This window comes from Panthera leo, chromosome E2 (assembly GCF_018350215.1).
Source record: "Panthera leo isolate Ple1 chromosome E2, P.leo_Ple1_pat1.1, whole genome shotgun sequence".
NCBI classification, from domain to species: domain Eukaryota; kingdom Metazoa; phylum Chordata; class Mammalia; order Carnivora; family Felidae; genus Panthera; species Panthera leo.
Window position 1 is genome coordinate 12,703,697 of NC_056693.1, and position 137,009 is coordinate 12,840,705.

Genomic DNA, 137,009 nt, shown 5'->3' on the forward strand with positions numbered 1-137,009 from the left:
GAAGGAGCGGGCACAGGTGAAGCAGATGAAGAGGGCCCCCTGCAGCTTCTGGGCCACGAAGTCCGCTGGGTGCTCCCGCTTCATGTGACGCTCCTGGAACTTGGAATCGGCGAAGGTGATGAGGCAGCGGGTGCACTGCGGGGCCCCCAGGTGGCCTGAGGGACGTGGGGAGAGGTCGGGGGAAGCCAGCAAGAGTCACCAGGACCTCTCCCAAGCCCCAGAGTCATGCCAACAATTCACATTCAGTGCTTACCACGTGCCAGGCTCTATGCCAGGGCTGGACAGTGGTCCAGACAAACTATTACTGGGCCTGTTTTATGGATGAGCAGACTGAGGCTCAAAAAGGTGAGGCAACCCGCCTACAGTCATGAGGCTAGGTATGAAATGAACCCCTGGAGTCAGAACTGGAACCCCGGGGGTCTGCCCTTCCAACAGAGCCTTGAGCACAGCCCCTGGAGCGAAACTGCCTGGAATCGAATCCCGGATCTACCTCTTCCTAGACAAATACAATAGTTTCCTCATCTGGAAAATGGAGTAATGACCCTATCAGAATCTACCTCACTGGGTGGTCGGGAGGAGTAAATGAATTACTCTATATAAAGTGCTTAGAACAGTGCTACACAGTGGTTTGCAGTTACTGGTGCTGAGAAAGGGAAGAGCAGCCGGGGCCTTCGTACCTCCCTCCCAGAGAAGATTTAAGATTGCCAACCTGTCTTTTGCCTCTGCTTACTGGCAACATCCAACCCGCAGCAAAACCCTTCCTTGAACCCTCCCCCAAATCACCTACCACAAAGCCCCAACCCTAGGACAAATCCTAACTCTTACTGAGAAGCCTTCACAGTGCCCCAGGGTGCGTGTGCTTCCTTAGCGCTATTAGCAATAAACCAACTTGTTCAACTGTAGGCGTGTTCCTGGTGGTCTTTGGCTGGGGGGCCTTGACAGGGTGGCGGCTCATTGTTACCGACAATCTCTTTGCCTCAATTCCCTCACCCGAAAGTAATACTTAACCGAGTTCAAAGGGTCTGTCTGGAGGACTGAGATAATGACGGTTTAACTCCTAGAACACGCCTAGCATGTAATAAGCATTCAGCAGAAGCTGTTGCCACCATTCTGTCGAACTGGCTACCTTGGTTAACATCAAACCTTCCCTTTCTCTGCCGCTAATCCCCATAACAACAGCCGAGTCACCGGAGTAGCCGCAGCCTCTTGTGACAGACTGGGAAACCCAGGCCCAAGTCACACTGAAAGTCTGGGGGCCAGTTGGGACTGGAACCTCGGGCTTCCTCTCAGTCTCTGCCCTTTCCCAGTCACATCTCCCACCCCAAGCCCCTCCGGATGCTACTCTGTCCCTCTGAACTGTGGCCCCTTGAAGCTAACATGGACGGATCAGAGTGGGTACATCTGAGCAGAATAAGAGTAAGGGTGGAGTGTGGCGGTTCCCGGTGGGGCAGCTCAGAAACCATTTATTACAGCCCCTCCCCAGCAGGCAAGTCCTTGTAACGCCTTGGACATTGAGATGCTACGCAAATCCTTTTAGGAGCCTCAGCCCCTGCACCCCACCCTCCTCTGGCCAGCAGCACTCACACACGTCGCCTCCTGGACTGCGGGGACTCCTCTCCTTGGACGAATCCTGCTGCTCCATGGTCTCTTCGGGATGCGGGTCCTCCATAGTGGCTGGGATGCCTCTGGTCAAGAGTAGCACGCATGACAACAGTAAATCAAGTGAAGTCGCTCATCTGTCTACAGCGTTAAAGGGCCGCTAAGCCTATGACCTTTGACGGGCTCTCTTGCCCCGGTAAGATACCATCTTCTTGAACTGTAACCTAATGGAGCTCTGCCCTAGAGAAGTTTCAGCCCTCCCAAAAGATTCGACTCCCTAGGTTTGTGACACCCCTTCGAGCCTTCTCACCTGTGTGCGACCTATGACCTACATCAAACTAATTCCCTGAACTCAGGGCACGGAACCCTGGATCTTTGACACCAGCCTCGCCCCCGTCTCCCACGTGTCTTGAGGCAGGTAGTGGCATCCAGGCTTTAGCTCGCCTCTTCCCCGGAGGCATCTTTCTCTGACATCCTGTAACTCCTTCCACCCTGAGCCCCCGCCGCCCACGCGCGCCTTCAACCGCGGCGTCCCGCTGCCCCCGAGCACTGCCCTCGGGTCCCTCCTCCCGAGGCGGGTAGCCCAGGCCTCTGCTTTTCTCCGGGCAGCAGAGGGCTGCCTTTCGTTGCGCCGGTCCGTCGCTCGTCACAGCGCCGCCACCCGGAGGGAAGCGGGGTAGGGCCCACCGAGGCTCAAGGTCCCAGTGGCTTCCATGCCCTTTCGCCTGAGGAGCCTCTCCAAGCCGAGATGCCGGATGCCATCCGGCAGTGATGCAGTCGCGCCAACCGGGTCCTCAGAGTAACGGGAGGGGTCCTTCTCTGCACTGGAGTGCGTTATGATGACGTGACATGACACTCTTGCCGTACAGACCTCAGCTTCTGGCGCACGTGTGGCTAGGTGCTCATGGAGCGCAGGCGCTCTGGTTCCCTCATTGTTCCGAGCCCCGCGGGCTGCAGGAGCTGAGGAGCGGGCGTACGTCTGTTGCTTTGCGCAGGCGCCGCGAAGGGCCGTATCCCCGAGGTCGCGCTTCCAAGACACACCCCCTCCTTAAAGGACTGACGTCAGGTAAGAGCCCCTGGAACGTGTCGGGACGTTCCCAAATCCGGGCGCTCTCACCTCTTCGGCCTCCGTCCGCCGGACCCTAGGGGCGGGGCTTCTCAGCGGCTGATCAGCCGCCGCCAGCTGTGCTCTCGGGTGTGCCGGCTTTTTGCCCGGTTGGTGATTTGGAAGGGAGGAGCGGGGGATAAAAACATCTTTGTGTCTGAGGGAGGAGGGGCTGGAGGCCGGATCTTTGAAACAGAAAGATAAAATGTATCCAGAAAAAGGGCGGACAAGACGCCCGGATCCCTGGGGAATAGATAGGGCCTGCGCGCCGGATTTCTCCCTGGGAGTGACACCCAAGAATGGAAGGGGACAGGGTGAAGGACTGAAGTCTGACACCAGAGTGGGATGACTGGGAAAGGAAAAAGCTGGGTACTCCCTGACCCGTGTCCGCCCCACCCTTTTGCTTTCCAGTTATGCCACCGCCGCGGGGCGACGTGACCGCCTTGTTCCTGGGGCCTCCGGGCTCTGGAAAGTCCGCTCTGATTGCAGCTCTGTGCGACAGGAATGTGGAGACGATAGAGATCCCCGAGGGACGGCCGTACTCAGGGATCCCCAGCCTGCGAGCGGCGGGCCCCGGCCTCTTCCTGGGCGAGCTGAGCTGCCCACCCGCAGCGCCGGGGCCCTGGGCGGCGGAGGCCAATGTGCTGGTACTGGTCCTGCCCGACCCCGAGGGGAATGGGGAGCCCTTGGCCCCAGCGCTGGGAGAGGCGGCGCGGGCCGCCCTGGCCCGTGGGACCCCGCTGTTGGCTGTGCGGAACCTCCGTCCTGGGGATTCACAAAATGAAGACCAGGCCCGGGATCAGACAGCGGCCCTGCTGAACAGCGCGGGGTTGGGGACCGCGGCTCTCTTCGTGCTGCCGGCGGACTGCGGCAGCCGAGATGACTGTAAGGAATTGGAGCGCCTGCGGGTGGCGCTGCAGAGCCAGGCGGAGGTGTTGCAGAGGTAAGCGAGGAGTTTCCCGGTGGGTTGGAGACCGGGTCCTTTAGACCCAGAAGACGTTCTTTGAGATCCGCGAGATCCCACCCCCAGCGAGTTTGGGGCAGGCCTTGAACGGATAGCTGCGGGAGAGCCAGTTCTCTCGTCCAGGTCCCGCCCCTCATTGCAGGTTTTGCGGTCACCGAGGCTCTACCCCAAGCCAGTGCTGAGTGCTGGACCCTTTCCTGTCTTCTAGGCCCCGCCCCATCCAAGGGTCAGCTAGAGGTTCAGACCTGTTCTCCAGGTTCAGCCTCCTGTGAGCGTTCTGAGGTCACAAGCCCTGCCCCAGTGAGAATTTTCGGAGAGGAACTAACACCCAAATAGCAACGCCCCCCCCCCCCCCCCGCCCCGGCAAAAGTTTGAAGGAGGGCTCATTCAGCACACAAGCTTGCGATCCCCGCGAAAATTTTACCCAAGGGTTCACTCTTTCCAGCACTCCTCATCCTCCACACCATCAGCTTGGTCGTCAAGCTATACCAGTCCACACCTTCAGTGAGCCTTGTTATTTCTGGGTTAGCTCTCCCACTTCCTTTCAATAACTCCATCTTGTTTCTGTGCCCACTTGCTGCCTACCTCCTGATTTTTTTCCCCCCAACCCCTGGCCACCACCTATTTCATAGTCAAACTGAGGCTCGGTGCTCATTTTTTTTTTACCTTAGCCACATCTCCTTGATGAGCACTAGTAGGTGAAGCTTTCCCCGTCATTGGCTCTTACTCCCCTCCTTACACCTAGTCTCAGCAAAGAGTGCCCTGGTGACCTTGCTCCTGTCGACAAGTGCTCCGCTTTCCTTTAGTCCACAATACAGTTGCAGGTCTGTCTTGGCCCGAGCTCCACCTTCTGTGAGTTTTGCTTGGCCTTTCTTAATCCTGCAGATCCCTTGGAAAAGGCCCCCTTGCCCCGCCCCCAGCCTCAAGACTGAATCCAGGGGATGATTTAGCAGGTTCCCCTTTTTAGGCTCTTTTGGAAACCTGATCCCAACCAACCCGCCCCATCCCTGCTTTAAGCCCTGGTTTCTTTGTGCTGTACCATCAGTCTGGCCCCTCCCTTTCCTGCTCCCTCTTCTTTCAGAGATTATTCGGGGAAAACTCCACCCCTCGTCTTCGTAGCCTAGTCCTGTCCCCAGAACTCAGCTCTCTTGCGTTTAGATCCTCTTCTGCCCTTTATCCTCTGTCTTCCTGTCCCCTCAGGCTCCTGCCACCGGCTCAGGATGGCTTCGAGGTCCTGGGTGCAGCAGAGCTGGAGGCTGTGCGGGAGGCCTTTGAGACCGGTGGCCTGGAGGCGGCACTGTCGTGGGTTCGCGCTGGCCTGGAGCGGCTGGGCAGCGCGCGGCTGGACCTGGCCGTGGCCGGCACGGCTAATGTGAGCCTTGTGCTGAACACGCTCTTAGGGTTGGATCCCGGCGATCCAGATGCGGAGCCTGTTTTCATGCCCGCGGGGCCCACACCCTACCCGGCCCCGGAGCGTCCCAATGTGGTGCTCTGGAATGTGCCTCTGGGCTCCGCGGGCATTGCTGCCGCCCCCCATCCCACCCACTACGACGCCCTCATCCTCGTCACCCCGGGAGCGCCCACTGAGAAGGACTGGGCTCAGGTTCGGCCCTTGGTGCTGCCAGATGCACCGCTGGTCTGCGTGCGAACAGACGGCGAGGGCGAGGATCCAGAGTATTCCGAGGAAGAGGGAAAGGCAGAGAAGCCCAGCAGCGAGAGCTTAGAGAACGCTGGCGGAGGGGAGTTGAAGAATGCACGCGCTGAGGGAAGGGAGAAACGTGGCGCTGGATTGCAGAAAGGTAGCGGGGATGGTTCAGGGAAAGCAGGCAGCGGGGAAGGTCCAGAGAAAGCAGGCAGCGAGAGTTTGCCACGTGTTGGCGGCGGCGCGAAGAAATCGGGCAGTGGGGACTCAGAGCGTGCGGCCGCACTGAGCCCCGAGGATGAGACGTGGGAGGTGCTGGAGGAGGCACCGCCACCTGTGTTCCCCCTGCGGCCCGGCGGACTCCCCGGGCTCTGCGAGTGGCTGCGGCGCGCGCTGCAGCCCGCCCAGGCGGGGGCGCTGCTGCTGGCGCTGCCGCCCGCGTCTCCCCACGGGGCCCGGATGAAGGCCGCGGCGCTGCGGGCCGGGGCGTGGCGTCCGGCCCTGCTGGCTAGCCTGGCGGCGGCGGCGGCGCCCATACCGGGGCTAGGCTGGGCGTGCGACGTGGCGCTTCTGCGGGGTCAGCTGGCGGAGTGGCGGCGGGCGCTGGGGCTCGAACCCGCGGCGCTGGCTCGACGCGAGCGCGCGCTAGGCCTGGCCCCTGGGGAGCTGGCGGAGCGGACGCGCTTCCCGGGCCCGGTGACGCGCGCCGAAGTGGAGGCGAGGCTGGGCGCGTGGGCCGGCGAGGGCACCGCCGGGGGCGCGGCGCTGGGCGCGCTCTCCTTCCTGTGGCCCGCGGGCGGGGCGGCGGCCACCGGCGGCCTGGGTTACCGCGCGGCGCACGGCGTCCTGCTGCAGGCCCTCAACGAGATGCAGGCCGATGCCGAGGCGGTGCTGGCACCCCATGTGCCCGCGCAGTGAGGGGTGGGATGAGGGCCGGGGCTTCCGGGCTCCCAGCGTCCCAGCTGCTTGGCCCCCGCCAGGAAGCTGAGGACTCCCAAGTCCCGGTTAGAGGGAGGGGGGTTAGGGGTACAGGCTCTGGCCTGGGATGTCTCGGCCACTGGGGTAAGGGAGCTGGGGGCCACCGCTCAGAGTCCCGGATGCTTGAAGGGGATGGGGGCTCTGACTACTGATTGGGATGTGTGGCTCGTAGTCACCCGAATTCCTGGGTCCTGAAGGGGAATAGAGTCTGGGGGACAGAGCCCTTGGTTTCCCTGGAGACCACAGGGCATGACACCAGACTGTGGCCTGAAGGAAACTGAGGGGTCGGCCTCCTAGAAGGGGTTATATCGTGGTCTTCAAGGGAAAGGAAACCGGGTCTGTTGGTCATCTAGCCCCCTGGGGAGAGAAGAGGTGGAAGCCTGGTCTCTACCCCAATAGAGATTCCAGTATGGAGGACAGGGTCCGGGTCCCCCCGGGAGCTGGAATCTTTGGATCCTCTAGGCTTCCTGGAGGAAATGGGTCTGCATCCAGCCTCCCAGCTCCTCAAGAGGCAGAGGCGTGGAATCTTCATTGGGGGTCTCACACTCCTGGCTCCCAAGAGGGCAGTAGACCTTGGTTTCTAATTCCTTGGTGGTGGGAAGTCTCCATCTACAGAGGGGAACAGGGCCGGGGCGGGGGAGGGGGGGGTTGTGCGAAAGAGCTGGAGAACAGCTCTTGGGGAATAGATATCTAATATTTGTTGTTCTAGGGGCCTGGTGACCCAGATTCCTTTCCCAGCTGTTGTGGGGAGGATGGTCCCACAAAAATGAAGAGGGGGAGGCAGGAGGTCTGGGCATGGTGGGGCCTGCGGGTAGCCAGAGACTGGGAATGAGGCCTTCTGGGTGTGGAAGGGCAGAGACCTCAGAGGTCTCTCCCACAAATCCCTTAGGGATTTGGATCCCAGCAATTGCCTTTCTCTGTGTGAGTTTGACTGGGAAAGGGATATGAGTGCCCCCATTTTATAGGTGTGGAGTGATTCAGGAGGTCTTTGGGGAGTCTCTAACTTTGTCCCTCCCTCCTCTAGCGGTTTCTATCTCTTTTTGGTCTTGATTCCTTCTGTCACTAAACCTAACTCTTTCTGGCCTTGGTATTTTGTACTCCTGCCTTTTTGGGCTAAAGCAGCCATAGTGCTGCACTAACCCAGACACTTCTGTGTTGGCTACCTCAGGTGTCCCCAAGAGGTTCTGCCTTCTGGAGTACACAGAGTGCCGCAGAGAGCAAGAGGCCCACAGAACAGCTAGGGTCGTGTTCCAGGCCGCGGGAGTGCGCCGTGAGTGAAGCAAAGGCAGAAACCACAGTGCCTGGCTATGTTCTAGACTGCCAACCATGGGTAGAAAAGATGCCACAGGTCACAGTTCTTCAGTGTCAAAAAACAGAAGGGGGGGGACCTGAGAGTCCATTTAATAGAATCTCTTTTATGAGAAGGGGGAAGAGCAGAGCCCAGGGAGAGCAGACTCTAGGCCCAACAGCACACAGGAAGGTCCTATGTGGTCTGGCCCCTGCCTATTCGAACTCCCTGCCCCTCCCCCATCTCCCAGCCAGCGTGATCTTCCTTGCAGTGCCTGGGTGGGCCACATTGGGTCCTACCCCAGGACCTTTGCATTTGCTGTTCTTTCTGCCTAGAATGCTCTGCCCCCAGATCTTCCCATGACTGGTTCCTTTTTGTCTAGCGAGTCTCAGCTCAGATGTCCCCTCAGAGAGGCCTTCCCTGACCACTGTAACTGAAGTAGCCCACACTCCCCCATTACTCATCTCGGCCAGTAAATATTTCCCTTGTAGCAATTATTACTGTAACAAAATTACCTTATTTATTTATTTATTTATTTACCTATTTAATGGCTATGATCCTCTTGCCTGTCCTGTTCTCTTCTGTAACCCCAGCACCCAGAAGAGTGCTTGACACACAGCAGGTGCTTGTAAATATTTATTTTAATTCATTAATCCATGGCAGACCTGGGTGTAGATTGTCAGCCTCTTGCCACAGGACAGGGACAACGAACCGGGTGGGGAGAAAGAGAAACAAGTATCTGATGGGAGAGAAAGCTCCTGTCTGAGATCAGGGGACCTGGAATGCAGGCCCGGCTTTGCCACTGTCGCTCTGGGTGACTTGGACCGGTGCTTTATTTTCCCATCTGTGAAATGGAAGGGCCTAACGAGAACCATAAATACTTCCAAGATCTTATCTCCTTTGACGGCGGGAGACAAGGGTGACCACTCCGAGGGGTAGACACTTGGGAGGTGGTATCCCCATGTCCAGCTTGAACCCCTCCCAGTGACACAGTTTGTCCCACCAACGTTGAGATGGCCGTGGGGCGCCTGGCTGGCTCAGTCAGTTGAGCGTCCGACTCTTGATTTCGGCTCAGGTCATGAACTCATGGTTCGTGAGTTCAGCCCCCGCATCAGGCTCTGCACTGATAGCGGGAGACCGTGTGGGATTCTCTCTCTCTCTGCCCCTCTCCTGCTCACGCTGTCTGTCTCAAAAAGAAACATTAAAAAAAAAAAAGTTGAGATGGCCTGGCCGAGATGAGATACTGAATGGCTTCCGGTCTGTAATCTCCAATACCACACTGTCTCTCAGTCTCACGTGCCAGCCGTGGGAACGCAGGAGAGGAAAGCAGTGCTGTCCTATAGAAACGGTGTGAGCCACATCGATCATTTGAAATTGTCTGGCAGCCACATTAGAAAGGTAAAAGGAGGGATGCCTGAGTGGCTTAGTCGGTTAAGTATCTGACTTCAGCTCAGGTCATGATCTCACAGTTTGTGAGTTCAAGCCCCACATGGGCTCTGTGCTGACAGCTCAGAGCCTGGAGCCTGCTTCGGATTCTGGGTCTGGGTCTCTCTTTCTTTCTCTCTCTCTCTCTCTCTCTCTCTCAAAAATAAATGTTAAAAAAATTAAAAAAAAAAAAAAGGGAAGGTAAAAGGAGACAGGGTCAAACTACTGAGAATATGTTTTACTTAACCCAGTATATCCAAAATATGATTTCAACATGTAGTCCATATAGAAAAGAAAGACACATTTTATATCCTTTTATGCTATCTTTGAAATCTGGTATTTTACACTTCCAGCACATCTCGTTCAGAAATTTTCATCAGAAATAGTTCTGTTTAGCTTTCCTAAAATGTGTTGTTGGAGAAATGGATCCACGTCCCCAAGTTGTCCCACTGATACTGAACGGTCTTCCAGCAACGGAGACGTGTATCAATTTTTAATGAAAAGTAAATGAAATCTAAAACTCGCTTTCTCAGTGCCACGAACCCCGTTTCCAGTGTTCAGTAGCCATATGACCTGGAACACTTGCATTATCCCAGGAAATCCCATTAGCATAGCTCCAGGGTCAGACAGCCCTGCTGACATTGGGGTGACCTTGGGCAAGTCCCTGAGCAAGTGGCATCTACCTCACGGGGTAACTAAGAATAGTGTGTGTACAGATGTGCACACACACACAGGTCAGCCTACTGCAGCCCTCTGGAGAAGCCTGGCCCACTGGGAGCTCAAATGTGAGTCTGGTCCATGCCTCCAGCCCCAGGCTGAGCCGACTCTAGTCTAGGCGCCTGTCTCACACCCAGAATGCCTTTGCTCACAGAGTGTCCTCTTTCTGCCACTCTCACCTGACACCTCTGCCCTGTGCCTCGCTACTCCAAACTCCCTCTGCCCCCATGCCAATGGGGATCGTGCCAGAGATCCTATCTGAGGAAGCAAGACCCAATTCCATTTGCCTGTGTCTCTGTCGGGGAGTGCTGATTGTGTCTGTATCATCGTGTATCGCCACGGGTTGGGCGTCGTGACTAATCTGGAGGGTGGTTGTCTTTTAAATTATGACTTTTGGTGGGAGGCATAAGGTGGCCAGTGAGGCATGTGTCCCGGGTAGCATCCAAGCAGAAAAGACTAAGACTCCCTTGAGAACTGATTGCTGGCTCCCCGTGGGGCGTGTCTACATCCTACTTCTGGCTGGAAAACCCTCGAAGGCAAGAATTCAAGGAAATGTATGCTGAGTCTTGGCGTTGCCATTGCCAGAAGCAGAATAGGCACAAAACAAAAAACTTGAAGAGACAATCTCATCACCTTAGCTGAGTTTCAGATATTTCCGGGTTATGATGAAGACACTTGTATCCATTGGGGTGGGGAACCATGGAGGGCTAATCAAGGGTGTGGTTGGCCTGTGGTGCTTTCTTGCAGGAGTGAATAAAGACGAGTAGAAATCCCACTGTGTTGTCTCTCCTTTGAGGGTTTGAAGGGGTAGGAAGATGCTTGGGATTTTGCTTGGGTCTGAGGAAGGGGCTGGAGATAGTACTGGGTCTGACGGAGAAAGGGACCAAGGGTGGGGACTCCTGAGCCCTGGGAGAGGAGGGATGGTGAAGGTCTGTATGGGAAAGAACCCCTTGAGCTGGAACCCAAAGACTCCTGTGCCTGAGTTTTGCCACCCTGGGAGTGGGGGAGAGGAGAATGGAGGTGGAAAAAACGACATTTAGACCTTAGGAGCTTGTGACAGTAAAGCATCCTAGCTCTGGAAGCAGCTTGGCCCATTAATGCCTCCAATTTGTTCAGCTTCTCTGTAGCTGTGTCCTTGCAGAGTCCGTCCTCCTGACTCGAAACCTGGCCGTGTGATTTGCCTGATCACAGGAACAACAGCAAACGCGATAAAGCAGGGGCTTAGAAAGGGCTCACATACAGGGGTTCCTCTCTCACCGCCCTTGGAATCCCTTCCACCACTGGGACACCAAGTCCAGGCTAACCTGCTGGGTGAGTAGAGGCCAGGTGGCCCAGTCAGCCTTGACACCCCCACCGCCAGCCAGCCAACCCTCCGAAACCGAGCTGCCAAGCCGACAGGAGCCGCACCCAGCAGAAGAACCACCCAGCTGATCCCAGACCAAATTGCGGAATCATGAGCTAAATAAAAGGCGATTGTTCAAAGCAACGAAGTTTTGGAGTGGTTCGATGTATAAAGATACAGCCAAAGATTACCGATGCGGGCCTGTTCCCTCTGTGCTGTGGTCCCTTCTCCCCCTCAACACGACCCGGTGATCAAATCTTAAGCTCTGCCACTTTGTAGTTGCGTGTAACATCCCGCGTCTGAGCCTCAGATTCTTCTGAAAACAGGGCCGAGAATAACAGTCCCTATATCACAGGGAGTCTTTATGAAGAGAAAATGAGAAACACCTGCTAGGGGGCCGTGGCAGCTTCGTGCCTTTTACAAGATATGTCCACACTGGGGAGCGACTTCCTAGCCCCCCGTGGGGCTTGGGGGCCATGTGATTAGCTCCATCCCATGAGTTGTGTCAAGTCATTTCTGGGTCACGGCATTTAATCACCCGTGTGAGACTTTTCCGGTGCACAGAAATCAGCAACGCTCGAGCTGGAGGATGCTCTATGATTACCACGAGCAGAACACCCCGTGGACGGTGCTAGACATGGAGGGTCGGGGGGAAGCGACTATTTGTGAGTGGGGACTTGTTCGACAAATCCTACTCTTCTCCCTCCCACCGGAAGGGTAGTACACCTCCTTGCCTGGTTGATGTTGGCTTTGACCACAGGATTGCCTTCAATCAGTGGAATGTTAGCACACCTGACCTCAGCAGGGGCTTTTAATGCACTTGGTTACTGTGCTCCTGTGCCTGCTGTCAGAGCGTTAGCCAGGGAGCCATTGATCCCAGAATTTGAATCCTCCCCAACTGGAGCCAAACCAGCTAATACACGGCCAGAAGCAGAGCTACCCCAGCCACCCACAAACCCTCAGCAAGAAGAATGCTTGTTGTTTGTGGCTCGGTTTGGGGATGGTTTGTTACACAGCGTTACTCCAGCATTAGTCGACTAATACAACTTGGTTGCTTTAAACCACTGAAATTAGGGACTTGTGTGTTACTGCAGCATACTGATTGATGACAATGCTTAGCACCTTCCAGGTAATGGGCACTCATTAAGAAGCAGCTGTTCCGATGATTATTATTTACAGATGTATCGTTTCCAGAACCGACATTGTCATAAAGGTGCCAGGCACTGCACTAAGTGCTTTTTTTGCTTTTCTTTCATTTGATGCAACAACCCAATGAGGTTATTACTATTAATACCCACGTTTTGCAGATGTGAAAACGGGCAAAAAGAGGGAGAGGGTTAATCAGGAGAGGTGATCATGGACTCTGGGGTCTGACCCTCCCTAGAGGTTTGCCCCAAAACAAATGGCCACACAACCCGTGCCTCAGTTTGTTCATCTGTAAAATGGGGATAGTAATATCAAGTTCACACAGTCGTTGGGGTTATGAAATGAGGTACAGCACGGAGAACACTGCACAGGGGCCCAGCGGGGAGGAATCCTGTAATAAATGGTGGGATCTTCTCTCCCTTCCTTGCAAAGAGAGGGTTTGCAAGGGTTAAGACCCTTGCTTTCTGCACCCTCGCTTCCTGAGATGCATCACATCACAAGAACTCGGGCTTGCTTTGTTAACCTGTTTAATTTATAGGCACATGGGCAGGTGTAGACTGAGGACAAAGGGAGACTTCAAGCCACATAATCCTCAGCGCTTTACTCCGCCCTGCTAGGGGCCTGGCGGGCTGGAAGGCAGTCTGCTCGGCGGAGGAAGTACAGATAAGAGGCTGAAGGCACCTGCGCCCCGGCCTTGGCGAAGCAGGCACTCTCCGTAGCACAGCCCCGAGTGGCAAATTTGGGGGTGATGAGACCTGGGAAGGGGGTTTCAGAATGGAGTCGGCCCCTAACTCCTCCTTCCTCATGACCCCGTCCTCCCTCCCCCACCCCTGTCCTCACCCAGGAACCTGGAGCCACTATCTCCCCTAGAGCCTGGAAGTATGGGCCTCCAGTTCTGGGGCCCCCGCCCCCTCTAGAGATCCGGGTTCCCCTCACCGGCCTGCACGTTGCCAGCGAAGTAGACGCAGTGGGTTTCCTGGCCAACGCAGCGGGCTGCCTGGGTCCCGGGGCATGTCTCCTGAAAGGGCGCGATGCAGGCCGGGCACTGGAGGCCGTTCTCCGTACGATTGTTCTGGGGAGCTGGGGATGAGTGGCGCGTGAGAAGCAGGGGGACGACTCAACCCTTCCCTCACCTCACAACACCCCTGGGGAACACGGGTTGCCAATGGATGACGGACGCTGCATTTGGCCGTAAGGAAACAGGGTCGCAGCAAGCAAGGTGCCCCCATGCGGGGCAGAGCACACACCGCGGGCTCTTGGGGCGAGCTGGAAGCGACTCCCGATGCGGGGCTGGCACTTACGGGGCACCGAGCCCTGGTTGCAGCCGTCGCTCTGGCAGCAGCGCGTGTTGGACACCATGTAGTCTTTGGGGCCCATCGTGGTGGACACGAATCCCGAGTAGCAGTCGCTGTACTTCATGCAGGCCTTGTAGGTGTTCACCGCGTGGCGGCCCTCTGTGAAGGACGCGGGACAGGAAGGGAGGGCTCCGGCAGCGCCCGCTGACCCCGCTCTGGCGTGGACCCCGGCCTCGGGGTCTCTCCCAACCCCCGCCACTGCCTAGAGTGGTCTCTTCCGGCGCCCCAAAGCCATGCCCCTTTAGCTACCTGGGATCCGGTCTGGAGTCGTTTATTAGGTGACGCCCCCGCCCCCCGGCCCCCCGCCACCCCATTATCCTAGCCCCCAACCTGGAGGGTCTCTTTCAGCTCCCCACTGCCAAGCCTGACTTGGGCCCTTCCGCCCAGCCCCATTCTGCCATCCTCCAAGGGTCCCTGCCCCAAAGCGTCTTTGGCTACCCCCATGCTTGTGTGAAACTGTCTCTTCCAGGCCTCTTCACCTTCGCCCTCCCTCCCACCTTCCAAATCCCTTCCAACAAACCCTGGGAGGCCACCCAACCCCTACCCTGCAACACCCATATCCTCTAAAGTGGTCTCTCGCCTCCCTCCCTGGCTACCCCCAGCCTTGCCTGCAGTGGTCTCTTCCAGTCTTCGTGGCCTTCCCCCTCCCCACCGTGTGGTGGTCTCTTCCATTCCAATCCAAGGATTTTCCTCTTCACCCCCGAAGGGCTTTTCCCACCTTCCTCTCCCTCCAACCTCAGGGTCTGATCTCCCTCAGGTATGCCTGGGGTGGTTTCTTCAAGCCCTTTGTGTCCTTTGGCCCACCTGCCAACACCACCACCCTCTGTCTCACCCTCCTTACACACACCCCACACCGGTAGGGGTGGCTTCTTCCTACCCTCCTGGCGGCCTTCATCTCCTGCCCCAGCCCCATCCCCTCTCCTCAGCTTTGAATCAACACTCCATCGCTCCCCTTCTCCCCAACCTTCCTCAGGTCTGGGACGGTCGCTTCCATTAAAGTCATGCCTTCTCCCATGTCACCCATCTGCCTCCGGCTCTCTATCTCTACCTTTCTTCCTGACGATTTGCTCCATACTTCAGGGTTATCTTTCCTCTCCTGCCTGGCACGGTCCCTTTTATGTCTCTTCCTCTACCTTGGTGTCTTATCACCTCCTCCTGTCAGGAATGGTCCCTTTCCCAGGTGCCTGGGTGGCTCAGTCGGTTAAGCTTCCCACTTCGGCTCAAGTCATGATCTCATGGTCCGTGAGTTCGAGCCCCTGTCGGGCTCTGTGCTGACAGCTCAGAGCCTGGAGCCTGCTTCGGATTCTGTGTCTCCCTCTCTCTCTGTCCCTCCCCCGCTCGTGCTCTGTCTCTTTCTCTCTCAAAGGTAGATAGACATTAAAAGAAGAAGAAGAAGAAGAAGAAGAAGAAGAAGAAGAAGAAGAAGAAAAGAAAGAAAAAAAAGGAATGGTCCCTTCCAGCCCGCACCACCCCAGCCATCCCCTGGTATTTTGGACGGTTCCTCCCTCTCACCCAAAGCGGTCAACCTGATCACATTCTTCCAGACCCACCCCAGCCTCTTCTCTTCGATTCCTCCTCCCCTTCCATTCTACCTCCTGCCTATTACTTACCCCTCACCAGTCCTGTTCCCCTGTGTCCTTTCCTTTCCTCACCCCCTCCTGCCTAAGAAAGTCTCTATATCTGCCCCCCACCCACCATCTAATATTTTGGAGAGTCCCCTTTTCAGAAATCCCTGACAACAATGGCTCCCATCATCCCATTGACTTCGCTTTTTTCCACCCACCACCTCCAGACAGTCTTTCCCTCTTCCCTGACCTCCCACCACCAGAACCGTGACCGTGACGGTCCCTCCCTGATGTGGCGCTATCTTCTACCCTTGAAGGCACAACCCCCTCCCCAGGGTGGGACACCAGGCTGTCATACTTGTGCAGGACTCCCCCACCACGACCACGCATGCGTCCTTGCCGGCCTCGCAAGCCTTCATTTTTCCGCTGCACGTGGGCCCGGAGCCCCTGCACACTTCACAGCTCAGTGGGCACCCTGCGGTGTAGAGAGCCAGGCTGTAGTCATGAGGGGTGTGGTCAGCGGAGCACGGGTTCGACTTCAGAGTCCAGAGGGAGATGGAGGCACAGGGGACCGGGTTTGGAGTCCTGAGGGAGGAGGGACAGGTGTCTCTCTAATTGCTCATGGGTGGGGCACTGACCGCTGTCCAGGGAAATGTCCACTGCTCTGGCTGGGACGCGGTGGTGATGCCAGCAAAGCTGCTTCCACGGGCGGGAAGCGACTCCACCAGGGAGCCTGTTTACCTAATTATAAGGCTGGGGACTTGGGATGCTAGGGACTCCTGAGAAAGCTCGGGGACAGGGAGGGATCCTGGCGAAGGTTTCCATGGGCTTTGGGAAGCTTCAGGTCCAGCTGTTTCTTGCACGCAAGACCAGATGTAGGTCTTGGAGGTGGCAGGAGCTCAGGCAGGGGAACCCGAGGCTGGGGTCTTCATCCCAGATCAAGAAGGGAGAGTCAGGACCAGGAGGGCTGAGGGCATGGACTCCTTGGTCCTAAAAGAAGACACAACTCGGGGCCCAGACACCTACCTGGGTCCTGGGAAAGGTGGGGCTTGTTAGAACTCCTGAATCTAAGGGAGGAGGGGCTGGGGGTCTGAATTCTGTAGAGTCCAGGGACAAAGGAAGTCTGTCCTCCATGCCTTCTTCCCATGGTTTTTTGGTTTTTTTTTTTTTTTTTTTTTTTTAGATTTCCATTTCTAATCATGCTCTCATCCAATTTCCTAGATTCATATGTCTTATTTCAAGGCCCTGCCTGGGGGGGGGGGGGGGATAGAGGATTCAGAGCCCCCCCAAGCTCCCCCAGGGAGTCGACCACATGAGCTTCTCCTTTGGGGCCCCAGGCTTTCTCTTCCTTTAGCCTCTGCCTTCACCATGAGTCTGCATTCCCAGGACACCTCCACTTTCCCCCTCAAGGACCGTGCTGAGTGCTCTCTCTCACGGTCCTCATGGTCCACACCCCTTCTCACTTACCCAGACCTAGGAGGGTGCAGAGCAGAGTGAAGGCCAGCAAGAAGTTCCCCGGTTTCATGGAAGCCCTCATGATGAGTGAACCTGCAGTCCTGGGTCCCCGGCCCTTATAGGGAACTGAGGAGGGGCGGGTCTGTATCCACCTTCACCCCGGGGTGAGAAATAGCTGAGGTAAGATCTCAGGGCGGGCCTTCGTGGCTCTGGGTTGGGGATATGGAACCAGAATTCAAAAGGGACATGGGCATTTCATGCTCAGCCCCCTGCTCCACAGGGACCCCAGGAGTCTGGGCTTCTAGCCCCCTCTTCCATCAGGACCCAGAAGGTCACTTTCCTGTTTTCTCACATTCTCATGGCCCTTCTCCCCCCCCCCCCCCCCCCCCCCCCCGCCTTTTTTTTTCTGGCCTGAAGCCCAAGGTCAGAGTTGGGTCACTTGATTTCCTGTAGGTGTAGAGTGGCTGCTAGGAGGACTGAGATCCCCTCTCTTCTCTCTCTTTCCAAGGAGTTACCCAGCGTGGGTGAGGCCCTACCTGGGAGCGCCCAGCATGTCCCGGCTCGTTCTGCGGGGGCCTGGGCGCCCTGTTTCTCTTCCTTCTTCGTGTGCTTGGCTCATATTCCCTGTCTTGTGTTTGGGCTGTCCCCAGCTCTGATCCTGCCTGGGGCTGCACCCCTAGGTCTCACAGGGACCAAACAGAGGGATGCCTGTCAGCGGTCAGGGGCGGGTGTGGTAGGCGACAGATGCCCACAGGTCACATATTGGAAAACTGAGGCATGGGTGGAAGCACTCTAGGCTCCGTGTGTGGATCTGGTTTGAATGCGTGCTTTGTGTCTTATGTAGGTCCTTGACGCACTCTCTCTTGGCCTCGGGCATAACCCTGGAGAGATCGGAGATTTTGTTCGCGCGTGTGTGTGTGTGTGTGTGTGTGTGTGTGTGCGCGCGCGCGCATGGTGTGAGGGTAGCAGGGAAGAGCGTAACCGCAGGAACTGGTGGAGAGGATCCCGCTGAGGTAGGCTCCAGACTCCCTAAGAAAATCGACTCGGGTTTGCGCCCTCTAGATTTCTAAGCCTTCGGTTTGGGCGGTGACTGCATTGTCCAATGAGAATGGCGAATTTCTTCTAGGGGCCAATCCCGGAGGCCGCTCCTGTTGCCAGGCGCCCAGAAAGCAAGGAGTGAACGTCACCGGGAGGAGGGGCTAGAGAGTGGTGAGGCCGGGGAGAGGCGGGGCTTAGAGGAAAGCCGGTTGCTAGGGGACTAAGCGCCTCGTTCCCGAGAGGCGCGACTGGGCTTGCGCAGTATTTACGCGAGCGCCGGCGCGCCGCGGTTTGAAAGGCCCGAGCCCTGTGCGCTTGCGCACTTTAGCCCGCGCAGGGAGCACCCCCTCTTCGCTTCCCCCCAAACTCGGACTTCTTTCATCCTTCGCGCCTGGCGAAGCCCAAGACGTTGACATGCCGGAGATCCGTCTCCGCCATGTGGTGTCCTGCAGTAGCCAGGACTCGGTGAGGAACTGACATGGGGGGAGGCTGGAAGATGTAAGGGAATCCCTGCCGGGGGCAGTGCGAGAACTTTGGGAGTGTAAAAGGGAACTTCACGGAAGTCCACGGCGGGTCAAGGGGAAATTCCAGGAGGCTATAAGGGAACTCTGGCAGAGGTGTGGAATGGGGGGACTTGCGGAGAGGACAGGAGGAAGTGGGGAGCTGCCAGGGGAAAATGTTATACGGGACTCAAGCAGAGTGTGGTGGGATTAACGGGGAATTTTAAATCTGGGGGATAGCAGAGGGCTCTGGAGAGCTGGGGACCGAGCTCTCATCCCTGTACCCTTACTTTCCTTTTTCTTCTCTTCTCTGCAGACCCACTGTGCAGAAAACCTTCTCAAGGCGGACACTTATCGAAAATGGCGGGCAGCCAAGGCAGGCGAGAAGACCATCTCTGTGGTGCTCCAGGTGACCCTGCCCTCCCCCTGTCTCCTTCCTAGTAGGAGTCTGGAGACTCAGGGTCCAGACACTGCTCTTCAGTCAACTGGCAGGGTTAAGCCTTCTGGACTTCAGCTTCCCTACCTGGAAAATGGGCAGTGTAATGGCTGTGCCCCTTAGCAGAGAACAAAGGTGGTCCAAGGACTAGGCCTGGGGTGACTATAGGAATCAGTGTGTGGCCTGGGTAGGTTGCTTCTGCTTTCTGAGCCTCAGTTTCCTCACCTGGAACAGAGTGAATCGTTTTCATGTATCTTGCCTTCTGAAGTCCTTGGGCTCCAGGGTTGCAAGGTGTTCTGGAAGATCATGGAAGCCAATCAACCCCATTTTAGAGATGGGAAAACTGAAGCACAGGGAGGGGAGGAGTGCAATGGCCGGTCTAAGCACCATTTCTGGAATGCTTGCCAGGTTCTTCTGAGTGCTTTTGTACGTGCTCTCACCCAACCTTCAGCCCAGGCTCTGAAGTTGGAGGGAGGCACAGAGGAAAAAGTGTGGTTTGACCCCAGGTGGTGATAGAATTCTAAACGGGCTAGTGGAAGGAGAGGGCTGAGTGTGTCTGAAGCATCTGCTCTGTGCTGGATCCTGGGCTGGGTGTTTTACCTGCGTGATCTCACAGGGGCCGTTAGCACCATCAATAAAGGTGGCACTCTGAGCCACCTTGTCACACTTGCTATGTGTTCATACGCTGGCTTTCTTGATTTTGGCCATATTCCTTCTGAATGGAGGGGTGTTTGGGGAGGGATGTTGGGGAGCAAGGCTTTTGTGATTGTGTTGGACATATTCTCAGTCTCTCTCTTGCCCAGTGGTTCCAAAAAAGTTTTGGGTCACAGACCCTTTTAAGAATTAGAGAGAAGCTGAGGATTCTCTTCCCAGGAAAAGTAAGACTCTAAGACTTTCTGATTTTAGTTGAAACATCTAAGTGTCTAACATAGTAATAATAATAATGAGAACTAATATGTATTCAACATTACAACTGCCAGTTACTGTTCTGAACTCCACACATGGCTTAAGTCATTGAATCCATAAAAACCCCATGACCTAGAGTCTGTTATTACCTCCATTTTACAGATGAGGAAACTGAGGCCCAGGGAGGTTATGCCACTGGCCTAGAGCCAGTGCTTTAAACTGAGAGAGGTACAGGTTGCTCACGATCTAGTCTTGGGACCTGGATTCAAGTCCCCAGCTCTCCCTCTTACTCGTTCTGTGACCTCAGGCAAATGTTTGCCTTTCTCTGAACATCTTTTCTCATCTGTCCATTGGGAATAACGAGATCTAAGCCCAGGGTTATTGTGAAAACTCGGTGACATAATGTCTGCACAAGTGCTCCGTCAACATGTAGATGTTTGTGTAAAGGGAGGGATTCATGTTTTTATTACTGGGTGACGATTCTGCTGGGCCCTCTGAGGATCAGGTGACCCCAGGAGAATCACATTCCAGTCTATACCCCAGCTGCAGTGGGAGCAGAGAGACAAGAGGCAGAAGAGACACGACGTGGGGAGGGGCCAGAGCAAAGCACAGGATTCTCTGGTCCAGGAGACAGGGAGGTATTGCAGCTGTCACCGAAATGGGAAACCCAGAGAAGGGGCAGCTTGGGAACCTGTAGGTGGAATGTCTGGTGTGCTGGGACTTTGGGACATCCAAGGGGAGGTACTCAGGAGACACTTAGGAATCGGAACTGGACCTGGAGACAGAGGTGTGGAAGTTGTCAGCACAGGGGCAGGACCTATAGACTCAGGAGTGAATGGATTCTTTTTTTTTAAGTTTATTTTGAGAGAGAGGGAGCGGGGGAGGGGCCGAGAGAATCCCAAACCGGCTCCGCACTGTCAGCATCGGGCTGCCACTGGCAGTGTGGAGCCCGACACAGGGCTCAATGTCACAAAACCGTGAGATCGTGACCCGAGCTGAAATTAAGAGTCAGATGCCCGGGGCGCCTGGGTGGCGCAGTCGGTTAAGCGTCCGACTTCAGCCAGGTCACGATCTCGCGATCCGTGAGTTCGAGCCCCGCGTCAGGCTCTGGGCTGATGGCTCGGAGCCTGGAGCCTGTTTCCGATTCTGTGTCTCCCTCTCTCTCTGCCCCTCCCCTGTTCATGCTATGTCTCTCTCTGTTCCAAAAATAAATAAAAAAACGTTGAAAAAAAAAAAATTAAAAAAAAAAAAAAAAAAAAAAGAGTCAGATGCCCAATCGACTGAGCCACCCAGGCTCCCCAGGAGTATTGAGTAATTTTTTATGAAGCACCTCCTGTAGGCCAAGCACTGTTTTAGGTCCTGGGGACAGGACAAGACACAAATATGTCAGTCCTGTGGAGCTGTCATGTTAGTAGGAAAAGTGACCTAATTTTTCTAACATGTCAGATGGTGGAAGAAAATTCACCCATCAAGAGGAACGGAGAATGCTGCAGCTGGGGGAGGAGGCAGTGGCAGGAGGTTTTTATTTTAATAGGGATCCGGGAGGGCCTCCCTGAGAGGGTGACATTGAGCAGAGTGAGCTGTAAATATCCAGGGAGGAAACACAGACTGTGAGGCGGCCTGGCGCCTGGCGTGCCGGAGGAGGTGCAGTGGATTTAGCCGGGGGGGGGGGGGGGGGGGGGGGGCAGGTGGGACATGAGCTAATGGGGTGGGGGTGGAGGGCCCCCAACACACCGAAGGCCTGAAAGCCACCGTTAAGTACTTCAGCTTTTACTCTGGACGAGACAGGAGCCACTGAAGGGGCTCTGAGCAGAGGAGGAGCAGAGTCGGACTTAGGTTCCCACAGAACCCTGGTGTCCGTGTTGAGAATTAAAGCACGGGGGGCGAGTACAGGAGCAAGCTGCACAGCACCAGCCACGTTAGAGACACTTCGGGAAATCTGACCGCATTCGGCGACTGCCAGGATGCAGGGCGACTCCAGATTCACGGTAACTTTGGGTCTTTTCAAGCAAGTGAAAAAGGCAGAACTTTCTGGACACCGATGCCCGTAGACTGATCTGTGGCACGTTCTTCTCCCCTGTGTTTTTTCCTCCAAACAATATGATGCAACTTCTGGATATTGCCACACAGGGTTCAACCCTCTGCTCGTGACGGCCACACACACCTTTTTTGTTTGCGGCGGCTGAAGGAGGCTCCGTGGATAACTTGCTCCCGGGAGGGGAGTTCCAACTTCTTGGCTAACCGCTCCTGGGCCGGAGGGGATGGCTGGGACCAGGTCCAGATTGCTCCGGTGCCCCACTGACATGCGCTCTTTGAGAGAAATGCTCAACGGGGGCGCCTGGGGCTCAACAGGGGCGCCGGTTAAGTGTCAGACTTCGCTCAGGTCCTGATCTCACGGTTTTTGCGAGTTCGAGCCCCGCGTCGGGCTCTGTGCTGACGGCTCAGAGCCTGGAGCCTGCTTTGGAGTCTGTGTCTCCCTCTCTCTCCCCCCCTCCCCCGACTCACACTCTGTCTCTCTCTCTCTGTCAAAAATAAATAAACATTAAAACAAAACCAGAGAGATGCTCAACAACAGGGTGGCACACGTTTGGATTTTGTTGCTCAGTGGTTTTCCAACCACTCAGTTGGCCCCCATGGTGTTTCAAATTGGTTTTTATTTGTGTGACGTGTACAGCAAAGCACACGGTTCAGTGAACCCTCACACACGACAACCTAGGTGCTCCCCCCCCACACATGGGTAACAGAACGTGCCCAGCCCCCCATCGCCCCCTGCGCTCCTTCCTGTCACTGCCCCCCACAGGGTAACCACCATCCCTGACTTTGAACCGCACAGATTCGTGTGGCCTGGTTTGGGATTTTACATAGATGGAAGCACGCAGTATAGACGTCTGTGTCTGGCTGCTGTCACTCAGCATCCTGTTTGTTACTTTGATCCCTGTGGGTGGGTGTAGCCGTGGATGGTTCGTCCTCATTTCTGTATGGTGCTCCATGGTTGGTGATAACCCTTGGACTTTATTTCTTTAAAAATTTTTTTTCATTTATTTATTTATTTTTTTATTTAAAAAAAAAATTTTTTTTTTTCAACGTTTTTTATTTATTTTTGGGACAGAGAGAGACAGAGCATGAACGGGGGAGGGGCAGAGAGAGAGGGAGACACAGAATCGGAAACAGGCTCCAGGCTCCGAGCCATCAGCCCAGAGCCTGACGTGGGGCTCGAGCTCACGGACCGCGAGATCCTGACCTGGCTGAAGTCGGACGCTTAACCGACTGCGCCACCCAGGCGCCCCTCATTTATTTATTTTTGAGAGACACAGCCCAAGTGTGAGTGGGGAAGGGGCAGAGAGAGATGGAGACACAGAAGCCGAAGCAGGCTCCGGGCTCTGAGCTGTCAGCACAGAGCCCGACCCGGGGCTCGAACTCACAAACCGCGAGATCATGACCTGAGCCGAAGTCGGACGCTTAACCACTGAGCCGCCCAGGAGGCCCCGTCCATTGCCCTTTTATGAGCTGAACTTTTTGAATGAGTATCATGTGTATACAGTGTGAAATTTAAAGGGCACAAAAGGGTTTACACCTCCCTCTCCTTGCTTCCACCCCCTCCCACTCTGTCCACCGGCAGCCACTGTTAGGAGTTTCTCACGTGGCCCTCCTGGGTCACTGTGTACATACAAGCACATTAATATCCACCTCTTCCACCAGGTGCCTAGTATGGACACTATTATCCCCCGTGCTTTCTTTCAAATGACAATGTATTTTGGAGACCTGCTGGCACTGGGCAAAGTTCTACCTTATTTCTTTAATTTTTTTTTTTTTTAATGTTTATTTTTGAGACAGAGAGAGAGAGACAGAGCATGAGCAGGGAAGGGGCAGAGAAAGAGGGAGACACAGAATCTGAAGCAGGCTCCAGGCTCTGAGCTGTCAGCCCAGAGCCCGACTCGGGGCTAGAACCCAGGAACCCAGGGATCATGACCTGAGCCAAAGTCGGATGCTTAACCCACGGAGCCACCAGGTGCCTCTACCTTATTCCTTTAAATGGTGCATAACACTACCTTTCTTGGACATGGAACCGGTTTGTTTGATTTTTTGTTTGGTTTTGTTTTGTTTTGTTTTTGCGAGGGAACAGGGAGGGGCAGAGGGAGAGAGAGAGAATCTTAAGCAGGCCTCGTGCTCAACACGGAGGCCGACGCGGGGCTTGATCCCATGACCTGCGATCATGACCTGAGCTGAAATCAAGAGTCAGAGGCTCAACCCGCTGAGCCACCCAGGCACCCTGGAACATTTTTTTTTTTTTTTTTTTTTTAACACAGTGTCTCTCAGGAACTCTGTGAACCTTCCCAGCTGCGTTTGTTTTACTGTCATGAGCTAGGTCTTCTTCCTGAGAAAGGTGCACATGAACCTGGCCGCAGAGGACAGACAGTTCATGCTTAAGCCCTTCTCCTAACCACTGACCCTGAACAGTCATTTTTTTTTTTTTTTTTGAGATAAAATCCACGTAACATGAAATTCACCATTTAATCATTTCCAGTATACAGTTCAGTGGTTTCAGCATATTGACAGCATCCTGCCATCACTGCCATTAATTGAGAACATTTTCAGTGCCCACAAGAAACCCCATAACCGTTCCATATTTACTCCCAATTCCTCTCTCTCCAAGCTGCCCCCAGCAACCGCTGGTCTACGTTTTATCTCTGTAGATTTCCGGACATTTCACATAAATAGGATCACATGCTATGGCCTTTGTGTCCGGTTTCTTTCACTGAACCACGTTTTTGAGGTTCCTCCGTGTTGCGTGCATCATTACTCCCGTGTCTTTCTACAACAACACTGTTCCATTACGTGGACATACCCTACAATGTACATCCATTCAGAAATTGATGGACATTTGGGTTGTCTCCATGTGTAAACACTAGGGTCTGGAATTCTTTATCAAAAAGAAATACTGGACGCCTGGGTGGCTCGGTCGGTTAAGCATCCGACTTCAGCTCAGGTCGTGATCTCAAGGTTCATGAGTTTGAGCCCCATCTGGGGCTCCGTACTGACAGCTCAGGGCCTGGAGCCTGCTTTGGTCTGTGTGTGTGCGTGTGTCTCTGCCCTTCCCCTTGTGCTCTGTCTCTCTCAAAAATAAATATTTTTAGAAAAAGAAGACATACGGGGGAGTACGTGTGCATGTTTAAAGTAGAGGTAGTTGATGTATGCAACTAACATCGTTCATTCAGGATATAGATAGGGGCTTGTGCTTTGTCGTGTGGGAGAGGTAAAGATGTTGAGTTTTTACCTCAAGGGTTAAAATAGGGGAGTTGAGAAGGAGTTTTGGTTTACAGTCAGGCAGGTGGGTTCCAAATTTCTCTCCTAGTCATTAGCTGCATGTGACGTGAGCTATTTATTTGACCTCTGACCTTTAGTTCTCCCATCTGTAAGACTGGGATAGTAACAGACCCTTCCTTCTAAGGTGGCTGTGAGGAGTGATGGCTGGCCCAGGGAGAGCTTAGCTAGCCGTGATAGACAGAATAATGGCCCCAGAAAGATTTCCCATCCTGATCCCTGGGACCCGTGAATATGTCAGTGAACACAGCAAAGGGGACTTTATAGATCTGATCAAGTTAGGGATCTTGAGATGGTGAGATTGGCTTGGATTATTTGAGGGGCAAGGAGACCCAATATCATCACAAGCGTCCTTATAAGGGCAAGAGCGGGGCAGGAGAGCCAGAGAACGAGATGTAGAGATAGAAACAGAGGTCGGCGTGATGCTGTTGCTGGCTTCGAGGGTGGAGGAGGGGCCACAAGCTGAGGGATGCATGTGGCTTCTAGAAGCTGGAAATAAGGCAAGGAAACAGATTCTCCCGTAGAACCTTCAGAAGGAACGCAGCCCCGCTGACATCTGGATTTCAGCCCACGTAAGACCAAATTTCAGACTTCTGACCTCCAGATCTGTAAGAGGTATTGCTTTCTGCCAGTAAGTTTGTGGTAATTTGTTACAGCAGCAGCAGGAGACTAATACACCGAGCCCCTGGCACGCAGTGAGAATCTGAAAGTGTTGGCCATGATGACCCCTTTGTGACAGATGGGGGCACCGAGGCAAATGCCTCACCAAAGCCACCTGGTCAGGAAGGGCAGAGCCCGAGTTACGATTCAGGGGGCATCTGTTCCTTCAGCAGGTGGTTAGTAGGGGCTTCCCGTCCATCTGTCCACCGGGCGCGTATCGAGGTAACAGTAGCAGCTGATATTTATGGAGCACTTGCTCTGTGGCAGGCACTGTTCAAGGGGCTTTGTGTGTGTTCCTCACTGGAACCTTCACACAACTCTGAGTTAGAAGTTGCTACCGTCCCCATTTCACAGGTTAGGAAACTGAGGCACAAGGGGTGAAATGAAACTATTTGCTCCGGGCTCACACAGCAGTAAGTAAGCAGAGCTGGGAAGGGCCAGACCCTGTCCTCTGTGTTCAGGACACAGTGGGGGGTGGCTTAGATCTCGTGTCTGCCCTCGTGGAGCTTAAAAGTCTGGTGGGGGGAAACAGATGGGCGACAAATGGAACTAAAAAGTGTAGTTACGTACATAATATTGAGTGGGGATACTGAAGAAAAATAAAGCAGGGTTAAGGGTAGAGCATAGCACCTGGTTAGGAGGTGAGGGGCCAGCCTACTTAGGTTGGCCTGAAGAGATGACATCTAAGCAGAGACCTGAATGACGGAAAGAGCCGGCCGTGGGAAGGTTTGAGGGGAGAGAGGTCCGGGCAGGGGGCGTGGCAGGTGCAAAGGCCCCGCGGTGGGAAGGAGCTGGCCTCTTCTTGGCACAGAAGGAAGGCCCGCGTGGCCGGAGGAGAGCCACCCGGTGTGGCAGGAGGCTGAGAAGTCAGACTAGGACTTCCTGGGCAGCGCCACACACTGTCCCAGGACTCGGAGCTGGAAAGGCAAGAGGCCAGCTCGGCTCAGCCTTGGGAAGCCCCTTCCCGCAGCACCGCCTCTTTCTCCGACACACCTGTGATGCGGTGGAGGCCAGCCAGCCTGCCTGGGCTCCAGGCCCCGCTCGCCACTCGCCAGCTGTGTGACCTGGGGGGCGTTACGTAACCGCTTCCTGCCTCCGTTTGCTCACGTGTTAAATGGAGATAATAATAGCCCCGGCCTGGCAGAGCCGTTGTGAGGAGAGAAGACAGACACATGCGTGACGTGTCTGGTGCAACGCGAGCACTTAGATGTTTGCTGCCAGTGTTACTGTGGTTGTTATTCTGAATCATCTCAGCCCCCTTCATTCAGGAGGAGGGTTATTATGACGGCCCGCCCATCCCCCACAAAAGGAAACTGCCGCTCAGAGAGGTTGCGCGTCACCCAGGGTTGCACAGCTTAGAAAAGGCAGGGCTGGATTTGCACCCAGGCTTGCCTCCCCCAAGGCCAGGCTCCTTCCTCCCATGTAGTGATGTCCCTATTTCTAGCAGTGTGTAGGTGAAGTCTGGGCGACCTCCTGACTGGGGGTGATAGAGCCGACTAGAGCGTCAGACGATCCTGGGGGTGGTGGCCTAGGTACCTTTGAGTGTTGTTAATAATTTGTCACTCTAGGAGCCAAATTAAGGAGCCCCAAACTGGAAACTGGAAAGAAGACTTGCCTCAGCCGTTCCTAACTGCCTTCCACCCCCACATGGCTTTGTGTGCTTTAACTGTCAGCGGGGAATAGCGGAACGTTTGCAGGAAGCCCTCCTACGGGTAGCTCTTTTCTTCTTTCAGCACATAATTAAATTGTCGAGCGTTGACTAATAATGCCTCCTGATTGACAAGGGTAGAGCGCCTACTACCTGCTGTGCAGTGTGGCCTTAGTCTTCATGTGTATAACCTTGGGTCTGGTGATTATCCCCATTTTACAGATGAGCAAACCGAGGCTCCAAGAGGTTGGTTATATGACAAGGTCGTGTAGCTAGTGTGTGGCAGAGCTGGGATGCAAACCCAGGAGTCAGTGGTGAGCAAAACCACACTGGGCTCCTACCTTGAGGGAGCATCCATGGAGTCCTGTGTGACTGGGGGTAAGAGTGACACACGTGCCATTTGTGTGCATGATTAAAAAGAAAAAAATTTTAGGGGCGCCTGGGTGGCGCAGTCGGTTAAGCGTCCGACTTCAGCCAGGTCACGATCTCACGGTCCGTGAGTTCGAGCCCCGCGTCAGGCTCTGAGCCCCGCGTCAGGCGCTGGGCTGATGGCTCGGAGCCTGGAGCCTGTTTCTGATTCTGTGTCTCCCTCTCTCTCTCTGCCCCTCCCCCGTTCATGCTCTGTCTCTCTCTGTCCCAAAAATAAATAAAAAATGTAAAAAAAAAAAAAAAAAAAAAAAATTTTAGGGGTGCCTAGGTGGCTCGGTCGGTTAAGCGTCCAGCTTCGGCCCAGGTCATGGTCTCGCAGTTCGTGAGTTCGAGCCCCACGTCGGGCTCTGTGCTGACAGCTCGGAGCCTGGAGCCTGCTTCGGACTCTGTGTCTCCCTCTCTCTCTGCCCCTCCCCCACTTGAACACACACACACACACACACACACACACACACACACACACACACGTGCTCTCTCTCTCTCTCTCTCTCTCAAAGATAAACATTAAAAAATATTTTAAAAATAAAATAGAAATTGTTTAGTTTGAGAGAGAGAGGGAGCACGAGTGGGGGAGGGGCAGAGAGAATGGGAGAGAGAAAATCCCAAGCAGGCTCCACGCTGCCAGCGCAGGGCCCGATGTGCGGCTCGAACTCACAAAACCATGACATCACGACCTGAGCCGAAGCCAAGAGTCGGATGTTTAATCCACTGAACCACCCAGGCGCCCTGTGCGTGTGACTATTCGAATGACGTTGTAACTCTGGCAGGTGCTACCAAGGAGGGCTCCGTGGTGGCATGTTATACACCGATCTGGCAGAGTCTGGAGGAGTTGGGGGAACAAGTATAGGGGCTTATGCCTTCATTCAGTGAATATTTTCTGAACTCCGACCCTGGGCCATGCCCTGTGCCGCGTGCTGGGGACACGGTGGCCCCACTCACCCTGGCCTCCACAGTGTCACAGAGTTGACATTGCAAGGAGCCCAGAAGGGGGTCGTCCCTCTCCCGAAGTGCCACAGTGAGCCCAGAGGCAGAGCAGGCACTGACGGCGGGCTCTCCCCCTCCCACAGCTGGAGAAGGAGGAACAGATACACAGCGTGGACATCGGCAATGACGGCTCGGCCTTCGTGGAGGTGCTGGTGGGCAGCTCGGCCGGAGGGGCTGGGGAGCAAGACTACGAGGTAAGCAGGGCCTTGAGATGGGCCCCACGCTGTTCCCTGCCCCAAGCACCCCCGTCACTGCTCCCCGCCCCCCCCCCCGCCCCGTCCAGGTGGAAATGAGTCACACTGCCCTCCGCCTCTGGAGGAGCAGACCCAGGTGATCCACTGCACACCCGCACAGACACCCAAGTGCGCATCGGGTTGGTGTGAACAGCCAGAGACGCTGGTTTGTTCTAAGAGGCCATCGCTGCTTGAGAGCAGAACTGCTTTTCTCTGGTCCCAGAGGTTCTCACAGATGTCCTGGCAAACTGAGATTCCACGCTGTTTGGGATGCCTCTGTTAGTCACTTTATACGCGCAAATGTTTACAAGAAGGAATGCCTTTTGCTCTATTACAAGTATTTTAAGAGTTGGCACGATCCTTTTGTTACTGGTTGAATTCATTAGCGCTGGGCTGGGGAGATCATAGTTAGCCAGCTGGCTAATTCACAGAATGTCTTGGGGAAGAAATAAACCTACTTGAAAAAGCAAGTTTATAATTGTAAGTAAACAAACCAGTTTTCTACAAGGTGAGGATTTTTCTTACAGTGACTAATGGTTTTTAATTGAAGTATATTTTGCATCCGATAAAATGCACAGATCTTTTTTTTTTAATGTTTATTTTTGAGAGAGAGAGAGAAAAGGAGAGCACACATGAGCGAGGGAGGAGCAGAGGGAGAGGGAGACACAGAATCAGAAGCGGACTCCAGGCTCTGAGCTGTCCGCACAGAGTCCGACGCGGGGCTCGAACTCACAAACCGTGAGATCACAACCTGAGCTGAAGTTGGATGCTTAACCGACTGAGCCACCCAGGTGCCCCTAAAATGCACAGATCTTAATGTACAGGTCAATGAGTTTTGACAGCTGTGTACATCTGTGTAACTGGCCCCAAATGAGGACACAGGGCAACAGCCCTGGGAGGTCCCTCACACCCCTTTGCATTCACTCCCCAAACCCACACCCTCACCAGCTCAGGCAGCCTCTGGTCTCTTCTCTGTCACAACGGGCTAGCTTTGCCTGTCCTAGAATTTCCTACAAATGGAATTTCACAGTTTGTACTCTTTTCTTGTGGCTGGCCTTTTTCACTCATCGTCCCGTTTTTTGAGATTCTTCCCTATGGCATGTCAGCTAATTAGTGTTCACCGTAGGCAGAGACCATGATTTCTTCCTCCATTCTCTTGTTGATGGGCATCTGGGCTGTGGCCACTTTTTGACTATTATGAATAAAGCTGCCGTGAACATTTTCGTACAAGCCTCTGCATGGTGATCTCTTTAGGGTAAATACCCAAGAGTGGGATTGCGTGGTCTTAGGGTAGATGTAGGTTTTAACCTTCTTGTCATCGCCAGTTTTCCAAAGTGGTTGTACCATTTTATATTCCCTTCAGCAGTAGATGAGAGAGTTCTAGTTCCTCCACATCCTTACCTATATTGATGTTGCCAGAGTTTTTAATTTGTTAAATTTCAGCCATTCGTATGGCAGGTGGTGGTACTTTAATATGGATTTAATTTGTATTTTCCTGGCAAGTAATGACATCGTATAGCCCTTCGTGTACTTTTTAGCCCTTCATTTATCTTATTCTGTGTAGTGTCCATTCAAGTCTTTTGCTTGTTTTTTATTGGGCTGTCTTTCTGTCATGGATGTTAATGATGGGTTTGTTTATTTTTTTCCGTCTTTTTTTTTTCAGATACGTATGTTGCAGACTCCCCCCTTCTCATTATCTTTAAATTTCTTGTATTAAAGTATAATTAACATACAATGTTATATTGGTTTCAGGTGTGCAGTGTAATATTCAGCAATTCTATACATCACTCAGTGCTCATCATGATCATTATCTAACAGTGCCTTTTGATGAGCAGAAGCTGATGAAGTCCAGTCGATCAAGGTTTTTTGTTCTTTTTTCTTTTTTTTTTTTTTTACTGCATAGTGCCTTTTGTGTCCTATAAAAAACATTCACCTGTCCCAAAGTAATGTTGATAGTCATTAATTTCTCATCGCTGCGACAACAAATGACCACAAACTCGGTGGCTTAAAACTGTAACACAGACTTACTGTCTCACAGTTCTAGGCATCAGAAGTCCAAAATCAGGTTCAGGGGACTGAACTCTTGGTGTTAGCAGGACGGCTCCTTCTGAAGGCTCTAGGGGAGAATCCATTTCCTTACCTACCACAGCTTCTAGAAGCCACATGCGTATCTGTTTCTTGGCCTGTGGCCCCTTCCATCTTCAAAGGTAGCAACCACAATACTGCAATAGGTTTCCATCCTCACTTTGACTCTGACTCTCCGGCCTTGCCCTTTATTTATTTTTTTTTAATTTTTTTTTTTTTAACGTTTATTTATTTATTTTTGAGAGAGGAAGAGAGAACACAAGCAGGGAGGGGCAGAGAGAGGGAGACACAGAATCTGAAGCAGGCTCCAGGCTCTGAGCTGTTAACGTAGAGCCTGACGTGGGGCTCAAACCCACGAACTGACGTTGGGTGCTTAACCCACTGAGCCACCCAGGTGCCCCTCGCCCTTTCTTATAAAGACCCTTGTGAAGACGCTGGGCCCACCTGGATAACCCAGGCTTATCTCACCATCTCAAGGTACTTAATCACATCTGCAAAGTCCCTTTTGCCGTATCCACAGGTGCCAGAGATCAGCACATGGGCCTCTTTGGGGCGCTGTTTTTCTGCCTACTGCCATCTTCTGTGTTTTTTTCTAGAAGCTTTATAATTTTAGATTTTACGTTTATTTATTTGTTTGTTTTATTTTGAGAGAGAGATAAAGAGCTAGAGGGGAAGGGGCAGAGAGAAAGGGAGAGACAGAATCCCAAGCAGGCTCTGCGCTATGAGTGCAGAGCCTGATGCAGGGCTCGAACTCATGAACTGTGAGCGGAAGTCAAAAGTTGGATGCTTAACTGATTAAGCCAGCCAGGGCTCCCTAGATTTTCCATTTAGATCTCTGATCCATCTCAAATGAATTTTTTTATATTGTATGAAGTAGAGGACAAGGTCCTTTTTTCCTTTTTTTTTTTTTTATGTTTGTTGAAAATACTAAAAAAAAAAAAAAAGATTTTCCAGGCACCCATCCTTGGGTCAGCCCATTCCTCTGTCTCTGGAGTGTACTGTCACTTTTTGCTAAAAAAAACAAAAACAGGGGCGCCTAGGTCGCTCAGTCGGTTAAACGTCCGACTTCGGCTCAGGTCACGATCTCGCGGTCCGTGAGTTCGAGCCCCGGGTCGGGCTCTGGGCTGATGGCTCAGAGCCTGGAGCCTGCTTCCGATTCTGTCTCCCTCTCTCTCTGCCCCTACCCCATTCATGCTCTGTCTCTCTCTGTCTCAAAAATAAATTAAAAAAAAACGTTAAAAAAAAAAATTTTTTTTTTAAATAAAAAAAACAAAAACAAAAAACTTTGCTGCTTTAACTCTAAAGAAAGGAGGAAAAAAAAAAAAAAAAGATTTTCCTGGGGCACCTGGCTGACTCTGTCAGTGGAGTATGTGACTCTTGATCTCAGTTGTGAGTTTGAGCCCCACGTTGGGTGTAGAGATTACTTAGAAATAAAATCTTTAGGGGCATCTGGGTGGTTTAGTCAGTTAAGCCTCGGAGTTTTTGATCTCGGCTCAGGTCACGATCTCACCATTTGGAGTCTGAGCCCCACATCGGGCTCTGCACTGACAGCATGGAACCTGCTTGGGATTCTGTATCTCCCTCTCTCTGCTTCTGCCTCCCTCTTTCACCCTCTGGGTCTCTCAAAATAAATGAACTCCAATAAATAAATAAAGTAAAATCTTTTAAAAAAAAAGGATTTTTCTTTTCCTACTGAATTGTTTTGGCTCTTTTATTGAAAATTAATTGATCATAGATATGTAGGTTTATTTCTGTACTCTCTATTCTGTTTCATTGATATGTATGTTTATCTTTAGGCCAGTACCACACTGTCTTCATGATAAATATTGAAATCAGACTGTGTTGGACTTCCAACTTTGGGTTTCAAGAGTCCCTTGATTATTCTAGATCTTTAACATTTATTTCCATGTACATTATTAAACGAGCTTGTCAGTAAGTATATTTCTGACTTAGAGAAAACTTACAAAAGTAGTACAAAGGATTCCCTTACAATCTTCACTCAGATTTCTCAAATGTTAACACATATGTACATATTTTTTACTGAACTGAAAGTCATTTGCCCATGTTATTCCTTAACCTGCCATGATATTCTCTTAACCTCAGTACATTTATTAACGGTAGGAAATTAATGTTGATCTAGTCCTCTGCCATCTGATCTCAGACCTTATTCAGATTTTCTTCGTTATCCCGGTAACGTTCTTAATAGCAGAAGAAAATTCAGGATCATGCATTGCATTGATTTGTCGTGTCTGCTTGGTTTCGCTTCCCTGGGAGCGGTGGTTGTGACTTTCTTGGTATTTTATGCCGTTGACATTTTGGAAGAGTAGAGGTCAGTGACTTTGTAAAATACCGCTCATTGTACAGAATGTGTGACATTTCTTCATGACGAAATTTAGGTCATACAGCTTTGGCCCGAACACCACAGAGAGGATGTTGCGCTCTCAGCGCGTCGGATCACAGAGCACACGCTGTTGAGCTGCTCTAACACTGATGGTGTTAACTTGGGTCATTTTATTAAGGACCAGGTTTGGCCACTGTGAAATTATTGTCTTGCCCTTTGGAAATGAATAAGTATCGTTTAGGGAGATACTTTGAGGCTGTATAAATACCTTGTTTCTGCACAAACGTGTAGTCACGAGTTTTCGCATCTGTTACTGGTTCTTGCCTAATTATCGCTGCTGTTTGAATTATATTCTAAAAAAAATTTTTTTTTTAACGTTTATTTATTTTTGAGACAGAGAGAGACAGAGCATGAACGGGGGAGGGTCAGAGAGAGGGAGACACAGAATCTGAAACAGGCTCCAGGCTCTGAGCCGTCAGCCCAGAGCCTGACGCAGGGCTCGAACTCACGGACCGTGAGATCGTGACCTGAGCTGAAGTCGGACGCTTAACTGACTGAGCCACCCAGGCACCCCCTGAATTATATTTCTTAAAAAAATGTCATTTCCCAGTTGTTGATAGTATAATAACAACACAGTTGATATTTGTGTATCGACCTTGTATCTTGTGACCTTGCTAAATTGAGTTACTAATTCTTTTTTTTTTTTTTTTTTAACGTTTATTTATTTTTGAGACAGGGAGAGACAGAGCATGAACAGGGAGGGTCAGAGAGAGGGAGACACAGAATATGAAGCAGGCTCCAGGCTCTGAGCTGTCAACACAGAGCCCGATGCGGGGTTAGAACTCACGGACCGCAAGATCATGACCTGAGCCGAAGTCGGCCGCCTAACCGACTGAGCCACCCAGGCGCCCCATTGAGTTACTAATTCTTGTAGGAGAATCCTATGGAATTTGTGTAGATCCCTGGGGATTTTTTTTTTTTTTTAACAAAGATAGTGATACTGTATGTGAATAAAGATAGCTTTCTTTCTAACATTTGCGCTTTTGTTTTTCTTTTTCTCATTTTCTCACCCTGGCTAGTATCTCTAGTACAATGTCAAATAGAGCTCGTGAGGGCACACATCCTTGTGTTGCTCCTGATCGTACAGGGAAAGTGTTGAGTCTTTACCACGAAATACGATGTCCGCTGGAGATTTGGCTTACCCGTGTCCATTGTCAAGTTGAGGACGTTCTTTTCCAGACCTGCTTTCATGAGAGCTTTTTCGTGCACATGTGTGGACTTTAATCAAGCGCTTTTTCTGATCTGTGAGGTACATTTTCACAAACGAGGGTGTCCCTTAGCAAACATTCTCGTTCTCAAGGTTATATTCAGTTGTAAAAAGGTAAACTGAGGCACGTTGAATTTTGGCCAGTTTATTTGAGCAAACCATGCAAATCGGGGGCCCAAACTGAAAATGATTAGGAGTGCTGTGTGGGCAGGCTAGGGCAGAGTTTTTTGTTGTTGTTGTTGTTGTTTATAATTAAGCTAGCTCCTGCTGCCACAACTTTTTTTTTTTTTTAATGTTTATTTATTTTTGAGAGACAGAGAGCAAGCAGGGGAGGGGCAGAGAGAGAGGGAGACACAGAATCCGAAGCAGGCTCTGGGCTCTGAGCCGTCAGCACAGAGCCCGACACGGGGCTCGAACTCACCGACCGCGAGATCATGTCCTGAGCCGAAGTCGGACGCTTTACCGACTGAGCCACCCGGGCGCCCCAAGCAGAGGGAGGTTTTTGTAGAGAAGATGCCAAAGCAAACCGAAGAAATGACTTAACTGGCTATAGCTTTAAACGGTTGCCTCGTTTGGAAAAATCTAGTTACTTGGTAGCTGGTAGAATAGTTGTTCTTGAATTTCATTCTCTCAGACTTGAGAAATTGAGTCCGCTGTTTATGATTCGTCGTGTATGCGTTTAATTCTCTGACTCTGGCTTAGGTTTGGGTTTACTCACAGAGGCTCCCTCATCACTAGAGTCACCCAGTCTAAAACCCCCGCTTGGTAACTGTTTGAACAAAGTCAGCAGTCCTTGGAACTATTAAGAAAAGTTCTCTGTTCTTCTTGGCATAGAGATTTGGATCAACATTCTATTTATAACGATGACAACTGAGGAAGTGTGTTTTTAGCTAAAATTCTATCGTATCTGTGTAGGTGAATGTCTATTATTCGCCCTCTATCTAGCAAGATGAAATGGCTACTCGGGGCTTTATCTTTTCAAAGTCTGAAAATGCCTATGCCCAAAAGTAACTCCTAACCAGGACTGAATTAAAGACTCCAGGACTTGTGATGTTTGGCTTCCACCCAGAGACCAAGTAGGGCTGGAAGAGTCAAGGAAGAAGAGGAAATTCAAGGGCAGAGCAGGGCTGGTCCACTTTGGCGTTGCCTGTCCAAATCAGGTGTAAGGCCCCGACTCTCATGACCGATACCACTTTCTACAAAATCAATGTGTTCTTTTCTTCCCTCTCCAAATTCTACAAGGGAGATACATAAGCTTTCGAGGTTAAAACAGTCTAGAGAATAAAGGCTTAACCCCAGAGCCTCAAACACAGTGTTGGATAATAAAACAGTCTGGACAGCTAGAGTTGTTTTCTCCTTACAGTGAATGGGATGAGCCTGTATTGAGGAAATGAACCTCCGAGTGCGGACCACAGCTGCCCACCACGGTCTGCCTTGCCCCTTCACCGTAGTTACTCGATGGTAAATTCAGCTCCCCCGTCAGCTCAAAATCGGGCCCTTTGCTAAACAAGTCAAGGCCAGGGAGATGGCTTTCCTTCTGTATAACCAGCCTTGTCTTTGTTGTTTCCTTTTCATAATCAGAGCTGAGCACAAAGAGACTGATAGATTCCATGCTTTCCTCAGCGAAAGGCTTTGTTTTCTGATTTCACAAATCTCACGGCATGTCCGTGAGAAGACACTAAGTAAAACAGAATATACCCACCTCAAATTGGATCACTGTGTAAGAAAATTTATCGTCTCCTGAGGAGGGGAGTGCAGCATTAGGCAGACGCACAGTTGATCTGGCAGTCGGAGGTGGAGGGGGCTCGGTTGGCACCTGTTGTTTCTTTTGGACTTGCCTGCGGGATTACAAAATGATTGCTGCTGCTCCATCCATCACGTAGTAGCACCCAAAGCAGGAAGTGGAGGAAGTAGAATGGCAGAAATTCAGTGGCTCTCTTCCCTCCTGTTTCTCTGTGTTGAGGAAAGAAGATCTCTCCTAGCAGCCCCCAGCACCCTTCCTCTTACCATCCCATTGGCCGACTGGGTCATGTGCCCGTCCCCAAGCAGCCATTGGCAGAGGGAATTGGATTGCTTGGACCAATCCTGGTTCACCCTTTAGTGTTGGGCACGCAGCTCTTCCACTCTTTTTCAAAACTGCCTGGACCGTTTGATTCTCTTTTGTCCCTTCATCACGCTGTCACGATGGAGCTCCCTTTGTTTCTTTAAACTATTAAATATATTTTCTTTGTGGCGCCTGCGTGCCTCAGCTGGTTAAGCGTCTGACTCTTGGTTTCGGCTCAGGTCATGATCTCACAATCTCATGAGTTCAAACCCCAAGTCCGGCTCTGTGCTGGCAGCACGGAGCGTGCTTGGGATTCTCTCTCTCCCTCTCTGCCCTTCCCCAACTCGCACTTGTCTCTGTCTCTCTCAAAATAAATAAACTTAAAAAAATTAAAAATATATGTATATATACTTTCTTTTATATTGTGCGTTTGATCATTTCAGTGTATGCAGCCTTCGTGAGTCTGAGTCTGTACTTTGTGGTTTCTGTTGCTTGTTTCCACGTGCCTCACAGCAGTGTGTGTGTGTGTGTGTGTGTGTGTGTGTGTGTGTGTGTAACTGTTAACTTCTGTACTCTGAGAAGGCGTCTGTGGGAAATCTCTGAGGACTGGTTTGAAGTACATTCCTCCAAAGAGGATTTGCCATGGTGTCAGGTGACCCTGTCTGTGTACGTGGGACCACTCAGAGCCTTCAGCTTGGGTTTTTCCATGCAGATAGCTAATATGAATCTTTTACTCCCAATGCTCGAGAGCACAGACTTGTGCTTAGGAATCCTCCAGAGAAACTGTTCATCTTTTCTCTGCTGTCCTCCAGAGCTAAGGCCTCCCACTGAGTCACTCCACAAGGCACATTTTCCCCTAATTTGTTCATGGAGGGTATTGCCCTTTGAGGGGACTCAGCTCTGTGTGATTTGGTGGTGGTAGTCTCTGAGCTACTCTTCTTCCTGGCTTGGAGCCCAGGCTCTGTCCTCTGTCCCCCTTCTGCCCCTGCCACCCATTAACATTAAATTCTCAGGGCGCCCGGGTGGCTCAGTTGAGTGTCGGACTTTTGATTTCAGCTCAGATCGTGATCTCACGGTTCGTGGAGCCGAGCCCCGTGTCGGGCTCTGCACTGACGGTGCGGAGCCTGCTTGGCATTCTCTCCCTCTGTCTCTGCCCCTTCCCCGCTCTTGCTCACTCTCTCCCCAAATAAATAAACGTTAAAAAAAAAAATTAAATTCCCTGGCACCCAGAGTCAGCACTTGGGCAGACACCAGCCTCAATGCCACCCGCCCTATCAGTCAGGGTCCTGCCAAGAGACTGAGAGTCACCAGTTATTTTAGCAGAGAATTTAACAAAGAATTAGCAACTAGGTATTGAACCAGAGAGGCAGGAAGAGTAAGGTGTGGTGAGGTAATGCAGGGAGCAGCTACCTCCCCTAGGGCTGGGGGACCGGAATGACAAGGTTGGAATTACTGAAACTTAGACGCTTAGAAGCTTCGAAGTGGGGTTCCTCAGAGCTGAAACTCGGACCCTGAGGGGCGGGCGCTGGAAACCCTGGGAGAGGCTGCGGGATGCCGGTTCTGCAGGTGTTAAGAAGCTGAAACCAGATTCATCTGCTGCCCTGGGGAGGGGCAGCTGCAGAAGCAGGAGCACCCGAGGGGTGACACTCACAGGAGCTGCTAGAAGGAGGGAGCTCGTCCCTCCACCCACCTCCCTCCTCTTGCCTCTCAGCCTCTCTCTCTCTCTAGCTCCCCCTGTTGGCAGTGCCCTAGAAGGAGCAGCAGGAGAAGCAGAAATGTCCCGGAGCGAATCACTTAATAACTGGTGCAGCTCCCCTACCCCATTGGATTCTGCTCTCTCCTTTTTTTAAATGTTTGTTTGTTTGTTTGTTTGTTTGTTTAGAGAGAGAGCGAGAGCCCGAGCAGGGGAAAGGCAGAGACAGAGAGACAGAGACAGAGACAGAGAGAGAGAACCCCACAAACCGTGAGATGGTGACCTGAGCCAAAATCAAGGGTTGAACGCTTAACTGACAGAGCCATCCAGGCGCCTCACTTCTCTTTCATTTCTGGCCGCTGATCATTCCTCTGCCTTTCCATTGACTCAGCCGTGCATTTCCAAAAGGTGTTTGAATATTAGGCCAGTCGTTGTGATTATTCTGTGCTGGGGGTTCCTTAGGTGGTGTAGCTGGCTCTATGGCCGGATATAGAAGACTCTATGAAAGAATTTAGAGGAGGTTCATTCAGACTTGGCAGTGGAGGGCTCTCACTGGAGCCTGTGTCAGGGAGGAAGTGACTGGAGGCCCAGAAGCAAGGGAAGGGACAGACGTTGAGGTGCAGGCTAGATCTGGCCTCCCTAGCCCCTACTTGGGCCCCTGTTCTTTTTCCAGCCACTAGGAGGTGTCATTGAAATCAGCCAGCCCTAGTTCTCCTTCGATGTTCCTTCTTCCAGGTCCTGCTGGTCACTTCGTCTTTCATGTCCCCTTCTGAGAGCCGCAGTGGCTCAAACCCGAACCGCGTTCGCATTTTTGGGCCCGACAAGTTGGTCCGGGCAGCAGCTGAGAAGCGCTGGGACCGCGTCAAAATCGTTTGCAGCCAGCCCTACAGCAAGGTACCTGGGGTGGGAGCTGAGGGTGCAGGGTCCTCAGTCCTGGGCAAGGAGAGGGGCGAGGGGCCAACACTGAGTCCCAGAGGACTCAGCTGGGAGGACGGGGCATCTGGTCTCCCTGGGGGATTATGAGGCGGCTGGGTCCCGGAGGTTTCGGAAGTGGGTTTGCGATCCTTCTCACAGGTGAGGCTTCATTTCCTAGAGGATGTCTGAGAAAGGCAGACTGCAGGACCTCAGGGGAGGAGAAGGGGGGCTGCTGACTTGTTAGAGGAGTAGTCTAATAGTTACCATCATGGGATCCGGGGTCTGACGCTGGGCCCACCACTTCTTAGCTGTGTGACCTTAGGCAAGTGACTTAACCTTTCTGGCCTCAGTTTCCCGATCCTAATAGGGTTGCTGTGGATTAGGGATGCTAAGCTGTGCCACCAAAGAGACTCAAGTATATCATGACACCACACAGTAGAGGTAGACTTCTTACCCATGGACCTGTCTTTGGGAGTGTCTGGCCGGTCATCCAGGCTCCCCTAGCCGGTAGAGCGGGAAAGAGCCTGGAGCAGTTCTGTGCTCCCGAAGCGGTGCACAGTGCTCCCTCCCATTCTGTAGTCAGGAATTTGAGCGTGTGGGAGAGGATTCGCTTGGACACCGGCAGCCTTTGTCACTCGCTTTGAGGCTGACGGAGCCGATGCACGTAAAGGGCTTGTCGCCGCACCTGGCCCAGAGTTAGGGCTCACTGCCAGCTTGATGCTGTATTGTCGCCATTGTCCTCTGGGCACCTCCCTAGACATGTGTGTCCATAGGAGGGAAAGAGCCAGAAGGGGGTTTCCCCAAGGGGCTCTGCCTTGGCCGCACTTCTTGACTCCCGCCCTCCTTTCCCAGGACTCCCCCTATGGCCTGAGTTTTATACGGTTTCACAGCCCCCCAGACAAAGAGGAGGTGGAGGCCTCACCCCAGGTAAGCTCTCCCCACCACCTCCCGGAGCCCTCTCCCTACCTCTTCACCCCCACCTGCCAACAGCCACTCACCGTACTGACCTTGTGAGACCTTAGAAGGTGACCAAGCTTGGCCAGTTCCGCGTGAAGGAGGAGGATGAGGGTGCTAACTCCCTGAGACCCGGGGCCCTCTTCTTCAGCCGGATCAATAAGACATCCCCCGGTGAGTGTGGAAACGTGAGTCCCCATTGAGTCCAGGGTTGGAACCTGGACTTGGGTCTGAGGGAGGAGGAGGCTAGAGGCTCCCAGGTCTGAGGGAGGAGGGGGCCGGGGGCCTGGATCACTACCGCGTTACGAGAACAACGCTCTGCCCCACGGGTAGGAGGTGAAGGGTCTTAGGGCCCAGCCCCCTCACCCTGGGTCCACTTTCTCCCTCTGTAGCCACAGTCACCGACCCAGCAGGACCCAGCTACGCAGCTGCTACGCTGCAGGCCTCTAGTGCCGCCTCTTCGGCCTCTCCAGTCTCCAGGGCGGTGGGCAGCGCCTCCAAGGTGAGATTATCAGACCCTGGTGGGGTGGAGAAGGAGGGGAGAAGCCACAGGCCTCAACTCATCCCAACCCCTCAGCCTCAGGAGTCCCCCAAAGGGAAGAGAAAATTGGATTTGAACCAAGAAGAAAGGAAGATGCCCGGCAAAGCGTCAGCCCAGCCCTCACCACCTGCCCTCAAGAGACCCAAATGTGAGCCCTGGATTCCTTGTTGTCACAGGGGCCTGTGTTCCTGCCTCCTGGGAGAGGAGGGCTGGGGGTCTGGAATCCTGGGGTCTGCGGGAGGAGGGGCCGGGGGCCCTAGACTCCTGGGTCTGCGGGAGGAGGGGCTGGGGTTTAGTCCCAGCAGTACTAAGTGAATCTACTCTTTGGCTTCCCCAGTCCCAGCTCCCACCCGTACCCCAGCCAGCAGCACCCCAGTCCCTGCTTCAGCACGAGGCACAGTGCCAGGGAAGACCCGAGAAGCCACGGAGCCCAGGGGGCCCCGAGCTGGCCCGCAGGAGCTGGGGAAGATCCTTCAAGGTGTGGTGGTGGTGCTGAGTGGCTTCCAGAACCCCTTCCGCTCAGAGCTCCGGGACAAGGCCCTGGAGCTGGGGGCCAAGTATCGGCCAGACTGGACTCCAGACAGCACCCACCTCATGTAGGCCGGCGCCCTCCTCCCCGCCGTGCTCCCCGCCACCCCTCTGTCTCCTCCATCTTACTTTCTGTTTCTTCCTGTCTGCCCGTCTCTGCCTGTGTCTCTTCAGTTCTCTGTATCTTCTGCCTCTTTTCTGATTCCTACATCTGTGCCTTGGTCTCCTAATGTCTTTTTCTGTTTCTCTCATGGCCTTCTCTTTCTCTTTTATTCATGTCTTTCTTCCCCTCTGTCCCCGACCCTCTTTCCCGTTTGCCCCTCAGACCACACCTGGCTGACCACACCTTCCTTCTTCCCCCACCAGCTGTGCCTTTGCCAACACCCCCAAGTACAGCCAGGTCCTAGGCCTTGGAGGCCGCATCGTGCGGAAAGAGTGGGTGCTGGACTGTCACCGAATGCGGCGGCGGCTGCCCTCCCGGAGGTGAGGCCTCGCTGGATTCGTGGCTACATACACGCATGCGCGCGCACACGCCATTCCTGCCCCGCGTCCCGTGGCCCGTGCCGGGCAGAGCTGGGGATCTGGAAGGAAATCAGACTGGGGCCTCCGTACGTGGAGAACACAGGGCGGGCTCGCCCAGCGTCAGCAGGCTTCTGAGAGGAGGGGCGGGGGCTGCGAGGCTGTGGAGGAGAGAGGACTCGCCTGGCGTCCCCGAGGGCTCCGTGAAGTCTGCTTCGGGAGCATGAGAAGCATGGCAGGCTGGAGAAACAGGATTCGAAAGGCTCTTGTGCCTGGCACGGCCTGGCACGTAGGCAATGCCGCGTGAGCAGGAGCTGTTAGGGTCCAGCTAGGGGAGCCCCTTTCCTGGAGTGTCAGCCACGTAAGGAACCGTGAATGTGGCCTCAAGGTCTTTGAAACAGGTTCAGCGGGGCCCTTCCAAAGGTGGAAGGTGAGGCATCCTGAGTGCTTCACAAATGCCGGTCCCCGTGGCTTCCTGAGCACCCCTCCGCAAGACAGGATGTGCTGTTTATCTGAGGCCTGATTCCTCCCCTAGGTACCTCATGGCAGGGCCAAGCTCCAGCAGTGAGGATGAAGGGGGCTCTCACGGCGGCAGCAGCGGGGATGAAGCCCCCAAGCTCCCCCAAAAGGTCCTATGCCCCCTGTCTTGGTGGGGGAGGTGCGGTGGGAGGAGGACGTGGGTCTGTGGTGGTACCCCAGACTCTCCGCTCCTGCCTTCTGTGAGAACACACGCTCATGCCCGTGCTGTCCCCTCCCTCCTCAGCGCCCTCAGACCAAAACCAAGCCCCCTCAGGCAGCAGGACCCAGCTCACCCCAGAGACCCACAACCCCAGAAGAGACCAAACCAGCCTCACCAGGGCCTCGGGAAGATACTGACACTGAGGGGGAACAGTCAGGTCAGAGCCTGAGAGGGGAGGGCCCTGGACTCCTGGGTCTAGGGAGGAGAAGGGGCTGGGGGCCTGGACTCCTGGGTCTGAGGGAGGAGGAGGGGTTGGCGGCCTGGACTCCTGGGTCTGAAGGAGAAGAAAGCTGGAAACCCATATTCCTATATCTAAGGAAGGTGGGGCTGGATCCCAGACAGTGGATCTGGGGGAGAGGAGGCTAAGGGTCCCAGATAACTGGATCTAGCGGGCCCTTGAGCTTGGGGGTTGGCATGCCTTCATCTGTGCTCGGGCAAAAGACCGGAAGGGAGGATGACCAAGCACGTGCCTTGCATTGACTAAGCTTCCACCTGCAGAAGAACTGGGCAATGGGGCAGAAGATTCTGGGGATACTGAGGATGAGCTGAGAAGGTAAAGCAGGGCTGGGGGTCAGGGTGGCCCCAGGCTCGGGTGGAGGGGATCTGATCTGCACGCTCTTCCTGCACCCCTGTTGGCTCTCTCAGGGTGGCCGAGCAGAGGGAGCAAAAGCAGCCCCCTGACCAGGGGGAGAATGGCGAGGACCCGTATGCAGGATCCACAGATGAGAACACAGACAATGAGGGTCCCCCAGAGTCTCCCGACCTGCCAGTTCCGGAGCTCCCAGGTAGGAAATCCCTCCCTGCCTCCCGAAGTGGGATTGGTCTTTCTCACTTCTCCACCAGCCCTGGGATCGCTGCTGCTCCCCCTGCTCCTCGTGACTTGTGACTTGCCCCCCCCCCCCACCTCCTTCCCCCGCAGTTCTGCCTCTGCTACCTTCTTGTTGCCTTGGGCCCGTTCCCTTCTGCTTGGCATCCTCCCACGACTTCTCTCTCGGTTCCCCCTCCTGACTTCCTGCTGTGACCACCTCCATCATAGCCCAGGGCTTTCCACCCAAGTGCGAACGGCACCTCCCTCACCTGCCCCCCCGGGTTCGGTTCTGTTGGTGTGGGATGTCACCCAGGCACACAGACAATGCGGGCACCGATCTCTGTTGGGACCCGGGTGGTGTTGGCATTGCTGTTTGCCACCCCACCATGAATGCAGGGGGCGCAGGCTGGGGGGCAAAGGTCAGAGCCTCAGCCAGTGGAGAATGGAGGGAGAAGATGGGCAGCCAGCGCCTGAACAGAGGTGAGGGTCGGTGGCCACTGGAAGAGGCCGTTTCCACCCGGTTCCTTGTGGGTGATGGGCACGTAAGTGCTTTGATCCTCCATGGCCCCAGAAGTGGCATCAGCAAATTGATGGTCTGGAAAGTCCTACTAAAATGGAACAAAGGAAAGAGGCATCCAGAAGGTCAGAGCCAGAGAAGGCACTGGCTGAAAAGGGGCGAGGCAGCCAAGGTGAAGAAGTGACAGGCTACAAAGCTTTTAACCGCACGGAGCTAGCTAAGTGCCACCTGCCCATCTGGGATTTACCTCATGTAAGAAACACATTGCAGTAATAGTAATTCGTCTTTCACCATTAAAGAAAAAAAAAAAAAAAAAAAGCTCCAGAAAGGTTCTGATGGGCCTGCCCAACTGGGAACCGTCTGTGAGCGACATCTCTGCCAGGGTGTTCACAAACGCCCCTCTCCGTCCACTACACTGGGCCTTCCAGTCTTGCCTCCAAGTGTTCTGCGGCTCCTGGCTGGTGCTTTGAAACTCCAGTGGCCTCACACTTGGCTCTCCCACCATCTCCCCTGCAGACTTCTTCCAGGGCAAACACTTCTTCCTGTACGGGGAGTTCCCTGGGGACGAGCGGCGGAAGCTCAGCCGATATGTCACAGCCTTCAATGGGTCAGTCTCCAGGGGGTGGGGGCAAGGGTAGGGAGGGGTTGTGGGAAGGAAGGCGATCGGGCCCGTGGAGGAGGTGAAGGGCTGCAGGGTGGGCACAGGCCCTGCTCGCTCTGCTGGGCATCCCTGGATAGATCGCTTCCCCTCCCTTCCCCTTCTCTAAAATGAGGCTCCCCCGACCTGCCTTCTGAAAGGATTAGCAACAGTGGGAGGCCTCGGTTTTAGGGCTGTGGCAAGGTTGGCACGAGGGAGAACGGAAGGGGGTCCCCAGGTAGCCCTTAGGCGATGTAGGTGAGGAGGGAGGGAGGACGGCCTTGGAGAAGAGTTGGGGGCTAAGATGTCCAGAGAGGGGACACCAATCCTCCGCTTCTCTCCTTCTCCCGCCAGGGAACTTGAGGACTATATGAGCGACCGGGTCCAGTTTGTGATCACGGCACAGGAGTGGGACCCCAGTTTTGAGGAGGTGAGTTCCAGCAGGGCAGGGGAAGGGCCACCCAACCCGCCCTTGTGTCCCCTCCGTCCCCTCCTCACTCACATGTTCCCATGTGCACCCGCTCCACCCTGCAGGCCCTGATGGACAACCCCTCCTTGGTGTTTGTCCGCCCCCGATGGATCTACAGTTGCAACGAGAAGCAGAAGTTACTTCCCCACCAGCTTTATGGGGTGGTGCCCCAGGCCTAAAGTATGAGCCTGCGTGTGTGTGCACGCGTGTACTCAGGCGCACACACACCCATGTGCGCACACACACGAGATGAGCTTAATAAAGGTGACCTGTTTGGAACAGCTGGCCCTCTGTCTTACTTGGAAGTCTCCCAGAGGCTCCCAGCTTTCTGTCTTATGTTTGGTTTCTCCTTGCCTCTGAGGGCCAGGTGTCTCGGCCACCTTGAGACTCCTGTCCTGGGGTCCTGGAGAGAATGAGTAGCTCTCCATCAGGGCGTTGGTCGGGAAGAAGCTCTTTGTTACTTCTCCCTGGCCGTTTACCCCTATGGTGGCAGGGAATTGAAGTTCTGAACCTCTGAGCCCATTCCTGGGTCTTGTTTGTCCCTCGTGGGTCCTGGGCTGGAGGCCTGGGTGCTCATGAGGTATGCCTTTCTCTTGAAGTCTGTCTCAGCCCCCCTGGGCCAGGGACATCTCCCTTTCTCAGGGCTTTTAGAAGTGGCCGTATAACTGTCACCAGGATGGTTTTACATTACCTCATTTGGGAAGTAAAATAGGGGAAGGGGCATTTTAATCAACCCACCCAAATCCTGGACCCCCTTCAAGCCTGCACCACATTTAAGTTGGGCACTGAGCGGTGTGTTAAAGAATCTGGGCGGAAGCTGGGATGGTGTTCTGGGCAGAGGCCATGGCGCAGGCCAAGGGCAGGAACGAGCCTGGCTCCCCAGGGGCAGTTGCTTAAGAGACTTTAAGGGCAGATCTGTCTGGAAGGGTGGACATAGCCCTTGCAGCTGTGCTGTCCAACGCGGTAGGCCCTGGATACAGGTAGCTATTTAAATGAACTGCACTGAAAGGAAAGGAAAAATTTACTTCCTCGGCCACACTGGCCACACTTCAAGTGCTCAGTGGCTGCTGTAGTAGAGCGTACAGATAGAGAACAGTGACATCACTGCAGAAAGCAAGAGGACGGGGCTGTCCCGAAGTTCTGTGAACGCCAGGTCGAAAAGCTTGGACATTATCCTGTGGCCAGGGAGGTCAGGAAGGGGTCTGAGCAGAGCAAAGGGCAGTCAGAGGTAACAAATTAACCCAAACCCGGTGTCTTAAAACAACAGAAATGTAGAACCTTCCAGGTCTGGAGGTGTGAAGTCCAAAACGGGTCTTACTGGGCTAAAACTCAGGATGTAGGCAGGGCCGTGTTCCTTCTGGAAGCTCTGGGGAAAATCTGCTTCCTTGTCTTTTCCCCAAATCCCCAATTCCCCTTCTGTATTCAAAGCCAGCAGTGGCAAGGGGAGTCTTTCACATCACCCTGACGTTGACTCTTCTGACTCCTGCCACCTTTAAAAGATCCTCGTGTTTACCTCGAGACCACCTGGATACTCTGGGATAACCTCCATGTTTTAAAGTCAGCCAATTAGCAGCTTTGATTTCTTCAACCGTAATTCCCCTTTGCCACATAGCATATTGGCGGGTTCCAGGGATTAGGATGTGGATGTCTTTGGGAGGCCATTGTTCTGCCCACCGCGCCCGCTATGGGTGAGGCCGTGGAACTGCAGTGTGAAAAACATGAGGCCCCACTCACGGGGTGACATTCCTCTGGGAGAGAGACTGCAGCATTGAGCAGTGATAAACGTGTGAGGCAGATAACGCAGGGCAGTGTTACAGTGATGGGCAGGGTGGCGTGGTTTAGATAAGGTCAGCGGGGGAGGCATCTCAAGGGACTGATTCCTCTGCAGGAAGAATTCCTCTGCAGTGAGAAGTAGGGGAGGTCTGGAAAAGCAAGTGCAAAGGCCCTCGGGCAGGAGCCGGCCTGAGCTACACACGCGATCCACCCTGGCTCATCAGGTCCCGGCCTGCTGGCCTTGTTTGGGTACAAGCAAATCCCATCTCTCCGGGCCTGTTTCCCCACCTGTACAATGACGTTTAGACCAGAGATCAACACCCCTCAAGTGCGTTTGGGTCCCTGAAACCTTGATGGTGGTGTGGTTGCTGCGGAGGGCATCTTCCAGAACAGCTCTGTATGTAAACATTGATACAAACCGCACTTCCAGGTGTGGAAGGACTTGAATCCTCACCCTCGCCCACCCCTCCCCCAAGGCTTTGCTGAGTGGACTGTGGTCTGGCGGCCCGCTAATTTGCACTTGCCTGCTCAGTCCTACCCCTTATGCTGGATACTTCCACAAAGCATCTCTCATTCCATCCACACGTTTCGGATCTGAACCCAAACATCCCCTCCTCAAACATATCTTTTCTAACCCTCTATATAATAGTATGTGCTAGGTATATATACACTCTTCTTGTATCTCTTGTCATAGTTGTCACTTGATTTATGGTCAAATTTACCAGTCTTTTCCTCTACGATGTGCATTTCTCGTGTCGTACGGATTCCTTCTGTACCTCTGAGGTTACTAAGATATTCTCCTTTATTATTTCCATCTGTTTTGCTTTCCCAACTTAAATCTTAACTCACCAGAAACTTATTTTTGTGTATGGTATGAGACCGGGATCTGTAAGATTCCTATTGCTGCTGTAGCAAACTATCCCAAGCTTAGGGGCCTCAAACTACACAAATTTATTTTCTTACAGTTCTGCAGGTCAGTGGTAGTCCAATGTCAGTCTCAGTGGGCTAAAATCATGGTGTGCAAGGCTGTGTGCCTTCCGGGGAGGATCCATTTCCTTACTTTTTCCAGTGTCTAGAGGCTGCCTGAATTCCTTGCCCCATGGCCCTGCATCCCTCCAGTCTCTGCTCCCATTGTCACATGGCCTCTGACTAAGGACACCTCTGGTTATGTTGGGTGGGGGAGCTGGAATAATCAGGATAATCTCCCCACCTCAAGGGGATAGATAATCTCCCTCTTTTAAAGTCAGCCGATTAGCAACTTTGATTCCTTGATCCATAATTCTCCTTCGCCCCATAGCATATTTGTGGGTTTCAGGGATTAGGGAGTGAACATCTTTGGGGGGCCAGTATCCTGCCTAACCACACCCAAGATCCTTAATCACATCTGCAAAGTCCCTTCTGCCATGTGTAAACTAACATGCTCCCGTCCTGGGGATTAGGACGTGGACCTCTTTGGGGACCATTATTCTGCCTCCACAGGGTCCCACTTGGTTTTTTTTCCCGTACCTCTCAGCTGGTTCACAGATTAGCCTGTCCTTTCCCCACTCACCGACAGCAGAGATCTGCAAACGACATCCCATGGGCGACACCCAGCCCACCTACTATTTCTGCAGAGTTTTACTGGACCACAGCCGCACTCATTCACCCATGTATCATAACGTGTACAGCTGCTTTTGTACCACAGCGTCAGAGTGGGGGTAGTTGTAGCAGATGCCGTGGCCTACAAAACCTACAAACGTATACTGTCAGGCCCTCATGGACATGTGGGGATTGTCACGAGTCAGGACCCCCGGTAAGCACAGGTCTGTTTCTGAGCTCCTGGTTCTCTTTCACTGGCCTGTTCCCAAGCCCATGCCACGGATGTCATTCATTGAATGGCGTCTTTGGCCACGTCAACATTGAAATAATTGTTGGTGGTGGCTGCCTCCCCTACCCCCCCCCCCCGCCCCGCTTTAGTTTTTTTTTTTTTTTTCTTTTCTTGGTCCCTACTTGATTAGTGCCCGCTTCCGTCACTAGACCAGGCTTGTCTTGTTCACTGGTGTGTTCCTACCACCCTGGGCAGGGGCCAGCACACTGTGGGCACTTAATACACATCTGTAGAGTGAAGGGCAACTCCAGGTTAGCTCATTCTTCCTTTATAGCAGGAGAAACAGGCTTCAGGAGGGAAGTGACTGCCAGAGATGATGCCTGCGTCCTTCTAAAGGCCTTATAACACTCCCATGTTCTAGATAAGGCATCTGACTCCAGAGAAGTGTCAAAGCTTGTCCAAGGCCCCCCAGTAGTGGGTCAGGGCTGGCTCTAAAGCTTGAGCTTTAAAAAAAATTTATACTGGGGTACCTGGGTGGCTCAGTCGGTTGAGTGTGTCTGACTTCGGCTCAGCTCAGGTCGTGATCTCGAGGTTCGGGAGTTCGGGCCCTGCATCAGGCTTGCTGATGTCAGCCTGTCAGCACAGAGCCTGCTTCAGATCCCGTGTCTCCCTCTCTCTGCCCCTCCCCTGCTTGTGACCTCCCCAAAAATAAATATTTAAATTTTTTTTTTTTTTTTACTCTTGGTAGTATACCCTTTGTTCTTGCTTTCACTATTTAGTATATTTAGGAACTCTTTCCCCATCTATACAAATAGACTTTTTTTTTTTTTTTTCCTCCTACAGCAACATAGTCCATTCTGTGGCCCTACGGGAATTTATTAGCTGGTCCCCTACCAATGGGCACTTGGATTGTTTCCCATCTTTGGCCACAACCATCCCACTGTGGACATCCTTACCCTTAGCCTATTTCAACGTGCTGAGTTTATCTACAGGATAAGTTCCTAGAAGTGGAATAGTTGACACGACCATGTGTGCATTTAAAATTTTTTATAGATACAGTCAAAACGGCCAAAATGCAGGCACCAATTTAACTCACAATAAGGAGAGACCCTGTTTCCCCACATTCCTCACCAACCCCCGGTGCTAGCAGACTTTTTACTTTTGCCTTGTGAATAGGAGGGAAAAAAACCGGAGCCAGGACTTGATTTCAACCCACAGCTCCAAACCCATAGTTTGGGTCCCAGTGCTAACTATGGGTGACACCTTTCCCTCCCCCAAACAGGTGAGCAGAAGTCCTCAGCCCGGTAAGTTTGAGCCCAGCGTGGAGCAGAGGCAAGTCCATACAGCCCAGCTTAGAAATGCCACCTCTTCATTGACCTGGGCTGGCGGCAGGGGGGCGCTGTGAGCCAAGGGGAGGGCTCACTCGCGCTCCCCCTGGCTCTCAGCCTGGTGGTGGCTGCGTTGGTGAAGGAGCAGGAGGCGTCTTTGGCCAAAGGCCTGATCGCAGCTGGAGCAGCGATGCCGGGCCGTGGCCTGGCTGCCCGGCGCCGTGGGGGGGTCATGACACAGGCGATGGGCGGCCAGTTTCGAGGGGAAGGAAAAAGCCTTGGGGCAGTGCGGGCAAGGATAGGGGCGGGCGTCGGTGGCGTGGTGGGTGTGGCGGTGGGCTGCGAGCTTGGAGGGGTAGCAGAAGGACTTGGGGCAGTCCGGGCACGGGTAGGGGCGGGCAGGCGCATGGGTCCAGAGGTGGGCGGCCAGCTTGGAGCGGTGGCCAAAGGCTTTGGGGCAGTGTGGGCACGGGTGTGGGCGGGCACCACTGTGCGTGAGGCGGTGAGCCGCCAGCTTGGAGGGGTAGGAGAAGGCCTTGGGGCAATCGGGGCACGGATGCGGGCGGGCGCCGCCATGTGCCAGCCGGTGCGTGGCCAGCTTGGACGGGTACGAGAAGGCCTTGTCACAGTCGGGGCAGCGGTGCGGGCGCTGGGGCGGGGGCCGCCGGCGGGGTCGAGAAGGCGCCCCCGCGGACGTGGCAGGCCCGGGAACCGACTGGCTGGGCTTCTGCGGCGAGCCCTGGTGGGGAGCTACAGGACAGGAGGGCTCCAGGCATCAGCCAACAACCTGAATTTAGGCCAGGCTTCCCTCCCCCGCCCCCCACCCCGTCCCAGCCTTGATACTTGGAGTGTATCTGGACACTCAAGGGTCATACTGAGATTCCTCAAATGATCATCCTAAGGGGCTCCAAAGGGTTACGGAGCTGGAACCCCAAAGCGACTAAGATGTTCGTTTCTAGTACATTCCCAAGTGATCACCCTGAAATTCCACATAGCAAACCCCCTGAGCCTCCTTTAATTTTCTGAGCCCCAAAAATGATCACTGAATTTCCCCAACGCCAAATAGTACGATTCCCCAGAACGCGATTCGGAGCAACCCAAATGGCCATCACCTTAGGCCTTCAAACTTTCGCCCTGAGATTCCCTCAAAATGTGATTCGCTTGGCCCCAATTCCTGTAGAATGCCCCCTACTCACAGGCGGGACTGCTCTCACCTCCTCCTTTGGTTATAGGTTCCTTGCCGGTGGGACTAGGATCCGTGTCCCCGGCTGCGGACTCCGCATCTCGTTCCAGCATCTTGCTGGCCCAGGAACCCAGAGGGAGCTAGGCCACGCCGGTGATGATCAGGCTGATGGGGATAGGCTATAGGGCCTAAAATCACGGACCAGTGTTTTAGGAGCGAGGTCTTAAGTCTGGAATCCAAAGGCAGGGCAGGTGTTGCTTGCGGGCCGGCGGAGCCTAAAAGCACAACTAGCGGGGGTTTATGCAAACGTGACCCTTTGCAACTTAGACCCAGGCTTGGAGCCCTTGAACGGAGTGGGCGAGGCCTCTACAACTTAAACTCTGGGGCTGTCCTGAGCGCAGAGCTGCCGAAGCCAGGATCCACAGTGGGCGGGACCTCCCCCCATTAGAACCTCCCAGCAGTGGAAACTAAGACGGGAATGGGCGGGGCCATATAAATAAGCTCCAAAGCCACTCAGACCCAGGGGAGGGGCCTTCCAGCGGGGTGGGCGGGTCTTTTACAACTCTGTCCCAGGGGAGGAGCCTGAGCTCAGTGGGCGGGATTCACCTCCAATAGGTAGCTTTACCGGAGTCGCGGTTTAGTCTCCGTCCATGGACGCCGCGTGAACTGCTTCCTTCTTGTTGCTAAATTTCATCCCCAGCGTGGAGGGTAGAGGGGAGACCTGGAGGGAGATGCAGAAAGAATGTGGCCTGTCTTGCGATTAAGAGACGCCTAATGGATTTCTCCTTCGGGGTCTCAGGCGTCCGGGCCTCAGTGCACCCCTCGGAATCATGGCATTCGGGCACCAATGCACCCTACCAAGGCTCAGGCACCAATGCAGTCCCTCCGGAACCTATGCATCAGGACTCCAATCGATTCTTTTCCGGGAGATCCTGGCGTCCAGCCCCCAATCCACTTCCCGAAGACCCGGGCATCCAGGCCCGGACCCGAGCCCCGCTCACCTGCGGAAGGCCCCTCCCCGGGGGCGGGGCTCCGGGCCCCTCCCGCAGCGGCCGCTGCAGCTGCTGCGCTGCCCTCGGACGCGGCGGAGCTGCACCTCCCGGCGCGCGCCCAGCGACGGGAGGGGAGGGAGGGTGCGCGAGTTGCTCTGCCCAGCCTCATTTCCATCCACTCCTCCCACGCGGGGCCCGGTGGGGGCGTCAGTACGCATGCGCAGTCGCGGCCAGCTGAGGCTGCCGCGGGAGAAGAAATCGAAGGGGTGGGTGCGCGAGGCAGGCAAGTTGGTGAGCAAGCGCGGAGCTAGTCTAAGGGCTATAGGAAAGTGTACTGCGGCTTGCGGGGCCTACGGTGGCTGAGTGGAGTCAAGCACGTGCAGGACCTAACTCGGGGAAACTGGGTTTCGAGATCACTGAGACACTGCCCAGCATAGGCACCTTCCCTCTCTGTGTCCCCCTTCCTTTCGAGAATTCGTTGGGAACCTGAGTTCACTCTCCGGAGGGAATTGCAAGAAACGTCTGCCCAAGGCTTTTGCAAAGAAGTCTGGCCAATTTTTCGTGAGTGGGCGGGGTGAGGCTCCAGGTTCAGAGAGAGCTGAGGTCCAATAAAAAATGTGTTATTTGCATAGGCCCCCGGCACCCTTCGCCATTGGGTGATTCAAGAATCTCAGCCCCTCCCACCCCAATGCCCCGGCCCAGATGTGGTAAGGGGAGGGGGACGGGGGTTCCCGAAATATCCCAGCGGGAGTTCTTGGGAGGGTTGGATCTCCTGGTGCCAGGCCCTGGGTGCCACGCTTGGCACCCTTCCCCGGGCCATGACGGTGCACTTTCCCGCCCAGCACGAGAATGACCGTGAAGTGCCCATAAAAATGCCCTGCATGGGTGGGTCTTCAGTGTGATAAGGTCTGGCGAGTCCTGGGAGCCCTGGGTGTTAGGTGTAGGGTTATTCGAACTCTGGAGCCGGATTGCCTGGGTAACCAGTTTGGAATCTTGACTTGGCCACTTTCTATCTGTGTAACCTTGGCCAAGTCCCTTCATCTTTCTGGGACGTTAGGATTAAATTCAGTAATCAATGGAAAGTTTAGACCAGTGCCTACAGTGCTCAATGCATGTTACCAATATTACTTTTTGTTTTTATTGTGCATTGAAATAGGCCATGATAGAATCAAAGTTGTCCCAGAATAGCAAGTTCAGAGAGCTCAAGGTGGGAAGGAACATGCTGCGTTCAGGGGATCTTTCCTACCTCCATCCTCCAAACTCACCTTCTTTCCAGGGCTGGTACATCCCATGGTCCATCCTACTTCAGAGCCTCTGCACTGGCGGTTCCCTATGTCCTCCCCCTCCCCCAAGGTCATTCCTCCATCAACGTATTTGTCTGACTCCCCACTCTGATCTCATTTCAAATATTACCACTGCAGAAGGCCTCCCCTGTCCACCGTAGCTCATGATGCTCCCTTCCCTTCATTATTCTGTTGTCACATCTCCCTGGTAGGCACTTAATACAGTATTCCTGTCCTCTAGAATGTATTCCCTGTTAAGACGAACAACTTGTCTGCCTTGTTCACCCTCTGTCCAGAACAGGGTAGGTGTCCAATAAATCTGTATCAAATAAACGCTGGAAAAGGATTAACAGCCAGAAGTTCTCTGTGATGAGTAGATAGACGTTGGGGACAATACAGAACTTGAGGTCAAGGAATTAGAAAGAGGCCTAGCTGAGTGGGAAACCAAGGAAGGGTTTTAAATATGGGAAGTGGCATGAACTAGTTTAGGTCTTCATATACTCTCTCTCTCTCTTTTTTTTTTTTTTTTTTTTTTAAAGTAGGTTCCATGCCCAGTGTGGACTCCAACATGGGGCTTGAACTCATGACCCTGAAATCAAGACCTGAACTGAGATCAACAGTCAAGCGCTTAACCAACTGAGCCACCCAGGGGCCTCAATATACTCTTTTTTTTAAAAATTGTTTTAGTTTATGGAAAATTTTAAACATGACCAAAAGAAAGGAAGGGGAAGAGTATAAACAGCCCCTCACCAATCCATCACCCACATGACCAATTTTGTTCCATCATCCCCTCCCCCATTAAGTCCCTTGAGTTATTTTGAAGCAAATTCCACACATTTCATCCAGAAACACTTAAACCTGTGTTCCTAAAAAATAAGGACTCTCGGGGCGCCTGGGTGGCTCAGTTGGTTAAGCGTCCGACTTCAGCTCAGGTCTCGATCTCGCGGTCCGTGAGTTCGAGCCCCGCGTCGGGCTCTGGGCTGATGGCTCAGAGCCTGGAGCCTGCTTCCGATTCTGTGTCTCCCTCTCTCTCTGCCCCTCCCCCGTTCATGCTGTGTCTCTGTCTCAAAAATAAATAAACATTAAAAAAAAAATAAGGACTCTCTCTCTTTGAAACACAACTAAAATATCATTATCACAACTTTCAAACTTTAGAGTCATTTCTTTTTACTTTATTATTATATTTTTTAATGTTCATTTATTTTTGAGAGATGGAGAGCGACAGAGAACGAGCAGGGGAGGAGCAGAGACAGAGGGAGACACAGAATCCGAAGCAGGCTCCAGGCTCTGAGCTGTCAGTACAGAGCCTCACGTGGGGCTTGAACCCACCAACTGTGAGATCATGCCCTGAGCCAAAGTCGGACCCTTAACCGACTGGGTCACCCAGGCACCCCAAGAGTCATTTCTTCACATTATCACATTTCTGCCATTGTCCCCTGCATATCTTGCTTTTCATTTGTAAGAACAATGTTTTATTTCAAACATACAGAAAGCATGAGAATAGAATTGTTTTTATTTTATTCTTTTTAATGTTTTTATTTATTTTTGAGACAGAGAGAGACAGAGCATGAGCAGGGGAGAGGCAGAGAAAGAGAGGGAGACACAGAATCTGAAGCAGGCTCCAGGCTCCGAGCTGTCAGCACAGAGCCCGACGCGGGGCTCGAACTCATGGAGTATGAGATCATGACCTGAGCTGAAGTCGGACGCTCAACCAACTGAGCCACCCAGGCGCCCCTAGAATTGTTAATAATAGAAGTGGCTGGCATCAGCAATTATCTATTGATGGCCAATGTTTCATTCCCCCACCCACTCCTCCCAGATGATTTTGAAGCTATATGCCGGACATTATATCCCATAAATATCTTTTTATTACACTTGTTGCGTCTGCATCAGAATTTAAACAAGATCCACACATTGTGTTTGTTTTCTGTGATTCTTTAATCTGTCATTGACATTTTATTTTATTTTATTTTATTTTTTAATTTTTTGATGTTTACTTATTTTTGACAGAGCGGGGTAGGGGCAGAGAGAGGGGGAGACACAGAATCTGAAGCAGGCTCCAGGCTCTGAGCTGTCAAGGCACAGCCTGATGCGGAGCTCACGAGCTATATCATGACCTGAGCGGAAGTCAGGCGCCTAACTGACTGAGCCACGCAGGCGCCTCTTTTGACTTTTTAAAAAAAAAAAAAATTTTTTTTAACATTTATTTATTTTTGAGACAGAGAGAGACTGAGCATGAACGGGGGAGGGGCAGAGAGAGAGGGAGACACAAAATCGGAAGCAGGCTCCAGGCTCTGAGCCATCAGCCCAGAGCCCCACGCGGGGCTCGAACTCACGGACCGCGAGATCGTGACCTGAGCTGAAGTCGGACGCTTAACCGACTGAGCCACCCAGGTGCCCCTGACATTTAAAAAAAAAAAAAAAAAAAAAAAAATTATGTATTTATTTTGAGACAGAAAGCTCAAGTGGGGGAGAGGCAGGGAGAGAAGAATCCCAAGCAGGCAATGTCACTGCAGAGCCTGAAGAGCTGGATATGGGGCTCGAGTTCACAAACTACGAGATCCCGACCTGAGCCAAAATCGGATGCTTAACCGACTGAGCCACCCAGGCGCTCCTGTGATTGATATTTTAAAAGCCTCACTCTGGTTGCTGCATGGAAAACAGACTGTAGGGAGGCAGAGCAGAAGCCAGAAGCCCAGCGAGGTGGCTGCTATATATTAATTATAATATTAACTACCAGCATTTAGTTAGCACTTCTTGTATACCTGAAACTATCGTGAGTGTTTGGTATACGTTCTTTCATCTCATCCTGACAGCAAGTTTTTAAGAGGAGGCGATACTATTATCCCCAGTGTACAGAAAAAGGAAAATGAGGCACAAGGAGGGAGGTCACTTATTCAAGGTCACACAGGGTCAGGGTCAGGATTTAAACTCCTGCAGCCAGGCCCTGGAACCCACGTAATTTGCATTTATGCCTTGCTGCCTCTTGACTGGGGCTGAGGGCGTGATGGTGGAGAAGTGGCCTGATTGGAGAGGTTAACTTAACAGAGCCTAGATAGGTGTACCTGGGTGGCTCAGTTGGTTAAGCGTCCGACTTAGGCTCAGATCACATGATCTGATGGTTCATGCGTTTGAGCCCCGCATCAGGCTCTGTGCTGACAGCTCAGAGCCTGGAGCTGCTCCAGATTCTGTCTCCCTCTCTCTCTGCCCCTCCCCCCACTCGCACTCTGTCTTGTCTCTGTCTCTGTCTCTCTCTCAAAAATAAATAAACATAAAAAAATTTAAAACAGGGCCTAGTGATGAATTGGAAGGAGTTGAGGATGGTGATGAAATCACAATAATAGTTTTGTTCTGTGCCAGGCGCTCTCCCAGACTCTTTACGTGTCTGAACTTATTAGATCTTCACAATAAGGGAGGAGCTCTTTTCAACCTCATTTTACAGATGAGTATACTTATACTGAATGAAGCCCAGAAGACGGTAAGTTTTGAGCCCAAGGTCGCACAGTTGGGAAGGGGTATGCCCAGGTTTCTACCTCTTAGGGCTTCTCACAGCTGACCCAGAAGGTGTGCATGCCTTCAAGGGACTGGTGAACAGTCTAGCAATCCTACAGAAACAGCAAGAATGGGCCCCAGAGTGAAGAGGTCTTATTTGGGGGGAACCTCACAGTAAAGAGTGCTTGAGGATCCCTGCTTTCCTGTTTCCTCCTTCCCCTGAGCTCCTGGCAATCCCTGAACCTTCTTTTGTTTCAGCCCTGATGTCTGCACCATTCTCCTCACCGACCGGACAGGGCTCACCTCCAGGTCCCCAGCTTCTCCCAGCTTGGGCCAGGCACACAGGAGACCCCCAAGTGAGGAATAAATGTGCAAAATTCTCTCCATGACTTTGAGCTTTTCTGTCTGCCTGTTTCTCTCCTGAGAAAAACCACCGGAAATACACAAGGAGTCCCGCTATCAGTGTATTGGGGCCTCCTGTTGGGTTTTCATTTCTCTCTCTGTCCGTGCTTCTCCCAACGTCTCTCCCTCGCCTTTTGAGTGTATCCCCGTTCGCCGTTTCTCTGTCTCACCGTCTTCTCGGTGTCTGAAGTCTCTTCGCCAGACTGGACCCCCACCCCCACCCCAGCGGCCGCGGGCGCGGCCCCTTTAAGACGGCCCCGCCCCCGCCCCGCCCCGCCCGCGCCGCGCCGCGCCCCGCCCCTCCCCGCCCAGGTCAGCCAGTGGGCACCCGGCTTCCGCCGGCGCTGCGCCTCAGCTCGGTCCCACCCGGCCGCGAGCGCGATGGCGGGGGCTACACTGAGGTTCGCCGGGCGGCAGCTCAGCCAGCGCAGCGGGTCTGGAGTCCCCATCCTCCTACGGCAGGTGCGAGGACGCTGGACCCGCAACGGGACTACTGGGCGCTGGGCGGCGGCAGGGGCGGGACTCCGGGTTCCTTGAAAGGGAGGAGATCTGGGATCCCCGGGGCTTGGGGCCGGACTCCTGAGTCCTAGACGGAAGAGGCTGCTGGAGACCCTGATTTGGCGGGGGAGTGTGTGTGTGGGGGGGGTATTGGAAAGTTGGGACTCATTGGTTCAGATGGAGTAAGGTGCAGGGGCCCCAGACTCCCGACGCCGAGGGGAAAGAAGGGTTTCTGCTTCTGGATCTTAGGAAGAGAATCGAATCGAGGCTCGGAGTCCTGGGTCCCCAGTGAGTGGAAGTCTGGTTCCGCGCTCTCACCTGTCCCACGCCCCCTTCCCAGATGTTTGAGCCCAAGAGCTGCACCTACACGTACCTGTTGGGTGACAGAGAGTCCCGTGAGGCCATTCTGATCGACCCGGTTCTGGAGACAGCGCCTCGGGATGCCCAGCTGGTCAAGGAACTGGGGCTGCGGCTGCTGTATGCTGGTCAGTCTAGAGACCGAACTCCTGGGTCTGAGGGAGGAGGGCGTTGGGGGCTGGGAAGCCTGCGTCCTCCTCTGTGCCCTCCTGGACCTGGCCCTCCTTTCTCCCCCAGTGAATACCCACTGCCACGCGGATCACATTACGGGCTCAGGGCTGCTCCGGTCCCTACTCCCCGGCTGCCAGTCTGTCATCTCCCGCCTTAGCGGGGCCCAGGCTGACTTGCACATTGAGGATGGGGACTCCATCCACTTCGGGCGCTTCGTGAGTTGGATCCTGGGTCCCGAGAGGGTGGTGGCCTGGACTTCTTGGACCTAAGGGAAGAGGGGGCTGGGGGCTTGGGCTCCTGAATCTTGGGGTAGGAGGGGCCTCTGGCCTGGATTTCTGATCCCTGAGTTTGTCTCTGGGAGGAGGGCGCCATAAACGCAGGTGGGGCACTGGGGCAAGAGGCTGGGCAGGTGTGTCTTTGGCCAGGCCCCTTGAGTCAACAACATTTGTGGAGTTTCCTACCACCTTGGAGCAGCTCTTTTGGCCTGGCATCTCCATAAAAGTTGATCGAGGGCTAAAATTCTGAAGCCGGGGCTGAGGGAGAGACCCAGCGCTGTCTTCTAGAGCCGCTGTTGGAGGAAGGAGCCTCCTGTTGCCCAGAGCCAGGATCAGGGTGAGGCCATCGAGGCGCCTAGGGCACAACATTTAAGGAGGTGTCCGCCCTCAGGGCCAGGCAAGGGCAGGGTGGGCACCTTCAAGCCACCACCTCCTTAAATGTCTCCCCCCACCCACCTCCCCCCTCCCCCTGCCACGTGCCAGCTTGTCTCACCCTTGGCATGGCTGTTGCTTCACACAGGAAGGGTCTGAAGGTTCCTACCTCTTTTTCGCTGTCACAGGCCTAGTCAGCAGATTTCCAGCCAGAATTTCAACCCAGAGCAATAGATAGAGGTGAAGGGGGGCTGGGGGAGGAGAAACACCTAACAAAGCTTTTGTTTTTCTGCTCAGACTGGCTAAAGATACGGAGAGTCTGGCTGACTTTGGGGACAGAATGGTCAAGGGATAGGATGAAGTCTTGGCCTCCAGGTTAGAGGGTTTTGCTAAATGGGGATAGTTTATATGAGTCAGAGCATTTAGAGGAAATGAGGGCTGTGTGTGGGATCAGAGGGCTTAGCTACATGGATGTGGCGTCTTCATTTCAAGTCCTCTTCTGGAAGCGGGTAAAAAAAAATGCACTGTACTTTTACATACACTGCACGTAATTGTCAGGTATTAGCAAGCACTTCTTGAGTTGAGAAGGCTTAGAAGAGTGAAAAACTGTTGGGATTTTGTGTCAAGATGAGCCCTTTGTTAGACTGACTGAATGAATGAATGCATGCATGCATGTTGAAGGGTTTAGCTGTGGCGAATTTAGCTTCAGTGTCTTTTTTTTTTTTTTAAGTTTATGTATTTATTTTAAGAGAGGGGAGGGGCAGAGAGAGAGAGGGAGAGAGAGAGAATCCCAAGCAGGAGCCACACCGTCCGCGCAGAGCCCGATGTAGGGCTCAGACCCAGGAACGCTGAGATCATGACCCGAGCCCAAGTCAAGAGTTGGATGCTTAACTGAACTAGCCACCCAGGTGCCCCTTCTGTGTCTGTTTTTGTTTGTTTTTTTTTAATTTTTTTTTTTTAACGTTTATTTATTTTTGAGACAGAGAGAGACAGAGCATGAACAGGGGAGGGGCAGAGAGAGAGAGGGAGACACAGAATCTGAAACAGTCTCCAGGCTCTGAATTGTCAACACAGAGCCCGACGCGGGGCTCGAACTCACGGACCGCGAGATCATGACCTGAGCTGAAGTCGGATGCGTAACCGACCGAGCCACCCAGGCGCCCCTGTGTCTGTTTTTTTGAACAACTTAATTGGTATAATTCACAAACCGTCCAATTCATCCATTGGAACTTTACACTTCTTAGTATATTCAGAGTTGAGTCCATCCGTCACCACAATTAATTTTAGAATATTTTTGTCACTTCCAAAAGAAATCCCACTCCCCCTGATTGTCACCCCAGCCCCCTCCCCTCTTGCCCCTACAGCCTTAGGCAACCATTAATCTCCTTTGTGTTTCTACAGGCTTGTGTATTCTGGGTATTTCATAGAGACGGAATCATGTGTTATATGGCCTTTTTTGACGCGCTTCTGTTGTTGACCCTACATTTTCAAGGTTCACCTGTATGGTAGCACCTATCAGCATTTCATTCTTTTTTATGGCTGAGTACTCTTCCATTGTGTGAATATACCTCATTCATTCATCCATCAGCCAATAGACATTTTAGCTCTTTCCACTTTTTGGCAATGATAAATGATGCTGCTAAAATACTCATGTACGAGTTTTTGTGTGTCCCTCCATTTTCATTTCTTTTTGCGTATATATATATATATATACACACACCTAGGATGGAATTGCTAAATCAATAATCACTCTATATATTTAATACTTTGAGGACCCGACTGACCGATATCCAAAGTGGCTGCACCATTTTATGTTCCCACCAGCAGCGAATGAAAGTGCTAGTTTCTGGGCATCCTTGCCAACCCTTGCTAGTACCTGTCTTTATGATTATTCAGTGTTCTGTGTGGCTTTCATTTGTGTTCTTTAGATACCTTTAGCGATGGCCACATTTTTTTCCTCCCTCATTTTCTTCCCCCCGTTTTATTTATTTATTTGTTTATTAAAAATTTTTTTTTAATATTTATTTATTTCTGAGACAGAGAGAGACAGAGCATGAGATGGGGAGGGGCAGAGAGAGAGGGAGACAGAGGATATGAAGCAGGTTCTGTGCTGACAGCAGAGAGACCAATGCAGGGCTCGAACTCATGAACCATGAAATCAAGACCTGAGCCAAAGTCTGATGCTAAACCGACTGAGCCACCCGGGCACCCTGTAAATTCCTACATATGTTTACACTTGAGCATCCATTGCTAAGATCCAGATACAGAACATACCTATCACCCCAGAAGTTTTCCTTGTCTTTCTCCCTGGCCATTGACACCCCCATCAAAACACCATTCTTCTTACTTATTTTTTTATTTCTAATTTTCTTTCCCTTATGAGAAGGACTTTTTTTTTGATGAATTTTTTAAATTTTATTTTTTATTTTTTAAAATTTACATCCAAATTAATTAGCATATAGTGAAACATTGATTTCGGGAGTAGATTCCTTAGTGCCTCTTACCCATTTAGCCCATCCCCCTTCCCACAACCCCTCCCGTAACCCTCAATTTGTTCTCCATATTTAGGAGTCTTTTCTGTTTGGTCCCCCTCCCTGTTTTTATATTATTTTTGTTTCCCTTCCCTGTGTTCATCTGTTTTGTCTCTTAAAGTCCTCATATGAGTGAAGTCATATGATTTGTGTTTTTCTCTGACTGACTAATTTCACTTAGCATAATACCTTCCAGTTCCATCCACGTAGTTGCAAATGGCAAGATTTCATTCTTTTTGATTGCCGAGTAATATTCCATTGTGTGTATACACACACACACACACACACACACACACACACACACATATATACGACATCTTCTTTATCTGTTCATCCATCGATGGACATTTGGGCTCTTCCCATACTTTGGCTATTGTCGATAGTGCTGCTATAAACATGGGGGTGCGTGTGTCCCTTCGAAATAGCACACCTGTATCCTTTGGATAAATGCCTAGTCGTGCAATTGCTGGGTCGTAGGGTAGTTCTATTTTTAGTTTTTTGAGGAACCTCCATACTGTTTTCCAGAGTGGCTGCACCAGCTTGCATTCCCAGAGAAGGACTTTTAAGCTCCTTCTTCCTTCCTTCCTTCCTTCCTTCCTTCCTTCCTTCCTTCCTTCCTCCCTCCCTCCCTCCCTCCTTCCTTCCTTCCTTCCTTCCTTCCTTCCTTCCTTCCTTCCTTTCTTGGCTGCATGCCTAATGTGGGACTTGAACTCACTACCCTGAAATCAAGAATCACATGCTTTACTGACTGAGCCAGCAGGCGCCCCTCTTCTGACTTATTTAATCACAGATTAGTTCTACGTGTTCTGGACCTTGTCAACAGGAGTCATACAATGTGTGTTCTTTTGTGCCTGGCTTCTTTTACTCCACACAATGTTGTATGTAGTTGTAGTCCTTTCCTTCTGTTGCTATATAGCAGAGATTGGCAAACTTCTTCTGTAAAGGACCAGACAGTAACTGTTTTCGGTTCTGCAGGCCATATGGTCTCTGTTGTAACCACTCAGTTGTGTTGGTGTGAAAGCAGTCGTAGACAATGCATAAATGAATAAGCATGGCTGTGCTCCAATAAAACTTTATTTATGGCCTCCGAAATTTTCATTTCGGCATTCTCATGTATTATGAAATACCACTCCCATTTTTATTTATTTTTCCAACCATGAAAAAAGTGTAAAAACCACTCTTAGCCCTCAGGCCATACAAAAACAGGTGACAGGCCAAATTTGGTGCAGCAGCCATAGTTTGCCAACCCCTGATGTAGAGCATTTCACTATATGAATTTATGGCAGTCTATCCATTTTCCTTTTGCTGGTTGATTCCAGTTTTTGGCTATTATGAACTAATGCGACTGTGAGGGGTCCTTATACAGATCTCTTGGTGGACACTATTCTCAATTCCAAGGAATGGACTTTCTGGGTCATAGGACTGACATACGCTTAACTTGAGTAGAAATTGCCAGTTTTTTTTGAGCTGGTTGTATGTTTTGCGTTCACAGTGGGCCAGATTTGGATGGTTTCACTGCAGAAATAAATTTCTGTTTTAATGAGCAATGAGATGTGAACATTTCAGCTCCCATGAGGAGTGGCAGATTCAGAAAGTTAGTCTTGTTTGTTTAATATGTTAATTTAGAGCATTGCCAGATACTGATCCCCAGATCCCACTTTATTTTTTATTATTTTTTTTTTTTTAATTTTTTTTTTTTTCAACGTTTTTTATTTATTTTTAGGACAGAGAGAGACAGAGCATGAACGGGGGAGGGGCAGAGAGAGAGGGAGACACAGAATCGGAAACAGGCTCCAGGCTCCGAGCCATCAGCCCAGAGCCTGACGCGGGGCTCGAACTCACGACCCAGATCCCACTTTAGAGATTCTGATTTAATTGTTAGGGGTGAACACAGGGAACCAGTATATTTTAAAAGCTCACAGGTGGGGTGCCTGGCTGGCTCAGTCAGCAGAGCTTGTGACTCGATCTCGAGGTTAAGTCCGAGCCCCACGTTGGGTGTAGAGATGACTTGAAAATAAAATATTAAGAAAAATAAAATAAAAGCTCCCAGGTGGTCCTCTTGTAGTCCAAATGAGGATTTCAGTGCTTCCTTCTATTTGGAACTATTTGAATTGGGGAACCCTCCCAACATTTTATGAAAAATGGCAAGCATACAGAAAAGTTGAAAGAAAAATTGACCGTGTACGTCGGGTCCATCCATCACCTGTCTTAATTTTTGACTCATCGTCAAGTTGTAGATATCTGTACACTGTCCTCTGAACATCACAACTAATGTCGTTTTCTTTCACAAAGGAAAGGAAGGCTGATGGAGGTTCAGAGTATTTAGCTGCAGTGGGAAAAGACATTTTGGGTTTTTGAGTTCAGAGTGCACAGAAATAGTGGTTGGTTATATCAAGATTAAGGGTTTTGTTTTGCTTTGTTTAAGTTTACTTATTTATTTTGAGAGAGAATCCCAAGCAGGCTCTGCGCTCACAGATGCGGGACTCGAACTCACAAACCATGAGATCATGGCCTGAACCAAAATCAGGAGTCAGATGCCTAACCCACTGAGCCACCCAGGAGCCCCCAAGATGAAGTGCTTTTGAATAAAGGAGTCGTGGCATGAACCTGGGGACCAAATGGAATAGGAGGCAAGAGTTCGCCTGCCACCAGGGGGCAGTGTGGGCCGTGGGAACTGCGAGGCGAGTGAGCTTGCGGGGCGGGTCTCTTTCCTGTTGGTTCAGGGGATGGGACCGAGTTTGAGAAGCTACCCCTGCAGCGGGAAGCCCCCCGGGAAGGAGCACCTGCTGAAAGGGGTCACGTATTTGCAGCACCGTGGATGGGAAGAAGAAATGTGAAAGAATGTGCGGTTAGGCAGGCCTATGGAATCCCTGCAGAATATTCTGCCGCTGAGATTACCCAGTTTCAAGAACAGGTGACCTGCGTGAGGTCAAGATATTAGGTGCTTACCCCCACAACTTTTTTTTTTTTAATTTTTTTATTTTTTTGAGAGAGGGAGGCAGAGGGTCTGAATGGCGCCCCTGAATAAAAAATAAATAAAACATACCTATTCAGAGATCCAACAAAATTTACTGCATTGGAAGTTAAAACTGAGACTTTTTTTTTTAACACAAGAATATCCAAGTACTCCCATCAGCCGTCAGAGCAGTGACGTCATCACCAGCCACGGAGCTTCTAGAAAACACCATCGAACTCTGATGGGAGAATGACAGTAAGAAGGGTAGAAGAAGTCTTCCTACTATCGTGAAAATAGTTTTCACCTCGCAGACCCTCAAGGTTCCCTTGACCACACTTTGAGAACAATTCTTTTACAAAATCTTTGTCACAGAAAATATACAATAATTCTGAAATCATTCTTAAATCCAGGCCATGAATCATTTTTAAGGCTGTTTTTAGGAACCAGGACCCAACGAGGTTCATGTAAATCTCGAACACTTTACGGCCACCTGGGTGGCTCAGTTGGTTAAGTGCCGACTCTTGAGTTCTGCCCAGGTCATGACCTCATGGTTGTGGGATTAAGTCCCATGTTGGGCTCTGTGATGAGCGTGGGGCCTGCTTGGTCTTTCTCCCTCTCTCTGCCCCTTCTCCTCTCACTCTCTCTCTAGATAAATAAACGTTTTTTTAAAGCTACAACAAATAATTCTACAATAGTTTCATACCCTTTCTGCACCATGACATTGACTTCTGAAGTTTCCGGCCTGTTGTCTTGTAGAACGTTCCACGTGCTGGGTGCGTCCGGTTGTTTGCTCGTGGTGTCATTCAACTTCTTCTTCTTTGCTGGCAACTGGAATAGATGGTATATATTTTGATATCGGTTAGTGGTAATAATGAGAATTTAACAATAGTTAACAAGCATTGTGGGTTTGCTTCTTGCCACACACTGCTGAAGTCTGTAAGTGCATTTCCTCAGCTTTTGTCTGGAAGGATTTTCATAATCAAACATTGCTGCAGGCAGCAGGGAGTGGTGGGGCCTGTGGCAAATGTTAGGGTGTGTGTTCTGTGTATGAGGCGGGACACCCACTGCACAATTCGAGTTGATTATGCATGTTTAGGAATGTAGTCTGTCTACTGCCAAGCCTTCTCTCTCTTTTTTTAATAGAAGCTGCAAATATACGTTCTTCAGAAATCTTCCACTTTTTTTTTTTTTTTTTTTTTTTTTTTTTGAGAGAGACAGAGCGCGCAAGTGTGTGTGAGCTGGGGAGGGGCAGAGAGAGAGGGAGACACAGAATCCGAAGCAGCCCCCGGGCTCCGAGCTGTCAGCACAGACGTGGGGCTTGAACTCACCACCCATGAGATCGTGACTTGAGCCAAAGTTGATGCTTAACCAGCTGAGCCACCCAGGCGCCCCAAGAGAGAATGTTAAGCAGGTTCCGTGCTGTCAGCGTGGAGCTCGACAGAGCCCAATGCAGGGCTCCATCTCATGACCTTGAGATCATGACCTGAGCCGAAATCAAGAGTGGGATGCTCAACTAACTGGGCCAGCAGACACCCCCGAAATCTTCTACTCCTTAAGGGTAGACTACAAATGCAGACTTCTCATAACTCCTGAGCAGTCCAAACAAAACACTTCTATGGCTGAATCTGGCCCTTGGGCCTTTGCTGTTTCTTCTCTGACAAACAGATCTCAACCTTCATAGCCACATAGTGAGATCAGAAATATTCTCCCCATTTTACAGAGAAGGAAATATTTTCCCCCTTTTAAAGAGGGGAAGTGACTTGCCCCAAAATTACACTGAGAAAGTGGCCAAGCGGGGATTTGAACCCAGGAGGCCTTGTTCCAGTAGATCAGTGTTTTTACAAATTTTAAAACATCATCATGATTATGTTATTTTTATTATACAGCGAATATTGTGTGCTGGGCATCTTTCTAAGTGCTTTACAGATACAAAATAATTTGATCTTTGTAATAGCCCTATGGGGTGGGGACACTTATTATCCCCATTTTACAAATGAGTAGAGAAGCCCAGAGAGGTGAAGTGACTTGTGCAAGGACACACAGCTAGTAATAGCTGAGCCAAATTTAGAACCCATGTCACCTGGCTTAGGAAACTGTTCTTGACCACTGGTCCATGCACCTTCGCCATGAGATGGGATCTTTTCCTTCTGCATTCGTCAATGAAACCTCCACTTCATGAAATACCACTTCCCTGTACTGTGTAGTGGGCACCCTGAGATTTCTCACTTTATCCTATCCCCCTCCTTGCCCCATCCATCCTATTCCATTCCACACCTTTCTGCTCTTCTGTGTCTAGTGCATTTTATTTGCTTTTGTCTTATCCGTGAGATTCGTTCATATTCTAGTATATGGTTATAGTTGGCACGTTCTTATTCTCATCCTGTGCCTCAGTTTCCTCATCTGCAGAATGGGCACAGGAACGGTACCTACGTCATAAGGGTGTGTGTGGACTGAGTGAGTTCAGTCGAGTTGAACACTTAGAAGAGAGCCCGGCACAGGAGAAGGGGTCAGTCAATGTCAGGGCTCTTGGAAATGAGTCGATCTGACTAATGGGTGAAGAGGGAAGGGTGTACCTAGCAGAGAGAATTGCATGGGCAAGAGGTGTGGAAAAACCTGGTGCTTTCTGGAAATGACCCTGGGTTTCAGAGTAGCTGGGCGTGTTGAGAAATGGAGGATGTTATAGGACACTGGGCTGTGAAGGTGGACAGGCACCAAAACAGGGGCATTTCAAAAGTTAGGCCGAGGACCCAGAACTCTGCCCTGGGGACAGTGGGAGCCAAGGAAGAGTCTTGAGCAGAGAGGAGCAGGTTTGAATCTGGGCAATAGAAACCCCCTTCAGGGTCATGCAGGAGACGGATGGAGGCTGGCGGGCCAGGGAGGATGCTGGTGGTTGTTCCGAGCAGGAGAGGATGAGGCCCAAGATGGGTGGGACGGTGGGAGGTACATGGTGGTGGAGGACGGATTCTAGATATTCCAGAGAAGGGAACGGCCAGGGATCCTGCTCACTAGCCAAGCCACTTGCGACACAGATTCCATCACCAAGGGCCTAAGGAATCTTGATCTACGTGGCAAGCAGGATTTTGCTCAATCGATATTAAAATTTTGTCCAATTTATACACATACATAATTACATATACCATATATATACTTTCACCGTACCATATAGACCATATAGATACTTTCTAACTGTACTGGTTGTTCATGGCTGATGTCCTTCTGATTGGTCAATACCCATTGCTACAACTGTGATTAACTACTTTGAACACTACTCCTGATCATCCATCACAATATTTAGTTTGAAAGACACCCATGTCTTTTGTTTTAAAAAAAAAATTCAGAGATACAGGGTTAGTATCCAAAATCTATAAAGAACTTATCAAACTCAATACCCAAAAAACACATAATCGGTGAAGAAATGGGCGAAAGAGATGAATAGACACTTCTCCAAAGAAGACATCCAGCCGGCCAACCGCCACATGAGAAGATGCTCCACATCCCTCATCATCAGGGAAATACAAATCAAAACCACAATGAGATACCTCCTTACACCTGTCAGAATGGCGAACATTAACAACTCAGGCAATGACAGATGTTGGCGAGGATGTGGACAAAGGGGAACACTTTTGCACTGCTGGTGGGAAGGCAAGCTGGTGCAGCCACTCTGGAAAACAGTATGGAGGTTCCTCAAAAAACTAAAAATGGAACTACCCTACGACCCAGCAATTGCACGACTAGGCATTTATCCGCGGGGTACAGGGATGCTGTTTTGAAGGGGCACATGCACCCCCATGTTTATAGCAGCACTATCGACAATTGCCAAAGTATGGAAAGAGCCCAAATGTCCATCGATGGATGAATGGATAAAGAAGATGTGGTCTATATATACAATGGAGTATTACTCAGCAATCAAAAAGAAGGAAATCTTGCCATTTGCAACACTGGATAGAACTGGAGGGTATTATGCTAAGTAAAATTAGTCAGAGAAAGACAAAAATCATATGACTTCACTTATATGAGGACTTTAAGACACAAAACAGATGAACACAAAGGAAGGGAAGGAAAAATTAGATAAAAACAGAGAGGGAGACAGGTGATAAGAGACCTTAAACACAGAGAACAAACTGAGGGTTGCTGGCGGGGTGTTGGGTGGGGGGTGGGCTAAATGGGCAAGGGGCATTAAGGAGGACACTTGTTGGGATGAGCACTGGGTGTTCTATGTAAGTGATAAATCAGTAAATTCTATTCCTGAAACCACTGTCACACTATATGTTAACTAACTTGGATTTAAATAAAAATAAAATGAAATAAAGGCTCCTGAGAAAGAAAAATTCAGAGAGTACAGAAACAGACCAAATAAAAAGTGAAAGATCATCCCTTTGCTGCCACCAAAAGGTGTTAATTTGGTGCAGGATGCCTGCGATTTTTCCCACAAGCTTTTGCAAGGTCTGTGATTTTGCTTTGCATTTGTTTGGCATTGCGCATCTATCCTATTATATATGAGCTAGGAAGGTGTTTGGCTGAAAAACCAATACATGACTTAAAAAACCATACAGTGGCTTAAATAATCGGGTGTTCAATGTTCTCCTGTAATAGAGTCTGGAAGAAGGCAGTCATGGTCCGATTAAGCAGCGCTATCATTTTGGGGATTCTTTTTCATGGTTGCAAGGTGGTTGCTGCAGCTGCAGCCATCACATCTTTGTCCAGAACCAGATGAAGTGGGAAGGAGAGGTGGCAAACTCTTGTATCAGGAAGGGAAAAGCTTTCTCAGACGTTCTCAGACATTTACGGAGACCTTGGTGGCCAGAGAACCGTGTCAGAAGCCACCCAAGCTACCACGGAGGCTAAGGAAGTGCTTGGCTGGGCACACGGATGCCCCGAGCCAAACTGGAGACCTGTGAGTGGGGAAGGGCAGAATGGGTGCTGGGTGTGGACACAGGGTCTGCACATGGTGCCCTTCTATAATCTGCTGATTAGACTGACCTGGACCAGGATGCTAATTGGTGGGAAGGGTGCTATGTGAGCGGGGAACTAATCTTCTAAGTGGTTGTTAGATCATTAGGGTAACAATTGTTTTCTGACAGTTGCTTCCCTGAACTGAGTGTGGGAATTTAGATAATGAGGATTTTCCTGAGTGGGCGTTTTTTGCACATGTGTCGGAAGTTCTTAACAGTACTTAACAGCAGTAACTTTGAGGGGTCAGAAAGAGTGCACATTTGAGATGCTGGTAAACACTACAAACTTGCCCTCTGAAATGGCTACATGGAGTCATACCCGCGTCCCGGGAAACAAAAGGGCTTGCCTCAAACACCCTGAGCAATACCCTAACAGTTGCCAATCTGGTACGTGAAAAGTGAGGGTTTTTAACATTTAAATCTCCCTCCTTTTCTCCCAAAAAAGGGAGATCAAATATTGTTTCAGATGGTTTTTGACTATTTGTTTCCTCTTCCATAATTGCCTCTTTTTTTTTTTTCTTTTGTGCATTTTTCTTTTGGGAGTTTTTATTGATGCTTAGGAGCTCTTTATATATGATGGCTATTCACACTTTATAATACTTTCTTATACATGCTGCTAATATTGTCTGAGTTTTTTGTCTTTTAACTCTTATTTTGTTCTTTTCTATGATGAAGTTAAACTATGTGGTCATCCTTGTCACTGTTTTTCCTTATATGTGTGTGTGTGTGTGTATGTGTGTGTATAATCTCCTTACGTATTTATAAGATTATATATATCTTTGGGGCGCCTGGCTGGCTCAGTCGGTTGAGCGTCTGACTTCAGGTCAGGTCATGATCTCGCGGTTTGTGAGTTCCAGCCCCACGTCGGGCTCTCTGCTGACAGCTCAGAGCCTGGAGCCTGCTTCTCATTCTGTGTCTCCCCCTCTCTCTGCCCCTCCCCGCTCATACTCTGTCTCTCTCTGTTTCTCAATAATAAATAAACGTTAAAAAAAAGTCATGTTTTAAAAAAAAGATTATATATATCTTTATATGATTTTATATATATTCTTATATACTCATAATATCCTTATATATTTTCCTCTAGAATTCTTTTTTTCTCTCTAGAATTCTTACGGTTCTTTTAATGTTTACATCTTTAGTTTATCCTGAATTTTGTGTTTTACTTTTAATTATAAAATGACATGTTTTCTGTTTAAAAATTGTTAATGTAGGAAAAGCCTAAAGAAAAAAATATATTTTGAGTGAATGAATAAATTTTTTTTAAAAGATGACACTGTACAAGTTTTTTTTTTTTTTTTAATCTGCTTTTAGCACTTACCGGATATTTAACATATTTTCATGTCATTAAATATTTGTGTATAGCATCTTTAATTTCATTTCAATAACATAATTTTATTATTTAATTTTTTAAATGTGTATTTATTTATTTTGAGAGAGAGAGAGAGAGCGAGCGAGCAGGTGCGTGGGGGAGGGGCAGAGACAGAGGGAGAGAGAGAATACCCAACAGGCTCCATGCTGTCAGTGCAGAGGCAGACGATGCCTGGCTCGATCCCATGAACAGCAAGATCATGACCTGAGCTGAAATCAAGAGTCAGGCGCTTAACTGACTGAGCCACCCAGGCACACCTAATCTTTTTGCAAAAAACTATGCTAGCTAGATGTGATCCTGAGGTGGGATGGGTGCTTCTGGGGTCAGTTTTGCCATCAGACCAGAGTCCTTGGCTTATTGATAACTGTCTGTACTCTCCTTCCCCACCAGGCCTTGGAGACCCGGGCCAGCCCCGGCCACACCCCAGGCTGTGTCACCTTCGTCCTGAATGACCACAGCATGGCCTTCACTGGAGATGCCCTGCTCATCCGAGGGTGTGGGCGGACGGACTTCCAGCAAGGTCACAGACCCCCTTCTCCAGCCTGAGATCGTAGGATGGTTATGCGTGGGCCAGAGTTTTAAGGACCTGTTGTAAGAATGAATGAATGGGAGTTTTAGGGGGTCAGGATTAGATTCAAGAAGTTTAGATGCTGGAGTCGGGGAGAGTTAGAGTCATGGCCCTTGGGGGGCAGATGCAGTGGTTTACTGTATTGAGGGACAGTTAGATTCAAGGGGGGGCGTTAGTTATCTATCGCTGTGAAACAAATGACCCCAGAGTGTAATGACTTAAAACAATGATTAACATTATCTCGCATAACTTCTGAGAGTCAGGACTCTGGGAGTAGCTTAGCTGGGTGGTTCCGGCTCAGCATCTTTCATGGAGGGCACAGTCAAGCTAGGGCCTGGGCTGCCGTCATCTGAAGGCGTGACTGGGGCTGGAGGGTCCGCTTCCAAAGGTGCCTCACTCACATGGCTGGCAAGCTGGCTCCCACTGTTGGCAGGAGGCCTCAGTTTCTCACCATGTGACCTCTCCATGGGGGTGCTTTGTCTTCATGACCTGGCAGCCGGGTTCCTCCAGAGGGCGTGATCAGAGAGATGCAACGGGCAAGCAGTCCGAAGCCCTAACTTTTTCTTAATGACCTAGTCTCAGAAGTTAACCTCTGTCATTTCTGCAATATCCTGTTTATTCGTTGCAAGTCACTTAGTGGAGACCACTAAGTCAAGGCGAGGGGAAAAGGATCACATTTTGAACAGAAAAGTGTCAGTGAGTTTGTGGACATATATTTATTATTTATTTTAATAATATTTTAATATTTATGCTTCACGGAATTTGTATGTCACCCTAGCATAGGGGCCACGCTCACCTTTTCTGTATCATTCCAATTGTAGTGTATGTACCGCCCAAGGGAGCCCTTTTTTATTTATTTATTTTTTTTTAAGTAATCTCTACATCCAACGTGGGACCTGAACCCACAACCCCAAGCTCAAGAGTCACATGCTCTACCGACTGAGCCAGCCAGGCGCCCCTGTGGACATATTTTTAAACCCCATAAGGAGTTTGGCTGCTGGAGGTGTCGCAGCGGGGAGGGGTGTGAGTTTGATTCAGGAGTTCGGCTGCTAGGGGGGCAGTTAGATTCAGGAGTTTCACTGTGGGAAGGGAGTTTAGTTTCAGTACCTCTGGGTGTGCCTGCCCTTCAGCGTGTGCGTGCGACTACGGGGCTGACACTAGATTGGGAGGATTTAGCTGCCCTGATAAAGACAGAGGAAAGATAGGACAACCTTGAGCTGGAAGTGTGTAACCAGAGCCCCAGGCTGCCTCTTGCTTCCTCTTCCTCTCCTCATGCCTCCGTCTGTGTCTGTCTGTTTCTTTCCGAGGTGCCTCATCTCCCATTTATCCACTCCCGGCACAGTTACGAAATTGAAGGATTGGGCTGACATGAATGGCGGGAATGATGGTCTAGAGAGGTTTGCCCCCGCCCCAATTGAGGACTCAGAGGTTGTTGTTGGAACCATTCTCTTTGGCCTCATGTCTTCAGTTTCTTACCTTCTAGTCCAGCCTCCCTGCCCTGAAGCTTTTCTTGGCATCCCCAGGCTGAGGGCACAACTCCCTGGTGCTTCAGGATCTCATCCCAACCTTACTTACCACCATGGTGAATTTCTCACCATTCCTCAATTCTTCGCCTATGCTGTTCCATCTGTCTAGAATGCCCTTTCCTCTCTTTCTGTGCCTAGGCAGAGGGGTCCTGGCAGGAAATGAGGGGGGCAGTTTAGCTATGTGATTTTATCCTCCCACCCTTTTCTTGAAGGAAGGGATTAGAGGGCTCCTGTCCTGTTGATTCACTCCTCTGAACTTTCCCTCCCCAGGCTGTGCTAAGACCTTGTACCACTCGGTCCATGAAAAGATCTTCACGCTTCCAGGAGACTGTCTGGTCTACCCTGCTCATGATTACCATGGTGAGGGCTTCCTGGGGGAGGTATGGGACTTCCATAACTTTCCATTTGAGAGGGCGTACCAAACCGCTGTAGTCCTTGTGGGGCATGGAGACTACAATTCCTAGAAATTCCTCTGGCCAAAAAAGATTAAGTGCTTAGGTGTGCCGAGTGTGGATGGAGAAACTACAACTAGAATTCCGGAGGGCAGGAGTTTTCCTGGGACTTCCTTATAGAGCTTAGAGACGGTGGGAAACTACATTTCCCATAGTGCCCTTTGAGGAGAGCCAGCGATCTCAGAAACATTCTGGGAAGAGCCTATTAGTCCCAGGCCCGAGATGCACCCTAAGCCTCCTGGGAAGTGTAGTCCTAGGAAGCCCCAGGCACTTGCCAGGTTGACATTCTTCCCCTCCCTTGGCCACTAGGGCTCACAGTGTCCACTGTGGAGGAGGAGAGGACTTTGAACCCTCGGCTCACTCTCAGCTGTGAGGAATTTGTCAAGGTCATGGACAACCTGAACTTGCCCAAGCCTCAGCAGATAGGTGAGCATTTGGGGGCCGGGACTGCTGGGTCTGAGGGAGGGTGGGGCTCAGGGCCAGAACTCTAGTTTCCCAAAGAAGAGGGGCTCCTAGGATTTCTGGGTCCCCAGGGGGGGCATGAGGGGTTCTGCTGGAGCCCTTTGTTTTAACCTTGGTTTCTTCCTTTCAGACATTGCGGTTCCAGCTAATATGCGCTGTGGGATCCAGACTCCCCTTTCCTGACCTGGCTTTGTCAGGTGCTCATATCCGTTAAGAATGCACTAGGTGGGGTACAGAGGGGGGCGCCATCACCGAAGCCTCTCTTCTTCCCCTCCCTCACCAGCCCTTGAGCTTCTTAAATAAAATTTAAAAAGTTTCTTTTTGTTTTGTTTTGTTGTTGCTCTGAATCTTATTTCTGTCCATTTTCTGGGGGAACCAGTTGGTTTTCTGGGCTGAGGTGTCTGGTCTAGAGAGACCAAGGGGGTGAGCAAGGTCACTGAAGATCCAGGGTGCCTGGAAGGAGGAAATTTTCCAACTCACAAGATCAGAAACTCGTATCTGGGGCAGGGCTTCTCACCTCCTTGGATTAGAACACGGTCTTGAGTTTGAACCACTTCTACCTGTATGTAAGACCCAGGATAAGGTGCTCCACTTCTCCGGGCCTCAGTTTCAATCTGTAAGATGGAAATAATACTAATAATAGGGTGTCATGATGACCCAAGGAATCCACATGTATGAGGTGCTTGGCACCCTCCCCGCATGGCCGGGTTCCTATCAGTGGTGACAATTATTGTCACTATCATTTGGAATGATCTTCCAGGCACTTCCTGGCTGCGCCAGAGTGACAGTATGCCTAATGGTTAAGAACACAGACTTTCCAGAGAACAACTCCAGCTTTAAGATTAACAACATGTATAGACTTTGTGCACATTTGTCCCTCTCAGCCTCAGTTTCCCCAGCTATAAAATGGAGATGGTAATCCCTTTCTCATTAGGCTACTGTAAGGATGAAATTAACGTGTATAAAGTGTTTAGCACAGCTCCTGACATCCAATAATCCTTTCTCACGTGCCGATTATTTTCCTGTTTTTGCCCAGAGAGGAAAGGGTCTGGCTGAGACCTTTAACCTCTGCCCTCCACCCCATAACAGATGGGGGGGGGGGGGCACACTTTCCCGGTCTGTGGGCGGGTCTCTGACTCAGCTCAGGGCACCCCCTCCCCTTGCCCAGCTCCCCAAACCGGTCGGAGCCCTTCTAAAGGGCTCATTAGAGGGGAGAGGCCCCTATCTCCCTTCCCCCCCTTTTCTTTCAGGATTCCCGGGGTCTGGGCCTTAGGGAGGCATTTATACATAGGTGATCAAGACGAGTAGCCCTTTAGGGGACGGGAACGGGGGGGGGGGTACTGGAGGCAGAGTGGGGGGTCGCGATGTTGGGTTTTCCAAGGGTGGGGCCGGTGGGGCCGGGATGGCCGGATGCCGCGGCCGCGGGCGGGGCAAGCTGGTCTCTCCCTCCTCCCTCGGGAGCTGTTGGACCTGTTGTCCCCCCCCTCCACTTCCGGGCTGCTGGGGAGGGGGACAGAACAGCTTCTCTCCTCCCTCTTCCCCAGCCACCTGTCCTCTAGACAGAAAAGGCAGCGCCCGGAGCGCAGAGGGAAGCGCGCCGAAGCCTGAGCTGGTAAGGGGGCCGGGGCTGCGGGGGAAGACAGGGCTGGAAGCTCGGCCTTCTGGGCGCTCGGGGGAGGAGGGAGGCTGCAGTTTGGGAATCTAGCCCCGGGGAGGAGCAGAGGACGCAGACTCTTGGTTTGTGTAGAGAGGGAAACTAGGAGCCCCGACTCCCGGATCCCTGAGTGAGAAGGCAGCGGCGCTACTCCCCCTTCAGGTGGAGTCGGAGCCAAGTCTCCCAAGGCTCGGGAAAGGAGGATACGGGAGTCCGGACGCCGGAGTCCCGGAGGGAGAAGGAGATGGGGTCGCTCTTGGGTGGTCTAAGGCATTGTGAGGGGCTGCGGGGAGGGTCGGAGGCTAGACCCTTGGGTAGGAGGGAGAGGCCACTAGGGGGCGTGCTAAGACCCCGACTCAAATTCCGGTCTGGCCTTCGGGGGTGTGGCGCCCTGGGAGCCATCGAACCCCGCCCCCAGAAACTCCAGGCCGCGCCTCCGAGTGCTCAGTTCCAGTCTTTGATCTCCTAGGCCCGCCTCCTGGAGCTCTTTTCCACGCGCCCGAGCAGTCGGGAGCTGCTCTGGCCCTGTGGGCCACACCCCCACGCTGCCAGACCACGCCCCCGGAACGCAAGGGCCAGCCCACTCCGCCGGAGCCCGAAGCGGCCATGGGGACGCCGAGCGGCCCGGAGGAGGGGTGCCAGCCGCCTCCGGTACCGGAGTGCGACGCGGAGGACCGGCCCCATGGGGCTACGCAGCCCCAGGTGCACGCGGGGGACGCCCACAAGCCGGAGGCGCTCGAGGTCCCCGAGGCCCCCGAGGAGCCCCAGAGAGTGAAGGAGCTTCCCAGCGACCGAGGAGCTGAGCAGCAGGCTGAGGAAGAGGAAGAAGTGGGAGAAGGCAGCAGCACGGAGAGCAGCCGCGACGCGGTGAGGGACCTGGAGGGCGAAGGAGGGGTCACGGGGGGACCCAGAGAGAGGCACTGGCGGGTGACAGAGGGACAGGTATAGAGAGACCCGGAGACAGGGAGACAAGGACAAGGACCCAAAAGAGACAGAGACACAGACCAGAGACAGAGGCTCAGAGAGATGAGGATAGAGACACAGACAGAAACCCAGAAACAAAGGACAGAGATGCTCAGAGAAACAAATTTTGAGAAAGGAACATACTCTGAGAGGGACAGACCTAGCGATTCAGAGATAGAGACAGATACTAAGTCGGAGAGACAAAGCCCAAACAGAGGGAAAGACTCAGACCCGGGGGGGGGGGGGGGGGGCGGGAGGGGGAGAGGGAGAGAGAGGGAGAGAGCCAGAGAGACAGAGAGACAGAGATCCGGGCCTATGAAAACGCAGCGCCGGGAATGGGACCTGGGTATCCAAAAAGGCACCTTCTTTGAGTCGGCCACATACCCCCTCCCCTATTGCCAGCCCCTGGGCCTCCTCCCAGGCCGGGGGACACCGCACCTACGCCCTCCCCCACTTGAATAACCGGGCGTGGCGACTGACTGGGGCTGATCGGGACCCCCAGTCCGGGGAATGCGGTGGGGAACGGACCTACCCGGTGGCTGAGGGGTGAGGCCTCCGCTCTTGACCACGCACCCTTCAACCTCAGGGGGAGGCTCCGCCCCCAGCACAGATCGTGGCCCCCGCATCCACCCAGCCTGGAGAGAAGGTGCGAGGGGCCGCGCGGCGGCTTCGAGAGCAGCAGCTGGAGGCACTGACCCGCGTGGCCCTGATGGAGCAGCGAGTGAAGGAGCTACAGCGCCAGAGGAAGGAGCTGAGGATCGAGGTGAGGCCGCGGACCTCGTGGGAAGTCTGGCCCCAGCTCCAGGGAAGCCCTCAAGGCCAGGCTCCCAGGCCTTTCCTCCTGCGGAATCGGATTCTTAGGCCTCCAGCCCTATCCTCCCTCCGAATCCAAGGATTCCCAGGCGTCCGAGTGCCCCGCCTCCACACCGTCCTCGGACCCAGGCCTCTGGGCCCCAGTCCTTGCATTCTCTCCACAGATGGAGGTGGAGGTAGCCCTTCTGCGGGGTGAGCTGGCTGGGGAGCGAGTGGCTGCCCGGCGCGAGGAGGAGCAACTCCGGGAGCTGCTTGGACAGCAGGTGGAAACGGAGCAGGGCAGCCGGGAACGGCGGGAACAGGTCTGGTCCTGCTGGACCTTCACCACCAGTTTCCTTCCTGTGGGACGGATATTCCTGGTGGTGCTCCTGGGACCCGAGCCCCAGGGTTATCCCCGTTCCCCAAGTGGGGATACTTGGTCTGGGTGGGGTGGGGAATGGGCAGATGTACTTGTTTTCCTTCTCCCTCCCTGACCGTGATTCTAGAACCTGACTCATGGCGGGGGTGGGGGGGGTGGGGGGGGGTGGGGTTGTGGGAGTGGGGTCTTCCTTTCGCCCCGCCTCTTTGGTCTTTAAATGTCATACTGGGAAAAATGTCAAACCAACAAACAGAATAGTCGGATGGTGGCCGTGTGGTTGTGCCCACCGGCTTCAGCAGTGATTAATCTTCCCGTTTTGTTTTCTGTCCCCCAATTTGCTTCCCTGTCCCCAGTTTTAAACACCGATCCCAGCTATGATATTGTATGTAAATTCTTTAAGAACCTATTCGTTCTCTTTTTTTTATTAAATTTTTAAAAATTTTTATTTATTTTTAAGAGAGAGCATGAGCGGGGGAGGGGCAGAGGGAGAGGGAGACACAGAATCCCAAGCAGGCTCCAGGCTCTGAGCCGTCAGCACAGAGTCTGATGCTGGGCTCGAACTCACGAACCCTGAGATCATGACCTGACTGAAGTCAGTCACCCAGGAGCCCCTCATTCTTTTTTTTTTTTAAGTTTATTTATTTACTTTAAAGTTTCTTTATTTCTTTTGAGAAAGAGAGAGCTCAGGGGAGGGACAGAGAGAAAGAAGGAGACAGAGAAACCCAAGTGGGCTCCACGCTGTCAGCACAGAACCCGATGCAGGGCTTGAACCCACAAACTGTGAGATCATGACCTGAGCCAAAATCGAAAGTTGGATGCTCAACCAACTGAGCTACTCAGGCGCCCCCAAGTTGATTTATTTTGAGAGAGAGCGCGCGCAGGGGAGGGGCAGAGAGAGATTTCCAAGGAGGCTCTGCACTGTCAGCACAGAGCCCAACGTGGGGCTCGATCCCACAAACCATCAGATCATGACCTGAGCCGAAATCAAGAGCCGGAGGCTTAACTGACTGAGCCACCCAGGCGCCCCTAAATGTTCCCTGATTTTTGAGGCTTACCTTAAACTCCTCCCACCCAAGAAGTCTTGGATCACCCCTGTAGAAATTGCTCCTGACTCTCGATTCCCGGTCTCTGTGCCCCACTGCCCTGATTGTCTCAGTCTGTTCTGAGTGTAACGGACCCAGCCGTTACAGATAGACAGAACCAGACAGATAGGGTCCCTGCACTCTTGGCCCTGGCACCCAGGCAGGCTTCTGAGTTCTGGCTGGGCTGGCCTCTGTTTCACTTCCTGTGTCCAGACTGTGGCTCAGAGCCCGGCTGTTCTTTCAGGAACAGAAGCAACTGAGCCAGGAGCGGGATCGGGTGGAGGCTCTTCGCCAGCGACTCCAGGAGGCCCAGGGACAACTCGACTCACAGCCAGAGGACCAGCGTGAGCGACTTCTGCAGGGGGTGCAGGAGGTGAGGCTCCTCCAGATAGACTCGGGGACCTGGGGTCTGAGCCGTTCTTTCCTTCGGACCCAGACGTCCAGGCCCTCAGTCCCCTCCTCCCTCCCTTAGGAGTTCAGGCCCCAGCCCTGTAAGCCCCAGGACTCTGGAGGCTAGATCCCCAGGTCCCTCTTACCTCCTTGACCGGGACTCCTGGCCCCGGCCCACTACCCCCTGGGCCCCAGTCTTTTTTTGCATTCCCACCCGCAGATGAGGGAACAGCTGGATGTGGCCCAGCATGCCTACGAGGACCTAGAGTTCCAGCAGCTGGAGCAGGAGAGCCGGCGGGAGGACGAGGACCGGGACAGCCCCGGGGCCCGGGCACTGGACCCCAAGGTCCGGGAACTTCAGGCCAGCGTGGCGCAGCACAGGGTAAGTCGGGCCGGGCTGGCCCTGCCTCCCTCGCTGCTGCCCTCTGTCTCCTCCATTCCACGACTGGCCCTTTCTCTGTCCTCCTTTCCCGCCTGGGTCCCGTTCTTTGGAGCAGGGACAAGCGTTGATGTTTATGGAGCATTTACTATGTTCCAGGCACGGTCCTAAATGTTTCATGAGTCTTTGCTCATTGAATCATTCAAGAATCCTAGGAGGCACACCTTACCTTCTTTCCACTTTATAAGTACAGGAACTGAAGGTCAAGGTGCTCGAGTAATCTTTTCCAAAGGTCACTCAGTCTGCAGAGGATAGAGCTGGGATCTGAACCTACTCGGTCTTCGCCACTGCGTTCTCTGCCTCTCAAACCCAAGTCCAAAAAGAGAACCCTGCCGGCCCTCTCTGGGAGTTTCGTATTCAATGGTCGGACAGGTCCTACTGGAGAAAGTGACATGTTTTGACTATATCTAACACAAAGTTTTCTAAAGTTTTCAATTAGAAGGGTCTGACATGGGTCTCCTTTGCCCACCTCCACTTCTGGATCTTCTTCCTGTCACTGTCTCTTCTCCCTTCCTGTCTCACACAGCTGCTGTCTGTCTCCGTTCTGTCGCATCTTGTCTCTTTTCTCTGCATCTTTCTCTTGGGGGTCTATCTCGGTCCTTCTTTTTTGTAGCTATTCCGGTTTGTTTCTCTGTCTCTTTCTCTGTTCACCGCGACTCTGTCTGGGTCTCTGTCTCCCTCGGTCTCTATCTGTACATCGGACCCTCCAGCCCCTCCAACCCACCCCAGGTCTCTTCTGGACCCCTAAAAGGGAAGAGGGCACCAGGGAGTTTAACTCTGAGCCCCCAGCTCCCAAGTCCCAGGGTCTCTGTTACGCGGTCCGACAAACCCCGGGCTCTGGAGGAGGACTTGGCTCTGTGGGAGCCAGCCGGGAGCCCTGGGGCAGCTGAGTGACCAGGTCACTCGGGTGTGCCCTGCAGCGCCGGATCCAGGTCTTAGAGGAGCAGCTCAAGGCGCTGGGGGAGCAGATGGCAGCTGAGAGCAGGGGGCTGAGCCAGAAGAAGGAGGAGGCCCTTGAGGCCCTGACGCAGGTAAGTCCTCCTGGAGGCCCGTGCAGCTGTCCTCACTTCCCTCTGGGGGCATCCCGTCGCCACGCGGCACCCCAGGATGTCTCCTGGCGTCAGGGAAGGCTGCTGGGGCATCCCATTTCGACTGCGATATGGGAAGTGGTGATCGCTTTGCTCTCCCTTAGGAACGGAGCCGACTGCTCCAGCTTAACTGCCTTCAGGGAACCCCTGGAGGGGACTTCTCTGAGTCCAGCCAGGCCCTCACTAAGGTAAGGGGATGTCCTGCGCCTGTCAGCCCCTCCCCTCTCAGACCCAGGAGTCCAGGCCCCCAGACCCCTTCTCCCTTGGGATCTGCATTTCTCAGCCCCCTAAACGCGTTTACCTTTGGGACCCAGGAGTTCAGGCCCCGGAGCTCCCCCTCCGCCCCCCCCAGGGAACCAACAAACAGTCTCTGCCCAGAGCCCTTGTTCCCTAAGACCAGGGTCTCGCTCTCTTGTCACCTTGAGCCTTTGTCTCTCCGTCTGAGAGATGGGCTGACGCTGGAGCCATGAGCCAGAGCATCTGGGAACTGGTGGGTCATCTGTGATCTTTGTGGCTCCCATTAACCTTCAGCCCCCTCTCCTGAAGCTCCTGTTCACCCAGAAGACAGACCGCCAGCTGCTGGTGCTGCAGGACCCCGCCGCCCACACTGCCACCGCCACTTCTTCCTGCCTCTTCTCTGTGCACAGCTCTCTGCAGGTACCTTCCCCCCCATGTCTTCCTGTCACTGCGTCTCCAGAACTTTCACGGTGGCTCTCTCTGCCACGGGGGCATGGGGGACAGGGAGGCGTGATCGAGGGATATTTTAATTTAATTTTTATGAGGCTCAAGCTTCCCGTATCGATTTTCTTTCTTCTGCCTGATATCCCCCCCTCCCCCCCGCTCCCCTGGCAAAATGGAACCGGGTGCCTCCAGGAGGACATTTTATTTTTATTATTATTTTTAAAAATTAATTAATTACTTTTTTAATAGAATTTTTTTTTTTTCATTTAAATCCACATTAGTTAACATATAGTGTAGTAATCGTTTCAGGAATAGAATTTAGTGGCTCATCATTTACATTGAACACCCAGTGCTCATCCCAACAAGTGTCCTGCTTAATGCCCCTCACCCATTTAGCCCATCCCCCTCCCTCCAGCACCCCACCAGCAACCCTCAGTTTGTTCTCTGTATTGTTCAAACCATCTCTTACAGTTTGTCTCCCTCTCTGTTTTCTTATTACTTTTGCTTCCTTTCCCTTACGTTCATCTGTTTTGTATCTTAAATTCCACGTATGAGTGAAATCGTATATTTGTCTTTCTCTGACTAATTTCGCTTAGCATAACACACTCTAGTTCCCTCCACGTAGTTGCAAATGGCAAGATTCTTTTTGATTGTCGAGTAATAAGTCCATTGTATATAGATACCACATCCTCTTTATCCATTCATCCGTCAGTGGACATTTGGGCTCTTTCCATAACTTGACTCTTGTTGCTAGTGCTGCTATAAACATGGGGGTGCGTGTGCCCCTTTGAAACAGCACACCTGTAGCCTTTGCATAAATGCCTAGTCGTGCAATTGCTGGGTCGTAGGGTAGTTCTATTTTTCAGTTTTTGAGGAACCCCCACACTGTTTTCCAGAGTGGCTGCACCAGTTTGCATTTCCACCAGCAATGCAGAAGTGTTCCCCCTTTCACCCAGGAGTGCATTTTAAAAGCAGCATTTTAAAAGATTGATAAAAAGGCCTCCTCTCTCCACCCCACTGGCCCTAGCCCCCCTCCCTGGCACAGCTACTTGTTTCTTGGGTATGCCTTCTTCCAGCTCTCCCTAACGCTGGGGGTCCCCACTTATTAACGGGTTACAACATTCGTTCAAGGGGTTGTTGCTAACTCTTCAAAATGAAACAGAGTAGGGAGTGTCAGAGGTGGGCACGGGGTAGGGGTGAATATTAGGTGAAAAGCTTTGTTTCAGGGGCGCGGTCGCGTCGTAAGCGCTTAGACATTGGCATATCACATAAGCGGTTTTTTTAAAAAGTGTGTGGGGTGCCTGGGTGGCTCGGTCGGTTAAGCGGCCGACTTCCGCTCGGGTCATGATCTCGCGCTCCGTGAGTTCGAGCCCTGCGTCGGGCTCTGTGCTGACAGCTCAGAGCCTGGAGCCTGTTTCAGATTCTGTGTCTCCCTCTCTCTGACCCTCCCCGGGTCATGCTCTGTCTCTCTCTGTCTCAAAAATAAATAAACGTTAAAAAAAAATTTTAAAAAAATAAAAATAAAAAAGTGTACATCAGCCACTCGTTGGCTAACTTTTTTTTTTCCTAACTTCACACTCTACCATGGAGATTGTTTTCCACTGATAACGTTTAGAGCTGCTCATCATTTTTAATGACTCTAACGACAACAGTATAAGCAATAGTAATGGTGACAGCTGACATTTGTTGAGTCCTTGGAGTGTGCCAGGCACCGTTTTATTTTATTTTATCTTTATGGTTTTTTTTTGTTTTTTTTTTTTAATGTTCGTTTATTTTTGAGAGAGAGGGTGCGCGTGAGCTGGGGAGGGCCAGAGAGAGAGGGAGACAGAGGATTCAAAGCGGGCTCTGCGCTGAGAGGGGAGAGCCCGATGCCGGGCTTGAACTCGGGAACCATGAGATCATGACCTGAGCTGAAGTCCGATGCTTACCCGGCGCCCCCCAGGCACTGTTTCAAATGCTTCGCATGGATTCAGTCATTTGGTCTTTGCAATGATACTACCAGGTGGGTTCTTGCCTCCATTTTTTTTATAGGTGAAAAAATGGAGGCAGGGAGGTGAAGGTAGTTATCTCACTGGAATGCAGCAGGGATGGGATTTGAACCCAGGCACTGTTTTCAGTGCATTAACCGCTCCAGGCTCTGGTGGGGTACAGAAGTCTACACGGGGGGCATTGAGCCTGACCTCAATGGGGCTTTGGGGATTTGAGGCTTTTGTAGTTTACGCAGTGCTGTTGTGAATACCCGTGTGTGCATGTGTCCTTTTTTGTACACACAATGATACCATTAGTTAATATTAATTATTATTAACGTTATTGTATTGTCTGATATAATTATATGCAGCGTGTAATATGTAATATATAGTATTTATTGATTAGTAACAATCATGATTTTTCAAAAAAAATTTTAATGTTTATTTTTGAGAGAGAAGGAGAGAGTGTGAGTGGGGGAGGGGCAGAGAGAGAGGGAGACACAAAATCCGAAGCAGGCTCCGGGCTCTGAGCTGTCAGCACAGAACCCGATGCGGGGCTCAAACTCACAAACAGTGAGATCACAACCTGAGCCAAAGTCGGACGCTCAACCGACTGAGCCACCCAGGTGCCCCAGCAGTCATGATTTTTGAAGGCTTAAGGTAGGCCAGGGTCTGCTCTAAGCCATTTTATCTTATTTATTTATTTATGCATTCATTCATTCATTCATTCATTCATTCTTTTTAAGTAGCTCCACGCCCAACATGGGGTTTGAACTCACCACACTGAGAGCAGGAGTCACATGCTCTACCCAACTGAGTCAGCCAGGTGCCTTCTAAGCCATTTTATCATTTTGAAGCTATTATTTGGGAGTGAGAAGCAGTCATATATTGGCAGTGTTACCTGGTACCGTCTAATACATATATCATGAAATAAATCTATCTATAAAAAATATTTCCTTCTTTGCTCAGAAGAACCCCTAGAAGTAGGTCCCATTATTATCTGGGTGAAGGGTTTGCAGCTCTTCCCTATGGGAAATGAACTCTCCAGCTGGTTCCCCTGGCAACCTGATAAAGGTGAAGTGACAACTGGGTTGCCAGGCAACACGACCTCGGGTAATTATGATCCTTAGAAGTAAATTGCATATCTATAAAGACTTGCTGGGAGGCCCTGTCCATTCCTATGGAGTTATTACCTGAGCTGTTGGCTCCCGTGGGCCCTATACCCACTGCGTGGATCTCATACCCACCTTGCGCCTGGATGTCACCTGGGGGAACGTTCCAGGCCCTCTCCTGGGTGTTCTGCACGAGGCCACTCACATCATCCTTGCACCAACCGCAGCAGCAGGGTGGTGGGACGGCACTCACTTTACAGAGAGGAAATCAAGCCTGAGAAGACAGGAATCGCCAAGGTCACACCCCCAGGAAGTGGCCGAGATAGCTTTGAACCAGGTCTGCCTGTTTCCACGGCCCATGCCTTTCAGGAGGCAAGGGTGTCTCAGGAATCCTTCAGAATCCAAGTGGGCAACATGGCTAGCGGAGGGAACAGCTGGGGACCGCCAGGCACATGATGAGCCCGGGGAGTATTTATTTACTCAGCCAGGTAAACACAGACAAATGAAGAGTATTAACAAATAATACTCTTCCTTGCTCCTTCCTCTCTGTGCCTCCAGGTCCTGTTAAATCCCTCCCAAATCCAACCCTCCCCCCACCTTCCCAGGATCACGTGATAGCTGAGAGTCCTGACCCTGCTTGGGTCCAGCTGTTCTGCCACTTCCTAGGTGGTTGAACTGAGACATGTCTCTTTGCCTCAGTTTACTTAGCGGCCGAATGGGAATCACAGAACCCACTGGTTAGTGGCTAAAGTGCTCAGCATGATGCCTGGCACGCAGTAGGTGTTCAGTGAATGTGCTGCTGTTACTATGATTATAATTACAATTATTAGTAGTATTATAATTATTAGTGTCCTTCTTCCACCTACTCCCACCCTCATCTTTGGTTTGGGGACCCTAGACCAGCCTCTTCATTGATAGCTCTCTCCACCTTACTTTTTGTCTCCCAGCAATCTGTTTCCCACACAACAGCCAGCGATCGCGACCCCTCCTCCTTCAGTCCTCCCCACCAAAAGCTGTCAGCGGCCCTCTGGGCCTCCTCACCTCAGCCTATGAGTCCTTCCACGATGTGGCCCCTGCCCGCTTCTCACCACTGTCCCCCATACACGCTCTGCTGAGCTTCAGGAGCGCTGACCTGCCAACATCCCATACTTGCTCCTGCCTCAGGGCCTTTGCATTTGCCGCTGCTTCTACCTGAAACACTGTTCCCCTCAGTCTTCCCTGGCCAACTCTCATTCTTTGGGCCTTAGGGTCAGCATCCAGACCCACCCTTCCAGTTGGAAGGTGATCCTCCTTTCTGACACCTTGTTATCTTTGCTCACAGCAATTTTTTTTTTTTAACGTTTATTCATTTTTGAGAGACAGAGCATGAGTGGGGAAGGGACAGAGAGAGGGAGACACAGAATCGGAAACAGGCTCCAGGCTCTGAGCTGTCAGCACAGAGGCCGATGTGGGGCTTGAACTCACAAACTGTGAGATCCTGACCTGAGCCGAAGTCGGACGCTCAACCGACTTAGCCACCCAGGTGCCCCATCTCACAGCAATTTCTGATGATGCACTTACTTGTATGATGGTTTATTTAGTTCCTGCAACATAAGTGCCATGCAGACAAGGCTTGAGTCCACCTTGCCGACTCACTTCCTCAGTGCCAGGTGTCTAGGTCTCAGCAAGGTTGTGCTGGGAACATCTTTTGAAGCAAGGAAAGAGTGAACAGACATGGGCTCAGTTTCCTCCCTGTGAAGGGGAACGAAACTTTCCCAGCTCCTTGGGCTTTTACTTTTTTTTTTTTTTTTTATGTTTATTTATGTTTGAGAGAGATAGCGTGAGCGGGGAGGGGCAGAGAGAGAGGGAGAGAATCTCAAGCAGGCTCCCTGCTGTCAGCACAGGGCCCGATGAGGGGATCGAACTCATAAAGCCGTGAGATCGTGACCTGAGCCAAAGTCAGATGCTTAACCGACTGAGCCACCCAGGAGCCCCCCTGTGGGCTTTTAGAAGTTTAGGTAGCTCTGCGGAGTGCCAGGTACATCGTTAGGCATATAATGAGCACTTGATAAATACTCGCAGTTCTTATTTTTTCAAACTTAAAAACATTTTTTTTAAATGTTTATTTTTGAGAGAAAGAAGAGAGGGAGTGAGAGCGTGAGCCAAGGAGGGGCAGAGAGAGAGAGAGAGAGAGGGTCCGAAGCGGGCTCTGTGCTGACAGCGGACAGCCCGATGCGGGGCTCGAGTTCGCAATCCTCAAGGTCATGACCTGAGCCACCCAGGCGCCCTGGAACTTTTTTTTTTTTTTTTTTTTTTTTTTGTTAGAGATAACATGAGTGTAGAAAATCACGTGGAACACTTGCACAGCTTAATGATTACATGGGAACACTCTGGAACTGCCAGCTATGTCAGGAGGTAGACCCAACAGCTGCTCCGGAAACCCGCCGCATGCCCCTGAATGATGACCCCCTCCGCCTCCTAGAGAATGGCCACCAGCCTGAGCTTTACAGTATCTATAGTCTTTCTCTTTGCTTTAAAGTTCCGTCAGTTAAGTGTGTGTCCCTACACACTATAGTTTAGTCTTCCTATTTCTTTTTCTTTCTGTCTGTCTTTTCTTTCTTTTCTTTTTCTTTTTTTTTTTTTAAGTGGCTGTATGCTTTAAGTCTTTAATCTATAGACTTCCCCTCTGTTTCTTTTTTTTGTCCCCTTGGCAGTTTACTTGGGGAGGAAGCCAGATGGGCGTTTTGTGGAGTTTCTCAGGCAGGGTTTGCTGATTGCCTCGTGGGGGTCATTGTCACCTCTCTGCCTCTTTGTATTTCCTGTAAAGTTGACTGTGGGGCCCTGAGCAGATGCAGGGTCAGCACTGTGCTGGGCGCCGTGCACCTGTTTCTCTTTTTCTGGCATGGGTGCCTCCATCTTTAGTTTATGAGGGGTCTCAAGTGCTAAAATTCTAGTCTGTTGTTCCTCTTCACCAATTCATTGCAATACTTCTGTCGAGAGACTTGCCTTCCTTTACTGTTACTAACTCACGGATTAAATATCTTTTTTTTTTAATGTTTATTTATTTTTGAAGGAGAGAGAGAGAGAGAGTGTGTGAGTGGGGGAGGGGCAGAGAGAGAGAGAGAGACAGAATCCGAAGCAGGCTTCAGGCTCCCAGCTGTCAGCACAGAGCCCGACGCGGGGCTCGAACTCATAAACCAAACCGTGAGATCATGACCTGAGCCGAAGTCGGACGCTTAACCAACTGAGCCACCCAGGCGCCCCACAGATTAAATATCTTGATGAGTTGTGATCTACAGCAGTGAGTACCCTTGCTGGTGCTCAAATTATGCCGTGTATTGTTTTTATTATTCTTTTAAAAAATATTTTATTTGGGGGGCACCTGGGTGACTCAGTGGGTCAAGCGTCCGACTCTTGATTTTGGCTCAGGTCGTGATCTCACGGTCGGGAATTTGAGCCCTGCACGGGGCTCTGCGCTGACGATGCGGAGCCTGCTTGGGATTCTTTGTCTCCCTCTCTCTCTCTCTCTGCCCCTCCCCTGCTCAGGCTCTCTCCATCTCTCAAAACTAAAAAAAAAAAATAAACATTAAAAAAACCCACACATCATTGTTTAAGGAAAGGTTTTATTTTGGGGGTGCCTGGGTGGCTCAGTTGGTTGGGCGTCCTACTCTTTAGTCTTGGCTCAGGTCATGAACTTGTGGTTTGTGGGAGCTGCTTGGGATTCTCTCTCCCTCCCTCTCTCTCTGCCCCTACCTCACTTGTGCACATGTGCATGCTCTCTCTGTCTCAAAATAAATAAACTTAAAAAAATAAATAAAAATTTTTATTTTTAAGTAATCTCTATACCCCACATGGGGCTCAAACTTACAACCCCAAGAGTCACCTGCTCCACTGGCTGAGCCAGCCAGGAGCTTTTATGATTATTTTTTTTTAATGTCTGTTTGTTTTTGAGAGAGAGACAGAGAGAGAGTGCAAGCAGGGGAGGGGCAGAGAGAGAGGGAGACACAGAATCTGAATGGGGCTCCAGGCTCTGAGCTGTCAGCACAGAGCTGTACATGGGGCTCGAACTCACGAACTGTGAGATCTTGACCTGAGCTGAAGTTGGATGCTTAACTGACTGATCCCCCAAGGTACCCCAAGGCGCTCCTATTTTTATCATTCCTTATTATCTATGCAGAGTTGCTGTTTTTTCTTTCTTTCTTTCTTTTTTTTTTTTTAAGTTTATTTATCTTGAGAGAGAAAGCAGCAGCAGCATGGGGGGGGGGGGGTGGTGCAGAGAGAGAAGGAGAGAGAATTCCAAGCAGGCTCCGCACCCTGAGTGCAGAGCCTGATGCAGGGCTCTATCTCTCCAACCGCAGGACCATGACCTGAGCCAAAATCAAGAGTCAGACACTTAACAGACTGAGCCACCCAGGCAACCCTGTTTTTCTTTTTAGAATGATTTCATTGTTCTTTCTCTCTTTTTCTTTCTTTCTTTCTTTCTTTCTTTCTTTCTTTCTTTCTTTCTCTCTCTCTCTCTCTCTCTCTGTCAAATAAGTTTGTCTTCATTTTTTTAGTAACTTTTTATTTTGAAGTAATGTAAGACTTACAGAAAAACTCCAGAAATAGTAGAAGGAATTCCTATACACCTGGCATTCAGGTTCTGTAATTAACATTTTACCACATTTGACATTTGCTTTCTTATCCTTTCTCTCCATACACACACACACACACACACACACACACTTTATTATCTTTCTCTGCAGCATGATTCCCCTTTACCCCTAAACCCTTCCTACATTTATTACCCAAGGTCAAGGTCACTCTCTTATATAACCACAGTGCAGTGATCAAATTCAGGAAACTAACACTGAGATAATACTAGTAAAATAACCAGATCCTATTCGTATTTTGTCAGCTGTTCCACCATTGTTTTTTCTAGCAAAAACCAAAGTTTTTTCTGGTCCAGGAGCACAGGTTACATTGGGTTGTTATGTTTATTTATTTTTTTTAAAGCCAAAATTCCCCTTGTTCAACATTTGAAGGGTATGGCAGGATATTCAGGGAGATGACTCTCCCACCCTTGTTTCCATCCATCAGTCCACCTCCTGGGCACAGCCTGGGTTACCAGTTTATTTATTTAGAGAAAGAGATAGAGAGAGCGAGCAGGGGAGGGGCAGAGGGAGGAAGACAGAATCCCAAGCAGGCTCCGTGCTGTCAGCGCAGAGCCTGACACCGGGCTCGAACCCACAAACCGTGAGATCGTGACCAGAACCAAAATCAAGAGTCAGCCGTTTAACCACCTGAGCCACACAGGTGCCCCTAGAGTTCATCCATTTAAAGTATACAATCCAGTGGTTTTTAGTATATTCACACAGAGTGGTGCAGCCATCACCACGATCCGTTTTATAGCATATTCATCACCCCCAGAAGAAACCCTGCACCCTATAGCTGTCACCCCTCAATTTCCTCCTCCCGCATCCCCTGGCAACCACGAATCTACTTCCTGTCTCTAAATCTGCCATTCCGCGCCTTGCCCTGTGTGGTCCTTGGTGACTAGCTGCTTTTCCCCAGCATCACATGTACAGTGGCTTTCTGATAGGAGCCGAGTAGCTACTGGTTTTCCTTGGCGGTCCTCCGGCTTAACAGTTGAGACTGTTGTGTGCATGGGCCTTGTGCGTTTGTTTGTAGGGCTCCATTGGCCTCCAGAGGACTGGAAGCCTGCCCCGGAAGAGGGGAGAGAGAGCGAGCCAGAGGGGATCCCCCCGACCTCTGTCCCTCCACTGTACTGGTGAGGGTCTCCCCGCACCTCTCCCCCCCCCATTATTCCCACGTACCTCCTTCCCCACCACCACCCTTCCCCTGGCAACGATGGAGGAATCTGGATGCCTGTAAGGGGTGGGGGGGTGCTTAGACAAGGGAGCATCCTGGTCCCCTAGCCCCAGCCCTTCTTTTCCAGGACCCCTGCAGGGCTCGGCCCTCCCAGCAACATCGGGAGACTCTGGAAGACACCCACTCTATCAGCTGCTGAACTGTGGCCCTGGGAACAGGTGAGACGTCAGGGAGAAGGTGGGGAAATGGGAAGAGGCCAGGCCACTGGAGCCTGCCCTGGTCTCTGTTCCCTCCTTCCAGCTGTGGGGCCCTCCACCCAGACATCGCCCGCATGGAGCGGCTCCTGCAGCAGGCTGTGGCGGAAAGGGAGCGACTGCTCAAGGCCAGGGTGAGACCCCAGCCCCTCCTGCTTAGGGTCAGGAGATCCTACTCCAGCCCCTCCTCCCTCAGACCCAGGAGTCCAGGCCCCCAGCCCCTCCCCTTTCAGACCCAGAGATCCAGGCCCCCCAGCCCATTCCCCCTCAGACCCAGGGATCCAGGCCCCCCAGCCCATCCCCCCTCAGACCCAGGGGTTCAGGCCCCCAGCCCCTCCTCCCTCAGACCCAGGGATCCAGTAAGTTTTCCCCCACTTCTTATTGGTTAGCATCCTCATTGAGTCCTTCCTCCTGAACCCACAGGAAGGGATGAGAAGAAGCACAGAAGGTTCCTCAGGCCCTGTTGTACCTGCCATCATGGTCAGTCCACCCCTGCCCTCAGCCTCACCTCCCTGCTCTGTTTCTGCCCTGGCCTCTGCCCTTTATCTCACCCTCTCCTCTCCTCGAAAGTCATAGAAAAGTGACCTCGGCAAGGGGAGGGGAACTAAAAAGGCCTGGTTTCTGTTCCCACTATATCCATGACATGTCCTCGGGTAACATGCTCTACTTCTCTGTGCCTCAGTTTCCTCTTCTATAAGTAGGTGACAACGTCAGCAGTTACTGTAGAATGAGGGCAACTATATGCTGAGGCTTTGCAAAACTTTTAAAAATGTGTTCGATTCTTTAAAAAACTTCACTATACAAATATTCAAGCATATGCAGAGGTAGAATAGATTGATAAGCCCTTGTATACCCAACATGCAGCTTTGGTGATTATCAGTCTTTTTTCTTTTTTTTTTTTTTTTCCTTTTTTAAAGATTTTTTTTCTTAAGTAATCTCCACACCCAACGCGGGGCTTGAACTTACAACCCCAAGATCGAGAGTTGCATGCTCCACCAACTGAGCCAGCCAGGCGCCCCAGTGATAATCAGTTTTGAATCTTGTTTGACTTGCCAGCTTTGTTTTACTGATCCCTCACCTACTTCCCATCTTGCACTGGAATATTTTAAACCATTTTTTTTTAATGTCTATTTATTTTTGAGAGAGAGAGAGAGAGAGAGACAGAGCATAAGCAAGGGAGGAACAGAGACAGAGGGAAACACAGAATACAAGCAGGCTCCAGGCTCTGAGCTGTTAGCACAGACCCCAGTGCAGGGTTCGAACCCACAAACCATGAGATCATGACCTGAGCTGAAGTCCCTCGCTTAACTCACTGAGCCACCCAGGTACCCCATGCACTGGAATATTTTAAAGCAAATTCAGACATTGTATCATTTCGTCCGTACCTGTGTATCTCCAATAGGTAAGTTCTCTTTTCAACATAACAAAAATCCCATTGTCATACTTTAAGAGATGATTAATAATTCTGTAACATTCTAATGTGTGATCCATATTCACATCTTCCTAATGGTCGCCGAAATGTCTTTTTATGGTTGGTTATTCAAATCTGGATCCAAACAAAGTACACACAATGCGTTTAAAATGTCTCCCAAATCTCTAATACTAAGAACCCTCTCGGGGCGCCTGGGTGGCTCAGTCGGTGAAGCATCACTTCGGCTCAGGTCATGATGATCTCCAGGTTCACGGGTTGAGGCCCCGCCTCAGGCTCTGTGCTGACAGCCTGGAGCCTGCTTTGGATTCCTTGTCTCTTTCTCACTCTCTCTCTGTCTCTCTCTCTGCCCCTTCCCCATTCTTGCTCTGTATCTCTCTCAAAAAATAAATAAAAACATTAAAAAAAAAAAAAAAAAAAAGAATCCTCCCTCCCTACTTTTTAAAAAATGCCATTTATTGGTGGGGAAAAAAAAAATTGAGTCATGTATCCTGTAGAGTTTTGCATATTCTGGATTTAGCTGACTGTTCCTCATTAAAATTTTATTTTTATCTATGCTAATAGCATGAATACAAATGCTTTGCGCTGGGGGAAGTGAGGGTCGCCCATTGTACCTCTGGAGGCCCAAGCGTTTTCTCTTGCTGAGAAGACTTCGAATCTTATTCACGTGCACCGATCGAACCATATTTTGTGAATTTATTTTTCCCGTAAATGATCACTTTGCTCCCAACCTGCTTTTTGTTTTCTCAACCATCTGTCCTTTCCTTATTATTATTATTACTTTTTTTCAACCAATATTTGAGTGCCTACTGTGTGGTAGACCCTGGGGTACGGCAGTGACCCAAATGACAGTCCCTGCCCTGGGGGAAGCTGGCGTTTAGGGAGGCACATCGAAAAAACACCAGCATCAATAAGTAAAATAAACAGCGTGTCAGGGGCTGATAAGAGCCAAGGAGGAAAATATACCGGGAAGGGCAGTGGAGACTTCGGGCTGTCAGGCATGAGCTCTGCCTCATTAAAAATGAAGCAGTCCTGCTTTGGAGCATCATCATTTATTCATCAGCCCCCTGCTTTGTGCCTGGTCGCGCCTCCCCCACCCCCGCCCCAATTGCGCCCCAGGCCGCCTTCTTGTGCGCATGCCCTCTTGTGCGCATGCCCCATCGCGGGGCTGGGACCCTGAACAAGAGCTCGAGAGGAGGGTGCTGTGACAGCTCCGAATTTCAGCACAGGGGAACCGAGGCTCCTAGAGGGGCAGGGGTTCCGTGGGGGTGACATGGAGGGGCAGCGGTGGAGTCGCGAGTCCCGAGCCCGTCTATTCTCCTGGATTGGGGCCCCGCTCTGCCGCGTCCTACCTGGGTAACCTTGGTGAGTCACTGCCTGTCTAGAAGCCTCAGTTGCCTCATCTGGGAAATGGGGACAATAGACGGTGATTTGGTTTTGGCTTTGGTTTTGGTTTTGGTTTTGGTTTGGTTTTGGTTTTTCTGTTTTGTTTTTGTTTTGTTTTTGAGAGGAAGGGAGGTGATCACCACTGTGATCACTTCGCACCGTGCTGAACACGGAGTGAGACCTTCATACACGTTGGTGCCCGTTAGTGACACTGTCTGGATTTGGCGGCAGGACCCATAGAAGATTCCAGGCCCCGCTGGCTGACCTTGTAACTGCTTCTTCCCCTCCTATGCATTCCTCCAGCTCCTCTGCACCTGCCCTCCACCTTCCCCATCTCCATGCAGTGAGTCTCCTCTGTTTCTCAACCCTCCGTGCTCTGGCCTTACTTCTGTTTCCTCAACTCGTTTTCTCAGCCCTTGATACCCAAGGCGTGGCCCATGGGCCAGCAGCACTGACCCCTGGGAGCTTGTTAGACATGAAGAACCTCACACCCACCCCTGACCGAACCCGAGGCAGCATTTAAAAAAATTTTTTTAATTTAATTGTATCGTTTTTATTTTAGAGAAAGAGAGAGCAAGCATGGGATCGGGGGAGAAGGCAGAGGGAGAGAGAGAAAGAGAATCTTAAGCAGGCTTCACGCTTGAGATGGGACTCCATTCCACGACCCTGGGATCATCACTCCAGCTGAAATCAACCGACTGATTTCAGTTGGGACGATCAACCTACTGAGCCATCCAGCCACCCTCCCCACCCCTCCCCTGTGGCTGCATTTTTAACGAAATTCCTAGGGGGTCTGCCTGTGCGCTCAAGTCTGAGACACAGTGCTCTGAGCCTCAGTGTGACTGTGGGGGATTATACCATTCTTTGCAGGGAAAAGAATAGGTGCGATCAGGCTGGGCCTTACGAACAGTAGACACTTTCATTGCCTTAATTTTTTTCCCTTCTATGGCCACCAGAGATGATCGCTGTGCTTGGTGAATCCTGGCTCTGTCGGCTCTAGCTGGGTGACTTGGGCCTAGTGACTTAACCTCTCTTGAGTCTTGGTTTCCACATCTATAAAATGGGGGTAATAATGTACTTACGTCCCAAGAGAGTTTGAGGGGGCCGAGGGATTATCCTTATAAAGCGCTTAGCACAGGTAAGAATTGCTGATTTCATCACAAGAATAACCACAATAGTAGTAGAAACTGCTCTCAGGTATTGATCACTTACTTGGTCCCTGTTGCACAGGATATGAGGGTCCCACTGGGCTCCCTCACTTCTCTGACATAGCTCTTGTGTTTCAGAGTGAACTCTAGGGGCGGGAAGGCCTGGATTTGTGTTTTAGCTCTGCCACCTAGAAGCCCTGTGATACCTCGGGTGGATTATTTTATATTTTTGTACCTCAATTTGCTCATCTGTAAAATGGGGCTCCTAGTAGCCCGGTTCCCAAGGGCAGTCCTGGGGAGTCAAGTTGTTGCTGCTAGAAAGCCCTGGGCAAGGTGCCATGGTCCAGAAACGTAGCTGCCAGGTCACGATCATTCTCATGATGGCCACTCTTGATATTGCTGTTGAAAGGCTGTGGCGGGCCTCACAGGTGAGCTGCAGGACCGCCCCCTCCCTGACCCTTTGATGTCAGCCCCCCCCTTCTCTTCCTTCCTCAGGCCCCGCCCACGCCCCCACCCCGCCCCCCAGGCCCCCGGGTCTTGGATCTCAGGCAGCACCTGGAACGCTGGGGCCACAACCCGGAAAACTGCCCGCACGTGAGGGTGTCGGGGGGCTGCTGCCGCGGATCCCTGGTGAAGATGGGCGGCCGCATCAAGACCTGGAAGAAACGGTGGTTCTGCTTTGACCGCCAGGCGCGCCGTCTGGCCTACTACGCCGGTAAGCCCCGCCTGGCCGCCTGGGACCTGGGACCCCAAGACCCTGGAAGTGGCCACAGCGGAGGCCTTCCCCACCAGACGCCTAAGAGACCCCCCCCCCCCCCCCCCCCCCGCCCCCTTCTATCTTAAGCCCACGAGTCTGGCTCCCCAGCCCCAGGAGCAACCTGGAATCCAACCCCCCAGCCCTCCTCAGTAACACGGGTGACAGTTTCATACAATTCTGGCCCCCCAGACCCCATTTTCCTAAGACACCCGGGAAGAGTCTGAACCGACATTGTCTGGGTCCTCCCCCACCCTCAACACCCAGGGGTCCAAGCCCCTCACCCTCCCTCTCCAGGAGAGTCCATGATTCTCAACCTCTCCTTGAGTCTCTTTTCTTCTCCAAGACCAAGGCACTCAGGGACCTAGGATTCCAGCTCCCCAGACCCCATTCCCCAGTCCTGTCCGTCTCCCTTCCAACCTCAACATTCACCCACCTCCCAACCAGGGTATTTTAGGGACCTTCAGACTCTGTCACCAGTCCCTCACCCCAGCACCAGTCTCTGGACTTGGGTCTGGCCATCCCCGCCCTGACGCACAGATGCAAACCTCTCACTGGCTGTTTCTCCCTCACCTCCCTCCATCAGACAAGGAAGAGACCAAGCTCAAAGGCGTCATCTACTTCCAGGCCATAGAGGAAGTCTATTACGACCACTTACGCTGTGCCTTCAAGGTGAAGCCCTCGTGTGGTGGCCCCCTGCCCTCCTGGTCAGAGCCCCCGCAGTCAAACCTTAGCTTGTCCCTGGGAAAGGCCACCCAGAGACTGCACCATCAGGGTACTCCACCCAGCACAAGAGCCCACCGGTCATCTCACTGTAGCAACCAAAAATTAACAGCCCAGTCTCTGGCTCTCTGCCACTGTTACTTGTCTTGGGGCAAAAAAAAGATCTAGAGCAAAAATTTGGCAGGCTCTGATGCCAAGCTGGGAATAAATGACTGAAGACGGCAGGGTGAGGACCCAGGCAGCCTGGGACCATCTTAAGGAGATGATCGTTTCTCAGCCTCTGCCCATAGTTGCCAAATGGGAATGGGCCACATGGTGTCACTTCATACTCTATTACCCTAGAGGACTCAGGAATTCGAAACTGGTACAAGTGCAGTGCCAGAAATGTAAATGTTGGCAACTGGTATAGTATTTAGAGAGCTCTGGAGAGCAACCGACTATGGCCTTTTATTTTTTAGGAATGTTTATTTTTGAGGGAAGGGAGGGAGAGAGAGAGAGAGAGGGAGGCACAGAATCTGAAGCAGGCTCCAGCTCTGAGCTGTCAGCACAAAGCCCGACTCGGGGCTGGAATTCACGAACCGCGAGATCATGACCTGAGCCGAAGTTGGACGCTTAACCGACTGAGCCACCCAGGCGCCCTGACTATGGCCTTTTAGAGCTTAGATTGGAACCCCAGCTGTGGGACCTCAGGAAAGTGACTTCCCTTAGCCAGCTTTATTTTTCTCTCCTCCAAAATGGGCATAGTTCAACCCCGTTTCCTCAGAGTTGAGAAGGTTAACAGCAGGCAATGGTGTGTAAGGGATTTACTCAGTTCAGGGCTGGCAAGTAGGTACTTAGTAAATGGAGTGTAGATACTAGCTTTCCCCAGTGACAAACCAGGAGAACCTAGATTCTGGAAAGGGGAAATTTGAAAGCTTGTATTTCTAATATATAAGGTAGACTACAGAGGGGACATGAGTCCTCCATCTAAATTCCTCCTGCTCCCCAAATTCGAAGCCTCCAAATGTTCGTTTGTTTTTCATAACCCAGTGAGGTAGGTAGCATTATTTACGAAGACAGATGGGGGACTTGGTTCAGAGAGCCTAAGTAACGTGTCCAGTGCCACACAGCACATAAGTAGCAAGGCTGGGATTCGAACCCAAATGCCCTCTTAACCACCTTCACTCTGCTTACTCCAGAGCCCCAACCCTCGCCTGACGTTCTGCGTGAAAACCTACGAACGCCTCTTCTACATGGTGGCACCGAGCCCAGAGGCCATGCGCATTTGGATGGACGTCATCGTGACCGCCGCGGACGAGAATCACGCCCCCTGAGGGGCCCCGCCCTCCCGGGGGCGTACTGGCGAGGCTCCGCCCCCGCCCCGCCCACGGCCTCGCCTGCTGTCGAAAAGCCCCGGGCCCGCCCCTTCGGAACTTCCGGGAATCCTGCAGGTGCCGCGGCTCGGCGGGCCCGAGCCGCGGCGTTTGGGGCTGCAGGTGCCTTCCCGCTACGGGAAGCCAGCCTCAGGGGCCCTGCCCCGGGCAGGAGGAAGATTGCAGGGGCGGGAAGGAACTATTTATTGGTGCTCCTGTGATACCGAATTAAACACGGAGGAAAACAGTGATTGCTGCCGTGGTTTCTAGCACAGGCGTCCCGGGCCCCTTCCTAGGCAGGATGTCCGAGTTATAGGTATCTCTGAGCGCGAAGCGTCCCACGGCCGGTCCTCCTCTCTTTAAGAATGGAGGCCTTCATCATTAAGGTCAAGGCGGGGAGAAGGGGATGGGGAGGCATGCGTCTTTAGTCTTTGGTAATTTTGCTATTTTCAGTTTGTGGGACCCCCCCCCCTGCTTCCACCCTTTTTGACTTGACTGAGCTCTTGGCAATTTCTAGGAACTTCTAGGCTCCTGTCCTCCAGGCCTTGGCACATAATTATTCCCTGTACCCTGCCCTTGACCAGCTAGCTCCTCCTTCCTCAGGTCTTCTTTGGGATGTCCCCTCCTTCAGGAAGCCCTTCGTGGCTCCCTCAGCTGGGCCAGGCATCCCACTTTGAGCTCCCCTCTCCCATCCCTGAACACCCTAGGTCATCACTGGTAATGGGTCTGCGTCCCTTATGGACTGGGAGTCCCATGAGGTCAGAACCAGGGGTGTCCTGGTTACTGCCATGTCCTCAGCACCATAGGACACGTTTCATTCCATGAAAGCGGAGGAAAAATGCTTCCCTTTCACCTCTTGGTCTTTGTTCATACTGTTCCTTTTGCTCAGGCACTTTTACTCAGTCCACCCTACTACTCATCACTTAGGTCATAGCTCAGGTGGTTCCTTCTCCAGGAGGCCTTCCCTGACTTTCCGGGCTGAGACAGGTGCTTCCTCTGGGCTTCCTCTGTGCCAGCCCTGATCACTCTGCCTGTGCTTCTCCCATCACAGCCTTGAAGACACTGGGTCCTCACTGCTGATGAGGGTGTCTTCCTGTGCTGAATGGGAGTCCCAGGAGGCAGGGTTTGGGGCTGTTTGGGTCACTACTGAGTCCTTGGCACAAGGTCTAAGTGCAAACAAGGTGTTGAAGGAATGTCTGCTAGCTGAATAAACTGACGAGAAAGAGCTGCTGAGAACTGAGGGACAGTGGAGAACAGGCAGACAAAGGGCTCTTCTTTCTTTAGATCTTCCTCAAGGTGCTCCTCCTTCAGGAAGCCCTCCTTGATCCACAGTCCCCTGGGATCACTCACTTTGGCGTGGACCACTCACCAGAGTGTAGAGACAGGTCTTCACCCACTGGGAAGACCTCTCTGGAAGTAGGTACTCAGTCCCTCTGGTCCCCATTTCCCCAGGACCTAGGTGTCCCGTTGCAGGATTTTTTGAGGATCCAGATGTGGTGCTCCTGAGTCCTGGGAATGCAAACACCCCAATCCTCAGGCCCTCAGGGATCCCCGGTGTCCCTTGGCCTTCACCTCCAGGTGCGAGACATCTGGATTCTTGGATCAATCCATTCCCAGCCCCTCTACAAACTGGATGCTCACAAGAGCAGGAATTGTTCATTTTCTCTCTGTGTGTGTGTGTGTGTGTGTGTGTGTGTGTGTGTGTATTTTGGAGAGAGAGAGAGCACATGAGTGGGGGAGAGGGACAGGGAGAGAGAGGATCCAAAGCAGGCTCTACACCGAGCGATGAACATAGAGCCCGATGCGGAACTCGATCTTACAACTCTGGGGTCATGACCTAAACTGAAATCAAGAGTCAGACAGTCAACCAACTGAGCCACCCAGGCGCCCCCTTAATTTTCGTTTTGAATTTGTGTTTTGTAGGTGAGGTAGGAAGGGATATCATGCATTGAGTTGGAGGGATTGGAACCTTGGCTCACACAAGGTTCCACCTCCTGCCACCTCCCGCCTCCCTGGGACGGGTTCTGTCTGCCCTACCCTCCCTGCCCCTGCTCTGTGATCACTGCCACCCTCCAGCTTCCGGAGGGCCTGGGTGCACCTGGGACAATCAGGGCCATGCGCTTGTGCCTCATGGCATCTCCGGGTGGGGCATGGCAGTGGGCAGCTGCGCACTAGAAGGGGAGCCCAGCAATCCGATCTCTGGTTGCGGGACAGGGTCTGTAGGTACCTGTGAAGGTCTGGGCTCTCAAGCGCCCAAGATGTTTGTCTTTGGGAACATGACATTGAACAGCAGGAGGGGTGGAGAAAGATGGCAGAAGAAAGGAAAAATGCAATTCTGTTTTAGTACCTTTAATGGCACTCTTTCCTGCCTTTTGAACCCGGTCCCCCTATTTACATTTTGCACCAAGCCTCACAAATTAGGTAGCCAGCCCTGCCCCTTGACCCCACCCCTTCCCAAATTGTGTGTCCCAGAGGCAGTGGGTCTGAGACAGGCTGGGAATACCACTGGCCTCAGAGCCTGCCTTGGCCCAGGGGACAGGAAAACATAGTAAATTGGGCCCCAGGGTTGTCTGAGGCCCAGGCATGACCTCCACGGCCGGAGAGCTGCCTCCATGTTGACCCCTGCGTCCACCTCTCTGGGGAACCAGATTCTAAATCACTTTGCAGTGACCTCCGTGAACAGGAGCAGGGAAGAGTAAGTGGAGGCCCCACATTCACACCTCCCTCTGCTCTCTGGTCTTGGGCCAGGTGGGGGTCAGCGCCCGGGATCCAGGCAGGCCTGAGCAAGAGGAAGCTCCCCACCCTTGGGTACCACTCCCTCCCAAGATGCTAGTTCTTCTGGTCTGGCCAGCTGGGGTTCCTCCCTGAAACTCTCCCACGCGGCTGGGGCCTACAGGGCCTCCTGCTCCTGAACGCACAATAGTTACAGTATTATTACCCTGCCTCATTCTATGTCTCAGGAGATAGGGGTTTTCAGAGCCTTTTGGCAAAGGAAGCAGCTGAAGTTCAGAGAGGGAGTCCCAGTTGCTCAAGGTTACACAGCAAGAGGATGGTGCAGGCAGAATTCAGTTTTCAGGTTGTCTGATGCCAGAGTTGATACTTTGCCCACTGCCTCATTCCACCATGAAAGACACTCCTTCCTTTATTATAAAACAGACATCTCAGAGCCTCAGAGAGGTGAAGACACTTTCTCAGGGTCACACAGCAAACCATAAGTGGGGCTGGGATTTCAAGGCTGAGAGGCAGGGGCCCATGCTGGATGACTTCAGAAGTAGTCATTCACTTTCTCTCTGTGAGCCTCAGCATGATCCCAAGTGACCCCACCTATATGACTGAGGCGCTAGTCATTATTGGGAATGGGGGTGCTGAACAGGGTCTGGGGAACAGGTAATATTTTTATGAACACAGCCGCTCGTTTTCCCAGCAGAGATAAATCATCTATGAGCCGGGAGAAACAAAGGAAGGTGAGAGATGTAACTTATATAATGATGTAATATAGTATATAATATAAATAATACATTATATAAATACTATAACATAACAGAATAATACACCATAACATAGCAGTCACTTATATTGGCCTGGATATGGGGACGCTGAGTCATTTTGCGGTTTGCACAATGTTCTTGTTTGTTTCTGAATTCAGACACGGTAATGCAGCGGTCTTGAGTGTCTCACTCCCCCAGGCCACAGTGTGGCCCCGTCTGTGTTAGGGTGTAACAGAACACCATGGCCTCGCTGTGGGTGCCTGGCCAGCTCCCTGCTGTCCGGGGATGGTTTTCTTCCTTACCTGGAAGACTGTCCAGCATCCTCACTGGTCTCCTGCATTTCTCTCTCCTTCCAGAATCTTGTCCTGCTTTACACGGAGGCCACAGTGACATTTCTTCTTTCGCCCCACCCCTACTTCCTTTTTTAATAATGTACACTTAGTGAAATATGTAAGTATACAGCTGGGTAATTCTTTTTTTTTTTTTTAAGTTTATTTATTTATTTTGAGAGAAAGAGAGCACGATCAGGGGAGGGGCAGAGAGAGAGAGAGAGAGAGAGAGAGAATCCCTATCTGCATTGTCAGCCCCGCCACGGGGCTCGAACTCACGAACTGTGAGATCATGACCTCAGCCAAAATCAATAGTAGGATGCTTAACGGACTGAGCCACCAAGGCACCTCTATAGCTGGATAATTCTTCACATATTTGTACACACATGTAACTATTGCCTCTGTGAAGACAGTGGGGGCTCATCACTATTGCCCCTTTGGGACAAGGTAACCCCTGTTCTAGAACCTCATGTAAATGGAGTTCACTGTATGTTTTATTTGGGTAAGTCTTCTTCTTCTTCTTTTTCTTCTTCTTCTTCTTCTTTTTAAGTTTTTTTTTTTTTTTGTTTTGTTTTTTTTTGTTTTTTTAAGTATCCTCTACACCCAACATGGGGCTGGAACTCACAACCCCAAGATCAAGAGTTGCATGCTGCACCCACTGAGCCAGCCAGGTGCCCCTGCATAAGGTTTCTTGAGCTCCACATGAAGTTTTTGAGATTCATCCACGCGGCTGCAGATGCCAATAGTTGGCTTGTTCTCACTGCTGTGTAATATTCCATGGGGTGAGTGAACCACTCATTCTTTTTCTGCTCTCTTCTTTGTGGATATTCGCATTAATTCCCAGATTTTGATCATATTAAAAAGCAAGTCTGATTGTGTCCTTCCCTGCTGCTGATTTAGACCCTCTCAAAGCTCATCCACCTTTCTCAGAATTAATTCAAATCTCTTCACTGGGCCTGTGATGTCCTGATCCGTCTAGCCCCTGCCTGGCTCTTCGGCCTCCATTTCCACCTTCCTCGTCTTTGTTTCCTGAGCTCCAGGCACACAATGGTCCAGGCTACTCCTACCCCTAGATCTTTGCACTGCCCCCCTCTGCTTTGTAATCTGCTCTGCCCCCCGGGGTCTTCGAGAGCACAACTTGAATGACATCCTCAGGGAAGCTTCACTGACCAACCAGCCCCCACTTCCAGACTCCATACCTCCTTGGAGCTACCTACACTTCTTCCTTCATTGTTCCAGTTGTATACAACAATTTGTGTGATTACTTAATATCTGTCCCCTCCCCCCCCCCCCCCATCAGACAGTGAGCTCTGTGAGGACAGGCACCGGTTCTGTCTTAACCTCCAACAGTAGTCCCGATCAAAGCTGGCACATGGTAAGTACTCATTGAATATAGCAAGGGCCCCGTGTTGAGTAGACCCTTTCCCCATTCTGAGCCTCCGTACTTTCCCCTCTACCCCCCAAACACACAGACTTTCTCCGGGGAGCTGCCGGGGAACCTTGACTCCCACCCTTTCCCTCCTTGGCAGCTGCTGGGTGACGCACCCAGGGGCGGGTGCTCCGCCCCACAGCGGACGCTGATTTAGCCCGGTTGGGCAAGGCCAGGGTTGCCTGGGGGGAGGTTACTCATCCCGGGCTCAGGTAAGAGGGCCCAGGTTGGGAGGCGGCACACCCAGGGGGGACGCCGAGGGAGCAGGACCTAGCCATGGACCCTGCCAGGAAAGCAGGCGCCCAGGCAGTGATCTGGACCACGGGCTGGCTGCTGCTGTTGTCGCTGCTGCTTGGAGAAGGTGGGTCTGCTGCGGGAGGGGATGGAGGAGGTCGAGTAGGGGCTCTAGGAAGGAGGTCTCTCCTACAGGGAGATCTGTGGGGACGATCTCCCATTCTGAGCAGAGGGGGCCTGTGGGAAAGATCGTCTGTCCGGGTCGAGGGGGCTGTGAGAGAGGTCCCCCAATCTGGCCAGAGGGGACTGTGGGAAGGGTCCCCCGCCCCGGTCCGAAGGAGCAGTGGGAAAGGATCCCTCACTGAGCTAACTGGACTGCGGGAAAAGTTCTCCCATCCTGAGCGGAGAACGGGGCGGCGGGGGGGGGGGGGGGGAGGGAAGATGTCCCTCCCATCCATAGCAAGGATCCCCCCATCTTGGGCAGAAGGGGCTGTGGGGAGGATGCTCCCACTGTAGGCATAGGCGGCTGGAAGGAGAGCGGCACCAGATTTGTGGCGAGATTTTTACTCCTGTCCCGGAAAATGGTGGGCAATAGCATTGTCACGTCCCGGGGACAGAGGGCGTGGGAAAGACTATTTCTCCTTTCGGGGACGAGGCTTCAGTAGGAATCGCTTAGTTCTGCTCGGCCCTGCGCCCCCAGGAGCGCGGGCCCTGGAGTGCTACAGCTGCGTGCAGAAAGCAGATGACGGATGCTCTCCGCAGAAGACCAAGACCGTGAAGTGCGCGCCGGGCGTGGACGTCTGCACCGAGGCCGTGGGGGCGGTGGAGACCAGTGAGTGGGGCCCTCGGGTCCATTCGTACCCCTTCGAAGCTCCTCTAGCCAGGCCCCGCCTCCTTTTGCCCCGCCCCTTCTTTTGAATTTGTCCGCACCCATTCAACGCCCTCCAGGACTCCCTTTCATCCTGGCTGGGGCCCTTTAACACCACTACCGTTAGGGCTTAGATGGGTGAGGGGCTGCCGAGTAACTGGCTGGGGTGAACTGGGAGATCCGGGATCGGGGACTTGGTCCCCTTCGAGGGCACACCCTATACATTTCTGCTCCACCCCTGAGACCTCCCTACCCACTCTGTCCCTGCCAGAATCCTCTATCCAGGTAGGTCCGCGGTGATGCAGACCTTTCTAGGGCTCTCCTCCTAGGTTCCCTAGACTGAGGTTCCGCCCCGCTGGCCCACCCCCGGGGAAAGCCCGCCCTTCTCTGAGGCTACAGTTCCCGGAGACCCCACCTCGGTCTGACCCGGTGCCCTTTCTGTCAGTCTCCCAGTTCCTTCATAGGATGCTTTCTGCCGTTCCGCCCCTCTGCCGCCGAGCCCCGTCCTAGCTCCACTCTTGGCCCTCCTCCTCGATTTTGTCCAGAGTCTGTCAGCCTGTCTGTTCCCTCGGACTCAGCTCTTTGAGGTTCTGCCCCTCCGTCTGTCGTCCTTCCCCCGGCGATCGGCTTTCTGAGGCCCCTGCCCTTCGACTCTGGCCTGGCTACAGTCTGGCCGTGGCGGGGGGAGGGGGGAGGAGGAGGAGTCCACTCGAGGCCCCGCCCCCCGCCTCCGCTCACCCCGCCCCTTCCTCTCCGCAGTCCACGGGCAGTTCTCGGTGGCAGTGCGGGGCTGCGGGTCCGGACTCCCGGGCAAGAATGACCGCGGACTGGATCTTCACGGGCTTCTGGCCTTTATGCAGCTGCAGCAATGCGCCAAGGACCGCTGCAACGCCAAACTCAACCTCACGTCGCGAGCGCTCAACCCCGCAGGTCGGTGGAGGCGGGCCCTAGGCCCGAGGGCGGAGCCACACCGCGGCTGAGCCACTGGGGTGATCCCCAGCTGGAGGCGGGAGAACTCCGCACGGGCGGGGGGCGGGGCCACGCGGCGGCGGGCGGGGCCTCGTCGCTGTAGGCAACGTAGCGGGGACGCTAAGCGCGGGGCCCGGCGCTGGGGCCCGGCTAGAGGCTGAGCTCGGTGTACTAGGCTGGAGGGACTTTGGGCGAAGCCGTGCTGCCTGAACCTTCTCGACCCCTTCCTTTCGTCGCGCTCCCCTCGCAGGCAATGAGAGTGCGTACCCGTCCAACGGTGCCGAGTGTTACAGCTGCGTGGGGCTGAGCCACGAGGCGTGCCGGGGCACGGCTCCACCTGTCGTGAGCTGCTACAACGCCAGTGAGCGCGTCTACAAGGGCTGTTTCGACGGTAACGTCACCCTGACGGCAGGTGAGCGAGCCGGGAGGAGGGGGCCTACAGGAGTTGTAGTGGCCTCTCTGGCCTCATGGGCGGTGGGTAGTCCCTTTACCCAGAGGGACCCATCTCCAGCGCATTCTGGAAAATTGTAGGCCAAAGTTCTCGTCTCACCCTAGAGCGTCGTGAGAAATGCAGGCCTATCCCCAACGTAGCGTGGGGCTACGGTTGCTTTTGTCCTAGAGGTTTTTTGGGGAAATACATTTCCATAGAGGTCTGCCTGGTGCAGAGTGGGACGACGTGCTTTGGGAAATGGAAGCCTCCAAGCTTCTAGAATCCGGGGAGTCTTGTTGTGACTCCTCAAAACTCAAGGGGTCAGGGTCCCCACCCAGCCACCTAGGAGAGAGGCCACCTCCTGGCCTCTGTCTCAGGGAACCCTGGGAGACGTCCTTCAAACGCCTCTTCTGCCAGGTGTATTATGGGAGATGTAGTTCTGATTCTTAACACTAAATTTTGGCAGGTGCAGGAGAGAGGGAGATGGGAAATACGATGAGAGGGATGTTTGTTTCACTGTTTGGTCTCATGAGAGGTGTATCTCTGTCCAAACTTTCCAGACTTTCTTCCAAGGCATTGTGGGACTTGTAGTTCGTCCTACACACCTTTCCTCTCCAAAATGGGAAACGTGGTCCACCAAGTGCCAAAGACAGTGGGACAGTGTTTCTCAAAGGGGCGCTTTTTGGATTAATGGATGTAGAGCCCCCCGTCCCCTGTTTTGGGGGTTCTTGCCCTGGTCTTGCCTTTAAGTTTCCTTCTGGCTCTGCAACCCTCCAACCACCGACCTCCCTGTGTCTCCCTCCTGCAGCAAATGTGACTGTATCCTTGCCTGTGCGGGGTTGTGTCCAGGACGAGTTCTGCACGCGGGATGCGGTGACAGGCCCAGGGTTCACACTCAGTGGCTCCTGCTGCCAGGGGTCCCGCTGTAACTCGGACCTCCACAACAAGACCTTTTTCTCCCCTCGGATCCCACCCCTTGTCCTGCTGCCCCCTCCTAAGCCCACCACTCAGGCCCCAACCACCTCTGTCACAACCTCTACTCCAGCCCCAACCACTCTTGTCTCTGCCACTAAACCCACCACGGCCAGCCAGACTTCCCCACGGGAAGTACATCCTGAGACCTCTCAGAAAGAGGAATCTGGCTTGGCTGGAGGTGCCGCTGGCCACCAGGACCGCAGGAATATGGGACAGCACCCTACAGGAGGGGGGGCCCATAATAAAGGCTCTTCAACTTCCTCGGCTGGGTTGGCAGCTCTAGTGTTGGCCTTGGCTGCTGGCACCCTACCATGAATTTTGCCATCTAGAAACTTCCGTCTTGCCTTATTCCCCAGCCCTGGGTACCCTCTCTTCCCATGACTTCCCTTTCTCCTCACTGGACTGGGCTGGCCCAGCCCCTCTTCTTCCAATCTCCGCCCCCCACTATCCCCAGCTTCTGCTGCACTGGTTTGCGGCTTTGGGAAATAAATTTACCGTTGTATATATATCCTGCCAGGGTGTTGTAGCTTCTGGAAGGCAACAGGTGTATCTCCCTCTTCTTTGTCTCTCCCTGGTCTCCTCATGGTGTCTCTGGGCAGAGAAAAGTCAGGGTTGTTACAGGGAAGATGGGAGAAACACTGATAAGCTTTCTATTCACCTTCTTATAGCCAGTCCGGAATTTGGGGGGGGGGGGGGTGCGGAGCAGGATAATGGTTCCCTCCTCTGCTGGCTGGTGTCCCTGCTCCCCGTCCCCTCTCTGTGGGAATCGGTTCAGCATCTGACTTCCTTATTAGACTGTGAGCTCCTCAAGGGCAGGGACCGCGCCTCAGGCCTCCATGTGGTCAGTTTCTGGCACATGAAGGTCTCAATAAAAGTGTAATTCCTTTGTATAAGCGTTTCGAAGGACTCATTTCTTACACTGACCTCTTAGTGTCGCCTCTTAGCCGAGCTAGGGCGGGAGTGTCGAGACCGTTGGCAGAGAAGCTGAGATCTGGAGCCACAGCCCAGGGGGGCGGTTGGGGTTGGAACTCCTGTGCTCTCCTGGGGTTTCGCCAGCTTGTGGGCGATCCCACCACTGGTGAAGGGGATGCCAGGTGAAAGCGTTAGGCAGTGAAAGCGTTAGGCAGTGGCGAGGGTGCCTGGGGCTTTTAGCAAGGTTTGGGCTCAGAGGGGAACTCTGCTTAATGGGTTGTCCCCCACTGCCAGGCCCCACCCACCTTGTCATCTGTTTGGTTTCCCAAGGATTGTGTGGTGGGCTTAGCCACCGCCTCGCACCTGTCCAGAGGTCTCACGGGTGCCGCTGTCAGTCTGTGTTCGTCTAAGCTCCACCTCCGTCTCCTCCAATCAGGTGAAGGTGTAGGGGCCCCAGGGAGGAAAAGCCTGGCTTCAGCCTGAGGCCCCGGCAGGCTGTGCAACTGCTTGATGGAAGGGGGACCAGATGTGGGCAGGAGCGAGATAGTAACAGTGATATTTCCGACATCACTATTAATGGGGAGTAGTAGTATGACAAAACGATAATAAATAATGATTACAGGGACAAAATAGAAAATTAATAAGAGCACGAGCAACAGCAATAATAACTAGTTATGGAATGTTAATCATTTGCTTTTTTTAAAAGATTTTTAACGATTGTTTTATTTATTTTTGAGAGACAGAGCATGAGCGGGGGAGGGACAGGGAGAGAGGGAGACCCAGAATCCGAAGCAGGCTCCAGGCTCCGAGCTGACCGCACAGAGCCCGATGCGGGGCTCGAACCCATAAACCGTGAGATCATGACCCGACCTGAGCCGAAGTCGGACGCTTAACAGACGGAGCCACCCAGGCGCCCCAATTTTTTAAAAAGTCTTACCACGTGCCAGGCCTGTACCAAGGATGTTTGCGTCCACAGTCTTATTTTCCATTTAGATTCTCAGAAGGGATGGCTGGGGAGACCAAAGCTCACAATTGGTAAAGTGATTTAGCACCACAGCAGACCATCCATGTATCCGGTACTGTGTTCAGTGCTGTACTTGCATTAACACACTTAATTTGTACAACCATTCTGTGAGGTAAGTATTAATCATCTGCATTTTACAAGATGAACAGACGAGACCCAGAGAGGTTGAGACACTTGCCCCAGGTCACCCAGCTAAAAGTCACTGGAATCCAGATTTGCACCCAAGAGGCGTGGTTTGGCCTTACTGAGCGTGACCAAGATAGCTGTGACTTTTCCCTCAGCTTGACTAAACTTTAGATAGTCTTTTCTCTGTTTTTATTTTATTGAAAAGTTTTTTTTTTTTTAATGTTTATTATTTTTGAGACAGAGAGAGACAGAGCATGAATGGGGGAGGGTCAGAGAGAGGAAGACACAGAATCCGAAGCAGCCTCCAGGCTCCGAGCTGTCAGCACAGAGCCTGACACTGGGCTCGAACTCACGGACTGTGAGATCATGACCTGAGCCGAAGTTAGATGCTCGACCAACTGAGCCACCCAGGCACCCCTACTTCTCTCTGTTTTTAAACCGCTGACCTCCCTCTCACCCAGGCTCTTCCCGAATCCAGATGGCCTAACCACAGGGGTCCCAGACCTCGCTTTTCTTAGAGCATTGACTTTAGAAAACTTGTTATTATAAATTCTTGCTCCGTCCCTTTGAGAGATATGTAAATATCTTTAAAAGCTTAAAAGCCGCTTGCCAGTTTTACAATCCAGGAAATGTCGGTCTCAGGGGACCTGGGAACCATCTCTTTGGAATGTAAACATCTAAGGAGATTGCCCCCCTATCTCCCAGTTTCCCTAAGGGGGTGAGAGCCTAACTTCTGTGGGCACCTTTTTCCCAGTTGTAAAACTACCTCCTGTCACAGAGACACAAGCACATTTCCTTTTCCTTTGGGGAAAGCCAGTTAGCAAACGCAGGTGATCTAAGATCTCCCCTTAACTCCAGCTCTTAAAAACCCACCTTCTCTTTGTTTCGGTTGAGTTCAGACTGAGCGCTGGCTTCTTTTCCCTCCTGCAGTATCCTCCCCCCTCCCCCCCCTCTCTTTCTCTCTCTCTCTCCCTCTGCCCCTCTCCTCAGCTCAAGTGCTCTCTCTGTCTAAAAATTAAAAAAAGAAAAGAAAAGAAAAGGAAAGAAACCCCGGAAGCACCACTTTAACCAAATGATCAGAGTTAACATCACTAATAATGGGACGGACACACAGCTTGGACCTCCTGATACGATACCCGAGAAAGGACAGGCCTCACTTTTGTGCTATTGGGCAAAACGTGCCCAGCCTGAATCTAACCGTGGGGAGGCATCAGACGAGCCCAAACGGAGGAACATTTGACGAAGTGGCTGACCTCTGCTCCTCAAAAATATCCCTGGCAGGAAACAAAGAATGACAGAGGCCCTGTTGTACATGCAAGGGGGATAAAGAGGCCTGACAACAGAGTGCGTGTATGAGTCAGGATTTTCTTTTGCTACAAGAGACATTATTTAAGCAATTGAAAAGAATCTCAAGGAAGTCCACAAATTAGATCATTTATGTTCCGTGTTAATTGCCTGATTTAGATAGATACACTATGCGGGGCGCCAGGGTGGCTCAGTCGGTTAAGCGGCCGACTTCGGCTCAGGTCACGATCTCGCGGTCCGTGAGTTCGAGCCCCGCGTCGGGCTCTGTGCTGACAGCTCGGAGCCTGGAGCCTGTTTCGGATTCTGTGTCTCCCTCTCTCTGACCCTCCCCCATTCGTGCTCTTTCTCTCTCTGTCTCAAAAATAAATAAACGTTAAAAAAAAAAAAAAAACTAGATAGATACACTATGCTTATGTAGGAGGAATGTCCTTGTTTTTAGGAAATCCACATCAACCTGTATTTAGAGGTCAAGGGGCAACATGTCTACCACTTACTGTCAGGCTGTTCAGGAAAAAAAATATTTATACAGAGATAGTGAAAGTGATAACATAAATGCGGTAAAATGCTAACTCAGGGTAATGTGGTTGAAGGGTAGGTGGAAATTCTTTGTTGCATTGTTATAGTTTTTCCTGTAAGTCTGAAATTATGTCAAACACCTAAAAAAATTAAGAGGGAACCATAGTACCCCACTAAAGCAAATAATAATAATGTACCTGCCTCAGAGAGTTGTGAGGATTAAAATAAGTTCATATATATAAACGGCTAGGACAGTACCTGGCATCTAGAAGGTGCTGGATCCGTGTTATTATTTCTTTAAACAAATTTTTTTTTAACGTTTATTTACTTTTGAGAGACAGAGAGAGACAGCACGAGCAGGGGAGGGGCAGAGAGAGAGGGAGACACAGAATCCGAAGCAGGCTCCAGGCTCTGAGCTGTCAGCACAGACCCTGACGCGGGGCTCGAGCCCACAAACTACGAGATCACGACCTGAGCCGAAGTCAGACGCTTAACCAACTGAGCCACCCAGGCACCCCTATTATTTATTTTATCTTTATGTCTCTGGAACATTACAGAAAGTAGATGTTTGCCAGGTAAATGCTTGCTCCTTAAGGCATCCATTGTTTCTATGTGCCGGGCACTGAGGTAAGCATTTTATAGGCACCACTGAATGCCCTGCGTGGTCTTGTAGAATAGAGCTAGCATTGGTTTTTCAACTTTTATTATAAAAAAAAAATCTCACCCAGACCAGTTGGAAAGATCATGCAATGCACATTCCTTTGCGCTTCACTTAGATTCAGTAACTTCTTTTTTTTTTTTTTTTAATTTTTATTTTAATGTTTATTTATTTTTGAGACAGGGAGAGACAGAGCATGAATGGGGGAGGGGCAGAGAGAGAGGGAGACACAGAATCGGAAGCAGGCTCCAGGCTCTGAGCCATCAGCCCAGAGCCTGACGCGGGGCTCGAACTCACGAACCGTGAGATCGTGACCTGAGCTGACGTCGGACGCTCAACCGACTGAGCCACCCAGGCGCCCCTAGATTCAGTAACTTCTAACATTTTTTTCAGGCCCACTTAATGATGCTGCATTTTATAGATGCAAACACTGAGGTGCAAACAAGATTAAGTCACTTCCTGAAGGTTTTCCTGAGCTGGGATTTGGACCCAGGGGAATCTGACCCCAGAGGGTGCCCCCCAGATATGTTCGACATTGCGGGACACAAATAGGGAGGCCCTGCCCTAACCTTCTACAGCTCCCTGTTTAGCACAGCACCATTCAGTATGGTGGCCACTAGCCACGGGCAGTGTATGCTTTTAAGTCTAAATTCATTAAAGTTAAATACAATTTAAAATTCAGTTCCTCAGGGCGCCTGGGTGGCTCAGGCAGTTGAGTGTCTGACTCTTGATTTTGGCTCAGGTCATGATCATAGGGTCGTGAGGTCAAGTCCCGCTTCAGGTTCCACACTGAACCTGGAATGTGCTTGAGATTCTTTCTCTCTCTCCCTCTGCCCCTGTCCCCGACTCTCACGTGCACTCTCTCTTTCAAATAAAATAAAATAAAATAATAATTAGGGGTGCCTGGGTGGCTCAGTCAGTTAAGCATCCGACTTCAGCTCAGGTCATGATCTCGTGGATTGTGAGTTCGAGCCCCGCCGTATGGATGGCACAGATATCAAAATTCTCATTATTAGCACACTGGACTCCAGTGGAAAAGACCTGTGATTTCAACCCACGTGACAGTGGGCAGGGAGCATCGGTTAGAGAATATGGCAGCACCAGACTGGGGGGAAACCTAACCAGCTGGACATTTCCTCCCCTCACTCTTCACTCTATTTTTAAACCTTCCATCTGCCCTCATATGCCTGTTACTCTTTCCTAGTTTCCACCCTACCTCTGACCTATCATTAGCATGAATTCAGTCATTAGCACGCTGTAATCCTTTCTTTTTTAAATGTGTATTTATTTTTGAGAGAGAGAGAGAGAGCAGGGGAGGAGCAGAGAGAGAGGGAGACACAGAATCCGAAGCAGGCTCCAGGCTCTGAGCCGTCAGCACAGAGCCTGATGTGGGGCTCGAACTCACAAACCGCGAGGTCATGACCTGAGCCGAAGTTGGACGCTTAACCGCCTGAGCCCCCTCCCCAGGGGGCCCCAAGTGTGTTCTGTGCCAATGGTCTTGACTGAACTTTCCCAGCCTTCCCGTGGGCTGAGTCAGAATTGCTTTTGTGGCGGAATCCGTGTCTCTCCTGGGCTTGCTTTAGATTAGGTAAATCTATTCATGGGAAGAAGCAGGATGTGGAGTTTGAGGTGGGACCGATCCAAGCTCATATTCTCTGTTTATTACCTGTGTGAATTTGGGCAGTGACTTCACTTCTGTGAGCCACCTGTCATATCTGTAAAACGGCCGTGATCACGCGTGCTTCCTAGGGGTAGCGTGAGAATGATGATTAGGTCTGTAAACAGCCCTGGCTAGAGAGAGCGATTAGTTATCGGTCGCTGCTGAAACTCTGTTTCTGTTTTCTCCACTTGGAGTTCTTCAAGGAAATAGGTACCTTGTGTGACACAGAATGCCAAATGCCAGAGCAAGATCCGGGGTTTCAGTGCAATGGATTAGAAATCTCCCAGGAGTGGGGGCGGGGGGGGGGGGGGGGCGCCTGAGTGGCTCAGTCGGTCGAGCGTCCGACTTCGGCTCAGGTCATGATCTCATGGTGTCATGGGTCCGAGCCCCGAATCGGGTCTCTGCTGTCAGCGTGGAGCCCGCTTCAGATCCTCTGTCCCCCCCTCTCTCTGCGCCTCCCCCCCCAAAATAAAGAAACATTAAAAAAAAAAAAAGAAAAGAAATCTACAAAGTGAGCGTTCATAGGTACCATCAGGTGTCATGACCATGGTTTGAAACCCACTGGGGGTTTGTGAGCCAGTGGGCATTGTCCCCTGACTTAACTCGTTTATGTGACAAATCTGACAGTGTTACCCCAGTGCAAACACGATGGAATGTGGTTGTTAACCCCCCAGCCTGATAGAATGTCCTCTTGCATTTGTCATTTCATCAAATTTGTCATTTAGTTAATCTGGAATGCTCCATCCCCCTGCCCCCCTTTAGAAAGAATAATTGTTGAGCCCTTGAAAAGTAATCTCTAAAAAAAAAAAAAAAAAGACAAGAAAAGTAATTTCTAGATTCCACCCTAATAGAACTTCCTGTGGTGACAGAGATGTCCTGGAGTCTGTGATGTGCAGCCCAGTGGCTGTGAGTGCATGTTGAAAAGCAGTGAGAGGCGCCTGGCTGGCTCAGTCAGTGGAGTGTGCAACTCTTGACCTCGGGGTGGTGAGTTTGAGCCCCACGTTAAGTGTAGAGATTACTTAAAAAAAAAAAACAAACGTGTTTTTATTTGAGAGAGAGAGAGCAGGAGTGGAGAAGAGTGGCAGAGGGAGAGAGAATCCCAAGCAGGCTCCATGCCCAGCGGGGAGCTCAACGCGGGGCTCCATCCCGTGACCCTGGGAGTATGCCCTGAGCCCAAATCAAGAGTGGGTTGCTTAACCGATTGAGTCACCTAGGTGCCCTGGGTATAGAGATTATTTTAATTTTTTTTGGTGTTTATTTATTTTTGAGAGAGACAGAGACAGAATGCGAGTGGGTTGGGGCAGAGAGAGAGGGAGACACAGAATCCGAAGTGGACTCCAGGCTCTGAGCTGTCAGCACAGAGCCCGACGCGGGGCTCGAACTCACGAGCTGCGCGATCATGACCTGAGCAGAAGTCGGACGCTCAACCGACTGAGTCACCCAGGCGCCCCGTATAGAGATTACTTTAAAAAATAAAATAAAATCTTTAAAAAGAAAAGCGGGGCGCCTGGGTGGCTCAGTCAGTTAAGTGTCCAACTTTGACTCAGGTCCTGATCTCACCGTTCATGAGTTTGAGCTCTGTGCTGACAGCTCGGTACCTGGGGCCTGCTTCCAATTCTGTGTCTCCCTCCCTGCCCCTCTCCTGTTCATGCTCTGTCTCTCTCAAAAATAAATAAACATTTTTTTTAAAAAAATTGTAAAAAAAGAAAGAAAAGCAGTGAGCGTGAGACACCAAAGTTTTAATTTTATTTTTTTTATTAAAAAAAAATTTTTTTTTTTTTAACGTTTATTTATTTTTGAGACAGAGAGAGACAGAGCATGAACGGGGGAGGGTCAGAGAGAGGGAGACACAGAATCTGAAATAGGCTCCAGGCTCCGAGCTGTCAGCACAGAGCCCGACGCGGGGCTTGAACTCACGGACCGCGAGATCATGACCCGAGCCGAAGTCGGCCGCCCAACCGACTGAGCCACCCAGGTGCCCCCAAAGTTTTAATTTTAATTAATTAGAATTACATAGCCACATATGGCTAGTGGCTACTGTATTGGATGGCAAAGCTCTAGACTGACCTCCTGAGTATTGGTGAAACTTCTCATAATTGGGTTCGATGAACAAATAGAGGTTCCTGAGCTGGGATTTAACAGGGACATCCTGTCTCCCTGACTCTGCCAGACTGTTCCTGGGGACTAGTCTATGCTTTTCAAAATCAGCACGGCTCTGGGCTGGCCATTTAGTTGCTCTGAAACTCAGTTACACAGTCTGTCAAGTGGGGGATGACGTCCCTTCTGCAGGGTATTGTGAAGTCAGGCTAAAATTCTAAGCCGACCCCACCTTTTCCTAGTAATGTGAGCTTGGGCAAGTTACTTAACCTTTCGGCAGCCTTAGTTTCACTGCGTTGGGAATAAGACTGTCCTGAGGAGTAAGCAGTAGCTACAAAGTACTTACAACAGTGCCCGGGGCCTGAAGCAACCTATATACGTGTATGTCCTTATTAGAATGTCCTTGCAAAAAGACTGGACAAAAATTGTAGGTCATGAAGTCAACTTAGTCTCCACCAGTGTTTTGGGGGTTTGTTTCCTCACTGGTTTCTCTTGGAATTATTTTCCTGTGTTATGTTAATAATTTATAAAAAACAACAACAACAACAACCCATATTTGATATTATCTTTCGAAGCAAGGATATGTTTCATTTTGTGACATTTTTATTTCAGTGTTGCAAATGTGTTCCACAGTAGTCTTGATGTCGGATCTATTTCTGACTCCCAGTGTGCTCAAACAAGTTTTAAAAGCACTGCTGTAATATTTTTTTTCAGTGGCAAGATCTCAAAATTACAGAAAAGTTGCAATTGTGCGGTACAAAGAAATGATCTTTCCTAAACTGTCCAAGAGTGAGTTGCCGGTGTTATGCCCCCATCACCCCTGGATAGGTTGTTCAATGTGTGTTTCCTACGAACCCTGTCCTTCTCCTGTATAACCAAACTAGAGCCTCAAAAATGAAAAGTGTTAGCATCATTAAATTACTGCCACTCAATTTTTATACTCCAGTTTTTGCTGGCTATCCCAATAATGGCTTCTGTGGCAAAGATTCTGATCTAGACCCTTGTATTTCCATTTCCCTGTCGTGACTCTCTTTAAAAAAAAATTTTTTTTTAAGTTTATTTTGAGAGAGAGAGAGAGAGAGACCATGGAGGGGGGTCAGAAAGAGAGGGAGAGAGAGAATCCCAAGCAGGTTCCATGCTGTCAGCACAGAGCCCGACGTGGGGCTCGATCTCATGAACCATGAAATCATGACCTGAGCTGAAACCAAGAATCGGATGCTCAACCAACTGAGCCACCCAGGCGCCCCTCCTCCCTTGTCGTGGTCTGTATCTTCCTTTAGTCTGGAAACATTCTGCATTCTTTCCTTGACCTTCATGACTCTCGTGAACAACATTACAGGCCAGTTTGGGGGTTGGGTGTCCATGAATGTGTGTTCGCCTGGTATCTTCCCACAACCAGAGCCCGGTTAAGCGTCTTTGGCAGGAGTGACACAGAAGCGATGTGGGGTCTTCTTATACCCCTATCGGGACTTGTGCTTTGCTACTTCAGGAAGGTGGTGTCTTCCAGGCCTCCCCACTGTAAAGTTACTCTTTCTCCCTTGGTAATTCATGTGTGCTCTAGGGAGATATTTTCGGCCTATGCAAATATCCCATTCCTCATGCAAACTTTTGATTTATTCATTTAGTCCCCTCAAAATAGACTCAGCATCAACGGATTCCAATGTATTATAACCATTGTTTACTTTGATGTTCAAAGTATCCCCACTTGGACCAGAGGGAGCCCCTGGGAGCTGACTTTTGTGTCCTTTTGGCCTGACCCCCTCATTCTTGGAGCATTTCTTTGCTTCCTGGTACAACAAGATGTGCTTTCCCACCCGGCCCAGTCCCAGAAGTAGCCTTCACCCCAAGAAGCCTTGCTATATTTTGCTGGAGACTGAGATTCAGAAACCTGGATTTGGCTGCTACATGGGGTTGTTGCCATGGGCTCTTGCTGCACCCAGGCTCTCTCAGTGGACAGAGGTAGGGAATATATACTCATACACCTACATATATACATGCACCCAGACTTACGTCTGTGTTTATTTCTGCATCTGTTTTTACACATCGAAAGCCATGAGCGTCCCCTGCTCTCTCCAATCCCAACCCCACACTGCACAGTCCATTCTCCTTTTCTCTGTTTGCATAATTGTAGCTCATGTCTCCATCAGTGAGAAATCTTTTTCTTAAATTTTATTTATTTTGAGAAAGAGAGAGAGAGAGAGAATCCCCAAACAGGCTCCGCACTGTAAGCGCAGAGCCTGATGTGGGGCTTGAACTCACGAACCGTGAGATCACGACCCGAGCCAAAATCCAGAGTCGGATGCTTCACCGACTGAGTCACCCAGGCACCCCTCCATCAGTGAGAAATCTTAATACGTTTGCTTATTTGCTTGATCCCCCTGAATGTAGCTAATCTCTTGTGGTTGCCATCTGCCCGCGCCACCAGCCCCTGGGACGTACGCCCTGCTGATCCCACTTGTCTCTGACACCCAATTCTGAACCCTGTGCCCCCTTGCTCTGATCTCTCTTCCAGACCTGCTTGCTTGGGTGCAGGAAGGGAAGGGAAAGGAAGAGATTAAAGTATTTAAAATAGAATAGATGGTTGTTTTTGCTCTTTGATTTCTACTTCTAAGCTCCTAGCTCTGCTTTTCTTTCCTCTTTCTGGTGAAAAAAGGCCAGATTCTGCCTAACTTAAGCCTTCTTAAAAACGTCTTCAGTCCAGTGCTCACCAAAACAGAGGTTTGAGCGAGAAGAAGAGGGAGGAGAAGGAAGAAGAACATGAGCAGAAGAATCTAGCTCAGATGAAAAGCAACAGAGGGTCGCCTGGTGGCTCAGTCGGTTAAAAGGCCGACTTCGGCTCAGGTCACGATCTCGCGGTTCGTGGGTTCAAGCCCCGTGTCGGGCTCTGTGCTGACAGCTCAGAGCCTGGAACCTGCTTCGATTTCTGTGTCTTCCTTTCTCTCTGCCCCTTCCCCTACTCATGCTCTGTGTCTCTCTCTCAAAAATAAATAAACATTAAAAAAATTTTTTTTAATTAAAAAAAAAAAAAAAAAAGCAACAGAGGCAAAAATGGCGTCATCTCATCCCTGCATTTTCCCCAAGGTCTTTGAGGCCCATGTTTGTGCTTGAGAAATGGATTTCGCCATCAGGCAGGTCTTGCTGGAGACAAGGCAGGTGTGACAGGGGACAGGGTGGGAGGCTCTGAAGGGACTGGCCCTTCTGGTTTCTCTCCTTCCCAGGTTTGTGTTTTTAATGAAGGGCTTATTTAATTTTAATTACATAAGCAGTACGTGGATACCTTCTCCGTGTGAAACATTTAAACAACACAGAGAGAGCCAAAGGCCCTTTTGAGAGACCGGCAGTCAACCAGCAGCGGAGGGGAGAATTTGGAGCGTAGCAAGCAAACGTTGTTCAAAATGACAAATGCACATCCCTTTGACTTGGCCGTCTTCCTCCAGGGAATCTGTTTTACAGGTGTGGCCTCGTGGCTGGCGGCTGGCTGAAGGTCTGCCCAAGTGACAATGATTCTAGCTCGGCTTGTAATGGCAGAAAACTAGGGATAGCCTCAATGTTTATTAACAGCGCGCCTGTTGGGGCGCCGGGGTGGCTCAGTTGGTTAAGCGTCCAGCTCTGGATTTCGGCTCAGTTCATGATCTCGAGGTTCGTGAGTTCGAGGCCCACGTCGAGCTCTGTGCTGACAGCTCAGAGCCTGGAGCCTGTTTCTCTGCCCCTCCACCCCCCTCTCAAAAATATATACACATTAAAAAAAAGAGGAGACTCATGTCTACGGGCATTAAAAAAACGCACATCTAGATGTATTAATCTGGAGAGATCGTGAAGATAATATCGCTCAGTGACAAATAAGGAAGATGCCGAGTAGGGTTCCACTTCTGTGTAAAAGCGATGATCCAGGCGTGAATGTTTATATAGCCTAAAATATTTCAGGAGATACCCCCAAGACAGTGAGTACCCTTGCCTCCGGAAAGGGAAAATTGGGTGGCCGTGGGATTCATCCTTCCTGATGCATCCTTTCCGTTCTTCCTGTGTGATCTTGGACGGGTGGTGGGGCTTTTCTGAGCCTCAGTTTCCCCGTTTGGAAAGGGACGGTCATTAAAATGAGAGACCCGGGCTCTGCTGGGGAGTTGTACACCAGGTGGGCCAATGAAGAGACAGGCCTTCCCACCCTGACCCTCCTGGATCTGGGCCTTCGTGGGGACTCCCTCCAACTTTCCGCTTCATCCCCCACGGTCCGTGGCACCGCAGCCCGTGGTCTGCAGCCAGATGCACAGGGGATTTTCCTAAATCCTGGGCAGTCTGGGGCAAGTGAGGGGGCAGGTGATCCAGTCCTTCCCCACGGCTCTTCATCCCACCCACTCCCCCACGCTTGGGTCCAGTGCAGTTTCTTCCGGTTTCTCCAGGATCATCCTCTTCCTCTGCGGGGCCCTCCGGTGAGCGTGGGTGGGGGGTGCTTCCGGGGCTCTCGCTCACCCAGCCTGTGTACCAGCCCATCTGGGCTCCACATACAAGGAGCTCCATTGCCTGGGTCCACAGCCCTCCTCCTCCCCCAGTTTGCGACTTTGAGCAAGTCGCTGCCTTTTCTGTGCCTCAGTTTCCTCATCTGTAAAATGGAAGCAGGAACCACTTTTTGGGCCGTGGTGAAGACACAGTAATTGGCGAATGTGTCTACATCTGCACTGTGCAGTACGGTGGCCGCACGTGGCTACTGAGCCCTTGAAGAGTGACTGGTCGGAATAGAGATGTGCTGTGAATGTAAAATACCCTGCAGGTTGGTGGTTGTTTTTTTTTTTTTTTTAAGTTTATTTATTTGTTTTGAGAGAGACAAAGACAGTGTGAGTGGGGGAGGGACAGAGAGAGGGAGAGGGAGAGAGAGAATCCCAAGCAGGATCTGTCCCATCAACACAGAGCCCGACGCGTGGCTTGAACCCACGAACCACGAGATCAGGACCTGAGCCGAAACCAAGAGTCAGACGTTTAACTGACTGAGCCCCACCCCCACCCTGCCCCGGCGCGCCCCCACATTTCATTTTGAAGACTTAGCAGGAAAAATGAAAGAATGTAAAAGACTTCATTAATACTTTTTATATTGTTCACATTCTACAATGATAATATTTTGGCCATGTTGGGTTGAACTGTGAGCAATCTCACCTGTTTCTTTGCTGTTTCTAATGTGGTTACTAGAAAACTTAGGATTATACATGTGGCTCACATTATATTTCTCTTGGATGGTGATGGTCTATTTATTTATTTTTTAAAGTTTATTTATTTATTTTGAGAGAGAGCGAGCGAGCACCAATAGGGGTGGGGCAGAGAGAGAGAGGAGGGGAGAGAGGGAATCCTAAGCAGGCCCTGCACCATCAGTGCAGAGGCTGACGTGGGGCTCAGACCCATGAACTGTGAGATCATGACCTGAGCCAAAGTCAAAAGTCAGACACTCAACCGACTGAGCCATCCAGGTCCCCCCGCCCCTCTTTTAGTATTTATTTTTTTATTTTTTAAAGTTGGTTTTGGGGCGCCTGGGTGGCTCAGTCGGTTAAGCGGCTGACTTCAGCTCAGGTCATGATCTCGCAGTCCGTGAGTTCGAGCCCCGTGTCGGGCTCTGTGCTGACAGCTCAGAGCCTGGAGCCTGTTTCAGATTCTGTGTCTCCCTCTCTCTGACCCTCCCCCATTCATGCTCTGTCTCTCTCTGTCTCAAAAATAAATAAACGTTAAAAAAAAAATTAAAAAAAAAATAAAGTTGGTTTCGGGTGGTGCTGGTTTAGACAAGTGCTGGGTGTACCAATTTTAGCTCCTGTCATGGGCAGCACTAGTCCATTTTTGTTTCAACAGCCACCTGATTGGCTTTTCCAGCTTTATTTAGGTATAGTTGATGATTAAAACTTGTATAGATTTCAGGTGCACAAAAGGATGATTTGGGTGCCTTGAAATGTACCATGTTCAAGTTAATTAACACGTCCGTCACCTCACATGGTTAACCACGTTTTATATGTGTACTGAGAACGTTTAAGATTTACTCTCGTTGACAAACAAAAAGCAGAGGCTCTTAAATACAGAGAACAAACTGGTGGTTTCCAGAGGGGAAGGGGGGGGGTGATGGGTGAAATAGGTGATGAGCACCAGGTGTGTATAGAAATCTTGAATCACTATATTACACACCTGAAACTAATATAACATTGAATGTTAATTATACTTCAGTTAAAAAAAGAAAAAAAGGGGGGCACCTGGGTGGCTCAGTTGGTGAAGCATCTGACTCTTGATCTCGGCTCAGGTCATGATCTCACGGTTGGTGAGTTTTGAGCCTCGCATCGGGCTCTTTGGCGATAGCTTGGAGCCTGCTTCAGATTCTGTCTCCGTCTCTCTCTCTGCCCCTCCCCCATGCGTGCTCTGTCTCTCTCGAAAATAAATAAACATTAAAAAAAAAATTTAAGACCTAGACACATAGTTCACTGTGAGCATCATGCCCTTTGGCACCGTCCTGCTTTCCCGTGTGCCGTTCCTTCTGCCCACGATGCTTTTCCCTTGTCCTCCCCTCTCTCTACCTGGCCGATACCCCCTCCTTCTTCAAGACTCAGCTCTGATGTCCTCTCCAGCAGGAAGCCCTCTCTGACCTCCATCTGGATCGGGCGCCTCCTCTAGGGCTCCCACGGTCCCTGGGCTTCCCCCATAGGTGTTCTGACTCTCTAGATGGTCAGAGGAGCGAGTCTGGCTCTGCCACTGGACCCCGAGTCTCCTGAGGGCAGCGCCGGGCTGTGTTTTTAGCACTGCCCAGCTCAGGGCCAGGCACAGAGGTTCCAGTAAATGTTTGTTGAACGAGAAACAGATGAGCTCAGAAGTGAGACGGACCTCAGGACGTGATGGCGGGACTCCTGAGAAGTGGGAGCACTGTCTTCGCCCCTTCTCTTCGTTTTTCCTGCCATCAGGCTTCCTCAGGAGCCGAGGCTTGATGGTTGGCCTAATTCATTCCTGAACGCTGCAGGCTGTGGTTTCTGTGGAAAGTCCCAGTGAAATTCTTTTTTTCTTGGCTTCTCTCACCAATTCCGTCCACATTTCTTTGCTGACTCAACATCCTCCCCAGCTTTTATTTTTACATTTTCCCCAAACTCTTTTAATGAAAAATTTCAGGGGCGCCTGGGTGGCGCAGTCGGTTAAGCGTCCGACTTCAGCCAGGTCACGATCTCGCGGTCCGTGAGTTCGAGCCCCGCGTCAGGCTCTGGGCTGATGGCTCGGAGCCTGGAGCCTGTTTCCGATTCTGTGTCTCCCTCTCTCTCTGCCCCTCTCCCGTTCATGCTCTGTCTCTCTCTGTCCCAAAAATAAATAAAAAAAAAAAAAAAAAAAAAAAAAACGTTGAAAAAAAGAAAAAAAAAAAATTTAAAAAAAAAAAAAATTTCAAACGTACAGAGGAGTCGGAATAATTTTACAGTGAAGTCTTGCATACCCGTTACTTAGATTCTACAGTTAACATTGTACTCTGCTCGCTGTATCCCATCCACCCCTCTTTCCATCCCTCTGTCTGTCCATCACTCCTTCCCAGCCCTGGGGCTTCGGAGCCACCTTTTGATTTTCCCTGCTCACTGCCTCTGCTCTTGTGTTAGCCGCTAACTTTCCCCAGTCGCTCAACTTGAGTCTGTTTCCTGCTGAAAAATAGTATATAACTAATAAATAAAAATAGTATAGCTAAAATAGTTAGTATAACTAAAAAATATTAGCATATAACTAATAAGTAAAAACAGTAAATAACTTAGGGATGCAGAAGCCAGCATGTGCTGAGAACGTCCTACGTGTCTGACACTTTTCCAAATGCTTTATAGGAAACCATCCACTTAACCCACCTGACGACACTGTGTAGAAACAGAGGCCTGGACAGGTGATGCCACTGGCTCAGAGTTTCAGAATAAGTGGCCCGCCCAGGATTCGAACCCAGCAGGTGTCTTAACTGGTAACCGGAAGAGCACCTGGGAGACACTGGGGGTTTTGAAACCAACAGGGCCGGTTGGTGTTTTGAAAGCGCCCTCTGGTGGCTGCGAGGAGCATTGTCCGCTCCTGGCTTCTCTGGCTGTCGCGGGGAAGACATTCAACCAAATCCTGGAGCAGAGACACTGTGTCCACTCGAGAGTGGCTCTGCCTGGGCTCTGGGATGTCTTCTTGGAGGAGGCGACGTTGGAACAGGGCCTTACCCCACATGTAGCAAAGGCGCGGGAGAACCCGCCTTGTTCTGGGAAGAGTGTGCAGCTTGGCGTGGGAGGGAGTCACCAGATGTGGCTGCAGAAATAGGCCACGGCCCATTTAGCCAAAGAACCTTGGCCTTGGGATTTTGTTACATCACCCAGTTTGGAGTTTGGGAGCCGGCAAATTGCGAAGACAAGATTGGAGGGTCATACATGGGATTGTCAGCTTTTTATGCTGCCAGTACAGACTTTAAAAAAGAAAGACTATTTCTGTTCATTCTAAAAGCTGTTATGGAGCACCTTCTGTTTGTTTTTTTTAATTAATGTGTTTATTTTGAGAGAGAGAATGAGTGGAGGAGGGGCAGAGAGAGGGAGAGAGAGAATCCCAAGCGCCCCGTGCTGTTAGCGCAGACCCCGATGCGGGGCTCGATCCCACGAACCGTGAGATGGTGACCTGAGCCAAAATCAAGAGTTGGACACTTAATCGATTGAGTCACCTGGGTGCCCCATTTTGTTATTTTTTTAAATTTCATAAATAATACATGGACTCAGTCTTTCTTAAAGGATTTTATTTTATTTACTTTAAAAAATGTTTATTTTTGAGAGAGAGACAGAGAGAAAGAGCATGAGCAGGGGAGGGGCAGAGAGAGGGGGGCAGGAAAGAGGATCGGAAGCGGGCTCTGTGCTGACAGCAGAGAGCCCCATGTGGGGCTCAAACTCACGAACCAGGAGATCATGACCTGAGCGGAAGTCAGACGCTCAACCGACTAAGCCACCCAGGTTCCCTGGCTCCTTATTTACTTTTTGTTTTATTTTAATTTATTTTTTATTTTTTTAATGTTTATTTATTTTTGACAGAGAGAGAGACAGAGCGTGAGCGGGGGAGGGGCAGAGAGAGAGGGAGACAGAATCCGAAGCAGGCTGCAGGCTCTGAGCTGTCAGCACAGAGCCCGATGCGGGGCTCCAACCCACAGACCTCAAGATCAGGACCTGAGCTGAAGTCGGACGCTCAACCGACTGAGCCACCCAGGCGCTCCTCCTTATTTACTTTTTAAAGTAGGCTCCATGCCCAACATGGGGCTTGAACTCATGACTCGGAGATCAAGAGTCATAGGCTCTACTGACTGAGCCAGCCAGGCACCCCTGGACTCAGTCTTACAGGAACTCAAGCGGCACCGACTCAGAGTCCAAAGTGCATTTCCCTTGTCAGGATTCCCTCAGTGAGCCTCTTTCTCCTTAGTTCCAGGAAAGGGCAACCATCCCACGGGGGTTTTCCTCTTAGGACCCCCGAGCAGGGAGACACCGCATTTTGTGGATAAGGTGCCGATAGGAAAGTAAAGGCCGTCACTTCCTGGACACTCACCACGACCCAGGCACTGTCCTGAGCGCTTCCCACATATTAACTGGTTTCACTTTCGCAAGGACAATGTGCAAGCTCCCGGTTCCTCATGATCCCGTCACTGCGGGCCGCTCAGACACTCACTTCCTCCTGCCTCTCTGCTCCGTGCCCACCTCACCCCAGCCTTCCTCCGTCGTTCGGGCTCACCACCTGCACGCCCGCCTCCTGGCCTTTGCACCGGCTGTGCGCTCTGCTGGAAGGCTCTCCCTCTCCAGCTGCACGTCGCTTCCTCTCCCTCTTCTTCCCGTGTCTGCTGGCAGGTCACCTCCTCCGAGTGGGCTTCCCTGACCACCTTATCAAAAGCAGCCTGCCTCCCTCACCCCCAGCCCCCCATCCCTTCGCTCGGCTGTACTTCTCTACACAGCAGTTCTCTCCACCTGACGTTCTGTCGGAAGCCTCCTCGGTTTTCATGCACGTGCCCCGCTTGGGTGTCCCTTTGCGAGGGCCTTGTCTCTTACTCCTGACACGGTGCAGTAGGAACGCCTCCTGAATGCCGAAACAACCCTGTTGCCTTAGAATCACTACCACCCCATTTTACAGATAAGAACATCGTTTATTTATGCATGTATTTTGGGGGGGGGGGGAGAGAGAAAACCCATGAGGGTGGGGGAGGGGCAGAGAGAGGGAGAGAGAGAGAACCCTAAGCAGGCTCTGTGCTCAGCGCAGAGCCTGATGCGGGGCTCGAACTCACAACCGTGAGATCATGACCCGAGCTGAAATCAAGAGTCAGATCCTTAACCTGCTGAGCCAGCCAGGCATCCCTAGAGATGAAGTATCTTTTTTTTTTTTTTTTTTAATTTTTTTTTAATGTTTATTTATTTTTGAGAGACACAGAGACAGAATGCAAGTGGGTTAGGGACAGAGAGAGAGAGGGAGACACGGAATCCAAAGCAGGCTCCAAAGCGTCGTCAGCACAGAGCCCGATGCGGGGCTCGAACTCACGAGCTGCAAGATCATGATCTGAGCCGAAGTCGGACGCTCAACCGATTGAGCCACCCAGGCGCCCCTAGAGATGAAGAATCTTAAGGCAACTCAGCTAAGAGTTAACTTTTGGAGATGGGATTCCCATCCGAGCAGCCCGGCCTAAAGGTTTGACCAGGGTCTGCAGGTTTCCCGCCGCAGGCTCTGTTGCTACAGTAAAATGCTCGGTAACAAACCGCCCCCACACTCGGTAGCCTTTATTTAAGCTCACAAGGTCACGGGTGGCCAGTTTCAGCGGGGCCTGGATGGAGAGGTCTCCTGGACGCTCGTATGTCTGCGGGTCAGCTGCTCGCTGATCTAGCTTGGTCTCGGCCGGGGTGGCCGGGAGACTTGGTTTCACTCCAAGTGTCTGTCACCTTCCAATAGGCTAGCCTGGGCTTGTCCTCCCGGAGGTGGAGTGGAACCGCCCAAGGCCCCTCACATGACACCTACGATTGTAAGCGGCGATCTGTTACTTCCCCCTCGTGCTGTTGGCAAAAGCAAGTCACAAGGCCAAGCCAGGGTCCTGTAACTGTGGCGTTGGCGTTACACGGGGACCGACCGGGGCCAGCCGTGCAATCTACAGAGTTGGTCATCAGCTCAGGGTCTCTGGGGCGGGAGAGGTGGGAGGCCATTTGAGAGAGGACCCCAGGAGCTCCCGTGCAGGGCTTCTTTGAAGGGAACTCCCGGGCTCCAGGCGGACAGGCTTTGTGTGGGGGAAGGGAACCAAGCAGGAGAGGATGGCCGGGCAAAGAGGCTGTTGTGTGTGCATTTCTTACTTGGGTGTGGTTGTCTACAGGAAGTTGGCAGGAAGCTTTGAGAGCATCCATGTTTGCTGGTTGATGAGTGACTGCCTTGATATTTAATTGTGGTCACTTCATTACCTGTTTTTGTGTTTTTCTTTTTAAGATTTTATTTTTTCAAGTAATCTCTGTACCCATTGTGGGGCTCGAACTCTCAACCCCGAGATCAAGAGTCACATGCTCCACCGACTGAGCCAGCCAGGCGCTCCTGGGATTTTTCTTTTTAATGTTCTTACTTACTTTTGAGAGGGAGAGAGAGAGAGAGCAGGGGAGGGGGCAGAGATAGAGGGAGACAGAGAATCCAAAGTGGGCCCTGTGCTGACAGCACAGAGCCCGGTGTGGGGCTCAAACTCACGAACCGTGAGATCATGACCTCAGCCAAAGTCAGATGCTTAATCCACTGAACTACCCAGGCACCCCGCCCCTGAGAGTTTTAATCTAGATTAATTTATATCTGTCAAATATACGTCAATCTAGGTTTTCCTGTATTCCTGTATTTCCTGTATTCCCGCCTGGTTCCGTGCACACGACGTGAGGAGGCCGCTTAATTGTCACAGAAGCTCTGTAGAGCCAGAACTATGATTAACTCCAGTTTACAAGTGAGAGATATTTAGTGGCTTGCACAAGAGTTTCCCAGGACTTTTGCCGCTTGTAAAAATAACTGGACCCAGATGGTCCTGGAATGTCTGTGGGTAAAGTGAGGCTGGCCGGGCTGTCACCAGCAGATTAGAGATTAAAGATGGCCTGAGGCCGGGCCCATGTCTTCAGCAACATGCAGAATAGAGCTGTCATTTTTTTTTCTGTTGAGAGAGAGAATGCGTGTGTGTGTGTGCACAAGTCAGGGAGGGGCAGAGAGAGAGAGAGAGAGAGAGAGAGAGAGAGAGAATCTCAAGCAGGCTCCATGCAAAGCCCAGCGTGGGGCTCCTTCTCACCAATCATGAGATCATGACTGAGCTGAAATCAAGAGTCAGACGCTCCACGGACTGAGCCACCCAGGCACCCCCTAGCTGTCATTCTTACAGTAACTCTGGGTGTGGGTTTTCCCCAGTTCCTGGTCTCCTGGAGTGGCCTCCCTATCCTCAAGGCTCATGCCTGTAATAACAGTGAAGCTTTTACAGCTGATGTGGCAAACCCAAACCCGGTCTTCCACATTTGGAAGATTTATCGTTCCTCCCGATGCATTTGGAGTGCTAATTAATTTCCCTGTGTTTTACCCATCAGAACTCGATTTTTCTGCTATGTCCTGGCCACTGAGGGATGGTATTCTGCCCCAGCGCTATCCACCTGGCTCAAGTGTTAGGCTTTTGCAATATTGAAGATACTCCTGGCTACCCCTTGCTCCACGGTGCCCATCACCGTGTCCCTAAGGGCGTCCCCAGCGCTGACCATCGGACCGGGAACAAAGGTCCTGCACCCAGCCTGGAGCTGGGATGGACATTATGAGTTCTGACTCTGGCACCCTCAGCCTATGCCCACCAGCCTCCTGGGAAGGCTGCCCATTTGTAGGGACAGCCCATGGATTAGAAAGTGCTTCCAGACAGGGTCTTGAGGCAGCTGGCCTCTTGTGGTTTGGGTCCTGAATGTTCTACATTTCCCAGCTGTCAGGGGACAAGCTTCTGGTTCCCGGGCTGCATCTGCTGTGACTTTCCATGTCTCCTACAGTAGAGCCACACTGCTTGGGTCCAAATACCCGTTCTGCCCTCGTAAGCATGCCTTGGCATGCATCTTGTTTAGATGACCCGTGCCTCAGTTTCCCCATCTGTGAAATGGGGATAATAAAAGCACTGACCTTATAGTGTTGCTGTGAAGATGAGATCAGGTGACATCCGGAAAGTGCTTCAAACCTCCCCCTCCGCCCTGCTCGTAAGCACCCTAAATACTGAATGTCGATATTATAAGTGATTACTAAGGGTCATAGCCTTCCAGGCACCCCTCCCTGCTGTGAGCACCGAGAAAGGCAGATTTGGGGCCCAAGGTGGCTGCGTATTAAATGACAAGTGTGTTTCTTTATTCCACTGCCGACAGGCATTTGAGTCACTTCCAAATTTTGGCAACAACAAATAGTAGTGCTAGGAACATTCTTGTAGAGGTCCTTTGGTGGACACACCTGTGCGTTTCTGCCGAGAACGTAGGCGGAATGGGCAATGCAGGGTCCGGGGGTATGCAGATGGTCAGCCAAGGTGGTTGTACGTACTTACTGAATGTTGAACCATGCGATTGCATGTGCCGTTTTAATAAATGAAGGACATTCAGACGTACAACTATAGATGCCACCGGGTTGCCCAGACATTGCTTGGACTCGAGTGTATTAGTTCCCAGTTGCTGCGTAACAAGCTGACCACAAGCTTAGCGGCTTAAACGAACACAGCTGTGCTACCTTATGCTTCCGGAGGTCCCAAATCTGAAATAGGTCTTACGGGGCTAATGTCAAAGGCTGTGTTTTGCCAGGGAGCAAGAATTCCTGTCCCTTTCTAGCTCCTTCTAGCTGAACTAAGAGTCAAATTGACATGAGACAGGCTAACAGGAGAAAATCAAATTTAACAGGTGTACATACAGGAAAGCCACACAGACATGGAGATTCCAGACACTCAGGCAAAAATGAGGTCTGTGTGTCCTTTTTTTTTGAATATTTACTCAGTTTTGAGAGAGAGAGACAGAGACAGAGTGTGAGTAGGGGAAGGGCAGAGAGAGAGAGAGAGAGAGAGAGAGGGAGACACAGAATCCAAAGCAGGCTCCAGGCTCTAAGCCGACAGCACAGAGCCTGACGTGGGACTTGAACCCACGAACCGTGGGATCATGACCTGAGCTGAAATCAGTCACCCAACCAACTGAGCCACCCGGGCCCCCCTCTATGTGTCCTTTTGAATGGAGGAGAAGGGAGCAGGCACGTCTGGGCTTTCAGAGGAAAGGAATGCAATTCACACAACGATGAAACAAAGAGTAATGTTTGGGAAACAAATGTTTGCTGGGCCACCCAGAAACAATGGGACAGAGAGAGGGCTTTGATCAGAGTGGCCTTGCCAGTAAGTTCCTGCCCACCATACCTAGTTCATATCATAATGTAGTTATCTATTCTGATGTCTCTCTTCCTGCATCAGGTCCTTGATCTAAATTCTTTTTAGTCCACTGAGGGAAAATTACAGAGCCTGAATCTTCTGGGTTTCCATTGCTTTATTTTTTTTTTTAAGTTTTTATTTATTTATTTTGAGAGAGAGAGAGAGAGAGCGAAAGCAAGTGTGCGAGCTATGGGGGGAGGGGCAGAGAGAGAGAGAGAGAGAGAGAGAATCCCAAGCAGGCTCGGCACTTTCAGCGCAGAGGTCATGCGGGGCTTGACCTCACGAACCGCGAGATCGTGACCGGAGCGGAAATCAAGAGTTAGACACTCAACCGACTGAACCACCCAGGCGCAGCCCCTCCATTGCTTTTTAATTCAAAAAGTCTTCATGGCAAAGATCTCGGGGCGGCCTGGCCCCCACAGTTCTTACAGAGGCTCTAGGGGAGAATCCGCTCCTTGTGTTTTCCAGCGTCCAGCATCGGCCTGTGTTCCCTGGCTCCTAGCCGTATCACTCTGACTTCTGTGTCTGTTCTCGTTTTCACTTTTCTGACTCTGATCCTCCTGCCTCCCTCCTATAAGGACCCAGGTGATTACCTTGGATCTTTCTTGGTAATCCAGGATAACTTCCACGTCTCAAGGTACTTAACGACACTGACAGTGTCGCTTTTGCCCTGTAAGGTACCATATTCACAGGTCCAGAGGGGATGGGGGTGTAGAAATCTTTTGGGGGGGACCGTTATTCTGCTTCCCATGCTGAGGTACAGAGCTCTGAGAGCTACAGAAAGACCAGCCAAACCCTCTGAGCCACAGATCTGGACCGGTACTCGCTGGGGCCACCGTGAGTAGGTCATCAGGTTCTAGAAAAGACCACAGAAGCCAGAACAGGCTCTCTTCATCTCCAGCTCAGCCAGGCCTCCAGTACCTGCTTGGTCCCCGAAGAAGTGAGATACCAGGTGTTCCCCTATCCGTTACTGACATTTTGTCTCTTAATATTAACTCAGGTAATGACATTGACCTCTTCCGTGCCGGGTGAGGTTCTGAGAGTTCCGTGAGGGTGAACGCGCTTCACGCCAACAACAATAACAGCACCACCACCACCAACCACGCCACGAGGTATGCACTATTATTATTTCCACTGTACCAATGAGGAAACTGAGGCATAGAGAAGTTAAGGAACATTCCCAAGGCCACACAGCTAGAAAATGGCGGAACTGGGATTCGAGGCTTTGCTTTGAAAGGGCTATACTCTTCTGTAGTGAGGCCGCCGGGGTCATTACGCAGCATTCTTGTCCCAGGTCCCACACTGTGGTTTCCAGAGCACACACTCCTCCTCTTCCTGGGAGATTTCCTGAATTTTCCCCAGAGGATCGGGAAGGAGACTTGAGGGGAGAGAGCCACCTTGTGGAGAGAGAGGGAATCCTAGAACCTGGCCCTGTTCTCCACGGGTACACCTCACCAGCCCAGCCCTGCATTCTGGTGCTACAGGTCTTGAAGGTACTAACAGTAGCAGCCATTTATTCTATTTTCTTTATAATTTTTAAGAATTTTAACTTTTTTATTGGGCTATGACTTAAAGCACAAAGCTGAGGTGTGCAGCTCAAGGAATTTAGGTAATTGTATACATGTACATACATATGTGTATATATGTATGTAATTACCACCTGGGTCAAGATATAGAATCTTCCTTTTCTTTAATTTTGTTTATTTATTTTGAGAGAGAGCAAGTGTGAGTGGGGGAGGGGCAGAGAGAGGGAGAGAGAGAGAGAGAGAGAGAGAGAGAGAGAGAGAGAGAGAGAGAGAGACTCAGAAGCAGGCTCCACACTGCTGTGGGGCTCGATCTCACAAACCACGAGATCATGACCCGAGCCGAAATCCAGAGTGGAAAGCCCACTGAGCCACCCGGGCACCACTAGAATATTCTAATATTCTAGAAGGTTCCCTTGTGCCCCCTCCTAGTCAACACCATCCAGAGCTAGCCACTTTCTGATTTCTCTCACCATGAATTGGGTTTGCTTGTTTCTGACATTTATATAAAAGGAATCATACAATTATGTATTCTTCTGTCTCTGGCTTCTTTCAACATTATGTCGTGAGGGTGTACCATGTTGTTGCATACGGCAGTATTGTTATTTTTAAAAAATTGCCGGGAAGCGTTTCATTTTACGAATATACCGCATTTATTTCCCAAGTCTGTCGGTGGTGGCCATTTGGGCTGTTTCTAGTTTTTAGCTATTATGAATAGAACTGCCGTGGGCATTCTTGTACGTGGATATACGCAATCACTTTTCTTGGGGATATACCCAGATGTGGAATTGGTAGGTCATAAGGCACCCATATGTATAGTCTTGGTAGGTCCTGCCAAACGGTCGTTCCAAAGTGCACACTGGTATTTTTGATTTCATGACGTTAAGTATGTCGGTATTTTAAAAAGAGGCAGAAATCGGAGGCATCTGTCTGAAGACATGCCCAGAAACTCAAATGCTGCTTTAAAAGTGTGCCTTGAACAAAGTTTGCTCGTTTCTGCCTATCGCCTTCCCTTGTTTGTAAAGCTGCCAAAGTAACTTATTGTTTCGTTTGCATTTTGTGCGTTCCTAGGAGGAGAAAGTGCACACTTTTTCCAGTCTCCCAGCACACTGGACGATTTACGGGTGATGCCATGGTCCAAGGGCCTGGCCCCAGCAGCACCCTTCACAGACTCTGGCTCCCAGAGAGCGTCATTTACACAGACTGCTGGGCTAGGACCCTACCTCTCTTCCCTTAGGATATATATGTATACATATATATATATATATATATATATATACATATATATATGTATATATATATACACATATATGTATATATATATATACATATATATATATATACATATGTGTGTATATATATATACGTATATATACACATATATACGTATATATATATACATATATATGTGTATATATATATACACACACACATATACGTATATATACATATACATATGTATATATATATATACGTATATGTGTGTGTATATGTATATATATATATTATTATTATTATTTTTTTAATAAAGACTTTCGGGATGCCTGGGTGGCTCAGTTGGTTAAGTGTCTGACTCCAGCTCAGGTCATGATCTCACAGTTGAGCTTGAGCCCTGCATCGGGCTCTCTGCTTTTAGTGCAGAGCTCACTTAGGATCCTCTGTCCCCCTCTCTGCCCCTCCCTCACTTGTGCTCTCTCTCTCTCTCAAAAATAAACATTAAAAAAAAAAATCAAGACTTTTTTCCCTAATTATCCCATCGGGACCTAACGGCTAAGTTTTAACCCCGGAGGAATAGTGCAGTGGCCGAGGACACTGTACAGAAGACACTAGTGACCAAAGTCATTGGATAAATATTGACTGGGCACTTATTCTGTTCCAGGCCCTTTCTAGTCACTGGGGCTACAGGAGGGAACAGAACAGACAGAAATCCCTGCTCTTGTGGGGCTTGTTTTAAGGAAAGAGACAGTACTGTAAACAAGCATGATGTATAATGGCAATGAGTACAAAAGAAAAAAAAAAAAAGATGGGGAAGAGGGAGTGTCTGGGTGGGGAGACAGGATGTTTGCAATTTTAAATGAGGGGCGGGGGTCAGAAAAGGCCTCATTGAGAAGGGGACATTTGTGTAAAGACCTGAAGGAGGTGGCATCATAGACCAGAAGGAGCAGTAAGTGCAAATGTCCTGAGGTGGGAGCATGCCTGGTGCATTGGTGGAACAGGATGGCGGCCATTGTGACTGAAGTGGCCCAAAGGGTGTGACTTAGGAGGTGAAGTCAGAGAGACAAAGCGTGGGGGGACAGAGAGTGTAGGACCTTGTAGGCCATTGTAAGAACTTTGACTTTGAGTGAGAGGGAGAGCCATTGCAATGTTTTGAGGAGAAGTTTTAAAAATTGTTTTAATGGTTATTGATTTTTGAGAGACAGAGCACAAGTGGGGGAGGGGCAGAGAGAGGGAGACACAGAATCTGAAGCAGGCTCCAGGCTCTGAGCTGTCAGCACAGAGCCCGATGCGGGGCTCGAACCCACGAACCGCAAGATCGTGACCTGAGCCGACGGACGCTCAACCGACTGAGCCACCCAGGTGCCCCTAGACTTATTTTTTTAAAGGATCACTCTGGCTGCTGTGTTGAGAACAGAATGGGGTTGAGGAAGGGCAAGGGCTAAAGCATGGAGACCATTAACTATTGCAATAATCAAGGGGGGAAATGGTGGTGCTTGGGCGGGGAAGCAGAGGTAATGCGAAATGGTCAGGTTCTAGAGGAATTCTGAATATCTGTAGGATATGCTAATGGATTGGCCACATCATAGGAGGAGAAGAGATGATTAAGCGTAACTCCAATGTTGTGGTCTGAGTAGCACACTGAATAAACCTTTTTATTACAGACAATTTCAAACATGTACGTAAGTAGACAAAAGGAGTGTAGGAGACCCCATGTAGCTACCAACAAGCTTCAATAATGATCACCTTATGGTCAATTTCATTTTCTCTATGCTCCACCCGTTCTCGCTCCCATATGGTACTGAAGCAAGTCTCAGTCTTATTTTCATTAAATACGTAAATCCTTCAATATATGCCTTCGAGGAGATAAACTTCCCCTTTTTAAAATAAACGTGGCACAAAAAACTATTATACCGGTTCACAGTTGACCCTCTTACAAAGACCACCAGAGTCTCAGTGGTGCCACAGAAGGCAAAGTCAAGTAAGGCTGATTGAGGCAGGCTCTTCATAGCAAGAAACTGGCTAGGATTAGGCAAGGATTGGGACAGAATAGTTTAGGATTAGGGGCACCTGGGTGGTGCGGTCAGTTAAGCATCTTGATCTCGACTCAGGTCATGATCTCACGGTTCGTGGGTTCGAGCCCCCCATCGGGCTCTGTGCCGGCAGCTCAGAGCCCAGAGCCTGCTTCGGATTCTGTGTCTGTCTCTCTCTCTGCCCCTCCCCTGCTCACACTCTGTTTCTCTCAAAAATAAACGTTAAACATTAAAAAAAAAACAAAACAAGTTTAGGATTAGTGAACACAACAAATGGGGGTCTTGAAACAGTCTTGATAAACAAGCTGTTGTCTGATAAGTGAGCTTTTACAGCCTTTTCCTTCTAGGCAAGACTTTCTGGGAACAAACCATTGTCATGTTGAAATACGTGGTTTCAGTTCTTACATCTAATAGAATTTAAAATACCTAAGATGGTTAAATAGCCAGTCAATTAATAGATTTCCTTTTTGGTCTCATAAAAATATTTTTCCTGGGTTTTCAAGTCAGGCTCCAAATGAGGTCCACACATTGCACTCGGTTTTGTGTGTTCAAGTCTCTTTTAAGTTATGGCTTCCCATCTTTTTTTTTTTTTTTTTCTCTCCTGTAAACATAATTTTTTACAAAGCCAAGTCATTGTGCAGAGTTCCCACAGTCTAGATTTTGCTGATTGTATACATTTGGTGTCACTTAACACATTCCTTTGCCCCACGAATGCCCTTTAACGTGGTAGTTAGGACTGTTGATCTAAGCTTACAAAAATATGACAAACCAGGGCGCCTGGGTGGCTCAGTCGGTTAAGTGACTGACTCTTGATTTTGGCTCAGGTCATGATCCCATGGTTTGTGAGATCGAGCCCCACCTCAGGCTCCCGCTGACAGTGCCCAGTGCCCAGCTGGCTTGGGATTCTCTCTCTCTGCCCCTCCCCTGAGCACATGCTCGGGCCCTCTCTTTCTCTCAAAATAAATAAATAAAACTTAAAAAACATAAGACTAACAGTGGGAAGATGGAAGAATAGGAAGCACCAGGAATCTGTCTGTCCATCTAGACTACAATTGCACCGGCAGAATCTGTCTGATACGATTTTGGAACTCTGCAGAGTCCGTTGAAGGCTTTCAACTTCCAGGGGAGGGCTTGGAGGGTAAATTGTGGTTAAGTTTGGCCAGTTTTAGTTCTCAGCACAGTCTCGGCTACGCATCCACCACTCCCAGCCATGTGACGGGCTGTTGTGCGTGTGTTTCTGGAGCAACTTGTATGCAGCTGTGGGAGCCAGTGTGGGCAATAAGGGCTCTGTTCTCCAAATATTGGGGGTCTGTGCTCTGATCGCTGATTGCTGCTTCTGATAATGTGGTAGTCAAAGGAGAAAAAATAAACCAACAGAAACTGTCTTCAAAAAAGACCTAATGGCAGATATGTTAGACAAAGACTTTAACTGTCTTAAAGATGCTCAAGGAATGTGGAGGAAGTCAGGAAGAGAGCGTGTGAACAAAATGAAAATTGCAGACAAAAGAGACGGGCAGTCATCGTTGTTGCACCTCCCTTTTGTCGTAAGCCCCTTTCTCTCCCGCTGAAGTGACTTCTGGGGGATGTGAAGGGCTGACACCTTTCCTCCTCCCTTCATTTTCACTTTTTCCCCTTTGGGAGCTTGACATTAGACTAGGATATTCAGGGGCTCCTGGGTGGCTCAGATGGTTAAGTTTTTGACTCTTGGTTTTGGCTCAGGTCATGATCTCATGGTTTACGAGTTCAAGCCCCACATCGGGCCCTGAGCTGACAGTGTGGAGCCAGCTTTGGATTCTCTCTCCCTCTCTCTGTCTCTATCTCTGTTCCTCCCTTGTTCATTCGCTCTCTCTCTCTCAAAATAAATAAATAAACTTAAAAAAAAGAAGACTAGGATATTCAAAAAACAACTACATATATGGGAAATATTACATGCCCAAGGAAAGCCTCAGAAAAGACCCAAGAGGACCTAGAGTTTACACCTCAGGCTGACCCTCAGCAAAGAGACAATCTGCAACAATAAAAATATATATAAACAAAAACAATAAAAACAACAAACCCTACGAAAGGGGAGAATCTGATATCCAGAGTTACCATATTATTAGACTCAAATGTCCAGTGTTGAACAACAACAACAAAACATCACAGGGCATACAAAAAAAACAGGATAATGTGGTACTCAAAGGAGCAACAATAAACCAACAGAAACTGTCTTCAAAAAGGACCTAATGGCAGATATGTTAGACAAAGACTTTAACTGTGTTAAAAATGCTCAAGGAATTAAAGGAGGATGTGGAGGAAGTCAAGAAGAGAGCATGGGAACAAAATGAAAATATCAATAAAGAGATAGAAAACCTAAAAAAAAACAAAAAGAAATTCTGCAGCTGAAAGTTACAATAACTGAAATGAGAAATTCAGTAGAGGGATTCAGAGACAAATTTGAGTAGGCAGAAGAAAGAACCAATGAACTTGAGAGTAGGATAATGGAAATTTTCAAGTCTGAGACAGGGAAAAAAAAAAAAAGGTTGAAGAAAAGTAAACAGAACCTAAGAGTCCTGTGGGATACCAGCAAGTGAATAAATACACATGTTGTGGGAGTCCCAAAAGAAGGAGAGAGAGAGAAAGTAGTAAGAATATTTGAAGAAATACTGATGGACATTTGGGTTGTTTCCAAGTTGTGGCTGAAAACTTTCCAAATTTTGATGAAAGACATGAATATAAACATCCCAGAAGCTCAATAAACTCCAAATAAAATGGACTTAAAGAGCCCCTCACTGAGACACATTATAACCAAGCATTCAGAAGTCAAAGACAAAGAGAAAATCTTGAAAGCACCAAGAGAAGCAAATCACCAATGCAAAGGATTCTCAATAAGATTACCAGTAGATCAGGGCGCCTGGGTGGCTCAGTCAGTTAAGCGTCTGACTTTGACTCAGGTCATGATCTCACTGTTTGTGGTTTCAAGCCCCAAGTCAGGATCTGTGCTGACAGCTCAGAACCTGGAGCCTGTTTTGGATTCTGTGTCTCCCTCTCTGTCTAACCCTCCCCCGCTAGTGCTCTGTCCCTCCCTCTCTCAAAAATAAATAAACATTAAAAAATAAAATAAAACAAGCACCACAGTAAAGAATGGGCAACAGATTTGAATAGATATTTCCTATTGCTTAGACCTTTGTTGTCCATTGTGGTAGCCACTAGTCACCTACAGATAGTGAGCGCTTGAAATGTGGGCAAATCCAAATTAGGATGAATGTAAAATACTGCATTTTTAAGACTTAGTATGACAAGAATGCAAAACATCTCATTAAATTTTTATATGACATGTAGAAATGGCAATATTTTGGATATATTCAGTGAAATAAAATAGACCTCTTCTCAACAATTTTGCCATTTCAAGAATGTTACATAAGTGTAGTTGTATAACATGTGACCTTTTGAGATTGACTTTTTCCATTCCGCCTAATGCCTTTGAGATCCACCCAAGTTGTTGTGTGTATCTGTAGTTCCTTTTTAATTTTTTTTTTTAACATTTATTTATTTTTGAGATAGAGAGAGACAGAGCATGAACGGGGGAGGGGCAGAGAGAGAGGGAGACACCGAATCAGAAGCAGGCTCCAGGCTCTGAGCCATTAGCCCAGAGCCCGATGCGGGGCTCGAACTCACGGACCGTGAGATCGTGACCTGAGCCAAAGTCGGACACTTAACCGACTGAGCCACCCAGGCGCCCCTAAAATTTTTTTTTTTAACGTTTATTTATTTTTGAGACAGAGAGAGACAGAACATGAACGGGGGAGGGTCAGAGAGAGGGAGACACAGAATCTGAAACCGGCTCCAGGCTCTGAGCTGTCAGCACAGAGCCCGACGCGGGGCTCGAACCCACGGACCGCGAGATCATGACCTGAGCCAAGTTGGACACTT

The 137,009-nt window shown here is 51.0% G+C and overlaps 8 protein-coding genes and 1 pseudogene across 18 annotated transcripts in view; 5 read left to right on the forward strand and 4 right to left on the reverse strand.

The window, feature by feature from the left end:
- ZNF576 (zinc finger protein 576) overlaps positions 1-2,558 on the reverse strand; it is a 3,136-nt gene extending 578 nt beyond the window's left edge. The window contains exons 1-3 of one of the 3 annotated variants that reach the window (XM_042918243.1): positions 2,471-2,558; positions 1,585-1,685; positions 1-155 (exon numbers count right to left, since the gene is read on the reverse strand). The exon at positions 1-155 is cut by the window's left edge and continues 578 nt beyond it. In XM_042918243.1, the coding sequence (XP_042774177.1) occupies positions 1-155; positions 1,585-1,669 (240 nt within the window). In that variant the 5' untranslated portion in view covers positions 1,670-1,685; positions 2,471-2,558. The other 2 variants (XM_042918244.1, XM_042918242.1) reach the window with 2 other exon arrangements.
- A 41-nt stretch (positions 2,559-2,599) lies between these two features.
- IRGQ (immunity related GTPase Q) lies at positions 2,600-7,534 on the forward strand. Of its 2 annotated transcripts, none has more exons than XM_042918235.1 (3): positions 2,600-2,665; positions 3,116-3,647; positions 4,869-7,534. In XM_042918235.1, exons 2-3 carry the CDS (start codon positions 3,118-3,120, stop codon positions 6,226-6,228), a joined length of 1,890 nt encoding a protein of 629 aa, XP_042774169.1. In that variant the 5' UTR covers positions 2,600-2,665; positions 3,116-3,117; the 3' UTR covers positions 6,229-7,534. The 2 variants fall into 2 exon arrangements, with proteins under 2 accessions (XP_042774169.1, XP_042774168.1); XM_042918234.1 differs by lacking the exon at positions 2,600-2,665 and adding an exon at positions 2,683-2,814.
- A 5,135-nt stretch (positions 7,535-12,669) lies between these two features.
- Positions 12,670-17,721, reverse strand: LOC122208408 (phospholipase A2 inhibitor and LY6/PLAUR domain containing). The gene is made up of 6 exons (XM_042919442.1): positions 17,118-17,721; positions 16,594-16,733; positions 15,485-15,601; positions 13,508-13,660; positions 13,143-13,286; positions 12,670-12,961 (listed from the first exon to the last, which is right to left on the reverse strand). Exons 1-6 carry the CDS (start codon positions 17,198-17,200, stop codon positions 12,807-12,809), a joined length of 792 nt encoding a protein of 263 aa, XP_042775376.1. The 5' UTR covers positions 17,201-17,721; the 3' UTR covers positions 12,670-12,806.
- Positions 17,722-17,865: 144 nt separating this feature from the next.
- XRCC1 (X-ray repair cross complementing 1) lies at positions 17,866-45,073 on the forward strand. Its single transcript, XM_042919282.1, has 17 exons — positions 17,866-18,084; positions 18,436-18,528; positions 28,588-28,698; positions 38,903-39,061; positions 39,935-40,009; positions 40,105-40,210; positions 40,429-40,538; positions 40,614-40,725; positions 40,915-41,173; positions 41,472-41,588; positions 42,160-42,253; positions 42,388-42,520; positions 42,862-42,916; positions 43,009-43,148; positions 44,205-44,295; positions 44,680-44,755; positions 44,860-45,073. The coding sequence occupies exons 1-17, from the start codon at positions 18,034-18,036 to the stop codon at positions 44,971-44,973; spliced, it is 1,896 nt and encodes a 631-aa protein (XP_042775216.1). The 5' UTR covers positions 17,866-18,033; the 3' UTR covers positions 44,974-45,073.
- Positions 45,074-49,216: 4,143 nt separating this feature from the next.
- On the reverse strand, positions 49,217-51,995 carry ZNF575 (zinc finger protein 575). 7 transcript variants are annotated; one of them, XM_042919195.1, is made up of 4 exons: positions 51,887-51,995; positions 51,511-51,606; positions 50,917-51,073; positions 49,217-50,452 (listed from the first exon to the last, which is right to left on the reverse strand). In XM_042919195.1, the coding sequence occupies exons 3-4, from the start codon at positions 50,996-50,998 to the stop codon at positions 49,794-49,796; spliced, it is 741 nt and encodes a 246-aa protein (XP_042775129.1). In that variant the 5' UTR covers positions 50,999-51,073; positions 51,511-51,606; positions 51,887-51,995; the 3' UTR covers positions 49,217-49,793. The 7 variants fall into 7 exon arrangements, with proteins under 7 accessions (XP_042775129.1, XP_042775130.1, XP_042775123.1 ...); XM_042919196.1 differs by having other exon boundaries at positions 50,917-51,114; XM_042919189.1 differs by having other exon boundaries at positions 51,492-51,606.
- A 5,377-nt stretch (positions 51,996-57,372) lies between these two features.
- Positions 57,373-73,860, forward strand: ETHE1 (ETHE1 persulfide dioxygenase). Its single transcript, XM_042919600.1, has 7 exons — positions 57,373-57,516; positions 57,893-58,037; positions 58,147-58,295; positions 70,926-71,055; positions 72,900-72,989; positions 73,391-73,507; positions 73,674-73,860. Exons 1-7 carry the CDS (start codon positions 57,436-57,438, stop codon positions 73,724-73,726), a joined length of 765 nt encoding a protein of 254 aa, XP_042775534.1. The 5' UTR covers positions 57,373-57,435; the 3' UTR covers positions 73,727-73,860.
- LOC122209274 lies at positions 71,834-71,946 on the reverse strand (annotated as a pseudogene).
- A 1,199-nt stretch (positions 73,861-75,059) lies between the features above and the next one.
- Positions 75,060-97,177, forward strand: PHLDB3 (pleckstrin homology like domain family B member 3). 2 transcript variants are annotated; one of them, XM_042919646.1, is made up of 16 exons: positions 75,060-75,155; positions 75,667-76,064; positions 76,747-76,923; positions 77,138-77,236; positions 78,658-78,786; positions 79,024-79,185; positions 80,163-80,273; positions 80,435-80,518; positions 80,877-80,987; positions 89,740-89,839; positions 90,008-90,098; positions 90,181-90,268; positions 90,558-90,614; positions 94,593-94,812; positions 95,438-95,523; positions 96,753-97,177. In XM_042919646.1, the coding sequence occupies exons 2-16, from the start codon at positions 75,804-75,806 to the stop codon at positions 96,885-96,887; spliced, it is 1,911 nt and encodes a 636-aa protein (XP_042775580.1). In that variant the 5' UTR covers positions 75,060-75,155; positions 75,667-75,803; the 3' UTR covers positions 96,888-97,177. The 2 variants fall into 2 exon arrangements, with proteins under 2 accessions (XP_042775580.1, XP_042775579.1); XM_042919645.1 differs by having other exon boundaries at positions 75,061-75,155; positions 77,138-77,275.
- A 4,196-nt stretch (positions 97,178-101,373) lies between these two features.
- On the forward strand, positions 101,374-106,535 carry LYPD3 (LY6/PLAUR domain containing 3). The gene is made up of 6 exons (XM_042918501.1): positions 101,374-101,525; positions 102,044-102,533; positions 103,107-103,238; positions 104,034-104,204; positions 104,494-104,655; positions 105,482-106,535. Exons 2-6 carry the CDS (start codon positions 102,449-102,451, stop codon positions 105,961-105,963), a joined length of 1,032 nt encoding a protein of 343 aa, XP_042774435.1. The 5' UTR covers positions 101,374-101,525; positions 102,044-102,448; the 3' UTR covers positions 105,964-106,535.
- The last annotated feature ends 30,474 nt before the right edge of the window (positions 106,536-137,009 follow it).

Excerpts from the sequence above, each read along its gene's own strand:
- ETHE1 (XM_042919600.1), top strand. The coding sequence starts at position 57,436 with ATGGCGGGGGCTACACTGAGGTTCGCCGGGCGGCAGCTCAGCCAGCGC. Across the intron at positions 58,038-58,146 it reads GCTGCGGCTGCTGTATGCTG|TGAATACCCACTGCCACGCG; the intron begins GTCAGTCTAGAG and ends TTTCTCCCCCAG. Across the intron at positions 58,296-70,925 it reads CCATCCACTTCGGGCGCTTC|GCCTTGGAGACCCGGGCCAG; the intron begins GTGAGTTGGATC and ends CTTCCCCACCAG.
- LOC122208408 (XM_042919442.1), bottom strand. The coding sequence starts at position 17,200 with ATGAGCCAAGCACACGAAGAAGGAAGAGAAACAGGGCGCCCAGGCCCC. Across the intron at positions 16,734-17,117 it reads GACATGCTGGGCGCTCCCAG|GTGGATACAGACCCGCCCCT; the intron begins GTAGGGCCTCAC and ends CCCGGGGTGAAG. Across the intron at positions 13,661-15,484 it reads GGTGGGGGAGTCCTGCACAA|AGGGCCGCCACGCGGTGAAC; the intron begins GTATGACAGCCT and ends CGTCCTTCACAG.
- LYPD3 (XM_042918501.1), top strand. The coding sequence starts at position 102,449 with ATGGACCCTGCCAGGAAAGCAGGCGCCCAGGCAGTGATCTGGACCACG. Across the intron at positions 104,205-104,493 it reads GCGAGCGCTCAACCCCGCAG|GCAATGAGAGTGCGTACCCG; the intron begins GTCGGTGGAGGC and ends CTCCCCTCGCAG. Across the intron at positions 104,656-105,481 it reads TAACGTCACCCTGACGGCAG|CAAATGTGACTGTATCCTTG; the intron begins GTGAGCGAGCCG and ends TCCCTCCTGCAG.
- PHLDB3 (XM_042919645.1), top strand. The coding sequence starts at position 75,804 with ATGGGGACGCCGAGCGGCCCGGAGGAGGGGTGCCAGCCGCCTCCGGTA. Across the intron at positions 76,924-77,137 it reads GGAAGGAGCTGAGGATCGAG|ATGGAGGTGGAGGTAGCCCT; the intron begins GTGAGGCCGCGG and ends TTCTCTCCACAG. Across the intron at positions 90,615-94,592 it reads CTGTTGTACCTGCCATCATG|GCCCCGCCCACGCCCCCACC; the intron begins GTCAGTCCACCC and ends TTCCTTCCTCAG.
- ZNF575 (XM_042919195.1), bottom strand. The coding sequence starts at position 50,998 with ATGCTGGAACGAGATGCGGAGTCCGCAGCCGGGGACACGGATCCTAGT. Across the intron at positions 50,453-50,916 it reads ACCTATAACCAAAGGAGGAG|CTCCCCACCAGGGCTCGCCG; the intron begins GTGAGAGCAGTC and ends CCTGTCCTGTAG.
- IRGQ (XM_042918235.1), top strand. The coding sequence starts at position 3,118 with ATGCCACCGCCGCGGGGCGACGTGACCGCCTTGTTCCTGGGGCCTCCG. Across the intron at positions 3,648-4,868 it reads CAGGCGGAGGTGTTGCAGAG|GCTCCTGCCACCGGCTCAGG; the intron begins GTAAGCGAGGAG and ends CTGTCCCCTCAG.
- XRCC1 (XM_042919282.1), top strand. The coding sequence starts at position 18,034 with ATGCCGGAGATCCGTCTCCGCCATGTGGTGTCCTGCAGTAGCCAGGAC. Across the intron at positions 40,726-40,914 it reads TGCCCTCAAGAGACCCAAAT|TCCCAGCTCCCACCCGTACC; the intron begins GTGAGCCCTGGA and ends TGGCTTCCCCAG. Across the intron at positions 42,254-42,387 it reads CCCCCAAGCTCCCCCAAAAG|CGCCCTCAGACCAAAACCAA; the intron begins GTCCTATGCCCC and ends CTCCCTCCTCAG.